Source organism: Hirundo rustica, chromosome 2, assembly GCF_015227805.2.
Source record: "Hirundo rustica isolate bHirRus1 chromosome 2, bHirRus1.pri.v3, whole genome shotgun sequence".
NCBI lineage: Eukaryota > Metazoa > Chordata > Aves > Passeriformes > Hirundinidae > Hirundo > Hirundo rustica.
Window position 1 is genome coordinate 1863589 of NC_053451.1, and position 144179 is coordinate 2007767.

At 41.9% G+C, this 144179-nt stretch overlaps 2 long non-coding RNA genes across 3 annotated transcripts; both read right to left on the reverse strand.

Moving 5' to 3' along the window:
• Positions 1-56050: 56050 nt before the first annotated feature.
• Positions 56051-67174, reverse strand: LOC120749115 (uncharacterized). The gene is made up of 3 exons (XR_005699536.2): positions 66980-67174; positions 58014-58207; positions 56051-56170 (listed from the first exon to the last, which is right to left on the reverse strand). It is a non-coding gene; the product is annotated as an uncharacterized LOC120749115 (long non-coding RNA).
• Positions 67175-72130: 4956 nt separating this feature from the next.
• LOC131378494 (uncharacterized) lies at positions 72131-105854 on the reverse strand. Of its 2 annotated transcripts, none has more exons than XR_009207572.1 (4): positions 105796-105854; positions 103619-103708; positions 77373-77440; positions 72131-72508 (listed from the first exon to the last, which is right to left on the reverse strand). It is a non-coding gene; the product is annotated as an uncharacterized LOC131378494 (long non-coding RNA). The 2 variants fall into 2 exon arrangements; XR_009207571.1 differs by lacking the exon at positions 72131-72508 and adding an exon at positions 76695-77212.
• Between the last annotated feature and the right edge of the window lie 38325 nt (positions 105855-144179).

The window sequence follows — 144179 nt, forward strand, 5'->3', positions numbered from 1 at the left end:
GGAGGGACTCCCTCGCTCATTTTGTGGCCTGGCTCTCTCCCTCGCGCACACGCACGCACACGCGCACACGCAGGGTAAAATTAGATCTGACAAGGCACGCGGATGAAAGCTGGGAAACGGTGCAATTATCGTTTCCCACGTAACCTGAATTCAGGCTTTTGTGCAGGGATTTTTTAGGGTACGGTTCCGAAAAGTGCTGTGTCATTTTGAACAAAGAACGGGCCCGCTCTGGGAAAGAATCCGAGTCGTGACGGGACAGCAGCGTTACCTACAGAGACAAAGAGGCACAGGAGGCAAAACCTCAGGAAAACTGGTTAGAAATGCCAAGATCAGTGAAGAAAAGCTCGATTCCCTTGAACTCTGATAGTCTTCTTGGTTTTCTGCGGTTCTGATTTGAAATAAATTCACAATATTCTTAATTCGACAAAAGACAATGACAACTTCTTTGCCCTTACCATTCAGGTAGGTATCATTCAAAGAGAACAGAAGCTACATTGGGAAGCCCTTAACTACAAAAATAATCAATTAAAAAATCCAAACGTTTAAATCCAAAGACATCAAACAGTACTTGTTGCTAAATGCTGAAACTTTATTCCCTTTTTACCCCACATTCTGAGCGCAGACCTCGGAGAAAATAAAGATAAAATCTTAAGAAGCCTTTTGATTTCAAAAGTTTCTCCAAGTTCTGGTCTCATGACTTGTGCAGCTGAATCCTGCCTTGGGGAAAGGGATGAGACAATAACATGCTCCAGACTGTCAGTGTGGTGCTGGACAACTCCCTGAAGCTGAACTTTTCCTAGGTCAGCTGCCGACGGGCTGTTCTGCATTTTTCTTTGTCTAGACCGGCGTTCCTGGATGTGACCCACAAAACAACTGCACTCTCATGGTGACAACTGAAGGTGGTAGGGATTTGACTGGGAATGTTACACATGTGTCAAAATATTTGAATTTAAAAAGGGGGGAAAAAAAATAAAATAAAAAAAATCCAGATCCTGCCTGTCTTAAATTTGGCACCAGAAATGAGTGGCTAGTCAATCCCCCTGTCTGTCCTGTGGTTTGCAATTTTCACTGTGGGAATGACTAAAACACAGCACTGTGAAAATGAAACGTTTGTGAAGTGGTTCTTCTTCACTGACATATCCCTCCATAAATCTCAGGAGAAAATGGATAGCATTGTTTTCAGATGTGGCTTCCACCAACACGCAGTAAAAGGGCCACACAATGAGCAGAAGGAAGAATTGTTGAACAGTTGCTAATGAAACCAAGTGGAGCCACCCCAATCTGTCTGGTCTGTGCACAGAACTGTGCAGACATCTTGTGAGGGGAAGAGAGGACTAGACTAGAGCAGGAGAGCTAGAAACTGCATTCACAGGGGAATTTTCAGCTTCTAGGTTTCCTGCTTCTCAGGTTTTGACTTTACATTTTGTCCTTGTCCTACTACTTGCCAACAGCATCACTGTAGGGGAGGAGGCTCCCAGCTGCTCATATTTGATACTGGAATTGCAGCACATCATCATCTATGGGCAGAGGCAACCACTTCAGCACATCAACTTTTCTCCTTTCAACAATGTTGTAGAAGATCTCTGGTCCCAATTACCTCAATTTTTGGCACCTGGCTGTAAGAATACACTATATGAGGGTCTTTGAAGCTTTTTTTTTTTTTTTTAATGTGGGCACCGTATTGATTTATGTGTCCTGCACTAGGAGCAGTGCCCATTGTGAAAGAAGGCCTTTGTAACTGGTTAAAAGAAAGAAAGAGAAGCAGCACTTACAACCCTTCCAGAAAGGATCAATATGAGCAAATAGTCTCCTAACACAACTGCTTCAAGGCCACCTCCATGGTTCAAGATACCTATTTCAACACAGCAACATTTTCTCCACAGTTCCTGCCTAATTTCAGCCAAAAACTTAAGAACTGTGTTAAACTACTTTCTCAGCCTTGCTTGACTCCACTTTCCTCCTTGACCATCTAAGAACAAACCAATGAACATGAAGAATTCTACCACATCTGTTTTCTGGAGAGAAGTATGTATTCCAAATCGATCAATCCATCAGTCGATTAATCATAATTTAATTTCTCTGCACAACAGAACTCCAGCTATCAGACAGCAGCACATTTTCCTCCTAGGCCTGGCAAAGCAGCAGCCCTGCAGATTTTCCCTGGCATTTGTCTGCAAGTTGGTATGAAGACAGAAACAACTTTCATTAGCTGCAGTGGCTATTGGAAACCTCATGTAATTCAAGGGCCAGACAAAAATGAACAATGCTCAGTGACCTAAATTCCTCACATATTAACACAAAGCATATTTTTGTTATAAGCCAATATTCTTCGAAGTTGTTGGAAAAGGCTGGAAATCCAAAGGATCGGGGAAGGGAACTAAAGCTGTGTTTTACATAAAGACACCTCCTCTCCTTTTCTTCCCTTCACCAACGCACCAGAATTCCTTCAGGACAATTTCAAGATACTCATTACCTCGGCTGCATTAAAAAACACATAGTGTCACTTACAAGCCTAAGTTCTCTTCACAAATATTATTTTCAAAGCTACTCAGTGTGTGGAGATACTGAAGCCCCAGGGATTTCCCAGTCTGTGTCCAAAAAACGTGCAGCAAAACAAGATGTTCCTTAAAAATGTGTTTAACAAATAGCCTGCAAGCAGTACTGTGAAGAGAAAGCCTGTTTAATGAAAACCTGGTTAAATAATGATGTTTCTAAACCGAGATTTACCAGACACTATGCATTTGCTCTTCTACACATTATTTGATAGAAATAAAAATTGCTGTTATGTAAGCACAAAGTATTTATTTTGTACTTCCACTCATTTCATTAAATTAACTGGCAAATCCAACTGATGTTGAAAGTGGCAGAGAAAATTTGGGTATATCCATGTAACTGGATTCAGGCTCTTTGGCATAAACTGAGGAGAGGGATATGGGAACTAGAAACAAGAAAGGAAACGAAAGTTTCAAAGCAATTTAGAAGAGAGTGGGTGAATTAGAAAAGGGCAACACTGACATTGTAAAATAAGGGAAGTTCAATAGTTTAAGGACAGTATTAAAGTGGCAACTTCAAAATATTTCATATGGCTGTACACAACTTCATTGTTTCAAACCTAGAATGGGAAGCCACTTCTCATTTAGAGGAAAAAAACTAGAACAATCACAGTTATGAAATAATTTTCTGAAGGTTTTTTTAATTGTGCAATAACACTAAGTTATCCTGATCTTACTAGATGGATCGTTAAGTTATGAGTACTCCAAATGGGACATTTAGAAGTTATGGAGTAGGATCACAGCTTTTAGGAAGATTTTCCCACTTAATTCATTTATATTGGCTTGAAAATATGACCCATGGAAAACAGACTTTGGTTTTGAGAAAATGGATTGTCTATTTTTTTCTGGTCTCAATCTGTTCATAATGCTTCTTTAAAAGAGGTCAGAGTAGACCAGGCAGAATCTCTTGGAAAAAATGCACAAAGATTGTGCCTTGTCTTGGGGAAAATAACCATGCTTTAAGAAAGGTGCCTTAGGGGTGGCAGGGGGAACTCAAAGGAATGTAAGGAAAAATCTCAGATTCTGTCAATTACTGAAAGGAGGAGGGAGCACCCACTGGGCTTTAGAGACTGGGAGGAAGATGGTGAAAAGAACTCCCCTGGGAAGCAGAAGAGAGCGTGAGGATCTCACAGCACGGTAAAAGACTTAAATGAAAATATCAATTAAACCTTGGAAGCAAAGAACGGTCTCCAAGGAAATTTGGCAGGAAAAGAGCCAAGTATAACCTCTTTGTTTTTATTTTTCCTTCCCAGCTGACCCAGGGTCGTCGGACCAGAGTTTAGTGGCATTTATTCGTCCCCAAAAGAAATAAAAGACAAGGCATAAGACACCTGCCAAAGGATCTGACAGGCTGTGAAGGGGAAAGAAAAGGTGCCCACTTGGATCTTAAAGGAAACCTGCAGCACTCAGGGTGTTCTTGCTGAGGTTCTACCATCCTCCAGGAATCCAGATACTGCTGCTGGCAGAAATCTCAGGAAGGGCTTGGTCAGGAAGGAGCTTTTGTTCAGTTGTTGCTTTCAACAACTTCAATAACCCAATAATTGTGTCCTCAATTCACTAAGAATGTGTTTTTAACACCAGGATCAGAGTCAGCTGTACCTAATGACAATCCCTATTTGTACTGTCTGTTGTAGAGACAATATCATGTCTAAATTTTCCAATTACACAGATTTCAGGCAGGAATTATTTATGCTTCTGATTCCATTCTCACTGAAGGCACTAGGGTTTTTCCATCTTTAGCATGGGGTAGATTCAGACATACATGCTGTGGTTGAGAAGATTAAGTCATATTTTTGCGTTGAATTTCTGCTGCAAATTAGCACTTAGATTTTGTTAACAATTGCTGCAGGTACTACATTTAATCGTCAGCAAATTAGCATCGTTTCAAATTTCCTAATTAAGCTGTTTTTTTTAAGAATGCTTGTAAAGCATATTACAATCAAGGGTTACTAACAGAGCTGAAGCAAAATTTAGTCCTAAAACCTGATTATATTCATCAGTTATTTGTTACAGCTACAGCAGAAAACATCTGAATTAGCAGGAATTTTAGGTCTTGTTTCAAAATAAATATTACAAGAAGTAATCTTTTTTTATTCCTCTGTAAATTTTGTCAATTCTGTAACATGTAGAAACAGAATATCTAATACAAGAGTAGCTTGCAATTCTGGAAAATGAATGACTCCTGCAGAGTCATGTTTTCATAGGAAGTATCAGTTTTTGCCAGAAGGAAAAGTATTTTTATAGGTGTTATTTTGGTAATTAGACAATGAACAAAAGCATATCAGAAACCTATATTGTTTATAAGACTTTGAGCCATTCATCTGCTCAATTTGACAAAACAAAACAAAGCAGACACTTCCATGGTTCTAAATTCAACTGAGTGGAGTCTCAATTGATTCCTGCAGAACAGTTTTGCCCATCCTATCTAACGGGAACAAAGATGGAAAGAGACAATTTTCAACAACAACCTGACAGGGCAGGAGGGAATGGCTTCAAACTAACAGAGAAGAGCTTTAGATTGGACTTTGGGAAGAGATTCTTCCCTCTGAGGTGGTGAGGCCCTGGCACAGGGTGCCCAGAGAAGCTGCCAGTGTTTCTGGAGGTGTCCAAGGCCAGGCTGGACGCTGGGGCATGGAGGAACCTGGAAGAGTGGGAGGTGTCCCTGTCCCTGTCCCGGTGGCACTGGGTGGGCTTTAGGGTCCCTTGCAGCCCAAGCCACGATGGGGTCAACCCTCAGTGACGCCATCCTGCCTGAGCTGTGAGAGCCTGCAGGGGTGGCTGCGTGGATGCCAGCCTGTGCAGCACAGACTCCACTGGGGGAATTTGAAGGGCAGGGCTGATTTGTGAGCACTGACGGAACAATGCTGGCTGGGGGACAGATTGGGCAGCTCCCCCTCGCCAGTGCCCCTGATCTAGTCAATATTTGCTCCCTCTCCCTCTGACACATTCATCTGCTGCTGCAGGAGCCAGACATTCCCTCTCCCCCCTCTTTGGCTGGTGTCTTCAGCTCTGTCAGCTAAATTATGAAATTATACAGAGCTGTCAGCTGGATTCATGGAATGAATGCACACCCTGCAAGTTATGGACATCCAGCATTGTTCCACGGAAATGTCCTTACCATCAACATGCTACGAATGCAGCCCTCTGATCAAACAAATGTTTCATGCAAGCCTGGAAAAAAGGTTGGGGTTTGGCCGTCACGTGCTGTGAATTGTTTCACCTTTCTGACATTGAGCATTTGGAAAAAATGACATTTTATACGTATTTTTAGAGTCCAGAAAAAAATAACAACGTTCCATCAGAGCATCCTTGTTATTACTGTATTCTGTAGTATAAAAAAACCCTCCTGCAGGGGCAGGAAAGGAGGTAGGACAAGCCATGCTCTGGCTAGAAAAGCATCCCAGATGAAATTCCTTTATGTCATAAGATGTCACTCATCAATTTTTAACAGAAGTACCATAAATTCAGGCCTTGTTTTTCTAAAGTGCTTTACAGAGAGGGGCAGAAGTCCACATCTGTACCTTAATAATTCACTTTTCTCACTGTAACACTGTTCGAATGCCAGAAGTCCACAGCAAAAAATGCTAGGAATACAATAAAAGAGTTGATCTCCTCCACTGAAACATATTAAACAGAAAAAAACCTGGAGTATCTCAATAAAAGTAATCCTATTTTCCAAATGTCTCAGGGGTAAAAATCGGACAGACTTGAAATTTCTTAATATCAAAGCTTGAACTTTAGCTATAATTATATTTATAGGCAGACATTTGTGTAGGAGGTGAAAGCAGTGTAGGACTTCTGTGTTGCCAATAGTCTTTGTAAAGAGACCTTATGTCAAAGCTCTATTTTATTGTAGAAACATCAATTTTACTCCAAGTGGCAAAACACTTCAGTAAGGACAGGAAAAACTAGATCAGAACACTCTGGGAAAACAACTTATCAGTTGGTTTATTCTTACTATTAACCCACCATGGAAGTTCTACCTGAAACAATTTCAAGGCCTGGACTTAGAGAACTTGTCACCTCGCATCTCTCTTTCCTATCTCGGCAGATGCCATGAGAACAGTTTGGATTTTTTTGCTGAGAGTGAAAATATCTCTGGGTTTTTTCCCCCCCTCCACATTCCCATTGTCACGAAAGGCACAGAGATGATTAGGAAAAAGAGTCTGTGAAAGTGGCCAACAGCTCATATTTACCAAACATTGGCCTAGGTTAAAGATAAGACCAAGATTAGAGGCTTAGCAGTCTGACAGGGAGCTCTGGACTTCACCATTTGCAGCGTTTTGGTCACATTGATGCATGATTAGAACTGTTCTACAATTCAGCAGTCTCTAGGACCATAAATCAGAAATCCCAGCGGTCGTGGTTGCTGGAAGGGCTCCCAGGGGAGGGCACAATTTGGCCTCTCAGCCTCTTGGCTGCTCTGGCTGCTTGCAGATAGAGAAAGCCAGACTCCACTTTGCTCTGCAGTCTAGACCAGCCCTTTGGAGGCACGTTCCTGAGGGGAAAAAAACTGCATTCTGTGGGAGACCCTGTGCAGTGAAAACATCCCTCTGTCTAAACCACCAGACTCCAGATAAACCAAACTCTCGCTGCGTGAACCACGGTTCGTGAACGCAACAACTCAACAGTCCAGGCAAATTTCCTCGGCTTCCAAGAGCTCTGGAGACGCTGTATTTTCATTTTTTTATGCACCTCTAGAACACATTTGGCTCATCACATCAAGAGATTGGTGCTAGGATCCTGCCAGAAGGTTTTTGGTTGCTGAAAGCCCTGAGCTGAGGATAAGGGCGAGCAGAACGAGGTTTGCTTGCAGGGGGTTGCATTTGTTTCGTGAAAAGACGCTGCACTGCAAGATAACTGGGGTAAATACAGCTAAACATGCAGAAATTCAAGGATGTTCTCTGTATCCCTGTGACATCAATTATCCTCACATCCAGCAGTTTTCTGTGTGCTTACGTAAACCTGGGGTACATCCAGATTAAACACATTCTTGCCTGTGTTGCCTTTTTTTTTTTTTCCTAGATTGTTCCACTGGAACTTGCCCAAACCAATTAATCCTGGCTGACTTTGTAGTTTCCCCTCACGGTATCTCTTCTACAAAGACAGACTTACAAAACAGATCAGGGTTTACCTATCATTTTTCTCCAGTAGTTGCTTCCCTCCCTTCATTTTCAATGGCAAATTAATAAATATATTTGCTGGGGAAAAAAAAAAAACAACAAACCAACCCTAGTTTTCCCTGACTGAAGCGAGGCATTACTGTAAAAATTTAAAAGAAAAAAAAATAAATCAAGAAGCAATATGAAAATGCACTTGAATGCAATTAAATTTACTTTGCTCCTCATATCTACCATGGAACCAGGGTGAAAGTAAGAACTGATATTTAGATTGCCAATTCAATCCACGATGCAGAGCCTTTATATCAAAGAAGATCTCCTGTATTTCCATTCTGAGAGTTTAACAGGGAGGTACATTTCTGCATATCCCCTTGGCAGAGCTGAATTGAGAGGATGAGCCTGACTGGCTATTCCAGACAGTAAATCCACTAGAAATGCATCGACTGTCGTGTTTAGAGACAGAAAACCTGGGCTTTGTATCTTTTTATTTAGCTTATCTATTTCTAAATATTATACAAAATATTCCATAGTTGTGAAGAGAAAATAGTGGGCAAGACTGTTTTACTGGGCCTTCCAGAATGAGACAAATAAATGGAAGCGTATCCCACTGATCTGACAAATATTAGTGGCAAAAGTGGAATATTCTGACTTACTAACTCTTCTAACTTCTGTTTTGATCAGAAACAGGCTGACAAGCTTGAAGCCATGGTTTTGTTAACAAAGCAATCACCAGTAAGCTTTATCTCCACGTATATTGGGAATTTTTTTGTCTCAATATTGTCTCTGCAGCTCAGAGAGAATACAGAGGAAGGAGGAACTAACGGAGTGAAGATTTTCTTGCATAATTAAGGGTAAGAAACCAAAGAAACAGAACTGTATCAGCAAATATTTCACAATATAAAACATTACTCTTATCTGCACCAAACCCTTAAGCTATTGGATCAAGTGAAGACTCTGACAATCGACTGGAAAGTGTCTTGGTGATAGTCAGATGTCTAGACCTGGATTAGTGGGAAAAAAAAAGGACATAACCTTGTCACCAGGACTAAGGTTTCACTATTATTACATTTATTATAATTATTATTTGTTGGGAGTTTCATGGTAACCAAGCTAATGCAAAAATGCAGAGTTCCCAATGCACAATGGAGCGTTCATTGCGTAAACGAGAGCAAACCACAACGCGGAGTGTTTTGTTTCGAACTGCAACCACAGGGTGATGTAATACAAGAGTTTGATATCATATCTGCCTATGGACCTGCAATCAGCAGCCGCTATCATATTTATTAGCTTTTGCTGGAGAGCTACACAACTGTTGACAGGCCTGAACTGCTGCTTTTTCTATGATTAAAAATTCCGTGGAACAGCAGCACAGCAGGTCTGAAGGTCCTCACTTAAAAAATACAGCACCTCCAGAAATAAACAACAAAAAATACACAGGAAGGGAGGAAAACTTACAAAGTACCTCATATAAAATATTTGTATTGCTGCTGCTGGTGTTAAATTAGGGTGAAAGCAGTGAAGCCTTTTTTTTTTTTTTTTCTTTTTAAAGACATAAAAGGTTTAAATACTGATTGTAACCAAATAATTAATTAATATTAACAGGATTCATTGATCCTGCTAGGCCTTTGATGCTGATCCCACCACTCCCGTCTTCAACTTTCCCTTTCCTTTTTTCCAAAGAAAGGGAAGCTCATTGGAAATGATCTAGATGAGACATTAAACAACAGGTTTGTAACAATATGGCTCACAGTCTGTTCTCATTTACTTTCTTCCCTGGCCTAAATCCCATTGAAATCCCAAGAATTGCTTTGAGTTACACCCTTAAAATTAAAACCGGAGTGAGACCTGTGCATTTTACAGACCAAACCACACTTGCATTTAGTCAGAATTTTCTGTGTCTGGGCACTGAAAGTCACACAAACCTCTTACAACAGCAAAGGACTTCCACCAGCTTTGATAATTTTTCAATACCAGATGTCCACACCACCTTCCACTATCCCAGGAATCTCAGAGCTCCATCCAACCTGGCCTTGGGCACTGCCAGGGATCCAGGGGCAGCCACAGCTGCTCTGGGCACCCTGTGCCAGGGCCTCACCACCCTCAATGGTGGGAATTAACAAAATTAGAGGCTAACACAAGTTAAGGAGCCTAAATACGTGGATTACTCTCCAGCTCACAAATAATCGTTACTGCTCTTAAGTGATAAAGCAGCACCAGGATGAAGCGCTGTGGGTGGGTTTGCTCTCCTGCAGCGTGAGGTTTTTAAACATTCCAGGAGATCATCTGGAACCACCCCAGAAGATGCCTCCTTGCTGGTAGGGTGGGGAGGCAAATGATGTGTAATTGAGGGTTTTACACTAAAGCTCTGACTCCAGAATGATCCAGCAGACGAGGTGCAAGATCCACACAACCCAGGTGATGTCACTGCCCCCCATGTGAAGCTCTGGAAGGAGACCTTGGCAACGCAGGTAATGATGTTACTGTACTCAAAGAAAGCCCAATACGGTTTAAGCAGTTGTACCACAGATTTCCCAACTGCAAGCCAAATGCATCTGCCAAAAAGTCCTCCTGAGACTTCATAAATAAGATGTGAACCGGGATATTTGTGTATAAAAGAGCTGAATCGGCCTCCATGGCTCTGGAGAGGATGCAGCAACACAAACAACGCTCAGGTGACTTCCACAGCAACGCTCCATAAATCAAGCTTTGTGCTGGCAGGACACAAGTAAAGGCTCCATCCAAAGGTGTTATTTTTATTGGTATGGCTATGTGTGGAATGTCTGAGAGGAGGAGCCTTCATCATCCCCAGATTTCACAAGGAGAAGTGCAGATGTGGATTAGGAGCAGCCAAGAGCAAACTCCACCAGCTCAGGGAGAAGAGACTTTCTGGTGAGGACTGCACTCCCAAGGCAGGGACTTGTATGGAGCTTGTCTTAAGTGCAGATATTTAATATTTGATTGGAAAGCTTCCTTGCTGAGTTCGAGTTTCCTACCCAGACAGCTGCTGGCTCCCTGCTTTCAAAAGCTCTGATAGAGGAGTGAGCACAACTGATGCTGTGCCAAGTGATAGGAGAGAATTATCCTGTGCTTTCACTACTTTCCCTTCTGATGGAGCAAGAAAATGCTGTGCCATAGATACCCAGAGCTGTATTGGAGAATATTCTTCTTTTACGAGTCAAGAACAAAATCTACAAACAGTTTTCTTACATCCTTCTTTTCCAAAGACCCAACCTAAATTAGAATTTGATTTTCAACAAATTCTCCTTTGTATTTTTTTATTTATTCCATGCAAACTAAAGTTATGGTAAGTCCTAAAATGCGACCAGTCCATACAGTTCTGTTTCATTTCTTACTTTTTGAATGTGTCTTAAATATGAAGTGAGTTTTAAAAAACTGAGGCCAACCATTCAAAACCAACTCCCTCTCTCAAAAGCAAGAGACAAGATATTTAATCCAGATCTTAGTCAAATCCATGCTTATCCACATAAGACCAGATGTTTTCTTCCTAATCACATCAGAAATTCTGCAGCAATTGAGAATGCGTTTATATCTCACTATTTTCAATCTCCAGCACAAACCAGAAAAAAAAAAACCCAACTGACCAAACATAAAATAGTTTGATAACTACTTATTTTCCAGGTGAACATAAAAAAAATAGGAAAGACAGAAATATTTTTTTATCAGAATACTTCAAATATGTTAATTTTCTTATTGAAGAAGCAACTTGTTCTTATCTTTGATCATATAAAACAAAACTCTGTGCCTGTCCCAAGGGTTAACAATTTGGGTGTTTGAAATACCCTTGATTTCTTTTTGTACACCATTCAATCTTTCAAATATCTATTTTGTTCCATCAGAAGACAGGAAGAAATTTCAAAGTATCAGCATGTCTTACAAGATGAAATGAAAACAGCTCTTGGTAGGTTTGCCAGAATTGGGCTTGTTTGCTTTTGAAAGCAAAATTCAATGAATCACATGCACCATGCTGCTAATGTTACAGCCTCTGCTTAAACAAACACATCCCTCATTGTTAAATTTGGGGTGATATATTTGACTTACTCCCTGTCAAGACAATTCCAGAGGTTTCAGCTGGGTAAGAACAGAGGGAAGAGATATTGCAGTCACAGCAAATGCAGGAGAAATGAGATTGTACTGCACAGCATAAAAGGTACCAATTCTCAGAATCACAAAGTTTTAGCCATTTCCAGCACAATTTCCTTAAGGTTGTCTTGGAAAGCAGCTTTTTGTCCCCTTCCACCTAATCTTGCCTCATGAATTTTTTGACAGTCTCTTGGATGAATTACAAAGTACCTTTGTACAATGATCAGTGTTTTTATTCCTTTTTTAATGACAAAGTAACACAAAGGCAGATGTTCCCAACACACAAACACTTAACCTGAGGAATATTTAATATCTGGGAAAAAAGCACCGTTGTACTTGTAAACTATCAAAAGCACAACAGACAGATGATGATGAAGAAAAAATGAGGTGTTATGACAGCTGTTCCTCACAGAACAAATATCTGCTCTTCTTTCCTTATACCCCCTACAGGAAAAATCAATTATATTTGCCCCTGTCTATGTTTCTAGGAATTGACAGCCTAAAAGTGCACTGTGTTACATTTCCATGCTATTTCTGCTCATGGAGAGCTCCTGAGCAGAGCAGCAGCCTGGAATTTGTATTTTTATAGCTTAGGCACGAAAGTGAGACAAACAGAACCCCAAATCTGCCTGTTCACAGGAATTCTGAGAGGATGCTTGCTCTTAGCTGTGCAATGTAACTGAACCCACCATCAGATCTGTGGTGGGTATTTCCTGTCAGGTATTTTCTGAAATACCTGAATGTCTGCTGCTATATCTGAATGTCTGCTGCTATATCCCCAGCCTGGCTAAGCTGACCCAAGGCTGGATAAATTTACAGATCCCAAATTTCCTTAATGTCATACAGACTTTCCATAATACAAGACACAAATCTGTTCCCTTGGATTCATTAACTCCTGCTGCCCAACAACAACAAAAAAATAAATCCCAGGTTGCCTTTTGTTGCCTGCCTAAAATCAGAGTTGTCTTTAGCCAAGTGTCATGTAGAGAGGAAGGAAAACTCTGCTTAATATTGTCTAAAGTAATAACTTTTATTCTTTTCTCACTTTGAAATTCAGTCAATACATGCTGCATTATAGGACTGTTTTCCACCCCTCACTTCCAAAAATGCCCATCTTTCTGAAATACAAATTTGTGGACGTAAAACCTCTTGCCAGAGGAAATTCTGTCCCACAGCTCCTGTGGAAGACGTTCAACCACAAAGGACTGACACCACAGGCTGTGACTTTCCCTGCCTAGACCAGCAAGTCAATCAGGTGCTCAGAAGTCAGTCTGACAATTCCAGAATTCTGCAAATTCTAGCCAAGTGTTTCTGTAGCTTCCTGCAAAGGAAAGGTGCTTTAAGGCAATGGGATGGGAAATGAAGTCCAATTTTCCCACAGGATTTTCCGTTCATTCTGCATTCTTGTCAGTTCAAGAATATATAAAGACACCAATTGAGTTTTTACAGGAACAAGCAGCTTGTAGGAAGTTGATTTTGTATTGTCAAAGCGACATTAACGTTTTAAGGAAATGCTTTCAAAGCTTAGTGGGTTGAAATAAATCCTAAATCAGACAAATGTCTGAGAAAGTAGTGCTTGATACTTTTTGTAGCCTAAACCCTGAGCAAAGATATTTTTTGGCTTGCACAGGATATGCAGTTTGAACACGGTATCACGCATTTCTTACTGCCTTCCCCCAGCCACTGTCATCAGCAAGCTGCTTAACTTTCCTGTCAGTAATTTTGATACTCGTGCTTGCTCGTACAGTTTCAAGTTTACTTTTGGAGCGTTCCCTGGAGGGTGTCTCAACTGAACCAAGATTTGAATTCTATGGAAAATAAGAAATCCAAACAGAAAGAACTATTGTTTTCTTATAACTGAGCTGAGATGCCTGCTCATGTCAACACAGATGTTGGTCAGCTTTCATTCATGTACATAGGTGTAACCCTGAAGCACTCCATTCAATCAAAACAACTCTTCACTTTCTTGTGTAATTTTGGGGGATTTTTTTGTTTGTTTGTTTGAAGGGGGACAGGAGACCAAGTTGTTTTGGGGGGCTTTTCATCTCTGTAACTCAGTTACCCTACTGAAAAGGCAAAAAGAATCTGCTTTAAGACATGATACAGCGTTCTAGAAAGGATTATGCCAGAATATCTCTATGCCAGCTGTGGCTGAGGCACAAGAGAGAGGGGAAGCCTAGAGTTCAAGTTTATATTTAACCTTTGGATTGCATCTGGCCACTGGAGCCAGACTGCAAACTCCAGAACTGCTGAGGCAGTGGCTGAGTATCAATGAGCCAGCGGTCTGGGCTGATGTTCAAAAGGAATATAATCTGAGTTAAGGATTAGAGAATCAGCAAATTCATATGGTTTATACCACAACAGCATATGTATTTATTCATATTAATCATGCTGCAACACCCCCCTGCTCCCCATGCAGATCCACACATTTTCCAGTTTAAGCACTTTATCCTGATGCTTGGGAAGAGTTTTGTCCCCTGAGGTTTCGCTGCAGTTTACCACCAAATACTTCACTGGAATGGCAATGTCAAAAATGACACAGAACTCAGGCAAAGACTCCTCTTGTTTCATTTCTCCCAAACAAATGGTCACAAAATCCACACAATCAGAGGATTGTTTCCAACCCAGAGCCTCATTTCACTATCGCTCTGTAAGATTATATATTTGTGTTTGTCACTAGTTACTGCTTCTGTCTCTCCAGAATTCCCTCTCCTGTCTCCCCTCAATCTGTGTTACCCACAGCCAGTGACTCCCTAACAGCATCAACAACTCTTCCAGCTTTTTCTCGAGTTAGTCTGACAGAATCCAAAGAGATTGATCATTTCATAACCCTTCAACAGAAACAATGCTGCTTTCTTTTGTTTGTAGCTTCCCACCTTGATGAAGAACCAGCCCTACTCACACAGTGCTTTTCTGAGCTGTAATCTGCTAGAAAGCATCACTCCATAAAACTGCCTGAAACAACAGGTCAGGAGTCCTTGAAAAGGTATTGATGGATTCAAGCAATATCAAAAATGGTATTTAATTTAATTACCGGTAACTGAGATTCTGACAGGAAAACAAATTACTGCCTTCGCAACAGAAACAGTGTAAGTTTTCATAGCTCCATGTATTCAATGTGGACGTGCAGCACTTCTGTACAACTCAAAACTTACTAAAATATTCACTTGTTAGTGTAAAGAACCGTCTGAGAGATCCCACACTTGCAATCTCATACCAATTTTTTTTTAAAGGGATGACTGGCACTTTTTGCCAGAATTTGATGAAATTCAGTCAGATCGTACTTCACACACATTCCTCAATAAACTCATTATCAAATCTAGGCACAGGATACCTGAAATGACAAATATCAAATCTAGGCACAGGATACCTGAAATGACAAATATCAAATCTAGGCACAGGACACCTGAAATGACAAATATCAAATCTAGACACAGGATACCTGAAATGACATCAAAACCAGCCACCGCCTTCCTGCACCTGGCCCGCCCAACTTTACTATGGTTTCAGGGAAGATCTCCTGATATTCAGGGGTACAAAGAGGGGTTTAATACAAGACCAAAAATCAATGAAACCCTGCCTTGTGCTCTCAGCCTAAACCGAGCATTTCCCTGCCTGGAAACCACGGAACAGAGTGACGTGGGCCTGACATGGGCAAAGCAAAAGTTTATATGAATAAATTTGATATGTTCTCAAACCCAGCAAGCTTTTGCCTTATCTGGCATGTGTCTGCAGCAAAAGAAACATTTATGTGTTTCACAGAACCCTGGGTGAAATGAATTATTTACTAGAATGCCAAATTATTTCAATATTTTGACCAAATATCCAAATTGCTGGATAGCGTGAATTTGTTTGTTTATTCAAATAACTGCACTTGAAAACCCAACAATATTTGTATACACAAACTTTTTTCTTTCACTGAGACTTCTAGAGAGATAACAAGAGAAAACAGAGAAATAAAAAAAAACGTTGCTACAGAATTAAAGATGTTGGATTGGCTGGATTTTATTACAACACTATAATCCAAACAATTTTGTTTGGAGCTGCAGAAAGAAATTAATGATGAAAAAAATCAGTATGAGAAAATGCTGAGGCTCTTGTGCATGGCAGAGGGAGGGGAAAAAAAATGTTTGGCTGTTTCATGATTCATTCTTAGTTTCTGTTTTCATTCTTTTTTACAGTTAAGCTAAAACCAAGATATTTTCATAGCATTCCAAAGATGTTTTAAATGGCAGGAATAAATACATATGGCAAGGGAAGCTGGAGACATCTTTGCTTGCCATGTACTCGGAATGTGTTTCACAATCAAGTGGCAATCAAGTGTCACTACATTGTTATGCATGATGTTATCTCAGATGGGAAAATGAAATCACACAAAATGTTCTTGATCTTGAAGAAAACCAGTAAGTGACCAAATTCAATGAACACCACTCAAAGGCACTGCAAAACATCTGCAGGGAATTTTCTCCTTTGGAGCTCTGCTTGCAAAAACGGATAAACAATCATACTGTCCAAGAACTTTAATATATTTTAAATTATTTGTCCATGTTTAAGGTTTTGAAATGGAGAGGAACCTTACAAAACTTTTGTGCTTTGTAGGTGTCACCCTTTTCTTTGAGCACAGGCTGTTTCAAAAGTCTATTTAATTTGATTTATGCCACTTTTTGGTCAGTACAGCAGGAAAAAGACAATTAAATATAAAATGCTCATTTCTAATCCATGACATGGCTGCAAAACTCTGAGTCAGTAGCTTCAACAGGAGCCACAGGAAAGAATAAATTAAAATAATTCCATCATCTCATGGAACTAAGAAAATATTTCTTGTAGTGATTTGACAATCCATGACAATTCCTTTATGAGCTGAAGAGTCCACTTATCTCTAGAAAAGCAGCTTAAAACCTATAAAGCAACTCAGTTTTGAAAACTGACTCTTGCCAAATGGAATCCAAGGTTCAATCATCCATCAATAAAAATGCCTTCTGTAACAGAAAACAAATGACATCTTTTCAATCAAACAAGGGTGTGGGCAGAATGTCCAGCTGGTGCTTTTTTGTGCTCCAGGATATTTTCTTGAAATGTGAAGCAAGAGCTGAGACTGCTGCAAACTTTCAGGATTCATTCAGCTGCCAGGAACAGTGGTAATCAAGAAAGACTGCTGGCTGCTTCCAGCACGTTTCAACAAACTCAAAAAAAACCCAAAAAACCAATCCAATTTAAAAATCATGCAACCTGATGATGGGCACGTATTTAATTTTTTTATTAATTTTGAAGTAAGAATAATAACAACTCCCAATTAATTTGCATCAGTTTGGCTCCAGTTTACCTGTCAAATGCATTGTCTGAGCTATGGGCCAGAAGCTTTTACTTCAGAAAACTGCCTTGGACAGCTGGAGTACCTCCTCTAAAGCCTGGATTACTGTTAATGCAGTCCAATTTTTTTTTTTTTCCTTGTTCTGGAAGTAGACAATGAATTTCACCAGCTGGCAGAGAGCTCTGAAATTATGTTACTTATGGCATTCACTGGTAAAGCTTCAAACTGGGCAGCTGCAGAAGCCAGGCTTGGTTAGGCTGACAACCCACTGTTTGATTCTGGTCGTATTTTTAAAAAAAAAACCCCAGATAACAGCTAAAAAACTCGAATAACACTGCTGCTCCTCATCCTTTACAGAAAAATCCTCTAACTGAGAAGTTAAGACAGAAATCAGCTTTGCAGAAGGGTTTTGGGGTGTCCTGAAAGTGAGAAAATTCAGGGATGGGCTTGTCTGCCAACAGCACACACTGGGCTGAATTAAAAGGCAGTAACTTCAAAGGAAGTTTTCCTCATTAAAACTTCTTTTGCATTTTCTTGAGGGGAAAGGAGGGGCAAAAAAGCTGCTTCATGAATATCTTAGTTGTGACGTGGCATTCTGTTTTTATAATTTTATGAGGCAAGTAATTGTTTATTTGTTTTTTCTTGGCTGCAAAATGGATATCAACTGTATAATCACCAAAAAAGAAAGTTTTCATAGGGATGAACTCAAATTCCTTAGAATGTCTGTATTTTTTTAACTTTTTTTTTTTACTCTATTTGCTGAAAACTTATTTTTAAATCACTGCTCCATTTCACGCCAAGTTGCATTTAACAAGGAAAAAAAAAATCCTCTGTGCAATCAAAGCTCCTATTCGTAAAAACCTTACTCAGTCTCCATTACAACTGCATTTCTGTTAATTAAAACAAAAACAAAAAACCCCAAACAAACAAACAATCAAAAAAACCCCCCACAACAACAACAAAAAAGAAAGCTGAGTTTGTGGTTTATTTGGGGGAAATGGAAGTGTTCTTTGTCTGTTTGTTTTGGGGTTGAGGCTGTTGTAGGTTTTATTTTAACCTGGTCACTTCAACATACAGGTGCTCAGAAGAAAAACTGTGTTTGAGTCAACTTTACCTTAAGATTTGCTGCTTTTATGTTGCTCAAAACTAGGTAATTTTTCAGGGGGAATATTCTCTGGATGATCAGCACTTGTAGGTATCTCTTCCCTTAAAATAATGCCATTGGAAGAGAGCTTTTAATACTGGATCTGAAAGGAATTTTGTACAACCTGGTCTCTAAAGCTCACCCTGGAAACCCTGTGAGGTGAATTACAGGTAAATAAACGGGATTACAGTTTGTGGAGCCCCGTGGCTTTTTTGGGAACCAAGAATGATTATTAGAGTAAGTGCCCCATGATTCTTTCCTGGTTTGTTTATTTTGATCCCACTTGGAATAAAACCTTTAAATGCTGATATTTGAAGTGCTTTATTTTGGCTTGTAAAAGAAGCACAGCTCAAACGTGGCATTTCTTTCAAATCACATTTCAGCCAGATTCATGTTTTTCACCCTTCTGAACCGATCCGTGACAACAGAAGGTTAAAAATGTTTTAAGTTTTCACTGTGCCAACCCAAACAACCCCAAAGGTGAGCCATTAGCAAGTTGTGTGAGACCATCCAGAGAGATCCCACCAGGCTCCTGTCCACGGGAAAGTGTTTTCGTCTCTCTCTGTTCCGTGTGTGATCACCAGGCAGTGGCAGATGTCCACAATTAACAATCCCACAACTCCTGGTTAGAGGCTCTTGCTGCACTTACACCAATGTGCAGTTATTGTTTTGGGAGTGAATTTTAGGTCAAATCCACCACTTTCTTGAAGAGTTGCTTGGGTAATCCTAGCTGGTATTCCTGGGGAAAACTATGCTTTTTCCAGAATATTTTCCTCATTAGCAGGTCTAAAAGCTTTCTTTTAGACTCTTTTCTACTGTATCGGATCCATATCTGACAGACAAAAACAGCCTGGCGTGTCTCATAGGCAGAGCTGGACTTCATCTGTCAAGATAATTTGGGCTTTGCAACCAGCCTGGCTTTGTTTTGCCTCCTCAGTGAAGGGAAACAATAAAACATTGGCAATGCGAAGAACTTGGAGTCAGTCAGGTGTTGTTTTTGTGCAGGGGATCTGAATCATCAGCCACTTGAAAAGCAACTGAGCTAATTAGTTCGAAATTAGTTTCAGCAGCTTGGGAACAAATACTCTCAGGGCTAAGCCACCAAAATACCACTGGTGTTGCTCAGATCATTGAAGAAAGAATTTGGTACCGTGGGTCTGGTGGCATCTCATGGCTGCAATTTCTGTTTGGGGGTTTTCCTGTTTTGGGGTTAGATGTGACACTAGAAACACCTCATACAACACAGAAATTATTGTAATTCGCACAAATACGCTCCTGCCGAGTTCCCCCCTCCCCTTTTATTTATCTGCTTCCTCATTTTCAGTCATTACATAAAAAAAATACATAAACCAGACACACTCTACTCAAGACTTATTAAGGGAAACCTAATTCTCAATTCCTGCTCACTTAACTCTGTGCCTTGACAAAGCATCACCAGCATCACACACTTACCAAGTTCCCAAGGATTTAGGAACACACCTTTAGGAACATTACTTCATGTGTTTTACCCCACTTTATCTTATCCCCACACTATCCTGGATTCAGTTTCCTCTGCCCTCTTTTGCTCCCCTGTGTGGTGAATGGTCTCTGGAAAATGCTGGGTGTGGAGAGACTTCCTTGCTCACTAGGGAAGAGAGGAGTTTTCCCATCCCAAGGAGTGCTGGTTGTTATTGTTCCTCACGCCCTTCTGAATCACAGAGAGCAACCCCCCGCTTCTCAATATCAGGCTTTTCAACATGGGACAAGTGGAAAAAAAAAAGGACTTAAAATCACGCCTTCTACCAAAAGCACCATTTTCCAGGCACATGGATAAACTCCACCCTGGATATCTGACCATAAATCTCTGATTTCTGTGGGAAATCGGCAGGCATGTTATGTACAGCAGATTAAAAAAGATTTAAAAAGCCTAACTTCTGCCCCTCAGTGAGGTCAGTTAATTGTGAAACCTTACAATTGCTTCTTGATGACTTCAATGAAACTTTGCACATTCATCCCCCTAATTTGGAGGGACTCAGCTCAGGCAGATAGCATGGAAACTGAATACAGAACTTATTCCATAAAAGAGCCACATGAGCCACCCACCATAAAAAAACCAGGAGGGTATACTGTACATTTTCGTGTGGACAAGGGGGACTCCACCTATTTCCACTTGGGATTTATAAGCAGCATCTCACACTCATTGTAAAGACGGAAAATAAATTAGGTCACATGAAGCTCCACAGGAGTTTCTGTTAAAATTGTTTGATGGTTTTGTCTACAGATCACAAACAAACTGGAGAGAACGCCAATGCAATATTCATCTGTGTAAAGCTAATATTTTTACAATATAATAAGCCTATTTTGAGAGTGAAAGTACTGGTGACTGGAGCAGTACAGGGCCCAAAATAAATACAAACCGAGTGTGATCTCATTCAAGCATAACAGTTCTGCTGTTGTTGTAAACCACAGCCCTTGTTTAGGAAAAACAGCTACTGACTTATGCTAGGCAAATTCTAATATTTGAAAATATGAGGTCTTTAGTTGTGTTACAGAAAGCTCTCCCACACGGGAGTTCACCATCCCCTCAATCCCCATTTAAAAATTACAAATCATCTGCCTCTTTCCACTCTGTTCACATTTTCCCCATTCCTCCAGCCTCAACATCCACGGAAGCAGTGAAGGATGGATGCTTTGAGCACTCACACAAGTGGTTTGATCAGCCAACAGCGTTTCGCAGAGCAAACACACAAACCTGAAGTGAAAGGCACCCTTTGACCTTTAGCACACGCTTCCGTTGCTCACTTGGATTTCCCCAGACTTCCGCAGCCCTTTCTGCAGTGACGAAAGCGGTGCTCGAGACCTGGAACTTCCACTTATTATTCCAGAGGATGTGCAGGACAAAGGTGGACATGGAAACTTCTGCTTTCACCAGGGGGAGAAGAGGGAAGGGGTGTTACCTTTTTCTAAGGTGAGAAGTGGGTCTCAAACAATAACCTTTACATAGGAAAAATTATTCATCCCTGATGCTATTCCAGGGAGAGGGAGCGCAGCTAAAACGGAGGCTCTGACAAACTGCCTGTCAAATGCTAATAAAAATATCAGTTTTCTACTTCTAAACCGAACAAGAGATGTGACAGCAGCCTTTAGACCGCATGATTAAGTTTAAGATCAAGGCAGCTAAGTCTGCCAGAAGAAAAAGGAGAATTGGTATCACAGTTGGGATTTTTAATTGCTGAAAGTTGCATTACTGTGACTGCTGTGACAATAAATTTTGACAGGTTATATTCTCTCTGCTGCAGATATTCTCACACCATTCAGCATCTAATATTCTGTCAGCAGCTGATGCACTGCCTTTGCTTATTTGCTTTGTGCAATATTTCACACCTGTAGAACGAGTGGATAAAAACTACCAGCAAAGCCCCAGTACCTCAGTGCAACGGGCAGGAATCGCCAGGAGATCGTTCATAGTTGAGTTTATCACCCAAATCCTGCCCCACAGTGTGGAGGAAGGAGTCTGAATGTTTCTGACCTGTCCCTGACAGCATCTCCCAGAAAAGGAGCAGCCAGCTGCAGGTAAGGAGTTGACACAGTTCTAAAAATGCCCCAATTTTTACCAACCCAGGCTAAAGCAGTGTGTGTGAGCATGTCAGGTATCCAGGGAATAATCTGCTGGATGGATCTGGCTTCCTGATACCACCCCAGAGATTTTCAAACAGGCAAGAACATGAAAAAAACTGGCCCACTCCACATGCACAGTTAAACAACAAAGGGTATAGAAACGTACTTAAGATTTTGTGCCAGCTACTAACTGACATATTATCCACAATATATATATCCACAATATATATGGTGTTTCCCTGAGGGCATTGCCACTTCATTTGTCAAAGGCAGCCCCATTTTATAACCAGGATTTTCAATGTCCACCCTTTCCCACGCACAAATCCCCGAAAAGAAGAGACTTCCTCTTTTTACTTCCCATGCAGGTAAGCACTCCCAAAGGAACAAACTGAAAGCTGAGATAATACACAAGACTTTGGACTCTTTATCATGTGTCAGACCGTATTAGATGTTAAAAGGTTTGGCAAAAGATGTATTTTGAGTTAGATGTGGTTCAAGAAACAGAAAAGAATATCTGGCCTCGAGAAATTCACTGTCATTACTCAGCACACAATAAGGAGAGGAGACAAACAGACCAGGAGAGGGTTTATGACAGTAAGGAAACATAAATGTGAAAGAGAAAAAGGCCACCACCTAATAAAAGAGTAGATCTGTATTGTTAAAAAGAAGCAATGGTAGTGGAGGATATTGCACAGCTTCTCCTCAAAGGCAAATTTAAAAAAGAGTAAAACGAACACTGAGGTACTCAGGAGAGTGACCAGAAAGCTGAGAGCCCCTTCAGGTAAAAAGGCTGAAGGAATATGACCAATGGCTAATGACAAAGTCCAGTTTAATTCCATGGAAAGGCTGGGACAGGGAAAGAAATCATATGATGAGGATTTAAAAACAGGAGCGTGATCACATCACGTGCTTAAGAATAAAAATAGGGAAAATGTTACAGCTATATAGGGGAGAAACAGCAATAGCCACTGTCCCAACATAAACGTGACAGTCCTCAGTACTCCTTTAAATCTGGTTATTCAGCTTTGGTTGTAAAGGTAAATATTGGGGTGGGATATTGGCATGGCAGCCCTGGATAAGACCTGCTGGAGAAGGTACTCAGAAAGTTCAGAAATCCTAATTTTCCAGCGCCAGGACGCCCCTGTTGTAACTCAGAAAAGGGAGGAGAGGGAAGCCTGGAAGCAACAGAACAAAGATTGGTGGATCACTCTCTAGTTACATGAATTTACATGGAAATGATTTGTGACAGCAGCAACTTAGAGCTTTACATGAGTCCACAGGATATGACAGATCATGTGTGGGGCACATTCACACGAGTTGGTGTGATGAAAAAAGGGCCATAAATTGTCCTTGTTTGCCTGCTCAACAACTCCCCACTGCTCCTGCACGAGTTTTGCCTTTCACCGACGATGCCGAGCACATCACAACCACGTGCAACACTCTGCTGCTCCTCAGGGCTGAAAATATCTAAGTTCAGACCCAGCTCTGCTTCCTCCCCAGCTGCAAGGATGATTTTTTCCATTTGCCTTCTGCCTCACAGGCGAAGGTTTGAATCTTCTCACCACTCTGTAAACAGCCGGCTTACAAAACAGGAGGATGACTAAAACGGTGACAGCAGCCCTCAGCAATGAGAAGCAAAGAGAAGCCTGCATCTGGAAGGACACGATGAAAACAGTCCTCATAAAGAGCTCTCACACAAAAGCAATAAAGTTTAGCTCAGCCAGGATGAGAGATTTTAGCTATCAACTCTGTCTTTTTCTATTTCGGTGCTTTAATTTCAAGAGGGGGTTGAAGTGATTTTGACTACACCTCTTAACACATTGACCGTGAGCTGAGTACCTGCTGTGTGTAGAAAAGACGCTTGAAATTCATTTTTTCATATTTTAATAAATCCAAACTTAAATGTTGCCTTGTTTCTTGAAAAACCTTCTAAGTCTCCGATTTTCAGAAACAATGGTCTTCACTAAAGAAATTTAAAAGCCGGCTGAAGGACTAACTTTTCTTTCGCAGCAGACAAATACTTGCACTTAAAAACAAAAACCAACCAAAAACCAAGAGGTTTATTAGGCAATAACTGCCTTCACACCTGTCTTACCACAAGGCAGAGCTTCTCCTCGCTGACACCTTTGAAACCATTCCACACCAGTGAGTTCAAGCTCATCTCAGACAAGGATCAGGACCTGCTGCTGCTGGCTTGTGGCTTTTGTAAAAGCACTGGGAACGTTCTGTACGTCCATAGCTCAGGTATGAGCCACGGCAGCTTTTTACCAAACCAGTCAGGGCACAAACTTGCTTTTCCGAGTGAAAACCTGACAGAGGCAACAACTGCTGCCTGCTGGGAAAACACTCCAGCACTTCTGAGGACAAGAACCCTCAAACGTTGTTTACAGCAAGTGATGCAATGTTTTTGCTCAGCTTTTCAAAATAACCTCGAGATGATGTTCCAGCAGCTCTCTGATCCCCCACTGCCGCAGCTGCCAAACAGTTTGTGCTCATCCCGTGGCTGGAATTCTGCTTTCAGCCAGGGGAACTGTGGGTGAGCTAGGCAAGTTTCCATGGAAACCTGCCTAGCTTCTGCCAGGAGGAGCTAAGAAAAAAACAACTTTTTCCCAGAGAGCATTTTGATGGCTTTGACTCAGCATTTCTCCACCAGTTCTATTAATAAATCCCAGTGTTTGTAGCTGGGGGCTTCTGACAGAACAACAGAGTGATCTCACAGTGAATGACTCTGCTCCTGACTTCCTTATCAGCAATTTATCTCAAAGACATCATTCTCTGCACCTGGGCAAATCCCTGACACTGCTCTACATCATGTCTGTCAAAGCGTGCGTGCACACACACAAAAGTCCCCAAAACCCCATCTTAGAGAATAAGCTTTCAGTTTCTTACCTCTAACACTCATTTGGTTCTTTTAGAGGATTGCAGAAATATTCTACTGACATCATCTCCCCCAGCTCTGCAATCCCTGGGATTTTTATCTTTCACTGGATTTTTTGCCACACTGCATCTTGAGGGTTTTTTTTCTCTTTGTGGCTGAGGTGATGGGAGGTAAAATTAGATTCTACCACCATGAAATTTACTCATTCTACACCTGAGAACCCCCAGGGCTTATCCTATAGCTTGCTGCTACCTTTAGTTCAGATGGAGAAGGAGGTGCCCGTAAGGCTGGTAGTTTTTGTGCATTATCAAAGAGCACCAGCTCGCTTTAATATTAGGAGTTATGTCTTTTAAGCTTCTCTGTAAGTAAAATTTTGTAGAGATTCCACTGACTCCTGAGGAAAGGCAAAGGATGTTGGCTTTGTCTGAATTGAGAAGCGTTTAAAGAAATAAACTGTGCCACTCTTTAGGAGCAAATTTTCTGGTAAGATGGCATCATGTAATTCCTTCAGGTACTGGAAGGCCTCAGTTAGGTCACCCTGGAGCTTCTCTTTTCAAGGCTGAACAATTTAATCGGCGTAAAAGTCCAATAAAGGCAGAAGAACAGCCACTGATCAGTGACATCCAATAAAGGCACATGTGAGAGAGCAAGATAATGTAAATAAACAGGGCTGGACACTTGCGCTGCCAATGAATCCCTGCATCATGGCAAAGCCTCACGCAAACGGCACCAGGAGATAAAATTTTGCCAGAGTGTGTGCTAAAGACTTGGCACCAGCCCAATTTCACCTCCTCTCTGCACTCAATCACACCCAAAGCATGCAGAGCAGCAGTTTATCATTTCTATCATATCTGACGTCAGCAGCTTCAGACAGATAAAGAGACATCTCTCGCTATCTCACCCCCTCGAGGTCTCTTCAGCTCAGAGCAAAGGATTCTTCGGAGTATCAAACCCAACAAACACTTAGTTAAGGTTTGGAGAGCTGCTGGAAATGAGGTTGTCAGATTTCAGCCAGGGAGTTGCAGTTTTTTCCTATATAAAAAGGAGGCTGGAAGTTCAAAGAGGAAGTAACAAGATTACTTTGGCACACGGGATTCCAAGCCTGTTTCTTCTCCTCCAGACTGAAGCGCTGCAGCTTTTATTTGGGAACGTGAGCTGCGGTAATCCCAAGTGACTTAAAACTGCACCACCCATGCTTGTCTTGCTGCCTGCCCTCTCTAGGTAAATACTCTGCATAGAGACAAAGCACTTAATGGCAATAAATTTAATTTTCAGCCTGATTCTAAGGCTTGTTCTACTGTATTCCATCACCCACCAAGGGAAAAGAAGCTTCCCCCCCCCTTGAAAACCTTCCCATCCAATTTTCTACTTGATATCTCTTAAATGAAGATTTTTCTTATAATTACTCCGCAAAGGTATTTCTATACGCAGGGTCTGGTCGGAGCATTAAGTTGTTTCAACGGCAACAAAATATTCACCCTCCATTTTTCAGCAGGTTACAAAATAGCTTCTTCTAAGGAAAAAAAAAAAAAAAAAAAAAAAAAAGACCAGGTGGTAGCAAGCAACAAGAGAGAAAGAAAAATACCCACCCCTTTAAAGCACTGTGAACATTAAATGAACCGGCTCGTGTTACCATACAAGTTTTCTCCCACTTGTCCTTCTGGCATCCCTTGTATTTGTTAACAGGTTCTACTATTCCCAAATGAATCAGTCAATAAGCACTTCGACATTTCTGCTGAACAGATGTTGTTGTGTTTGAGCAGAAGTGGGCTATGTTATGACCCCAGCATTACCCCCAGCATCACAAATTTCTGCTTCTTTTCAAAGCAGGCTCCCACACTGAATTTCTTATTTACCACTCTAAAAACTGGGTGATGATTAACCTTCCCTTTGGTAATGACTCACGGATTGCCAAGTATTTCAAGTTGATCTTCAATAAAATGCTTTGGCAACGTGGGATCCACAAGTTTTGCTTCCTGTTCACCTTCCAATGCCCACGAGAGCAGATTCCCTCTGCTGTGCATCACAGAGCCAGATTTTATCTCTCACCTACACAGAATTCTGTCACATCAAGTGTGTGGGATTATATTTTAATACCTCTCAGAGTCTTCTGGGCTTCTTGTCTCGCAGTCCTTTCCCCCCGCCCCCCATTCTCCCCCAAACCACTGGATTAATTCAGTACCTTAGAGTAGAAATCACACATGAATTGTCTGAAAAAAACACACCAATAATTCCTCCCACAACTTTGCAGAGCACAGATGATGCTGAGCTCTCCCTCCACTGGGCACGTCTGAACATTCAAGCAGTTGAGATTGGAAGGGTAAGGGGAAAATACATCTAATACTGCCATCTATAAGCTTAAAATAAGGCTAAACAAGCAAGCAAAAAAACCTCTCTTAGGAAAATCGTTTTCTAAATCAATTTGGCAAGATGCAAAAGCACCAGGAGAGGTTTGATGTTTTAGCTGGGTCTATTTCCACACTTTTCCGTGAGAAGCAGGACCACGGTGCTGTGGAAATGCCAGGAAATCTCTCTTGTTTAAAGAGGAAAGGTGCAAACATGTAAATATTAAATATTACCTGCTGTGCAAAATGAGAGATTTCCTTACTAAGCTGTAAGCTTTCCTCTTTAATATGCAGGTTTAGATGGGTATTTATGAAAATGAAGAGTAACAGAAGGCATTTTTTAATATTCAAAGACGTACTTCTGTTGTATATATTGTGGTGGGTTTTAAGCCCTGAAAAGGTTTTTCAAACTCAGAAATTACCTGGAATACTCAGGAGTCAAAGTAGGAAGCATTTTTCAGCTCAGAGCTGAAAATGTTTCTCTCAATTGCAAAATCCTGGCTCTACCCCGGGCAGAAAGCTATTAGAGAATACATTAAAAAAATTAAATTTCTAAACTCTAACTGAAAAATTCCTTTAGGTGTAGTGGTAATTGCTAGCACCTACAGCTCTTCTTCACTAATACAGAAAAGGTGCTTTTTACTACAGTTCAATCTACTCTCTGCAAAAAAATTAAGAGTTAATAGTTATTCCACAAGCAACAAAACTGAGGGAAGAATGCTTATTTCTTCGATAAGTAAAGGTCATGCAAATATGGCAGAACTTGTCTGTACCAGTTTACTTCTTGTCTCATCCATTAAATTATGCTTAAGCTGAAAAAGATATTACGTGATAAATATATATATTAATGTAAGAGTAGACTCATTTTTTTTACTGACACCTCTAAAGGATTGTAATATTAAAAAAACCCAACCAACCAACCAACACACAACCAGAAGAAGCCAGTATGCAGAACAGGAAGATGTTATTTTTTTAACTGGTAACGTATTTAACTCATCTGCAACTTCTGCAAAGATACCTCACTCAAGAATTTCCTTTATTTATTTTCAAGGATGGAAATTCTGACTCCCATCCCATTCCTTTCTCCTCATAACCCAAGGCCTTCTTTCAGCTTTTCCTCACTCTAGGAATGTTCTCATAAATTCACCAAAACCCCCAAAAAGCTGATTTAAAATCTGGAACTGTCTGAATTTACCTATCTGAGCACTTATTGATCTCAACAGCTCTCCAGGTACACTTAAATACTTTATTCCAAGTATTTTGTTCTGCTCTATTTGACACGGGGAAGAGAAAAACTATGCACACAGGATCTAAAGAGAATTAAAATTTCTGCACAGTGACTAATAGAAAAGAAAAACATTAAAAAACTGCCACACAAAACCTTGGCTTCAATCTCCTGCTTTCCAAGGTGAAAGTAACGTGGAAATAATTAGCCAGTGATAAGATTTCATCCGGGATGGGAAATTGGAAGTGAGATTATTGATTGACTTCTGAGATGCTGCAATATCAGTGCCTCTCTACTGGAACTGGAGAGCTGAGGGGAACAGTGAAGGAGATAAAGCTTCTTCCCCCAGCTGAGAGAGTTTGGGCTTTATGTTTAGTCAGAAACCCACGTGAGCTGAGCTTATTCAGGATGTTAATGTTGGCTGTGCTGATGTTTGCTTTAATTGCAGTGATTTCATTTCATGGAAATGCAATTAAGTACCAGTCACACTTTATCTCAGAGTTGCCCCCTGCCTTCACTTTTTCAGTATTTAATAGGTGCTTAAAGTAGCCAGCAAGAGCTCTAAAACACAGAGGGGAAATGAGAGGAAAAACTAAAATCCCTCACTAAAATTCTCTTTGTGGCCAGCCTTTCCTAGACTACCGCTTCTGGAAGCAAGGCAAATAGGAACTTCAAAAAACCCCAAACAAACAAAAAAACCCAACCAACCCCTCCAAAACCCCCAACCCAACCAAGGAAAAACAAAACAAACAAAAGAAAGAACCACCAAATGTTCTTTATTCCTCTTGGGAGTGGCTGTGTTTGCTCCCAGATTTCCAGATGAAAAACCACTCCCAGCACCTGTGCACTGTTTCCTCAGCCAGTGACAGCAACTGAGCTGCTCTGTCAGCTCCTCACAGGGCTGGGACTTCTTCTGCAAGGCCTTCAACTGAAACAAAGCCCATTACTGTTAAAAAAAAACCCCAAAACAAAACAAAACAAAACTCCACCAAAAAAACCACAACCCCAACAACCAAAAAATCCAACAAAAAAACAAACCGAAACAAAAGCAACAAAAAAGCTGTAAAAAAAAAAATAGCTTATTGCAGCTGGGAAACTGCAGAGTAAGTACAATAATTTTTTTCAGAGAGGACTTGATCCTCACTTTGGATGCCTGAGTTGTGCTAGGTGAGTCCTAGTCCAAGTGCCCCCAGTGACGTCTGACTGAACATTTATTTAAAGAGTTTTCCAAGTCCTGACTCGGTTTCCTCTTCTGGGTTTTGTCATTCTTCTAGGAAGAGATAGATTGGGTTTCTGATTCTAAATCAGGTTACTTGCTTAGAAGGAGTGAGTCACACCAACTTCACGGGAAAAGCTAAGAAAACAAAAACCCTCAAGCAAACCCCAGCTGCAGGTGGATTTCTCTCACAGCTGTTCTGAGGAGTTTGGAGTTGTACAGTCCAGTTACACATTCATCCCTCTCGAGCACTGCTTCCTTAGTGGCAGATTGCAATTAAATAACATATGAAATATCAGCTATAAAAACGTTTTGCAGGAATAAGTAGGATGAATGGCCATTTGTGTAACGATCAACCTTACAATTCCTTAGAAATTAGAGCCACGAAAGCAAGAGATTAATAATCGATGAGTGTTGAAATAAGAAGAGCTATCAGTTCTTATTATCACTGAAGGAGTATTAATGGCAACTAAAATCAATTACTGGGTAAAAAAAAAATAAGGATGTGCCAGTTATGGATGCAAGACAAGGTTTTTGGTAAATACCATCAAATATATAAAACCAGGGATACTCCACAGCCCCGAGAGCACCAGAGGGATGGCAAGGAGAGGAGAGAAGTCACTTTGGGACCTCCAGCTGCAGTGTCCAAGCGCAGACAAGGTCTCAGTACCCTGGAGCTCACGTGGCCACCAGTGAGAGGCCCAGGAAGCCCTGAGAATGCTGTACCCAGCCCTATGGCTTCTTAATCTGCTTTTCTTCTCTTAGAGCCGGGATCAAATGCTTGAGAGACGCAGCTCGTGTTCAGACTCAGATATTTAATAAATCTTATTTATAGCACAGTCTCACAAGCTGTGAGTCCTAACTAGCAAGGTAGAAAATGGCTCTGTCTCTAACTCTTTCCAAGGTCTGTTAAGCACAAATTGTCCAGTTATGAGATGACACTTATTCTTACTTTTAACCCAATAACCAACCACCCATGGCCCGCAATGCAGATTTTTCTACCCGATTACAAAAGACCATCCAAACCCACGAAGAAGAAGGTGAAAGAACTTAGCCTACACCCTAAATCCTCCATCTTGCTTTATATATATTACCATGTACTAAAACCTTAAACTCTAAGTTTTCCACCCTGTGACATCACACACTGCTGTCCGAACTCCACACACACAATCCCAGTGCCATCACTCAATTTTGGAAGCTGTTCCACGGCCTCTGGTCCAATGCGGTGTTTGCTTGGGGGTCAGCGCCTGTGAGCACAGAAATCTGAAACTCTCAGCGCCCAGGGTTCCACCACAGCCCCATCAATCTGCTGGTGCGGACAGCAGCGGGCTCTGCCTTGCTGTGAGCGCGCAGGTGCTAGAAGCCCCGGCAGATGTTGCAGGCAGTCGGGACGGCCTGCGAGCAGCAGCACCTTTCATTAACAACTCATCCGCGCCAGCCAAGCTCGCGGAACGACGGACGCTGCCGCAGCCCCCAGCCGCGGGAAGCAGCGCCCAGCTAGAACTGCGATCTGGATTCGGCACAGCCCCCAGACGGCAAGGAGGAGACGGAGCAGGGAAACATCTCCCAGTTGTCAAAAGCTCCTCTGCTTGTGCCGCACTGGCCTCTGCCCCCCAGACACTTCGCAGAGTTTCGGCCGCGCGCGGAGCCAGACGAGCGGTTGGAGAGGCCGCGAAACGCCGCGGAAGGTAAACGCGGGCTGCGGATTTATTAACTCGCTTTTCTTCCTGCCAACTGCTGGCCTGCCACGGTCGGCCAAAAGGCGAACCCGGAGAGCTCCGCTACGGGGAAACTTGGAGAGTGCCGGCATTTGTTCTACAGAGAGCAAGAGCGTACAGCATTCCACCCTCCTGAGTTTCTAGGGAGAAGGATACCGGTCAGGGCTTTCTCCTCTGTGTTCTGAATTCCTGCTGCCCATCAGATCACGCAGCGGCAGAACTGGGACCGAGGGCACAGAGGACACGGCTACCTTGAGCGCACAATGACAGAACTTTATCGCTTTTGCTCCCTCGCCTGCAGAAAGAAACTCTGCTTTGTGGAGTGTAACACGTGCCCCCCTGAGCCAAGCTTTCTTTATCACTTGTTTATCACATTGTTTATCACTTAGGCTCGATATCAGATTTAACTGAAGAACTCTGGAATCTCAAAGCGAAGGTGGGAGGTCTCAAATCTAATCGCCTCAGAAGCAAACCGAGGAGAATTTACAAACACACCTAAACCACACGTCTGAAAATTAATGACACCTATTACGAGATAATCAAACAGATGGAAAATGGGGAATTTTCTTAACTTTTCTGCTAAGAATGGAGACTGTATTTTAAACATAAAAATTCATCTGTGCGGAATTGGAGCTTGAAATGCAGAGCTGATTCGGAGGGGAGGTGAGGGAGAATGAGCAGTGGTGTGAACACGACAGCTTTTTTGACAGCAAATCATCCTTTTTCTTTATAATAAAGTGAAATGTATTTAAACACTGCAAATAAATTATCCTTCACAAATATATTCACCTAAGGAAACACTATAGAACACTTATTTTTTGAAATATTCTAACCAGTGTGATCCACTTCATCTACTGTACACCTTTATAGATTCATATATAATGCTGCATGGAAAAGAAAATCATTTATCTCTGAATGGGGTAGGAAAATAGTTTTTGAGAACTTTTCCATTTTAACTGTTGTTTTCCAGGTGAATATATCTGCATGCCATTGATCTTTGTTGAGGGGGGAGCACTGAAATGGCAATAATCAGCTTGCAGGCAGCTTTCGGCGACTTCCTGCATGACATCTCAAATCAACAAAGCAATCATCAGGCATCAAGTCCCCGTCTGTCCCCATGCAGGCTCTTGACCTTTAGATTGCCCATTAAAGAGAGGAAGATCAGTTCCTATCCATCTTTTGGCACCAGGAGACATTTTCCTGCTCTAAATACACATTTATTCTGCAGAAGTTGCAGCCCAAGTGACGTCCATCTGATTTGGACGCTTCCTTCCTCTTTACTGGCAAAGGAAGCACATATAATTATGGGCTAGCCCATTAATTGGCTTTGAGGGAGCAGGTTGGAAGGGAGGAAAACACTGTCTGCATAGATAGAAATGCTGGACTCGAGATAACCACAGAGAGGATAAAATGTTGTGTCGCACCTTCGTGGCTTTGGATTGGGCACATCAGAGGCCAAAATGAATCCAAATCTAACAGAAGGAAGAGACATATGACAGCTTTTGTGGCACTTTCCCCTTATCTAGTAAACAAAGTACATGCTGGGGAAAAAAAGAAAAGAAGAGCACACTTCACTTAACCTTCCATAAAGTAGCGAAGTCCGTCTAAGATTATAGAGCCCACGACTGCCAAGAAAATTCAATGGCAATTGTTTAACTGGAGTTTCCCAAGAGTAACTCATGTGAGAGGCTCCAGAAGTGGAGAACATTCGGCAGTCAGGCCCAAACCCTGCACGGCAGAGGGCTGCCAAAGGGAACTGTGTGGAGATTTCTGGAGAAACCAGTCCAGAGGGAAAGGAAATGAGCTCCAGAGACACCTTCCTATGACCACCGGGCCACAGATACCTGGTTGGTGGAAGCTCATCTGCAGTTTGGTTGTTGTGCAGAAGGCCCTGAAGTCAGGAAAACTCAGCATTAAAAGGACACAACGCAAACCTCTGGTGACACAGAGGATGCTTGTGCATAACCACAGCAGGATGGGTGCTAGGTAAATTCTTCATTTGTGCAAGTCTTGAGTAAAGTTCTAGAGGTGAGTAAGACATTACATCCCTCTCTTCCCTAGAACTGGCAGGTTTTTTAATAAGAAAAAGTCCTCACTGCAGGAAACAAGTGACAAAATCTGCATGGATGTTGTTGCAGTGAGTCAATAGAAACTAGAGCTCTCCCAGCTTCCTGCTTCCTCTGATTTCCTTTAAGTCAATCCCACTTCAGATGCAATCCATGCAATTCAGTGCCAGAAGTTCAATTCTGGGCGCCCTACATACATCTAGACACATCCTATAAACTATGTAGGTGGCCCTCTTGGGCTTGGTTACATTTTGGACTGATAGTAAAACAAGGCAAGTTCTTTTAAAGTACAATTAAGTAGAAAAGAAAACTACAGAGAAGGCAGGAAGGTGGTTGGGATTCTATTAAACACATGTGGAAGTGAAAGGACCAACCCAAGGCTAAACAAGTGCTGGAAAAACAAAAGTGGGAGAAACTGCGGCGGAGGCCAGGCCACATCAGGAGTGGTTTTGCCATAGGGAGGAAAAACGAGTAGGAGGAAAGACCTGTCTGTGTACACAGTGTTTTCACACAGCTTTGTTCCTGAATTTTAAGAGTTCTGGCTCTGGCTCTGGAAATGGGATGGATATTTAGGAACTCACACTTGGAAAGGAATGAGCACGCCGGAGCTGCTGTGAACGTTCCAGCACCCAACCCAGCCGTGGCCCTCCCTCTCCTGCCACTGGATCAGAGATGGAGCTCACCCAGTGCAACCCTCTCCCAGGGTTTTGCTTTGAAAATGGTGTGAACACCTTGTTCCTCATGTTCTAAAAGAGCAACTCTGCTAAACACACACTAACGATTAATTATCTGCAATTAAACCTGAAGAGAACAACCAGCCCAGAAAAGAGGTGAGCACTGGGAACACTGGTATTTTACTGCTTTCCTGGCTACCAAATATGCAAAAAAAAACCCACCATGCACAGAGTGGTCTGTAAAGAAGATCAAAAAAGAAATGGAATATAAATTCTGTTTCTCATCATTAGTGATGGAAAAGTCTGTGTATTTCTGTGCAAAGCCAAATACAGAATAAAAAATAAACTGGCATGAAAAAAGCAATAACTCATTTCTCACTTCCCTTGTGAGAAAAGACTACAGTGTTGAGGAGGGTTGTAACAACTGATTTTCAAATATGTAAAGTGACATTGCAAGGAGAAAGACAATAAGGTCTAAAAGAATTGGGATTTGGGGTGATAAACATAAACTGTAGCAGGAGATACTCAATATAGACCCAAGGGAAAGAAATGTAAATGCCACCCTTTCCACAGTGATTATTATGAAGGAATGGAACAGATTCCCTGGAGGGGTTTAAAGTTTGGGGGCTTTTTAAAGATGATCTTTAAATATAAACTAAATACATCTCAACCCCACCTGTACTAAAGGCAAGGTTCAGAAGACACCTTGATATCCCTTCTTGCGCTGCAGTTCAGTGAGTTTCAGAACACTTGCTGATACTGCCCATTTTAAAAATGAAAATGGGCATCTTCTTCACATAGCTTCGCATCCCACTTTAATTTTTCACTAATTAAACCTCTCCCAGTGGCTGCTGCCAATCAATTTCCCCTCAGACTGAACGATGACCCTAATCCTATACTCTGATGCACATGAACATGCATCTCCTTCACACAATTATTCTAAATTCCAAGTCAAATTTCTGTCACATATTATAAAAGTAAGCACAGGGTGGATCTATGGATATGCATAATGAAAAATGTAAAAAAAAAAAAACAATTAAAAATGTAACCACATAAGCAAATTGTTTTTATATGGGAGTACTTATTAATACTACTGTCCTTTAAACTTTTTGGGCACGTCACTGGATTAAGTTAAAACACTTTTCAATCACCATTCTGAAAACATATATTTACATATGAATAGAAACGAAAAAAGAAATGAAAGAAAGAATTCAAAGCCAAGTATTTTTAGGCAAGGTGTAGGTTTCAGGATCTAAGGCTAGTTGTAAATTTTGTAGCCAGCTCATGCACATTCACTGCTACAAGCAAAACCTCACACCAGGCCATACTGAAATATTTAACAGGTTGTCCTATTTCAAGATAAAGGCTTGGCAATGCCTAACAACCCCAAATCTTAGTAACTGAAGGTCATAAAAGAGTTGAAAGCCTATATTCCATTCTAAAAGGCTGTCATTTAAGGCTTCTATCAATGTTGGATACTTTTGGTGCCGTATCACCGTTTAAAATTTAAGTTAAAATGCGCAGCTCTTGCCCTTAGTAAATCCTTTCACTGGTTTTAAGCATTAGTACGTGAGCAGAAGTTGGTTTTAGGTCCCTGACCTCTGGAAAGCATTTCTGCAGTAAACCACTGCCAAACAGATGAAGCCACTCCCGTTCCCCCTCCTCCTCGCCCGACACAATTTCCTGAGGTTTAAAAGCGGCGCACTCACACGTCCCAGCGCAGAAACAGCACAGAATCTTTTCCCCCTGCTCTGTTCACATTGTTCTGATTTGTACTCTGATCCACTCCAGTAGAAGGAAATTGTGTCCCACATGTGACCTCCAAGTCCAGATAAATTATTTGCTTCCCTTGCTGTCAAAGGCAGAAACATCCATACAAATCCCAGCATCCCAAAGGCAGCTGAGATCTGTATTTATGTGCTTATGGGTTTGGGTTATCAGCTGTAACTGAGAGAATGTTTGCAATCTATTGGATTTTGGGTCAGAATCTCTTCTCTTTCCAGAATCAAGTTATGCTTGTAGAAGTGAAACCAGACTGGAGACTCCCATCATTTTATATAACATTAAAAGATACAATTATTTACCTTACAGAAACCACAGCAATGAGATGTGCTGTGCACTCTTGGCTTGTTCCTGAGTTCAAAAGCATCACCCTGAGGATATTCTGGACAAGATTTTTGAGGCCAGAGCTGTTACAGAGCTCACTACCCCAAGTGTGATCGCAGCACTGCTTCATCTCTCTTTGCCAAAACCAAATTCTTTGCTATTCTTCCTTCTGAGGTGGGAAAGGGGCTGTGGGATACTGCAAGGAGCCTGGTTTTATATTGGCTTTCTGATTTTATGCTGCACCTACAATGAACTACTGGAAAAGAAAAGGCTGTGTAGAATCCAAACAGAAATAATAATTTTCACACTGCAGAACAGTACTGCTTGTTCTTTCAAGTGCAGTTTGGGGACACTTGGGATGGTTTTTCCTTCCACATCTAGAAATGCAATATATAACCCTTAAGAGATCCAACTGCCCTGCTTCTGTTTAGGTTAAAAGAGATGCTACTTGGGATTTTAAAGGGGTGAAGCTCAAGAGATGAGTTTAAGAGAAAATGTGGTGAATGCACGAAGTAGCTTAGCCAAAAGCCCAAAGGAATTTGGGAGAAAGTTCATATGCAGCCTGAGCAGAGTTTATCTGCGCAGAAGCTGGACAATGGTGCACATGCCATTATTGTCAGCTGAGTAAACAATTTGAAAGCCCCATGAAATTTTGTCTGTGTTGTCAAATACTGATGAAAACATTATTTTAGGAGTACTCTTACTCATTTTCTACTAGAGCTGCCCTACATCAAAAAAAGAGTTAAATATTACATCTTTTAAGTATGTTTAATAAGCTTTGGATGCTCCCTAGTCCTAGGAAAATCAAAGAACTCTGAAGATAATAGAAAATAGAGTCTTGACAATTTATATCAAGTCAGGTTATCTCAAAATACCAGCTTTGACTACAATTACCACTATTATAGAATATGTCAGGAACAATGCCTAACTTTCCAAACATACAAAAGCTTAATTGCAAGGAAAAGTATTTTAATGTCAACAGATATTTCCTATTGTCAGAATAGTCACCAAATTTGATACAGTGTTTATTAATACTAAAAAAAACAACCCAAGAGATTTAAAAATCTTTTTTAAGATTTTTAAGATTTAAAAAAAATCTTCCCTTTCTTAGGTACAGTGACCCAAACTTGAATAAATAAACCTTACAAGTTTACTTTTGGTTCAAAAGAACACAAAAGTGTTAAATGATACTGTTATCACTGGAAGCCTCAGAAAGAAAAATCAAAAACTTAGTTTTCCAGTCCTGTACAAAACAGTTCATGACCTCAGCTGCCTTAGGAACAGCCTTTCTTTGATCCAGAATATAAAGATGAGATGTCCCCTGTACATCTTCAAATTATTTTTAATGTAATTTGCTTTGGGGAGTATTTTTTGTCTAAACCAAGCTCATAAAAAACAAATTCTGCTGAACACCAGTTCTTTTCAAGAGTGTGGTCCTAATTGCTCTCTCTGTGTTTATTTCATCATAGGCTTGTTCTTCTCTAAGGAAAACAAACCAAAAAAGGTGTTGTGCAATACCCAGCTCATCACCTGAGAGGGAGGAAGTGTCTGAACACACACTTTGGAGATTTCTAAACGCAACTTCTCCCATTACCTCTAAAATGCTCACAAATATGCAACACTAACAATCATCAGTCACTTGGAGGTATAATGTCTCTGAGATTAGTTGGATTTTATGGTTCAAATAACATTAGAAGCTTTTGTCAAGGCATTTACTTTATTTTTCAACTTTAGGTAAACCTTGAAACCACTTCTCTGAAAAATCAAAACGTTTCTCATTGCCTGCTTCTTAAAGAAAACTCCCAGAAGGTAAAAGAAACACATTTAGTGCAAAAAGAGTCGATAAACAGGCATCAAACCATTACTGTGTATCTCAAAATTTACCAGTCTTGGCACAGGCATTGCGGAGGAATAGAACCCTGTCATTAGAGCACCTACAGAGCAGACAAAAGCTGGTGTAAACATCTGGGTTTTAATCCTTCCGTCAGGGGAGGAAGGAAACTTTCCCCCTTGCTTTTAATTCACTCAGAATTAATTCTACCTGCAAAGTTTAATATATTTCTGGAGGTATGAAGTTCTCATTTTTGAGTTTAATATACATTTCAAAGTGTGAACAACTAATTTGTCAACTCTGCCACTTTTTACTCCAGCTGAAAGAGCTCCAATCCCCCTTTCTCTGTTTATTACCAGTGCAAGGTGAAACCTTCTTAATGGAATGGATCTGAACAACTTTTGAGTATTTTTGTTGCCAGTGAAATTAAGGGCTCAAAAATAATTTCAAGATCTCACAGAACTGTTGGGGAGCAATGACACTGATTGCTTAGAATAACCTGTGGCCCTATCCCCCAAAGCTCATTTCCACTCTGTTCAGAGACATGGAGTTTTTAGAGAGATTTTTCAAATCTCTCTAAGCATAGCAGGAATAACCCCCTGACTTTATGGGAATCATCACCGCCCTTTTTTTAAAACAAACAAACAAACAAACAAACAAACAAAACCCCCAAAATCATGTCTATATCTCTTCTTAGAAGGAAATAATGGAAGAAAACTGTGGCTTTAAAACAAACACCCAAGCACAAGCACTTTGAGGTTAAATGTTGTCCAATTCCAGCAGCATCCTGTTTGTTACCTGTGACTCACCAAGCCCTAATGAGTCACAACCTTAAAGGACACTTCTGGTGCAACTTCCAGCCTGCCCAGAAAGCTAAATTCTAGAAATAACAGAGTCACAAGCAGCCAGATGAAAGGGGAGTAAGGCACATTCGAGAACTTAGGTGAGGACAGTTTGTCTATTATTTATCAGCCTCCACAAAGACTTCAAGATTTTGCCAAGTCCAACTGTCCTCTTGTTTTCTGTCTTCAGTGGGATTTAAGATCTCTCCTTTTCCTCCACACAAGGCTCTTTATTGGAAGCTTTTTATTGAGACTCAGCAATTTCTTACTTCTAAAAATAGTAACAGGAATTTTAAACCTGAGGGAAGCTTAAGGATCAATGATATCATATGCTTTAGACAACACAAAAATGGCATTTCAAACTTAATGATCCTTCTGGGTCCCTTCCAGCTCAAGATACTCAATGATTTCAACTTCAAATTAGCCAATGGCTTTAGTAGATACTGAGACAATTTACAAACTTTAAAAGTATCCTGAGCACCATGAATGGTTCCATTTTAAAATGAATCACGTTTCTTTTTTATTTTTTTATGTTTCTCTGCTTTTGTGAAGTATGCCCATAATTCACATATTCATAACAGCAAATTACTAGAGCAACGCATTATAGCAAAATGAGACCCCTCAAAAATCACAGTTTTTATATTTTTAAAATATAACTCTTTGGAGCAGAAATAAAATTCTTTCCATATTTATATTACAAACTGTCACGCTTTTTGGCAAACAATTGGTTCTCACATGCAACAAATACAGAAAGAAATGGAAAAACAGGGTCCTAGCTAATATTAAGTCTACACGATTCAATCTGTGATAAAAGCTACAAAAGAATTTTAATATCAGCCCAGCAAAACAAAGAGAAATTAAACTATCAGCGAGTGATACTGTAAATGTTGTAAATAAAACTCTGAGACAAAAACTCAAGACAAAATATTGTATGTGTTAAAAATTTGAAATTTTTAGGCTAAGGGAAAAAAATAAAGATGCATTAAATTCTAATCATATACTGCAGTCTCCATCTTGCCCATTTTATTCACCTACATAAAAGGTGAATATTTGAGACTACTAAACTTCTGTTTTAATGAGGTTGAGTTAATTATCAGTACAGTCACTATACCTGGTGCACTGCTTTTCAAAAAACTCACAGCAAAATCTGAAAGAACTAAAGAAGCCAGGGAGAAAAGGTTTCAGTCTTGTTTTTTCGGATGCTAAATGAATGAATGATGTTATTTTTTTCTGCCCTAAACAGTAAGGAAGTGTTTAGTCTAGATTCCCCCAAAATACTCTGGATTCCCTTTAAAACACTTGATGGACTGATAATTGTAAATTCAAGAGAAAGGATTAAAAAAAAAAAGGGATGCAGATGCATTCACTGGTTAACCTAAGAAGAACATCAGAACAACGCCCCAAAGCACCTGTGAAGAGTGTAAATGTTTTTCATGCACCTTTAATGCTTTACTGGCCAAAGCACTGAATGATTTTGTATATTTTGATGCCTCTTTAAAAATCCAGGAGCTCTCTCTTTTAGTCAGTAAAAGGTTATTTTGTATTCTGCATTTCTCAGAAATATTTGTGGCGCTGAACCCAGCCCCAAGTTGTCTTCCAAATTCAGTGTTCGAGACTTTTTCTTTTGTTGGCTTTTCATTATTGTCACCCATTATAAGTAAGAAAGAAGTCTTATTTCAGTAAGAAATGAACTTTTTTACCCCGCTGAGGACAACACTCTCGCTTTTGTTTAAAGGAGCACAAGGATGAAAATTCTATTACACCAGTAACTGTTTTTTTTTTCCCTGTGCAATGTCACAGCTCACCAGAGCAGACTTTCACAAAATCTCTAGTGCTTCCTCTTAGCAACTGAATTTGGATGAATGATGCAGTTCTCAAAAAAGAAAGGGAGAAGAGGAGGAAAGAGAAAAGTTCAACTGAACTTCTAAGGTAGGCATCGCTTTCCTTGATGTGCTAACTGAATAATGAATTATTAAATATTTACAACGTGCCTTTGCTCTTCACTGGCAATTGTACCATGAGCATTTTTGTTCTATTTACAGGAGAAAGCCTTTAAAAGTTGTACGAAAAAAGGCTGCTTGAGGTAATAATCTGCAAGAGGCAATACAAAGAAAGATTTTGAGCTGCATTAAAAAATATTGCTTCTATTGTAATCATTCTAAGAAGTACCAAGAGGGAACCATCACCCAAAAAAGAACACAGAAGACTTTCTGTAACCAGTTTTCAGGCACTGTCCTGGGCTTAAAATATGTAATAAAGTTCGAAGGGCAATCCAGACACAGTAAACACCAGATTTTTTGCCTTCTCAGCGACTGGTCCAAGCCAAAACTCCGTATCCCTCCTCAAAACAAGACTCCAGTACCTGAATTGCAATCATGCACCCTGAAACATTGGATCCTCACGATCTAGCTGTCTCAAAGTAGAAAAAAATTCAAAAATATTTTTAAATCCAGAGGATGAGGATATCAGAACTGCCTTTTTTTAGCCTGTGGGAGATACTGGTGTTCAATCAGCTCTGCTTTGACCATTGCAGGATCATCAGGGGCCTTCGCCTGGGATTTTTGCTGGCTCTACCTCGGGATCGTTTCGGGTGGAGAAGACCTCCAAGAGCATGGAGCCCAAGCCCTGAGCAATCCCTCCCCAAGCCCCGAGCGCCACATCCAGTCATTCCTTGATCGGCTCCAGGAGTGGGGGCTCCACCACCTCCCTCAATAGTCCATTCCCGTGTTTAGCACCCCTCTCCAGGCAGAAACTCCTCCTGATGCCCAACCTGAACACGGAACCTTTTCTCCAGCCCAGCAAACACACTGGATAACCCTGACCTCCTTTTCCAAGCTGGAACAATTGGCAAGCGTGACCAGTAGGTTTGGTACCCGCGTGTGGAAAGCTGCCGGGGTTTTCTCTCTCAGCGCTCCTGGGACGCCCAGCCCTGCACCAATTCCCTGCGTTCTCCAAGGTCACATTGCTCCAGGGTGCCCATCCTGAGCCCCACAAAGCCCTGGCAGCACCAGCTGGCCCTGCCATGGAGCTCAGCACAGCTCCTGGAAAGGAGCCTGATGGTCCCAGCATTTCCAGACATTTGGGCAAGCGCAAGACACCACAGGCAGCCCTGTGGGATTTTCCTGGAGCACGTTCAGGCTGGAACCAAATTTTAAATGTTTCCAGTTAGGGAGTTTTGTTTTGTTTTTTTTCTCTTTAAACTCCTGGTTTCACTCACAGTTGTACTACTAAATTCAGTGGGGGAACATTTTAATCTAAATAATGATGAGAATTTTTTTATTATTATGGATCCTGCCCTGACAGGGAGGATGGATCAGATGACCTCCAGTGGCCCCTTCCAACCCCAACACCCCTGTGATTCTGTGGGATCAGTGGAGTTTGACTTGGTTTAAATGCAATCAGAACTGATAAATACTGACTAACTGGATGATACAGAGGCTCACATCAATCACTGAACTGAAACCACAAACGTTCTCCTACTTGCACCACCCACAGGGATCCCCAAACCCTGGAATTCTGAAGTGTATTACATGGGAAAGAGGACAGGCACAAGGATGTTACTGAAGCTAAAACAACAACCTCAAAATAATAAAGTTTAAATCCACATTAAACCTGTATGGTCAATAAATCATGATGCGAACTGTCCATCACTGAAAGCAAACTGACGCACAAATAATTCAAAATACACACCCTGATGGGGAACAATTCTGATTTCCTGGATGGAATAACAGTGTTTTGTTTGCTGCTATCTGAGTAAATCTGTTATATTTGGATCCCAAACTCAGCGTGACTTTCATCTTTTTAGAAGAGTAAGAAAAAAACCCAAAGCAAAATATTGCGTAATACTTCAATAAAGTACTGGGAAATTTCAAGGTTTCTAAAGTTTCCTTGCTCAAAGATACTGTCCAGTAATTGATGGTGGCAGTATTTCTCATAAATGCCAAAATATAATTATATAAAGAATTGAAAATGTTACCTCAGAGCTCAGCAAAGCTTGGAAACCTTTCCAAGTGAACTCCCCTCAGCTGCTGTAAAGGAAGTGTGTTTTTAATTCATGACCACCATCACTGGTACAAGAAAAGGAAGTGATTTGTTTCAGGGTTTTGTTGTTAACTTTTTTTTTTTTTTAAGTAAATGTGCGTATTTTAACAGAATGTTGGTGATTTTTTTTTTTTTTCCCCTGGGAAACAGAATCCTTTGGTAAACTTGAATTCAGCTATCTCCATATATATTTTAAAAAAGTAACAACACTGCATTGCTAGTATTTAAAGAAAACAGTTATTTTAAATTAAAAAGAAAAACATATATCCTTCAAGCATTCAAAACCAAAACAATGAGAGATTAAAAACTCAAATCTGAGGCAAGTCTTGAAGAAGAAATACAGTGATGAGATGTGTACAAAATGGGAACAGCGAATAATGCAAATAGCCTGGATTTTCACTGCTCCTCCATCACAGACTCAAACTGATAAACCTGTTCACAGGACAGGATTTTGGCACTCATTGCACTCCTTTCTCTAGGCTTCACCATATTGATGGCAGCGTGTATTTGGCTACAGAAAACTTTTAAAAGGATTCCATATTGCAAACACAGGATTATTATTATTTTTCTGGAATTGATTTTTTTCTGCCTACTGCAGTATCTGCTTCATTTAACTCCATTTCACAATTCTTCTGCTGCATTTAGGATCCAAAACTGACTGAGAAGGAACACAAGTGGATGTTTCACATGAAAATTTGCTGCAAATAGTGCACCCTGCCAGTTCACTTAGAGCTGCCAGCTGTGTCACAAAGCTTAGAAGCTGAGCTGGAAAAGACACTTTGCCTGCTTTCAAACTAGCTTTGGCTTATACCTGAACATTTAGATGGGCTCAAACTGCTTGATTTGTATGTGTTGGTTCAGTTTGTGAGTGCCAGACTCAACCACTGCATCCCAAACCTCTCCAAAGCAGCACCTGCCATCCCTGTTCTGAAGGATGTGCTACCTTTCGTCACACCCATCTTTTCATTAAAAAACAAAAAACACCTACAAGAACTTTTTGCTGCTTTGCTTTCCAGGGCAGAACATAGTAATGAAACCAGAATGGCCACAAAGTTGATTTCCCTACTGATGTCACCCTGAATTTGGCACGGCCCCGAGCGTTGCCGACCTGTGCTCCCGTGGCAGAGCTGGGTGTGACACCCTGAGCCACAGCAGGCAGAGAGGAACAGAATGTTTTGGGGTTGGCTCAAGGACCCAGATGTACTGGAAACAAACCCTCCTCCTCCTGACTGACAGCCACTCCAATGATATTTCAACACTTTTGCTTTCTCTCTGGATCCAAACCACGAGATGCAGATGTGAGCAGACAGGGTTTGGAATTTTTAGGGGTTTTGTTTTTCATTTTTTCTGGTAGCTAAGCTGAGGCAGTGATTTGTTGATTTTTCTATTTTTTTTGCTGTTGTGTTAGAACATTATGAACAGAGCCTTTGGCCAAGGTTTATGCCACGCCTTCTTTGCACCCACCTAAGATCCTAGGAAGCCTCTCCTGCAGATCATGGGTTGAGAACATCCTTTTAACTCTTTTTTTTTCTTTTTTTTTTTGTTGCAAAGGCACACTGCTGTCAGGATGAAGCCACTTTTTCCAAGTGAAGCCAAGCCCACTTTTTCCAACTGGAAGCAGAGGAATACACTACAAATGTGTCCTGTGCAGTTACTGAACCGAGAATACGGTGAAACTCATCACTGACAATTAGAGGAAAACTCGTTTAAAACCTTAGCCACAGCATCTAGAGTCACACATTTTGAATTTACTTTGGCTCTGACAGCAGCTTCAGCCACAGATGTTATGCTGTTAATGAATGCCTGAGAATGATGCTGTTTAACACGGTGGTGTTGGATACTCTCCTCAACGTGTAATGATACAGATGGAGTCAACTTTATTCCATCTCACAGCTCATTGCCATCACTTTAATGCTGGTTTTCCAAAGACATATCTTTCAGAGGAAATATTCCTCACGTGCAGCAATGAATCATCACTGAATGCTAACTTACATATATACACACACAGAGTTAATCTCACTAATTCAGGATTTGTTTGTTTGAATTAAAAAAAAAAAAAATCAACATAATCAGAGCTGCTAAACTAATTTCTTTCTTGCCCTTCTAGCTGGTTAATTAAAAATATATTTAACAACCAACTCTGATTTTTTATCTTCTCAGAGCTGCACATTCTCTTAGGTGCTTCCTCCATCAGTTTGATATGTCAGAAGGCTTCTGAAGCATCTTCTCAGAGATTTTTATACTTTACATCAATTATTCTGCCCTCAGGCATTTAAGGCAAATCAACCCATCCCTTCTCTTTCCACACTGGCAAACCCAGAGCAGTAGGGACCCTCTTCCTGAGCTGAGTGTTTATATTTTGTGCTCCCACTTCCAAACACAAGCTACTGCACAGGATATCAGTAGCCAAGGAATGTGGGGAAGGTGTTCAGGACAACAAGTGAGAGAATAAAACAGAATTGATACAACTTGTGCAGGAGACTTCTGCATACTTATTAGAAGCTATATTACACACTACAGAAATTACAGTGCTACCCATCAGTTTTAGGATGCCTTTCCACAAGGTCCCACGCTGTGATTCAGTCTGAATTTTACTGGATATTAGACATTGATTGCCAAAGCAATACCTCACACAGACTAAGGCACATGTCTAAAAAATCTGCTCCGTTAATTTTAGCCCTGCCATATTTTTCACAGCTGGTAACAGAACCAATTCCTTCCCATTCAGGCAGAATGAAGAGGGATTCACTATTGTCTAGCACAGCACATGTCATGGCTTGGACCAGATAAGGGCTGCAGCGCTGCTCCTGCCAGATCAGGGGAGGGGATGGAACATTCAGATCCTCACCAGTGCTGCCCTGGGACAGGCCTTGAGCATGAAATCATGGACAGTCCTGCAGGGAATTGCATTCAACCTGCCCTGGCTCCGGAGGGGACCCAGCCATGCTGCATCTGACCCAAAATGAAATATTAGATGATGTCACGGGTGTGTGCAGGATGTTTCACACCCGTGCCGTGTCCAAGCTAAATACAGAGGAAATGTGTACAAATGGATCAGGTCACAGGCCCCAGAATGAGTGCCTCCAAACTGTTCCAAACACTTTTATATACAAGAAAAACTCTCCTCACACACTAGCACACGTTGGACTTCTTTCTGTTTGAGCACAGACAGGAAAGTGAAGAATGAATAAATAAATGTCACCTTTGACACGGGAGCGTTGCTGCCGTACCTAAGAGCACACGTGAGCTTCTTGTCACCCACAGTTTGCAATATAAAAGTAGGAAAAATGGGAAAAAACCGAATTCCTGTGCTACCCATCAGTTCCAGGATGTCTGTCTGCATGGTCCCATGCTGTGACTCAGAGTCTAAATTTGACTGCACATTTCAGCCCCTTAACACGTTCACCACAAGGGCTGGAGGTGAAACAAAGCCTACAGGACCAGCTAAAGGAACAATTATCCTGCTCAGAATTATTTCCTATACTTTCCTTCAGGTCTGTTTAGGGAAAAGGAAGCCTACAACAACTTCACTCCTGAGGCTGGGTGAGAGCACAGGCACAGTATGCTCCTACTGCACTGGAGATGATGCTTGTCTCCTTGGGAAAAACAGAAAAATGGGTAATTGCTTTCAAATCTAGCCATTTGTGCCAACTCCTTCAACAACTGCTCGGAAAGGCTTGGATCACACTCCTGAGTACCAATATTACAGACTCATTTTGTTAATGACATTTTCACTGCACTAGTCAATGAATAAATAGAAAAAAAAAAATCCATATTTTGAAGTTCTCCTGTTAGCTTTACCCCAAAAACATTAACTCAAGGTAAGTTCTACTCCACCCTCCAACCATTCTGGATCCTCAGCTCTTCTCGAGATGCTCTCTTTAAAACATTGTAAGAATGGTACTGGAAGCATTGCTTTTCACAGAGCACCAGCAACTGGCCAAGGTGTGCTAAAAGTAATGATAGCATCAGCGTGAATTAGGGAATCTGCCACCAGCTGGTTCTCTTTCAGCATGTATTGCAATTCCTACAGCACAGTTCCAGCATGCTTGGAACACCTCACATTCTGTTCTTATTTTGCCACATGACAGAGAGAACGATGTCATTTTGAGATTTAGCATCAATTCATCTTGTTGTGGGCGAGACTTGAAAGTCTTTCAAGCTTTGGGCTGACATATTTACAATCCTGTTTCCTTTAGCTATTTCTTTCAGTGCTTTACTAAATATTATTTTAAAACTACGGGTTATATTTACCAGGTCATCTGATACCAACAGCAACCTCGTAAACATTTGAAAAGAAAATCTGTGCTAAGCCTGAAACAGAACACCAGATACAAGCTCTTAAATATTTCCCTGGATCCCATTCCAGTTCCTGCATGCTGTACTTATATTGTGCTGAAGCATACGTTCACCTCAGCAAAAAAAGGAGACAAAAGCAGCAGATGTTCCTGCAAGACTTTCCATATTTTGTTGCAGCTGCTGATAGAACAACTGATGCTACAGCCTCCACAGAAGAGGATCTGCAGTTGTACAGAAATAGCTTCTAGCAGGAGGATATATTAAAAAAAGCCCCTCTATATCCTACCAGGAGGACACCCAATCACACATTTATGAAGCTGTGTTTAGTTAAAGGTAGAGGCCAAGCTTTTTATAATTCCTTCCTTTTTACTCTGCCAGTGATCTCAGTTTAGCTACAAAATTCCTTGCCAGGGCTGCAGAAAACCGGTTCCTAAACAGAGGTTGGAAAACAGAACCGTTCACAATTTAGCTGAGGAGGTGATGAGAGACAAACACACACACGCCAGTAAAGGATGCTGAACATTTTTCTTCAGTGATTCTTAATTTTGGAGGAGCTGGCATGGTTCTCAACCAGCAGATTTATACACAAAATATTCTGCAGAGTTTTTAACAACATCCTAATCTACAAGCTGCCAAGGACTGGGTGAGAGACAAGCCTCCAGTGTTCCTTTGCATGATTTCTAAATCTGTCCTTGATTCGATTTCGTTTGCGAGATAACATTTTGAGAGGCTCTCGCTCTCTGCTGAAGGGGCTTCTGCACATCCAAGTGTGAAAATATGCTCTAATGACAGCTCCTTATGCTGTGTTAGAGCACTCCACACTAACAGGATGCTCACTTCAAAATGGGTGGGGGATGCTGCTGCACACGTGAGTTACATAAGGATGACATCAGCCTTACAGAGTGGTTCGCATGTCACTGACGGAACGAAAGGAGCATTGGGCCCCATCGACTTTGAGAGGTTTTGCTTGGGCTTAAGTTGAAGAAATGGGTCCAGAACAACAACTTTCTAGATGGAACAGCTCTAGTATTACCCACAGAATCAGTGCCCTGCATCCTCCTTCATCAACCACTTTACAATCTTCTGCTCCATCCAAAGTAAGGCAGGAGGGCCAAAGTTTCTTATTCTGTGCTTGCACTGCTCACACTGTGGCCCATTCCTAAGCCCACAGCAGAAAATATCAATTTCTGTGCAGTTCTTAAAACAATTCCTTTCAGGGACAGCTGGAAGAGAACCCAGAGGCTGGTGACATGCTCTGCCAAAACTCCAGGACTCTTACAGGGGGTATTTTCTGCTATTTCTAGGCTGACAGCGTTCAGTGGAACTGGAATTTCTACAGTGCTGTTTTTTAGCCTACAGCACATGTGGCACACAGTAACCATGTCATGTATGAACTTGGAATTTTATTTTTTGGAACTAGATTGATTTTGTGAGTTATTTCTGCAAATCAAAGTGATAGGAACTCTAAATACAATCAGTAGTTGGAAGGACAAGCAGCTGTAGATGGCTTCTCTGAAATGCTGCCCCCAGAGGAGCTTAAAGGATTTTTACCTTGATTTCCCTACTACTAATTTTTGCCTTTTCCGTGAAATACGAAGTTACTTCTACCCCAAGCTCTCTGAACAACCTAAACTTGAATTACAATGTTAAACATGACTGTATCAGTGAAAACTGGGCAGACTCAACTCAATCACCAAATACCAGAGTTTGCTAAAAAAATTAACCGGGGCATCTTTCCACTTCTGTATGCAGGGTTACTTCTCACATCAGAACTAGTGAAAACAACATCTGTGCAACGCTGCTCTTCTTCTCCTCTTAAATAGTACCAATTATTGCCAAAGGAAAATTTCTTCGATTGTTCTGGATTACAATACCCTCAGTCAGTAAATATGATTTTTTTAATGGATATACATGTGGTGGGACATTCTAACATTGCTCTACACAAGTAGCTTCTCACCTACATAGAGGGAGCCCTTAGAGCAGAATTTTGAACACCTCAGTACAATCTGTACCTTAAGAACACTGGATTGATTTAAAAAGAAAAAAAACCAAATTAAATCTATGGCTGAATGAAAATGATATCACTGCAAAGAGGGCTCTTGCTTGTTGCTATCAAAAGGAGGTCAAGTACAGTATCCATTAAGCACAGGAAATAAACACAAACTACTTTAAGAGTAAATAAAACACAGGCAGATTCCCGTGGCTGCCAGCCCAGTTCAAGCCAAATATTTTTACAAGTGACCTCACACTTCTTGGTCGTGTATGATTCAGGGACGCCACACTCAATATACAAATGCACAGAGTAGTGTAGTCTAACAAAACAATACAATTAAATAAAATAGGTATTATGTGAACAGGAAATGCAAGGAAGAGCTAAATATTTTCTGCTTCAGAAGGAAAAAGGTCAATAGGTCTTGCAGAGCCATGCCACATTAACTGATTGCAAGCACAAGGAAAGAGCTGGTCAGGATTTCACTGCAATTAAACCACACTTTTTTCTTGCTTTCCTTTTCCAGCCAAACTTCACATTGCTGTATTCTAATGCTATTGCTGAGATCTAGAAAATGTGGACTGTGTCAGAGGAGTAATAAAGAGACAGAGAGGAAAAATGAAGGATATGAAAATCTCTAGGCTTTTCCCTGTTTCAACAAGGAGAGGTAAATCACTTTGTTGGAAAACAATACACAGATTTGTTACCACACGGGGGGAAATTTAAATGCCAAAATGTTATTTTTACTTGAAACAATACTTTAAAAACATTGGGATTAAGTGGATAAACATTCCCTGTCTTTTCATGCACCATTCATGAAAAGTGTGATAAAAAACCCCGGTGATCCACACGACCAGAGACTCTGCACAACCTGAAGCCACAGTAACCAAATATTGAGGGCTGCCTGTCCCCAGGCCATGTAATCCCACAAAAAAGCCAAATATTAAACAATTATTCAGTATCAAGGTAAATCTTTAACCACCATCAACGCAGAAAAGAAGGATGACCCAATATTTTAAAGAATTTTATGCCTCTGAAGAGACACTCTTACCTGAGAGCAGAATCCTCCAGAAGACCAAAGCAAAGCCATGCCGTAATTACCCAGCCAAGCTTCAGGTGCATTTTGAAACCACAAATTGGCAGTGATGTGCCCCAGGTGCAGCCCATCTCCTCAGAGCTGTGCCAAACAGCCCCTGCTGTCCCTAGAACAAGGGGGAAAACATGAAAATAATCAATATCAAAATGGCTTTTTTTCCTTCTTCTTTTACCTACCACTATGTAAGCAAAGTGCCAGAGTACCAGAATAAAATGGTTTAAATCAGGACAAGAGAAAGAATAATGAGATCCTCAGTTCTGGTGCATATGATTTGCTCTCAAAAAAAAATTATATAGATAGATAGATAGATAGATAGATAGATATTTATTAGGCTCATGATGATAGGAAGATTGAGTTTTTAATTTCAAATCAGGCCCTGCTCTGAGGAGGGAGCCTGCTTGATGCCTTGAGCACGGATTTAAATTCCCCTTCACTTCTTTCAGAATTCATATTTCTGTTCTTAATTCATGCTTGAAGATTTGCCCTCTTAGGCAAAAGATCTGAGCTGGGAAAAGATTCTTGATAATAAAGACGACGTTAAAACCTACATTCCGCTGAACACTTAGCATTTCCCCCCACGTGGAATATCAGCTTTCATTCTATTTCCAGCCAGTGTGCATTTTTGCTTGAAACAAACGGTTTAGCCACACGCGCGTGCCAGTTTCAACAGCGCTGGTTGGAGAACGTTATTTTCACCTTTATCGGACAAAAAAGTATCGTAAGGAAGTTGCCTCCCTCTGGAAATTGAACCCAGTTGGAAATAAATGAACTGGGATACAGCCAGGCCTGGAAAACACAGAACAAAAATCTACTTAGCAGAGAGGTGCACGTCTTAAATGCTTCAATGGAGTTCTCTTCCAAGAAGATGGGATTCCTTCAGTGTCCACATCCCACGAAAATAGCTGGATTTTGCAGAATTCCTAACTCTGCATGCTCCCATAGATGCAGCAGGATCCTAAAAGCATCTGGTTTTAATGAGGTGAAATATTCCATACTACTGCATCTCCCGCAGTCCGCAGCCACACCCGGGGTCCCACTACAACACATTTTGTGTACTGAGAGCAGAAATGAGAATTCTGGCCTCATGCTTTGCAGGCTGCATACACAGACAGTGAGGGAAAGGTGCTCATCTTCATCCTTATTTTGTCTGTGAACTGACTTCAAAGGGTACTGGATAAAATTCAAGATTATTGTCTGAACAACACCCAGAACAACGTCAGTAATTCAGGATATGTCTCCTGACTTCTAGGAGTATCTACAGACTGCACATTCCAAAGAAATTTCCAAAGAGCAGAAGCCACAAAATCCCTGCACAGTCTTATGAACAGGTTGTAGAGAAAACACAGCCAACTTTAGAGGAATTTTACAAATTAAAAATAGCCCAGAGGACTATTCCTCTGAAAGCTTGGAGAAACATGTTTTTTCAGGAATGTGGGTTTTTTAGGAACGTGCTTCCTGAAAAAACCCCAAACATTTTCTTTAGGCATGATGGTGTGTACTTCACACCAAGCAACATTTTCTATTTTTCATCCTATTCAAGTTTGAAAATGTGATTCATCCCAACTGCTACGCTTTTAATACCAGTATTTATTTGATAATGCAACCTATGATGATATGCACAGTCTTGATACTTGGAAGAAAACGCTTTCTGTTCTCTTTTTAATTTGTATTTAAGTGTTTGACAAAAAGATTTTTTGGTTGTGCTGATTTAAAAAAAAAAAAAAAAGCAGAGGGTGCCATGAAATTGTTCATTTTCATTACTGTGGTTCAGTTGTTAGAAAACACTTTTGGTCCAGGTAGCCCTCTCATCCTAGATGCCACAATTTCCCTCAGACATCCTGTGGCTGAAAAATTCCTGGGACTACATCCCTTTTGGGGGATATAAGTTACACCCTTACACTAACAAAAATTGGGATATGTTCATCTCAGCTGAGTATTTCTTAGCTTAACTGGCTCAAAAGGTATTTCAGATTTTCACTGCTGCCATAATTTCTGTGTCCACATCTTGTAAAACAATTCAGACCGGTGGGCAGTCGTATCCCAGAGGAATCAGAGTGAATTAAATAAAGCTTGGCCCATTTCTCAGAATAAGTCAGTGAAGATTGCTTTGAAAACCCGGCAAGATATCACTGTTATTGATATTCTGGAGATCTTTACATCTCCTATCAATCACACAGGCCCGTCAGCAAATCATTAACAAGTGAAATGCCAGCTGTGAGTGAGTCATTTGTGAAGCTGTGGGATTTTTTTCTTTCTTTCCTTCCTTTATTTTTTTTATTTCCTGCCCAACGTTTTAGGGATTAAATTCTTGGGAGCTTAACCCTGGCAGCACAGCTACGTGACAGCTGAGATCTTCTGATATTCTCCTCAGTCAAGCAGTGTCTGGTGCCCACCAAAGCCACTCTAAAATTTCTCCTCAGCTGGACAGGGGAGAGGAAATATCATGAGAAGCTCGCGGACACAGATCAGGGCAGGGAGAGAGCACTCACCACTTACTGACTGGGCAAAACAGACTCAGAGCAGAGTAGAAATCAAATCAGAGTAGAATAATGAGAAATAAAGGAAAATCTTTAAAAACTCCCACTTTCCCTCCACCCCTCCCTACTTCCCAAGTTTTGCTTCAATTCCAAACTCTCTCCCTGGTGCCCTCAGCCAGCAGCACAGGGGGATGGGGAAGGGGGGTTGTGGTCAGTCCATCACAGGTTTTCTCCTCACACCCTTCCCCTGCTCCAGCCTGGGGTCCCTCCCACAGGAGGACGCAGGAACTCCTCCAGTGTGGCTCTTTCCCACAAATACAGAGAACCAAAGAACCTCTGGGGTTCTGAATGGAAACTGAAATTAGAAGCTGAAGTACTCCGGCAAAATGTTGTGACAAAGTTCCCACCATGAATTTACGTATCTGTAGCAGAATAAATTATCAATGCCCAAATTACTTTTAATCATACGATATTTTGAAGTGCTGTGGAAGAAACAACTATGATTTAAATGACTGGATTTTACTGTCTTGATTGCAAGTGATTTTCCCTCCGTTTCTCAATTTGTGCCCACTAAGAGCTAACTGAAGGTCTTGGCTTCACCCACCCCCAGTTTTTCTCTGTTACCACAGTAGAAACAATGAACAGATGACCAAAAAAAAAAAAAAAAAAAAAAAAATAGAATTCCTTTTCCCAACAGGTCACTCTCATATTGTACTCCAGAGGGCACCCATGAATGAATGGCAAATGGCCACTCGGAGAGTTGCCAAATGCCATTAATCAATGCACCAATGTGGCAACACTGAGCTTTGTGACAGGCATGATTTAATCTATTGTTTGGTAATCAACCTCATCTACGGACATTCTGTGGCTCTTATAAACCCGAGAGTTATTGTTGGTCCTTTGGAGCAGAGCACTTCCAGAACGTCTCACTTGATAATCACAAATCGCTCTTTTCTCCAGTCAAAGAGGTGAACGTTTCATGACTGCTGGAGGGAACAGACCATGTCAGCTGGACCCAACAGTGTGTGCTTTGTCTCACTGAACCCTGCTGCACCCCGAGCAGCCCTCCCAAACCTCCGTGCGGTCTCCACGTTGGAAGCTGCTCCCCGGGAGCGGCGGATAATAATGTCATTCATGCAGCGCCTGATTCAGATGTAAGCACTGCAATGACTTACCCCCCAATTAAAGGGCAACGTCGCTTCCGTTGCTTATTGTTCCTCTGATTTACAACCTAGCACCACAAAGTACCCCAAAGCCCTGAACCTATCTCATCAGTGTGCAATATTTAGAGGATTACTTCATCCCCGGCTTTATCTTCTGAGTTGAGACAAATTATGCATTTGATGAAGGAAGGGGTGAATCGTTCTGGCCGTTTCAGAACGTGCACGCTCAAAAGCTTTCAAATATCCCAAATGTGTACTGAGACAAGATCTGGGGACAAAGCTGTCGTCTCTAACATTTCAGATGGCAACGCCAAAACCTGTAAAATCGACGCTTTTAAAGACTGAAAAGATAACTCCCAAAGAAAATGGATCAACTTATGGAGTCTCCCTCACTGGAGATATTCCCGAACCTTTTGGACACAACCCTGTACCCTGTGCTCTGCCTGAAAAGGGTGGTTGGACCAGGTGAACCACAGTGGGACCCTCCCAACTGACCTATTTTAGGATCCTGGGATTCAGGGATTTTCTCTCTGCCTGAGATAAACTGGCTGCCACATCACAGATTCACAGACAGAACGGTTTAGGTTGGAAGGGACCTTAAAACCCTTTTTATTCTACCCCCTGCCACGGGCAGGGACACCTTCGACCGTCTCAGGTTGTTCCAAGCCCCAGTGTCCAACCTGGCCTTGGACACTGCCAGGGATCCAGGGGCAGCCACAGCTTCTCTGGGCACCCTGTGCCAGGGCCTCACCGCTCTCGGAGGGAAGAATTTTTTTCCTAATATAAAATCTAAACCCACTCTTGGTCAGTGGGAAGCCATTTCACTCCAGGCCTTTGCAAATTATCTCTTTCCATCTTTTCTCGTAGTTCCTTTCAGGCGCTGGAAGGCCACAATCGGGTCACTCTCAAGTCCCTCATCTCCAGGCTGAACAATCCCAATTCTCTCAGCTTTTCCTCACGGGAGATGTGCAGGACAAGCAGCAGATCCCTGCCCTATGAAGCACTCAAGAGGCAGAAGGGCACCAAGTGCCCACACCTGGGGAATGAAAAAAGCACACAGAGCTGGCAGAAACTTCATCAGTGTCTAACGCAGGCAGGATTAGAGCCAGGCTTTCTGAATCTGACTCCCGTGAATGAGACATCAGAGCTTGTATAGAAAACTCATAAATACCTCACCCTTATGAGTGACACAAATCGAGAACAGGGGCTGCTCTGTGCTTTGAACACAACGCTGCCTGCACGGAGGGCTTTAGAGACAGAACACGGCTCCTGAAACTGGACAGAAGAAGAGGCAGAGGGGTCGTGAACTTTTTGTATCCTATTATCCTGATCTGTTTTTCTTTATTAAACATACAATAAGTTGGTTTCAGTGAAACATCCCCAGTGATGAACAATTCAAATAATCAAATTACCTGTTTACATCAGTAGTACCAGAATAGCACAAAATCCAGTGGCAAAAACAAGGTCAGTACATGATGAAAGCAAACGACATAGAGGGGCAGGTCTTCTGCCAGACCGTGTTTCCTTTAGCAATATGGTTTATTGAACCAAAACTATCAAACTTCTGCACAGTTGCAGAATTGTGAGAAGGAAGCAGAAGCATGAGAAAGATTAAAAAATTCCTTGGTATTGTATTATAATTAAATGGTTGCAAATTCCTGTGGCAGGGGAATTAAGGATTACTCCAGCTGAATCTGCCAGATCGAAACCTGCATTTTGTCTGGTAAAATCAGGATGAGTCCTAACTCAGATAATTTAATTGCACTTATGGTGACTTAAAAGATCCATGGATTGTCCACAAGTACAGAATACATCTGGTCTGACATCCATGTACGTTCTTCTACTGATCTGAGTGCTTTTAGCAATAAAATATATATGTTTGAGAAAGAGGAGCACAGTACGCAATAGGATTAATAGTTACAAAGGGAGTTATTTGTAATCCCCTCAGTATTACAGCCTGAAGATAATTTAGTGATGAGTCAAACGGTCTCCAGTGTAAATCAGGAACCAAATGGCAGAAGAACTGGGTTTTAAGGGCTGGAAAAGATGACCTATCTGAGAAGTGCTTCAGGGCCCGCACGGTGTGAATAACATGGAGCTCGCAGCTGTTATGAAACCACTTGGGCTGGGGACACACCGAGGGCTGGAGTCACCACCCTCTTCCCTTCTGAGCTCAACCCTTTAACATCTGATGAATTTCATCCTGAGGAGCCCCTCAAGGCAGTGGTTTTGAATTAATCAAGCGAAAGCTGTGAGCTATTTCTCAGTGCAGCCCAGTTGTACATTACCAGCTATCTTGATGGGTTTGAGGAGTACTGGAGTTCAGAAATTCCCATCACATTTCCATCCCACACAGTTTGGGTCCAGACTTCTGCAAACTGTCAGAAGGAAAAGCTGTGCCTGTAAATCATATTTAAAGTGATCCAACGCCCTCCATGTCTAGTCTTTTCATCACAACAGGAAAAAGTGGGGCAGCAGTTCGGTTCTATTTGCTAAATAAACAAAAATCAAGCTGTCACACTGTGGAAACTGCAATACTTCAAATTCCCCCAAATATACAGAGAAATAAATGGATGTGGGCTTATGGTGGAATAGTGGGAAAGTCATATGCTGAATTAATAAGTTGTGGCTAATGAACCCCAATGAAACACCCAAGGTTTCAGCTAATTGGCCTTACTGCAAATATTTAAATACTCCTCATCCTCCTTCAGCTAAAACTGAGAAGATTTTTTTGACTCTAGTTTCAGGAAAAAAAGACCTCAATTGAATAGACATGGAAATTATTTATGTGATTTGTGTTTTACAGTCAATGGTGCTCCATGTCATACCACAACAGTCTTTTCACCACCACCAGTTTTGAAATTGTGCAAAAACTCCACTTGTTTCACTATTTAGAGGAAGCTCCTGGCACTGGTATGACACCTCCATGTCCTCTTTTGTTTTCGCGTGTCCCAGGTGTTAGGACACGTTAAATACTTCTTCTCAGGTAAAAAAAAAAACTAATTTTTTGTTTATTTTTTAATCTAAGTGTTCTTTTGCTGAATATCTTGGATTTTTTCCCCCAGCTCTGTGAGACACTGTGGTACCAGGTACAAACAAACTCAGGGCATAAACAGGAATGTCCTCTCTGCTCCAGGAGTTTTCTTGTTTCTTTGTAGTCAGCTTAGCAAAAAAGGAGGAGAAAGCAGAGGAGCCCAGGAGCCACCTGCATTTCTTTTGCTGCAAGGAGGGTTCTGAGAAAAGGGAAATGAGACTGGAAGTTCAAAAAGAAAAAGGAAGGAAGGAAATGTGAAACATGCTCAGGCAATTAATTGTGGTTTTAGTGATTAATGAATTCTGGGTCTTGGACTCGCAATCCTAATGTATGTGATCACATAATGGATGTTCAAAAATAACACAGGGAGAGGTCCTGTTTAGTTATGGCTTTTTTAAAAGAGTATAATATTAGATAAGCTAAACATAGGATACTGATCAGAATATAGGCCCGGATTAGTTTTACCGCTTTCAGATCTGTGAGATTTTTGGTGAAGGTCAGGGAAAAAAAGAAGTTTTAAAGTGTATGATGGTGGTTATACTGTGATGAGCTCATACGACATGTCATGGCAATGATTTTGTACATTTAAATAAAAGATACTTTCAGTATGAAGGGCAAATTTCACCTGAAAATATAAGTTCTCACTTATTAACTGTGTGAGATACCAGCACTGCTCTTCCTCCCCCTGTTCTGCTGAAACACATCAGCACTCAGAGGCACTCATCTTTTTTTAAATGGAGTTCCTTCAGTGAGACAACGGGATCCAACATCCACTTTCTTTCTTGTAATTCATCCTAAATTCAGGGTGAATATCTCAAAATACTCCCAATACTCCCCTTTTCTCCGAAACATCCTCTTTAATATTTTTAACTGTGACTCACAAGAGACACTGCAAGCTTGAGTAGGAAGTGCTGAATGAATCCCTCTTTCATTACAGGAACAAAGATAAGCACACAAGAGTACTTCCAAATATGTGAACATTAGGAAGGAAAGATTTCCCCTTTAGCAAGAAGATTTTGGGACATACACTGAGTAAGGCTGCTTCTAGATCAAGGCCTTTTCTTCAGAGGAGGAAACGATGCTTAAATTAACTCTGACTTAATGAACTTCCCCTCATAATGACAAAATACACTTTATCCAGCTCTTTGCCATGATTTTCATTGCTGTGTCAAGAAGAAAGTACTCACTTTTCAAGGCATCAAGGACAGTGAATTTTTCATAAGCTCCATGGATAAATTGTCCTCCTTCCTATAAAAAATTTTCCAATTCTGCTGGTTTTCCAAATAAATCATGCCGCTCTTCAAACAATTTTGCTATGGAGATCTTGTTGGTTTTAAAACATTTGTTTCCCAGATTCTTAGTGCTTCTATTATATCTTGTCCTAAAAGAAACAAAAATGTTTTATTTTTCATATTCTTTTATGGCACTCGCTCCTTGCTGCCATACCCAAGATAAAAGATTTCTTTCTGCTAAAGACATTCAGCATCAGTGAACTCAGTCTAAAGATCTTTAATATAGTTGTTGAAGAGTTCAAGGTCTAATGAGTGCCTTTTGGTAAGTCAAGAGTTTATAAATATATTGTTATATGTACTTAGAAATACTAATTCTACAGTGAAAAAGACTGAAATTCACCATCTTGGCCAAATCATCAGATAAAGGGTGAAAATTTCTGAATAAATCAGAAAAAAACTTGATCCTGTGGTCACTGTCAATGAAAGCTGAATTAAACCATTTTGATAGAGCTGTAAGAATACAACTGGAAATCTGTTTAGACTCAGAAAACCTGGCTGAGGTGCTGAAGAAAAAATACTGGACATTTCTACCAACAAAAACTAGACGTTACATGTTGACATCATCTTTCTTCTGGGAAACCAGACTAGACCATCCTACTCATAGGGCAGATCACATTCAGCACCAAAACTCTACAGAAAGAGAGTGATTTAGACAGAGAGCCTGAGAGATCACATTCAAAATCACAACAGTAAGATTTAGGAACAAGAGCCCCCTTATTTCAGAGGAAAAATACTGCCAGAAACTTCAGTGCTAAGCAATGCTTCAAAGTGAGGTATTTATGAGCTTTCTATACAAGTTCTGATGTTTCATTCAGCACAATCCCAAGACTTGCCATGTGGTTTTGAAAAAAAAATAAAAAATGGGATCATGGAAATTTCTGAGGATGGCTTCTGAGGTTTTGTAGAAATGCTGGTATCAGTCTGTGGTCCAAAAGGTTAAATCAGTGAAGTTGTGTCAAAGATGATTCACAACTTCAGAGAAAACACTCAATGGGCCAAAGTCATGCTTGGTGCAACTCCAGTGCATTTAATGGAGTTACATGAGGGATTGCTTTTTGTTAATCTTGGATCTAACTGTTCAGCTACATTAAATTTTAGCTTAAAAAATAATAAACTGAGAAGGATAACACGAGGGCTTGGAGCCTTGGGGCCCACGGGCCTCATTCCTCACGGACACCATGAGCTCATCTCCAAGGCCGGTTCACAGCTATTAAACAAATTGACTTCCACCTCCTCCCTTGGAAATGGTGCTGCAGTGGGACTCTCCTCTGTTTGCTCCTGTTTTCTCAGGGATGAAGGGCTGGAGGGGCTGGTCCCCACTGTGGGGAGGTGGTCCAAAATAAACCTGGTTCATTTGGGAAGGCAGCAGTTATTGCAGGAAGCGGTGGAATAGGACATGCAGATTTCTGAGTGCTCTGCGGTAGGCTGGGTGCCCATCAGCTGCTTGCACAGCCTTAAATGGGAACAAACCTTTGCCTCTGATGGCAGCAGATGAGAAACTCCAGCTTTTCACCACAGCAAACACTTTGAAAGTGGGCCATGAGAAATAATTCGCTTCTAGCCCTAAGGAAGCCACACTGCACTTTATGCAAAATTAAGCTTTTCCTCCTGCAGCCACACTCCCAGAAATCCACCCAGTGGGATCAATCAGTTCTCAGACGGTTCTCCCCAGCCTGGACGACAAAACAACACCAAGATGCTCTACAACCCTGATCAACACTGGCTACTTGAGGCCAAACACCCCACACCCAACGGGGGCTGGAACCTGCAGAAACCAGCCCAGGAAGTTCTTTTTAACTCTCACCAGGTGGAATTCCCCCCCTGCTCAGAAGTGGGAAGATTTGAAGCTGACATAATTTTTTGGTTCCCCTCTTCAGGCTCCACCTAAGGATAGCAGATGTTCAAATGACGTCCTTCAGTAATAAAAACTGGAACGTTGTACGCTTTTCCCTCTTTTCAATCTAGACACTGAGAGGAGAAGTTTAAACGATTGCTTTTATTTATTTGCTGTAAAAAAGGAGATAATGAGGGGGTTTTGGGCAGCAAACCACGCTGCAGCCCTCCTTGTACACTTCAATCAGCTCGTTGCAGGATAAACCCAAAACAATTGCAGCAGCCCTGGCATTTCAGGGTTTCTTTGGGTTGCTTCCCTCATTGAAGTGCAGCAGGGACTTTTTCATCTTCGGGGTTTCTTTTTCTCACCATTCAGAAGCCCACCCAGGCAGCATGTAATTCATCCACACAGGAAATATTCCATTGTGTGGGCCAGAGTACTTGGAAATGATTCACTTGTACCTGAGTTCAAAGCTTCTGGCATAGATCTATGGTACATTCTAGTCTGCAGTCATTCTTGCCTCAGACTTCTGTGTTCCATGCAAATCAGCTTATGAAAGTTCAGTGGCTTCAAACGATCCTGGATTTAAAAGTTCATCTGGGATTTATGAAAAGGGAACAGAGAATAAATCTTCTAGGGGTGAAACCCTGCAGGAAAGGGCTGCATTTCATGCAACTGCCAGCCCAGAAGAGAGGATTTACTTTCCCCCCAGGCTGTAAAGTGACCTGAAGTCCAGTATCTTAACTCACCCCATAATGATGGGTATGTAAAATTACACTTTCCCAGCAATCCTCTTCCCGGTTTGTTCAGTGCTACAGAGTGTGGCTGCTCAGCACAGGTGGAGGAAAGAAGATAAACACCACCTTCACTGCTGCTCTCCTCTCTTCCTCTCAGTGCATGCAATGATAATGAATGAAATCCACATTATGCTTGACTACAGATAGGAAATTATTTTCCCACTGCGTGGAAACATTGGAGATGACTCTCTGTCTCTCCTCTCACCTGATAGTAATTCTGCATCATGTTAAAAAAAAAAGATCCCTTGGAAGTGAAAGGTTAAAACAGAAAGGTAACAGAAAGGTTAAAAATGGCAAAGAGTAAAAATCTGCATCCCTCAGTGACCCAAAAGTTGAAGTATCACCGTTCTCCAAGAAGCAGCAAAGGCAAGACACTCAAGCCACAATTTCCCTCAGTTTTGGTGTTTTTCTGAATCACTAAACATATCATTAAGTGTTTGGACAGCACCCTCAGGCACAGGGTGGGATTGTTGCGATGTCCTGTGCAGGGCCAGGAGCTGGACGATCCTTGGGGGTCCCTTCCAGCTCAGGATACACTGCAATTCTGTGTACTCAGACGTAACATTTCCAATCCAATATATTAAGGAAAAGTCTACAGTCTTTGGCAAGCTCTGCACCAAAGCTGCTTAGCTCTTACCAATTTCCTGAGCTATCCAGTTTATAGATCAACTTCCAGCAGCCTGAGCTGATGTACCCCCCAGAAGCACTCTAAATACCTCCTTTTATCCATTCTAGGTAATTCTGAGCACTTCTTTAACAACTCCAAAAATGTCAGTAGAAAAGCACAGGCATAACAAGGTGCACACTTTGCAGGACTGAATCATTCCACGGCACGGACCAACCCTTCCCACTGGATCGCTGAAATTCCATGAGTTCACACCAGGTATCACCACCAAGCAGAAGATTAGAAGCAAATGGTGCAGAATTGCAGAGGACAAACATGGAGCATCCTTTATCCCTGTTAGCAGTTTCCAGCATTATTTTGCAAGGCGGTTTGAAAAGAGCTGAGGTCAAGCTGAAATTGGTTACCCAGAGAAGCTGCGGCTGCCCCTGGATCCCTGGAAGTGCCCAAGGCCAGGTTGGACAGGGCTTGGAGCACCCTGAGACAGTGGAAGGTGTCCCTATCTGTGGCAGAGGGTGGCACTGGATAGGGTTTAAGGTCCCTTCCAAGCCAAACCGTTCTGTGATAATTCTGTGATTCTCTGAATGACTCAGACGACTCGAATGCAAAAATCTGGATCAAAGAGCATCGAGAAACAGAGGGCCATGGGATCTGCCATTTCAAAATTACTCATTTTACTGTGGGAAAATAAAAAGCACAAACATCTCTTCCACTGTTTCTTGAAAAAAAACCCCTGTGTATGAGGATCAGTAACCCAGCTAACTCAAGTTTTCAAAACAGCTGACCAACGTTTTCTAGAAACACATTCAGAAACCAAAATTGCTCTGACTAACAAGAAATTCTTCATGGGAAAATACCCTCAATACAGTGAGAACTGTCTGTTACCAGCTGAGGCCATGTAGTTCTGCAAGGAAAACACAGTGGGAAAATCTCTCATATTGACAGCTCCAGGTGCACAAGATGTCAAACACCAGCAAACTTTTCAGTAGTCTGCTTCCTAAATCATTGCTTCTGCATCAGAGTTCTACATCCTGATTTTGGAAGGTAACCTTCTCTTTTGCTTCCCAAGCCTCTTTTATTTTCCCTCACTTGCTGTCACTGTGTAAAAAACGTGCAACTTTTTACCTACTCCTTTTGTGTGGTAGATTTGAACTCGTGCCTTATTTACTCACAGTGATTGTTCAGACACAACCAGGTAGAAAGGAGCAGCAGAAGTCAGAGGAGCGAAGATGAAGAGCTAAGAGACAAACCCCAGCAATATTTCTTTTTCAAAGATTTTTCGAAGAATGAGGCTGGGTCAGAGGGAACTTTAATAAGTCTCTGCCTCATCAAGCAACCTCTGGTATGCTTTTGATAAGTAAATAAAAACTCTGGGATTTTGCCAAACGATCTCTAAAAAGGGAATCCTAATATTGATGGCCACTATTTCCTGTTAAAACGTAAATAAATCAGCAGAAATCCAGACCTAGTATTTAGGTCATAAATCTCACACCGAAAGCTGAAAACACAACCACTCTATGAGGAAAAGGAAAGTCTGAGCAGAAGGGAAGCACTTTCTCAAGGTCACAAAGACAGGAACAGAGAGATGCAGGGTTTCAGCAGGGTCACCATTCCCCAGCCTGAGGATTTGGTGGGGCAGGAAGGAGGCTGCACATCTGCACGACACAGCTGGCAGAGGTAAAGGGGAAAAAAGAACTGGGGATTTCACCTCCAGGAGCTGGCATTGCAAAGTTTCCCCATGGTGGACTCCTTGAATGGTTTGAAGCCATAGAGAAAGGGTCTAAATTACCCAAATCTAAAGAAAGGGTCAGAAACTCTTACTCACAGATGTTGTCCAATACAAGTCTTCCATTGGCATCAGTGTTTGAAGCAAAGGAAAAAATCCATTTGGCTAACCTTGCTGAATGTTATCAGGGGATTATAAACATCCTTCTTTAGAATTTTATGCCCAGCAGCTAGTTGGTAATTACAAATCTAGGCTTTTGTGCTGGTTTTGAAAACTGTAACGTGGACAAATATGACCTCCCAAAATTTTGTGTGGGAAAGAAACATCAAGAGCCCATCACAAAAGCTTTTGCTGTCGGTTATCACACAGACTTAGAATTTTCCTTTGTTCCACAGTAGCTAGTAAAGTAAATATGGATCTCATGTATGCTAACATGAAAGTCTGATAGGAAAGTAAAGTTTTCCTTACGTTTGGAGAAGACCAGTGGACTTTAGTGGAAGGGAGGAAATTCACTGTGTACTAAAAACCAAAATGATGACCACCTTGTACGGACCTCATTTTCCATCCAAAATGTGAAAACTGGCAAGAGTAAACCAAAAAATCAGTTCATTTTGATGTGACCATTTTATTCCTCTAACAAGCTAAATTATTTCATCTATTACAGACTAAAGACATCTAAAATTCCTGTAAAAAATCCACCTCAATATTTCCTTTCTGCATTCAGCTCCTCCTTTGGTTTGTTTCTGATGACAAGCAGACTGATGGGAAGGAGAGAAACAAACACAAATGGTCTTTAAAACAGCCTGTTCTGATTATGGGTGTGCTTGTGACTAAGGCACTTGACTGAAACTCAATTTCTGGTTCAGTTCTTTGGCTCCTGCTTGGAACTGCACAGGTCACAGAATTTATCTCGGTTTCTTGAACTGAAAAACGGGGGCAGTTGTAATTTTATGGTGATTTTTTCAGGACAGCTTCACTTACAGCCGAAGGTATCACACACACACCTGGATGAAAAGCGGTATCCCTGGTCTCATCACCAGGAATGTGACTACGGACAGCAATGTTTATGTTCAGTTTTTAAGGAATTGTTCTCAAATTCCTGCAAGTCTCGTGCTGATTATGGCCATCCCATCTCTTAAGGAAACTGCAGCAAGCTGCTGGTTTTATGGCTTTTAATCAGACAGCAGGCAGCAACAACATATGGCAATAAGCTAAAGAATTGGAATTCTTCTGGCAAATATCTGAAATAACCCTGCACTGAGAAAAGAGACCCATTTGTAACCAGATGGCAAAGAAAAACAGGAGAAAGACATCCTGTAATGAGCATTACCTCAGCAAAACCATCCTTATCTTCAGCACAGAGCCAGCTGTGTTGCATATAACTGCAGGAGATGTCAGGGCTGAGCTCCAGCTCTGGGATTATTGATGTTGGCCTGGGATGGGAAATACACTCCTAGTAAGTGAAAGCTTCTGTGCTCTTCACAGATCTCTTCACTCTTTTGAAAGCTGATAGTTTGTAGTCATTGTCAGCCACTCAGGCCCACTTCATGTGCTGCACTAAACAGATTGAAGAGCTCTCACTGCGCTCTCAGAAACAAACGGAATTTCAGAGCAATTAAAATCCAGGGACAGCAAACAAACAGGCAGGAGACGAATCAAGTCTAAATTAATGCCCCACCAGTGGATGTTACGAATGGGTTGAGAAAACACCACGGTACTTTGCAGGAATTTTATGGGTAAAAGTTCCCATGAGTGTCAGATTCTGCCGCCAAAAGAGGTGTCCTGACACCCCATCATTTAAGCACCGCAGGTCTGAAACTGGCCCAAAATCTCATCATTTCTCTACTAATTCTATGTGTGCCCATACAAATAAATCTGCACAGCTATCTTTCTTTTCCCTCCTCGCGTTAAGCAGCGCTTCGGAGCTGCACGGGCATTTCCATCTGCGAAACCGCGCTGCACGGTTCAGTCCAGCACGCTGCAAGCTCACGGCTGTCCGGAGAGCCAGCGCTCGCAGTGACCGGAATTTCACTTAACACAACAATCCTGGGGTGCCCTGGCCCTCTCCTGCCTCGGAAACACGCGCGCTGAGCTTGGAAAAAACAGCCGTAAATGCGCTGAGAGGAAACCGTAGAGCGCTCTTTGCTCCGCGCCTCGCTCCATGGCAGGCTGGGAAATTCCTGGGAAAATGCTACCACGTGAGGCTCCCGTGAAACCCTGCACTGGGCAGTCCAAGGAAAGGCCACTGAGGACTGGGCTGGCGAGCGAAAATTGCCAGATTTATTGCAAGGACCACTGCAGCTCAGTCCTGAGATTTGACAGCATTAGAAACGCTTGGCGCATTTTAATTCTTGGCATCGAAGGACTTAGGAGTGGCAAGTGACACCTGATACCTGTCACAAAGTCTGTGGGATATCCAGGAATTTTCAATCACTTCACCTGGCCTACAATTTCCACAATTCTCTCAGCAAAATCGTGAGAGACAAGGAACTCTATTTCGAGCCTTCAGTGTAGGCAGGAAGTTCACTAAAATTCACCAACCTCAGCCAGGAATTCACTGTTCATTTCTGGTTTAAACTACCACTTACACAACACTATTTCCTCTTCCTTTTTAAGAAGCACTTCAATATTCTTATTAAGAAATTCAACGGTAGAAATGTTTCAATGCTGAAATCCAGACCTCCTTTCCTAAAGGTAAAAAACTCCTATAGAATAGTGCTGTATAGTGTGCAATCCTGCTTTTCTACACTGAACACCAGATTTAAATATCTGTACCAGCCCCTGAGCACTCCTGAATAATTTACCTTTCAAAAACATGAAATTAAGTAAAGCTTTCACCTTCAGTTCCTCATAATAGTGACAATAATTACTTCTATCGAAAAGAAAATCACAACTCTTTTGCCCATTTTTTCTCTCATTTTTAAGCATTCTACAGCAGTTAAGGGAAAAGACAGAACGTCCTTAAGACATTGAATTTATTCAGGATTTAATGCAAGTATTCAACAAAGCATCCCCTTTACTTTATGTTTTCTAGAAATCAGCTACTTTTGGAAGTTTACATTCGAGATAATTTTAAAATAGAGCTGAAGGGTGCAGCGATGCAAGGGAATACGTTTTCTGTATAAACAAATTTTATGGATTATTTGTCTTAGAGTGCTGCTCCGATAAAAATAACCAAACAGAACACTGGGGGTTTCCACCTTGCCATTGCTATGTATACATTGTCTCATATAAACTCTAAAGCAGAAATTGCAGAAGAAATTGAAATACGATCCATACAGACAGCAAAGTAAAAGGTTTTGTGGTAAATGAGGGGAGTGTGACATGTGTGGCAGAAAGAAAGATGCACAAGAGAAATATAATTTTTTTTCTCTCAAGTACTTTTTTCTTAATTAATATCACTTTTTGCTTCGAAAAGAAATTGTCTTCAAGGTTTATCTTACAGTATGTATAGAAAAGCATTTCATTTAGCATTTCAAAGCAGAATAGCCTCTAAACCTATTGCTGAGAAAATAAACAAATAAAAATAGATAACTAAATACTACTACTACAAAAGCTTTATAATGTTTTGGTTTGGGTTTTTTTTTTTCCCCCCAGGAAATATTTTATGCATATCAACCCCACAGACAAAACCAGAGGGAGAACAGAAACAGAGTGGAAAGTGCTCCTGGCAGCAGATGAGCACAGCAGAGACAACTCACTGTCACTGGAGGAACTTTTTGTTTTTACAACCGCTTTATTTATTGTTCCTCGATAGAAAACTAGCTCAGGACTTATTAGGGGCCCTCAGAACTTTATAGGAAATGATGATCACAGGTCTGTGTCACAAATGGGACCATCGGGGTTGTAGCTCACATCAATTTCATGAAGATGAGGACTGACCTGACACTGCAGAGGATGGCAGGGATTCTGGCGGGATAAAAACATGGCCTGGCATCTCCCATGATGTGTAAAATCCATAAATTGCCACCAAAATCTGCTTCAAAGGATGCAGAAACCGGCACTTCTATGAGGAGCAAGTCTTGGAGAAACCAGTTTTACTACAGCCAGTTCCAATGAATTTGTTTAGCACGTGACCTGTGCTTGGCCTCAGACCTGCGGCAAAGTTTGGAGTAAAACATTCAAACGTGAACCTATATTGACACAGAGCATTGCCCTTTCATTCCTGAGAAAGATGAAGGAAAATACATCCCATCACCTTTCCAATTAAAAAAAATAAAAAAAACTGATAGCAAATTTGAACTGAAATGTATTAAAACGTTTCACAAAAGAACACCAAAAAACCCGCCTGCCAAACAACATACTTGAACAGGAATGGGTATAAAAATCAGAAATGTAAAAGCTTGGGTTTTTTTTCCTTTTCCCAATTTTAAAAGGATTACAATGCTATTTCCTTAATCTAAAAAAAAAGATATTAAATATGACTATTAATGTCTAATTGTCTTAAATTCTGTCAGATGCTAGTGTTTGGATTTGCAACTTTCCAAAAAAAGTACAGAACGGGATTTTAAAGCTGGCCTGGAGCTAAAAGGAGACTTACATGGCACTGAACATCCACACATCTCCCTAATGAGACTTTTTTACTGCACAATAAATCTTAAAACAGTTTGTATACGCGCTGCAATTGCAGCATGACTCAAGCAGCATTAATCAAGTGTTATGGTAACCTCATTTTAAAGCACAGTCCAACATTTCTCTCGCTGTGCTTCATTTCTTACCCAGCTCCTTTTAACAGGAAGGGCTGTAGGATGTCCCATGCATCGGCTTTCCCTATAAAAACGTCAACCCTGTGAGCGTACCTACATACCCAGAATTCTTCACCGTGCTTTCTGCCGGGTGCCAGCACCTGACATCATTTCTGCTGTGTTTGAACAGCTGCTCCTGGCCCAGCACAGCAGTTCTGAGCTGCAACCTAGGCCAGGACCTCGCTCTTCATGAAGAGATGGGGCATGAGGAAAGAGCATGGATGCCCAAACATCCCTGTCCCTTCCCACCAGGGATAAACTTGTTCTGGTAAAAGCTGCCTGCTGCTTTGCCAGTGCAGATTTCACCCCACGCCTCAGAACTCCAGTGTGATACCACAGAGTTTGATTTTCAGCGCTCAAGGATGTGATTCTATGGTTTAACTCAGCACCTCAGTGGGAAGGGGGCAGAATTGGAAAAAAAATAGTAAAATTTCCTTTGAGCAGCACATCAGGTAGCGTTCACAGAGGGTTTCACCTGAGAAAGTCTTTGGTTGTTCTGTCCTTGGGGGTTTTCAGCCTTTCCAGCCCCAGCGCTGATTGATCGCATGTTTATTGTCATTAAAGTTTATAACAAGGTTATAAACCAAAAAGCAATCATCTTGTCCTCATCCCGATCCTAAAATCCACTTCTCAGTGAGGTGACAAAGATCAAGACTGAAATACCCATTAAGGAAAGGAAATGCTCCTTGGCTACCAGAGTCACATCTGTGAAGAGAAGAGTCCTGTGATCAGATTTTCACAGACCTGAACCCTAAATCTTCAAAAACCTTGGAGAACCAACATTTTCTGCTACATCAGGTTTGCTTTGAGATGCGCTGGTATCAGCTGCATTTTGTCAAATGTCACCCACATTTCCAAGGCTGAATTCTGCTCAGTTCAGAGTGGATCAGCAGAGCAGGGTCCTGAAGACAAACCACACAAACCTGCAGAGATGTGCCCTGTCGGGATGCTGGCTGTCTTGCACGCAATTGTATGCACCCCTTCATATTTTCAACTCTCCTCACCCAGTGAAATGAAATAGACACATGGAAACACAAACCACAGCTTCCTTCTACTCCTATTTGATGATAATGAATCTCAAGAAACCCAGATGAAGCAAAGGACGCTGCGATGGCGTTGCAGGGAATGAATTAAAATAAGAAAAGCATGGTGCAGATGAAGTATGCAATTCGTTTTCAGCTCATAAATCCTGATTTTAAAGTGAAAAGGATACACGGAGGATGTATAAAAATTTAGTGGCTACGGTGCTTCTAGTGTCAAAAACATGTGCTTCCATAAGAACGCACGCTTCTGGGGAAAAAAACGCGAAGCCATTAAATGGTAAGATGTCAGTAAATCAGCCTGGGCTCAGCTCAGCCCCACTGTGCACCTGCACTCGCAGTTCACTGAGCTCCAAGCCCTCTCTGCCACACCACTCACTAAATCAATCCAAGATTTACTGAACCAAGGAGAGGGAGCAAGCAGTGAGTCACAGTATTTATTTGAATTTCATTGACCCCTGGTGGGAATGAGGGAAGGGGTGGCACTGTCCAGTTCTGTGAGTGCACTGTTTTCTTGTCCCATGCCAAGAAACTTTATTTTTACTGGGACAACTTCTGAGTTGGAGACATAAATAGCAAAACCAGTATTCCTGCTGGCCACCTCCCCAAGTGAGGGCTGGAGGGGGAGGAAGGGGATTTAGCTCAGCCTTGGCTGTCGCCAGGCAACGAAAGAATAAACACAATGACACGGGGCCAATGTAGAATGAAATGATGTGTTTTGTGCCTTCAAATTCTCTATTGATTACTCTGCACACAAACATATGCAATAAATATATTTGTTTCTGCATACGAGTGCGTGTGCAAAATCTAGTAAAGGTTTACAGTTTTATACATATGATTTAACATCCTAGAAGATGATCAGATACAAGAGCAGAGCTGAAGACCAAACCTTAATTATGTCTTTCCTCTACTCCAAACATGATCAAGGTGGTGGAATTCCAACTCCAAGCTCCTCCTGCTCATGAAGATGGGCTCTTTACACTCACAGAATTGCTCCTCTGAGGTCTGCCAGCTCTGTAAACCCACTTGGGATGTCCCACCACAGCCTCCACAACTAGAGAGTGACTCCTGTTGCTAAGTTTATTCTATTTACGTTCCTCGCAGATGAGGAAAGCAAAATTAAGTGAGTTATAGTAGGAAATGGGATGTGTTTATTTTCCTTCAGGGCAATCAGCAAAACAAATGTGCTGTTAATTACCTCTAAATATTCCTGCATAGCAAAAATCCCCAAATAAAACAATATATCTGTTGATGGAGCTACAATGTCTCTTGGTACAATGTTGACTTTTCAATCAGCCCTTAAAAGAGGGAAGCAGTTATTTTTTTGGACACATGGCCCATAATATTACAGATCCTGTGCTGGCCTGGAAACCAAACATAAGGATCTGCTGAACTCTTGAAAATGCCTGACCTTAGAACATTGAAGCAAATAATCTGTCAGGATTTGCAGCATTGGAATTGCTGCTTGGGTGATTCCAGTTTTAGCACCTGTATCCATTTGAGCACACTGAGGTCTTCGGGTTGTGTCACGCTGCTGCAATGTTCTGCTAAGTGATGTTGAAAACTTATCGAGTTGAATTACTCTTCTTTGGACACACTGCCACCAAAATGCCCCAGCAGTACGAGCACGGCCACGTGCAGAACTCTGCTCCCTTGACAAATGGGCTTTAATAACCTCAGCAAGAACGTAGAACTCCTCCCAGCTGGTGCTGAGATGAGATCAGCAGCTATCGCCGCTCAGGTGACAACTGCTTCCCTGCACTAAACCCATCCAGGTTTCTAGGACCAGTGTGAACACAGAAACACAGGATATGCTGAATTGGGATGGACCCACAGGATCATTGAATCCAACTGCTGGCCCTGCACAGACACCACAACAATCCCACCCTGTGCCCATTCCCTGGGGAGCCTGGGCAGTGCCCAGCACCCTCTGGGGGAAGAACCTTTCCTAAATCCAACCTAAACCTGCCCTGACAGAACATCAGGCCATTCCCTGGGTCCTGTCCCTGTCCCAGAGAGCAGAGATCAGTGTCTCCTCTCCTCTTCCCCTGGATGATGTAGAGCAGCTGGGGCCGTTCCATGAGAACTGTCAGTCAGTGCTGTTCTCCTGTGCCTTGCAGGATCTACCAGCAAGACTATAAGGATCACGAAGAGGATTTCACTGAGCCTACTTCTTCAGGTTTTTTGAGGGTTTTGTTTCAGCTTCTCAAGCTCTTGAGAGGGTGTTACAAAACAATTCCTGTAGTGTTCCCCGGCGTGCTGCGGGTTTGACAATTTGGAGGTTGGCTCTGCCCACTCGTGCAGCTGGAATCACTGGCCCTAGTCCCCAGCCAGCGATGTTATCAGAGTTAATAAACACAGATTTTATTCCTCTCTTCCATCTAACCACAGTCAGATCGGCCAGTCTGCTCTCAAAGGTTCCTTTTCTAAACTCTTTCTGTGCAGTAATTTCTAGCAGAGGTTTGAAGTTTTAATTTTGCATTTTTTTTTAAGAGACACATACTTCTGACTGCTAAATAGAAGCGTGGTGATTGAAACTTTGTCTCATCCTTGCCTCATGTATTGATCTTATGAATCATGTCAGGGATGCCTGTCGCCATTAACTCATGGCTAAGCACGCTTCCCTTCAAAATTAAAAATAAAAACCTAATACGGACTCTTGCGACCTTCTTAATAAAAACTGGACTTAGGGAAACCACAGAAATAATTCAGTACCCTGAAACATACAAGCAAAGAATTAAAGGTCAGTAACGATTTCTTCATGACCATCTCTGTTCCAGAACAGCTCAACTGCTGTCAGGGAAGGGAATAATGTTGGGAAGCTTCCTGTTCTGAATCAGGTCACAGCAACTGCAAGCCAAGCTACACTTGCTGGGAACACCCTTCCAGACAGGAAGGATCTTGGCTAATGAATGCATCTGGGAGATATGGCTCTAATAAACTTGGCACATGTTTGCTCTCTCTTGAAAAAAAACAAAAACCAAAAAACAAAAAACCAGCAAGAGTAGGGATCTGGAAAAGTGTAGTTAGGAAAAGCCTGTCAGTGCTGTGCACTTAACAAGGTTTTATGACTGTTACCACATTTTCTCTACTCTATGGAACTGAATCATATGACAAATTCCTCAAATAACAGTGTTTTACTTGGGAAAGAAACGAAAATTCAGGATTTAGTCACCAAAACAGATCTAGACTTCGACATGTAGACTCAACTATCGACAAAACTTTGTTGCTATGAGCAGTGTTTGAGGGTGCAGCTTAGAAACCAACCTGTCAGAAATTATTATTATTATTAAACCACGGTATGTTTTACAGAGTGAGAATGATAGAAATATTTAGGGAACCAATCACACACAGGGCAGAAAATACAAATTGGACTCATAGATTTTCTTACCAGTGCATCCTGTACTAATCTACTTCACAGACCACTGAATATCACATCCTTGAATGAGGAAAAAAGAGTTGGGACACTAACAGTTCTCTGCCGGGCTTCAAAATCTCATTTTGCCCAGAGCTGTGGGCTTGTGTTGTACAGAATTGCAGTGCTGGAAACCAGTTCCCTTTCTTCCTCCCGCTGCTTTTCCATGGGTGCATTTATTTAGAGCCATGGATGTCTCCTAGGATGGATTCTACAGCAAGCAAAGAGAGGGAGAGGATTTGAGTTGAGGAAAGAGCATCAGCTCTTTCAGCATCATCCCGAAGAGCATCAGCTTCACAGTGACCTTCATGAAGGGAATTTAGGGAATGGACAGTCTCCCTCTCTTCTCCAGGGGCTTTCCCAGCCCAGGCCTGCTGTGAAAGTAGTGAAGCAATGAAAGCAGTAAAGAAATGGCTGCCCAGGTTCTTCCCTCCCAATTGCACCAATTCCACCTGGGCCTGTGCACACGGATCCCATCCAAGGCTCTGCAGGGAAATGTCTCACAGTTATCACACGTTTCCTCTCTGAGCCTGCATCTCCTACTTTCTCATTTTCCACACTTGATCACGCTTCCCAGGAGTTCATCCCCACACAAAACCAGAAGCCCTTGTCCCTCATGGTGTGCTTTTCTAAAATACCATAAATATTTTCTATCAAAGCAGCCCCAAATTCTCGGGTGCTCTAAGATAGCTTTGGTTTATACGGCAAGCATCACGTTACCCCACACTTTCACATCCATCACAAGCAGCTGTCACCACAGCCTGAGCCCTTCTCTTCATTCCCTGTTAGTGAGTTTTAACTGGAATGTGGGAAAAAATTGGGTTTTTAAAACATGAGGGTGAAAATGGTATGGCTGAGACTGCAATAAGGATGGCATTGTATCTCTAGGTGCTTTTCACTTTTTGGGGAAGAAAGAAACCTAAAGAAACCCCTCCTTAAATTCATGTTGATAAGATGAACTTTTCTAGATTAACACAAGTGAACAAAAGCAGGAAAAATAACGACAACAGAAAATTCTCACTTTTTTTTTTGGACATCTAGTTAGACCCAGTACGTCCAGACACAGTGGCAGCAGCACGGGGCTGATGAGACAGCAGAGGACCTCCCCTTGCTAAATAAACAAACTGTCCCTTTGTTAAATAAACAAAATGTCCCTTCAAATCCTTGTGTAAGCTGAAGGTTTCCAAATGATAACTGATAACTGCTATTGTCAGAATCTGAAAAATGTATTCTTGTTCAGACCAGGCCAATGGGCAGATTTCAGTTTGGCACTTGAGAACTTCTTTAGTTCAACTAAAACAGAAAACCTGTCAGTTATCTACTTCTTTCAAAAATGGAGAACATTTACATCTATATTTAAAATACTGATTTCTACTCAGGATAAGCTAGCTAAAATGTTGTCTCAGAAGTTGCTTTAGTGAAGAGTTTTATGACTTCATAAAACTATGAGAGCTCACTGTAAGACATGTAGAATCCTTAAACACTCCAATACAACTTCAGCTCTAATATTTATATGTATATTATGGATAAGTGTATATCCATATATATGCATGAAACATGAGAGATCTGATTACAACATATAATTTATAGTCTTCCTCTAAATGACAAGTCCATTTAAACATCTAAACCCAGGAACAATGCAGTTTTCAAACAAGTTTATATACACCTTACCACGAAACAGTTTCCAATCAAAGGCAAGAGCTCCCTCTAGACAAAATTTTGCACTCTGCATTTTAAGCCAACTTTGAAGAAAATAAAATAAAGATAATGGATGCAGGAAGCACACAAGAACAGTTGTCACTCTTCTGAGAAACACTGGACTCTACCCCAGGACTTACATTATAAAAGAATCAATGGTTTGAGGAAGAAAAAATAGAAATCAGAACTTTTAGCATTTTGAAGTGATTTTTATCGTATTACATGGAATTATAAAGGACTTCTTCCAAAACTGAGAGCTCCCTACTGCTTTTCACTCAGATTTCAGCTCAGGATCAGAACTGCTCAGGTCTGTTCCCAGGATTTCTCTCTGCTTAGCACTGAAGTGCTCAGGTTGGAAAGCAGAGATGGGTTTGGAGGTGGTGTGAGTGACAGAATCCGCCCTTCAAGAGGCAAGTGGTAGAAACTGGCCTATTTTTTCTAAAGAGGCAGAGACTGAGAAGAAACAAGGCACAGGATTTAAATTCCCTGGGGCAGCAGTTTTGGAGCAACCTTAATTTGTTTCATTTGAATTTAAAGACTTCCAATTATGCCAGGAATTGCCTGGATAAAGCTGCCTCAGTGCAAGGGAGTGGGTTTTGGTGTCCTGTCCCTTAGGACTCTCCCATATGGGATCCCACACAAACTTCTTAGTGCCCACATCTCTGTAACAACATCACATCCTTCTGGAGGATAACCAAAAGCTTTCCTACAGTTTCTAGGTTCTTTCTGAGGAAAAACTTGCTGATCATTCCTTTCTCTGCACAGAATGCGATGTTTAGTTCTAATTAATAATGGTTTTTTCTTCTCCAGAACATTGCCTGCATGTTTTAAGGTTCATTTTGAGCTCTTTATGTCACCCAGTGTGCTTGCACTTTTATTAGGAACATTGTCCATCAGCTGTTGGCCTCCTCTCTCTCTTTAAATACCTTCATTATTCTCCACAAAAATAGGCCTGGAGATGCGTCTGCAAATTCTTAAGAGGAAGATTACAAGGCTCAATCAAATTCAAATGAACAAATCTGTCTTCTCCCACCTGTTCCTTCCCTATTTGATAAGAAAACCTCGCTCTGTACCAGGGATACTAACTTTACAAACCTCCTCATTCCACTTTTGCTGAAGATATTGAATATGCCAATGTCTAGTACTTTCATTTGGACTGACTATCAAGCTACTCCTTCTGGGGAATGTGGAAAGTATTTCCTATAACTACTCCATGTCCAGAAATACAATTTTTTACATCTGATATTGCTTATTATTTGCATTTTGGTTTGCACAACCGGGCAAGTTCCAACCAACTCTTAAGTGCTGACATATTTTACCCGTAAACAGCAGTTTCCAGAAACCAGAGAAGAAATGCTAATATCAACTTACAAGCTGGTTTGAGGGAATTCCAGAATTAAAGCACCCATCAATGATATTTTCATATAGCGATTTACGTGTCTACAGCAAAGCTGAGGGAATCAGAGGGATTTGAAGAAAACATTCTCTCCAGCAAAATTAGTTTGTTTCTGATCACTGAAAAGATTCAGCTTTTTCCAGTTAGGCAGCCTCTAAGCCACATATTTATCTGGCTCAAAAAATGTGTAAAACACAAGCATTTCTCACCACCTGTACAGAGTATTTTTGCAGTTCCTTCTATCAAAAAGGAAACTCTAGGATAAGGATGAGATTTCTCTTCATGAGCACGAATAAATCTTCACTTTACCTGATTGCTTTCTAAATACTGGAATCAAAATGGTTTCATATTGCTGCCAACAAGTTTGACCACCAAAATTTAACCCAATTTGTGGTAATGACTGTCAACATTTTTCCACGCTTATGGCCTTTCTTTACAGCAAAATATTTCTCTACCACCACCACCACCCCTCCAGTTTTGCTACAGAGGAAGAGTTATGGCTGGAGAAGGTATTTTGGACCCTGTTTGTGACCCCCACAAGACCCTAACCTGCAGAACACTGCTCTGGGAATGTTCACTGCAAGCACTTAAATGAGGAAGGAAAAATAAAGCAGTCAAGGGAATGGTCACAGAACTTCAGGATATGATTTTCCAGAGGAAGCACAGGAGTTGGGCATCTCTGAATTGCACAAAAGCAAACTGCACACAGAAGTTAAACCCTTTTAACTGGTGAAAAAACCTTAATTTGCCAAGCCCAGAGAAAGGATTGGCAAAACACCCCAGAAGCACGAGGAGATGGTTCTGCCTAACAGACAGCAGGAGTGCACTGACATGCAAGCCAGCAATTCCAGCCCAAAATATCCACGTGCCTGCCAAAAAAATGATGTCAGGCTTTGGTGTTTGGTACATATCAAAACACCCCTGCTACCAGAAACAGAGGCACGTATGTGTGAGCTGTAGATGAATTTCCCAACTTTACAGGGCCACACACCTTGAAAATGGGTAAATTAATGGTCAGCATCACAGCATACATTTATGTGCGCTAAGATTCTGTTTAAAATGTTAAACATAGATTAGAGTTTGGCCTTTTTATTTGCTTTTACACACCTGGAAAAGATTAATAAGCATTTAGTTTCCATTTTGTGGAAAAAAGAATCCTCCTACTTCAAGTAAAGGGTTTATAACAGATTATGTAGAATAGGGAATACTTTTAACAATACAACTTTATTAATAAGACACATCTGTCTTGTTATGCACAGAGTTTAAGGGGCAGGGGAATTCCCTTAGTATAAATAATGTGAGGAGGCTAAAAAGATTTAAAAATATGAGGAACCATCAAGACATTGTTTCTGGAGGATCCCTGAGAAACTACACTAAATTCAAACTGGGGTTTTAAAAATCATGTGGGTAGTTCTCCTCCCAAGCAGGGTCTCAGCTCTCATTTGCTTTTTCCTAAAAGTTCTGAGAAAGGCTGGCTCTAAATATTCCTACCTTATGGCCCCTGAATGGATATCAGAGCTTAAAGCCCAGAAATTCCCCTAATATGGTTTAGATAGCATGGGCCCAAAACAAGGCACGCTTTAATCTTTGAAATCTTTCTGTACATGTAAAAGGAATTTTACCCAGGCCTGATAAGCAAACCCAAGCAGTCTCTTCACAGGCAATTTCAGCTGCCTGGATGGAGAGATAACAGAATGGGGAGGTAGGAATCAGCTCATTCAAGAGACAATGGGCTGCAGACATGCAGCAACGTAGTGGAAAGTCATAATAGATCCTGAATAACTTCCTTTTCCTCCCACACATCCAGGAGCTGAGAAAATACTGAGGGAAAGATGAGAAAATTCATAGTCATTTCTCTTGAGTGTGGAGCCAAGCCTGTCTGCCCCTCGTCTCCCTCCTCCCAGTGGAAAAAAGCTCTGTGACCATCTCCTGTGCAGAACTGGGGAGCATGAATCACCGTGCTGTTGGATAATTCCCTTACCCAGACGTTTCTAAACCCTTGCCAGCTTCGTGATTCTTTTACTGCCCTGCCTCCAGCGATTCCTGTACCTGTGAGAGAGAAGGAAACAACTGTGTTGCATCTGCAGGTGACTTATACAAGAGTCAGGGCTTTGCCGGGAAAACAAAGCAGCCCATTCCTGCATGGGTCATGCAGTAAGTCAGGATCCCAACCAGATTTCTCTGCTGCAAAGAGCAGCCTCCTGCAAGAAAAGGAAGCAGATTACCCCCCAGTCCGGCAGAGACTGGGTTTTATGGAGGGTAAACTCACAAACAAGGAAAGAAGAGGCTCTACCTTCCTTCACCACCTGTCCCTGTTGCGTTTGCACTCCTTGTTGAAACATCGCACCTCTCCGTGTACTCACCTCCTGGCTGTGTTGCAAGTCCCATAAAGTAATAAAACAAAGTGGTTTTCAGAAACAGGATAATGACTGTCAAACGCAGGACGGTGACACAAATTGCAAAAATAGGGCTCTCCCTTTTTCAAAGCCCTCAACTGAGCATCTTTTTCCAAAAAGGCTTTGTGGGCAGTGACGCCGTGGAGCTAAGAATGGAAACAGCCACAATAGCGGTTACAGCTGTGCAAGTCCTTCCCAATCCCGCTCACACGGAAATCTGCTGCCATTCTGGGGGATGAGCCTCATCACACTCCTCAAGGCAAAACTGAGTAAACCTGCTCTTGGTGAAGGGTCACCTCCGTGAGAACCGCCATCACATCCTCGATGCGCGGTTCCGCCAGAAAAAAAGAGGAGGATTGGGGTTCAAACAAACTAGGGAAGGGAAAATTGGGGAAAACACCAAAGATTTTTGGTCATCTCGGAAAATGCTCAAGCAGCCCTTGAACTGCGGGTTTGCATTTGGGATGTGCTCAAATTCAGCTCATAGGAACACGCTGAAGTCCACAACACATCCTTACGAAACCCGAGCTTCCCAAAGCTGGTGAAGGTCATGCAGATTTTCCCAGGGATCTTTTGTTCTGTCTCAGGAAAAGGGACATCCTTTCCACCCTCAATGTGCTGTACCTACATCCGACATCCTCTCCTCATAAAAAATCCCAGAGTGGGGAAAGGCTACACCTAGAGTAGGAAATTAAATCATGCCCAGGCATATTCCTGGGCACTGGTGATGTGCTCATGGAATTACAATGAGGGACCAGTCAGTGACTTTGTTGCCTTCGCTCTCCCAAATGACTCCTGGTTTAGGCAGGGACCATTCAAAGGCTTGAAGAAATCAGTTTTTTCCAAGTCAGAAAAGACCTGATGGAATAAACTGTGTGAAGCTGAGGTCTGAACAGCCAACCAAGGACTTTATTGCCCTGTGCAATTTCAGGTGTAGGTCAAATATCCCCACAGACGTAAATCCTGCATTATTATCTTTGCGTGACAGGAGAGAAATTGATAATCTAAAAGACAGATTATCAGGGAACATTTCACCCTGAAACAGCCTTGTAAATCTATCAGGCTGGCCAAGGCTGGCCAGGAAAGGAAGTGATGAAGCAGGTTATTGGACAAGGATGTCCTGAGTGCTTTATTGCCCCAGTGATCAGTGGATTGTCTTCCCTTCCCTTCAGTGCCACTGCCTTTGTGCTGGGCAAAAAGTTTAAATTATGCACAGATTTTGCAAGGAAATGAAAAGAGACCAATCTAGTCAGAACTGAAAACCAAGAAGTGTGCTTCTGAAAAATAAGTGGTTTTCTATTTGATGATGTTAATTATAATGGGAATCAGAATGTAGGTTATTTAAACCCTTCACAGGAGTGACAGCGTATTTGTTTTAGTGCAGCAAAGGCAAATAACAATAATCATCTAAGAGATACCTTGTGCACCTGCTGATCTCACATACCAGATGTCCTGCCTTTCATAAAATAAAAACCAAAAATGCAGGTTTACCGTAGTGTAATATTTCTCAGGCTATCTCCAATCTACAAAATACGAAGGCTAATGACGGGTAAAAACCTGCATCAGACTATTCTGCATTCCCAGAATTTCAGACAATGACAATTTATTGTGAGTTAGGAAGAAACTAGAGAGCACGAGAAGATTTTCCTTAACTAAACATTAATCTGCTGGCCTGGAGGATCTGGATATCTCTCCACAGGGAATACTAAGAGGCGTAACAGGGAAAACATGAATTTGTTATCAAGTGCACTTATGTAGGGAGCTGCACAAAATCCCATTCCCGTGCAGCACCTAGGAGGAGCGGACTTGCAGGACAGCAAATGAGACTCACTCAGCTCTGGAACCACACAAGATTTTAAGTTTGGCAGTTTCAATGGTGATTTAGGAATGCCAGGTAAAGACATCCTTCAAACAAGAACTTATAGAGCATGTACACGTCAGGATCCGGTGTTTGCAATCCTAATTTCACATGCATCAGGAAAAAAGTGCCTAGAAAATTTCCAGTATATACTAAAATTTCCTGGCAAATTGCTTTTGAAAGTGCTGAGGAGCAATGACAGGAGCATCCCAATGAAAAGCTTTAATCCTGTATTTGATCTGTATTTCCTATACCGTTACTTTTGAATTTTAATAATTTCAAATTAAAATTCAGTACAACAGAGGGGACAGAGTACACCTGTTGAAAACTGTGCTTAAGAACAGACACACAGCAGGCATTTTGGGCTTCAATAAACTAATAAAGAGAGCTGCCAAATTTACCAAGCACGTGGGATCGACTTCTGAACAGCAAAGACAACGTAAAGAATTTTGAAGCCTTTCCAAAGGGCTGAAAAATGCAGATTCATAGTGAAGAACCAACAAGGCCACTGAAAACTTTGTTTGATCAAAAGGAATTGGTGCCAGAAAGTTCAACAGTCACAGAAAACACGCGCCTCTTTCCCTTCGTAACAATGCAAAGTGGATTCCAGCAGGAGGGAGGCTGGAGAAGGGAGACACTTTGCTGAATTTCCCCACCCTGCTTTTACCAGTGCCACCCTTTCCATCTTGGCAGATATGTGCTCAGAGAGCCCTTCTGTGCCCCCTCCTCAAGGCAGAACTAAAACACGACTTTAAACTGAGAATGAAATGCCTCCAAAATCCAGAGGCTTGCCTCTGTTTAAGTAACAGCTGGTGAGTAGCAGCACGGCTATCACATCTTGGTCACGACAACTTATACTACGCGAGTCTCACAAATACAGTTAAATTTTATAGTTTATTCCTTGATTAATCCTCAAACATTCTCATAATTTATCTTCTTTTCTATCAGAGTACATCGTATTCCCGTGTCCAAGCCTTTCTTACCCATGTTTCTGCACTGCTCAAATTGAGCTCCTGTCGCTACAAGACGTTTATGAAATTTTACTCATTCAAAGCAGAATTCCCCTTACACTTCTGGTGCTCTGCTGCCTCATTTCACAATTCTCAACAGCCTGTGTGTCTCCTGGTGGATTACTGATTCTGCTATTTCTGAGGAAAGTGTTGTTGGGAAGAGAGATTCCTCTGACTTAATATTTAAAATAACATTGGCTGTTTTTATGATCCTCCAACCAATTCTGGAGACTTGAACCAGTTAATTTTAATGGCTCTTTCTTAATTGTATTTTTCATTATTCATGCTGTCTTTCTCATATAGTGTTATTTATGCTAAGCAATATTTACTTAAACTCCTGCCATTAGATACCTTGTAAACATGGACAGAACATTTGTTATTCGTCTCACGTGAATTTAAAAATAAGGATTTATTAAAATAGGCCATTTAAACAATATTAGATGATTCCAGGAACATCTTCCAAGAATTCTATGGACAAACAGATTTATAAGGTGAAAACTGGAGAGCACAATGCAGCTCTTACAGCCAAAAATTCTATCTCAAACCAGATGGATGCAGGAACCTCATTCATAAGCCAATAATCTTTTTATTGCCACAGTTAAGACTTGTGTCTCCTCAGTTTATAGTGGAGAGCTCCAGAGTTGCAATGCTCTGTCTTGGTCCTCTCCTACTTCTTTTTGCTTTTAGATGCCCTCATGGTTCCATCACTGCTGTTATATTCGATTCCACACACACCCCCCCCCCCACCATTATGTTGGTTTTTTGCTGTAGCTGTGACTTATTACTCCTGGCTGCAAGCTGTGAAGGGATGGAAAATGCAGAGGTGGCACTTTTTGATATTGCTGGTATGGCTGAACACACTTCCTGAGGGCCAGGCACAGACCTAGGAACTGACTGGGCTTTGAAAGAAAACCCCGTGCTAACACTGTTGTCTTAAACATTCTCTCTCTTATCATCCATACAATTTTTGACCTTTTAATACCTGTATGGATATAATACATTTGTCTCTTTGTACCTTTCATATGCAGAAATTCTACTACATCCTAACTCTACGTTATTCCCTATTCTTTCAAACTTCCACACAGGTTCAAAGTCACCCCTGTGGATACTCATTATTATTTCCAGTCTGTTATTTTGATGGATAAACTGATTCCCCCACTGATCTCCCTCACTGGACAAACCAAACAACCATAAACCCCAAAAGACCGGATTTGAAGGCTGAACAGCAACTGAATTGGACGTTTGGACACCGACAGAGTTTATGAAGTGATTCACAGAGTCTTCAAATGGGCAGATCATAAAATCAGAACCTTATGGTTTCACTCAGAGCTTTGGATTCACATTAAGAGGTATTCCTATTAACAGGTATTCACATTGTATGTACATAACTCTCACTGAAGTCCAAATGGCACAGCCTTTCTGAAACCTCAGAGCACTAACCCAGGAGCGTTATAAAAAACCTTGACCTGCATTTCCCTTGGAGAATTCAGCTTGGGTTTATGGCTCTGATTCTTTTCTTTTGAATGGCCATTAGTAAACATATCAGACTCTTTTGAAGGTTTTTCAGTTTTTCTTCCTTTCTTTCACAGCATCTCAGACTGGAGGAGGTTGAAAGGCACCTCTGGAGATCTTCTCCCACCAGAAAAAATTCTCCAGGCCTGTCCCCATTTGCCTTTTAATATCCCCACAAATGCAAACTCCAGCAGCCCTCTGGGGAATCTCTTTGAGAGTTTGTCCTCTCTTACAGTAAAGTGGCGCTTGGCTGTGTTCAGAGGGAATTTCTGCTTTAATTTGCATCCATTGCCTCGTTTATCCCTGTCTCTGGCAGGGCTGAGGTCTCACTCCCTGATGTTCATTCCCATGTTTATGCCCATGCAGAATGTAATTTTTGTGGCTCTTTTCTAGGCTCACTCCTCTAAACCCACGTGTTCTGGGAGGACCAGAACTGAACACTTCACTCCAGGTAACTCTTTTCACCACGGCAATAATTCTGCTGGCAGCAGCTCCAGTTCCTGATAAGGTGATTTTAATTCTCTGTATTCCAACGTTCCTGACTGGATCACTGCTGCTCAAAGGGAGAAACGGCCAAAGAATCCTAATTTAGTAGCTAGACATTCTTATTCCTCTCTACATCAAGATCCCAATGTTCAATTCCCAACTTGCAAGTGTAGGCAAAATATGCTTTTATCTATAGAAAACTAGGGTGTAGTCTGGAGAAGCTGAGTAATTCACTGATGATCAGTCTTGGCTACAGTGATGAATATTTATAGTTTTCTCTTAATAACTGGTTTTAAATAATCTCCTTCTGGCTTTTGATGATTTAGATCTAAAAAGAACTCAACTCCTTTCCCTTCACTTATTAATGATGGACAACAGTTGTTTCAGAAGTTATTCTACTGCTTTACTCAGTTCTGAGATTAAGGATGCCCTGTTCATACACCTCTCAAAAATTCCCCTTGTGTCAGTGGGAGTTTTCAAATTACTAAAATAAACACTGGTGAATCAGAGCTCTTCTTCTCAGTGTGCACACTTTTTGATACACTCAGCCCATACAGAAAGCATTTTAATTACAAAGTGTAAGTCCTGCCCTTACAGAAATCACTGCTACACTTAGGTCCTTGTGTTTCTCCATACAGAGTTGTTAAATTAACTTGTTTTCCACAGAAATAAAACAATTCCGTATTTCCATCATGTTTACATAATTGGAGTTTTCCACTAAGGATCTGTACATGAACTCTGCCGAATATTAGGGCCGGTTTTGACAGCCCTGTGCCCTTTTAAAATCCTTACCTAGACAAAGTTCCCTCACACAATCTGTATCCTAAAAGCAGAATCACAACTGCTGTTTCCTATCTCACCTAATATCTCAGCTTCTTTTCCCTCAGTAAAAAGTTCAGGTGAGATAAATATCTCTCAAAAACATTAATGCAGGAGCAAAACAAGAAAAATCTCTGGCCATCTGATACCTCCATAATTTTCTTCTTTTTATTTTCTGCCAAATAAAGGACATTATGTAAGGGTGTGTTTCAATAGCTCAGCCTCTCCAGGAGGAAAACTCTTCAAGACCTGTCAAAAAACTTTGGAAACTTTTTGAAAGGTTTCCAAAAGAAGAAAAAGAGTCAGAGCAACAGTAGCATTCAGGTAGGTCTTGCATGCTATCATTCCTACTGTAAACATGATTGCACAGATACCGGTTCAATATCTTTTTCTTTAATTAAATAGTTAGAAAGTTCAGAACAGCTCTTTGGCTGGAGAGCTTATTACCACTTAGTACTAATGAAGGTAGGGTTGCCTCAATTTTAATTAAGGTTTGGCTCTTTTTGTTGGGTTTTTTTGTTGTTGTTGCTGTTTTAGTTTTTTTTAACGCTAAGAAGAAGTACACCTCCTAATTTTAAACACTTATTCAACAAAGCCCTTAAATATCTGTTTTGTTCTAAGTGGGTACTTGGAGGCTTTCTCAAATAAGTCCAGTTCCAAAATGATTAAACACATGCCAAAATAAACTCAGAAATTTGTAAGCTGGGATCACATATTTAGTTTAGCTTTTCAGCAGAGTGCATGGAATGAAGAGAACACTTCTATTTTTTGGCTCCACTCAAGTTCCACTGCCCAGCATCTGAGGACAGAGGTGCTTTACTTTTCCCATGAGTTTTCCCAAAGGATTATTCTGGACTCTCCTCATCTCTTACTCTGTTACCCCAGCATAGCTGCAGCCACAATTGCTATGGAGAGATGGACTCCTCACCCCGAACACGGATTTTTTTTCCCTTCCACCGTGGATGAAAGGCCTTGTTAGGCCTGGCTTTAGCTGCAAACCCACCACTGCGGGTTTCAAGCGAGGAGAGGATGATGAAAGAGCCAGGTTTTGATAAAAGGGAATGATGATTGTTATTTTCAGCCTTCCTGGGCTGGTTTTTCCAGATTCCAGCAGGGAGCACGGAACGCCTGCCAGGGCTGATCAGATCCTATTAGGCTGACACTGGAGATTCTGCAATTCCTTGCTACCTACACCACTTGCTACTTAAAGCTCCTTAAAGATTTCAGAGCAGGAACGGAACAGGATGAAGGTTTCAATCTCCACATATCTCTTACCTCCTTCTTTGCAGTTATAGAAATTTCAGTTCAGTGGCTGCCATGAAGACAACATTTTATTTGGGATTTTTTAAAAACTATAAATCATGTCAGTAAAATGCCTTCAGATCTATTTTTCCTAGTCTTGACTCATTGCAGCCCAGCATTATTTTAATATCTATAAAGCATACCAACCTTAAAAGAAATAAAAATTGAAACCTGATGTAAAAATAAAAGGAAACAAAGTCATACCGATGAAATTAATTCCTCGCTAATTCTTTCATGAATATTAACCCCATAATTTCCCTTCAGACTGTCTTAAAGGTTATTTATTTTACCAATATTTTAATCATTTTTGTAAAAATTAAACCAATCATTTTTAAGAAGATGGAGCCCAGGTGTGCCTTAATTGCTGCTAATAAAGAAAAGCTTATAAAACCCCCAAAGATCATTTGTAACACCTTCTTTTAAAGTATTTTCTAGAACATAACTTCAACAGCTCAGAAAAATAGTAATCTAAGCTGAAATTATATTTTGCTTAAGTTTTCCATCGTCTTTCTCAGTCACCTTCTGCTAAGCTATGCCACCTTCTTGGTCTGAAATTTACATTCACTGCATCTTGCAAAGAAGACTTGACTGACTTAATTCAAGGCAGCAAAAAAAGCAGGTGCTGTCCAAATAGCTTTATTTGTTGGACATAAAGAGGTGGGAACTGCATTCATCACATAAAAATTAGATTTAAGTTCTCTCACAAGGCCATTACTGTTCATCAGTGATCTAAATTCTGTCCTGCTTCAGTAAAAATCTCCGTCTGTTCTACGCACAGAATGTCTACATGGAAAGTACATGTCTCCATCATTCGGATTCCCATGTGATCCACCCATAAACGTGGTTAAGAATCTTTATAAAAAGAAAACAAAACTGAGAAAAAGAAAAAAAGGTTGCATACTTTTATCCTGAAATGAAATCTGCATCCACAGTGGCTCCATCCAAGCTTGAACAAACAATTCAGAGACAGCCAGTCAGCCACATGCAAATACCCACAGCAAACCGCCCTCATTTTTCCTTGTTTGAGATCAGCTTTATTATTTCAGAACTCATGGAGGACTTGAAGCTCTTCCCTTCATTCTACAGATTCTAGTGGCTGAGGTGGAGAAGTGGCAGGCAAAAATACACACTAGCAAGTCCTTCTTACCAACGCTCAATAAAATCTTAATTATTATATATATAAAGCACCGTAAGCATGGGCGGAGAGGAGCAGAAAGGCGATTGTATGGCAGAAAGCATGGGCAGAGAGGAGCAGAAAGGCGATTGGATGGCAGAAAGCATGGGCAGAGAGGAGCAGAAAGGCGATTGGATGGCAGAAAGCATGGGCAGAGAGGAGCAGAAAGGTGATTGGATGGCAGAAAGCATGGGCAGAGAGGAGCAGAAAGGTGATTGGATGGTGGGATGCAGGGACAGCAGTGCTGCACCTGGGCCAGCCAATGGGTGCCCTCCTGTGGGGTTCTGTTCAGTCTTGGTTGGGTTTCAGTCATGTCGGGTAGAGATAAAAGGGATAAAAAGGGGGAGATTGCTACAATAAACCCATCTCCTTTGGATGCTTAAGGGGGTCCACGTCGCTTTGTTCCCCATTGCTACTAAGTACCAGCACTTCTAATTCCAATTTATTTCATTTTAGGGCTAGGGTAAGAGCCAGGTAGCAGAAACATTGGTGCTTTGCTTGGACTATCCCCAAGAGGACCAAAAAGACCTGAAAGAACGAGAGGAGGCAAGTTCTGAGGAAAGATGAACCCTGATTTAACTTCCAAAAGCTCCCTCTTTCAGAGTAAGAAAACTCTTCCTAACCCCTCTCTCTTTGTAGTGAACTGTTCAGGAAAATGACTACTTCCATTAGCAGTAGAGTTTTTATTGCAGCTAAACCAAAATAAACTAAACAGGAAAAAAATAAATTAACTAAATCAAAATATGCAAAACGCTTTAAAATATTTGTGATGGAAAATTTTTGTTTAGGACAATTTTTACGTAATTTCACTCATGCTTTGTGATACAAAAAGCACCTGCAGTCCCCAGACCTGATCATGAAGTACCGTGCGTGGTGCGGACAGAGGATAACGGAAAAAAGTTAAGAGAAGAAGTTATTCATACTGCCAGTAGTCAGCCACGGACTGGATCAAAACATAATAGAAAATACTGCGGTAAAAGAGAAATCAACAACTGTATTCTGGGAAAAGGCTAAGGAACACAAACGCCAGAAAAAGAGAGAGAAAAAAAAAAGAGAGAACTGGGAATTGTGTCAGCGTTATCTTGGAGGAAAGTGAAAATGTGGAAGTGGTCAAGACACCATGAGGTTACAACTCTCTGGAAACACGACGGTCTGCTTTGGCCTGGGTTTCCCTGTCAAGTGCCTTTTCTCCTGCCCAGTGAGGGGAACTCCTCCCTGCTCCCAGGCTGCTGCTTTGGAGCGGTCCCTTCCAAAGGGAACGCTCGGCCTGAGCTGCTGCTCTGAAAGCCTGCGGGGAGGAGAGGATCTGCGCCTCGGTTCTGCTCCGTTAGTGGGATGAAGCTTCTCAGGCAGCAGCCGCACTTGTGTCAAGTGCAAATTAAAGCAGTCTCAAAACAGAACTGGTTTATGCTGGTGCCCTGTTAAATGCTGCAGGAAACAGCTGGAAAACAACCCACTAAAGCTTTGTCTCGCTCCTGTTGCTGCCTGATTCTCCCTCCCTCATCTTTCTGCTGGGAGCCAGGAGTGCTTTTAGCCCCAGCTGCTCTCTGGAGTGCAGGGATGACATTTATTTCTTCCTGGAATTACGTAAAAACCGTAAATGCTCCCCCCCTTAGAGGAGATGAAGAACCTTCAGTGTTACAGAATGTCAGTTCTAAGGTTACTTGTAACCAGAAAAAAGTGTCATCTCCCAGCTACCAGGTATCTTCCTGGAAGTTTCCTAAAATTCCAGCCAGAAGGAGAGCAATGCACGGGTGTTTTATCAAAGTTCTACCTTGTGGTTGCCATCAGGAAAAAGAAATAGGTAGGAAAAATAAGTGAATATAAAGGAAAACATGGACTGCTTTTGTAAACAGATAATGTAAAGAAGCAAAGAGAATAATTCACAAAATTAATTCCACGTAAATAATTGTTCAGTAGCTCAGAGAGGCAAAACAGCACAGTTTCGGCTCTGTGCTCATGAACCCTGCTCACTGTTTCATTAAGGCAGAGACCACTATTTCTCAAGGACTTATTTAGTTTTTAAGCACTGCTAATGCTTATAGCGTGAAAGGTAAAACAGCTTCGCCCAGAACAAGGTGGAAAGGGATTTCGGCACACATGGAGGCTCAGAGCTTGTTTTTACATCTCAGCCACGGGGGGTAAAGAGGGGATTTCGGTGGCACTTGGGCTCCCTCTGTATAGATTCCCAAATGAACCACTTGTGTCACCCATTTTTCCAAAAATCTAAGTCCAAGGAATTAAAATCTGGGCACACTTTTGATTCAGACAAACATACTTCAATTCAGAACTGCCACAACTGTTTCCCACCGCTCACCCAAAGAGTGACTCTTTGTTGCCATCATTTCCAGATTTTCTTATTATTTCTTTTGTCATATAAAATTGTGGCAGACTGAACAGTTTCTTCTCCGGGAAGATTTTTACAACCCCAAGCAAGCAGATCTTGGTTGGTCTGAGTAGCTCACATGATCTAAATCATTAGAGGGTGGTTTCATCTGCCAGAGGTAAAGATTTCTCTCTGACAGCTTGCCTGGACATAGAAAGATAAGGAATAATACACATATCTAAGTGTAGCCAATGTCAGAGCCAATATTTCCACTGAAAAGGAATTGAGAAACTGGTAATAATGTAAAGGTTCATCAAGCGAGAGTTATGCTTCTACTACCACACAAAAGGTAATGTTCCTAAAGATTTCCCCCCCTCTTTATTTCCATGGTCCTAAATAAGCCAATGCATTCACATAAGAAATTAATTCAATTTTTTAAATAAATGGTGCACTCAAGTGTAATTAACCTGCACGTCTGTGGTGGCCAAATATACAACAGCAAAAAATGTGGCTTTGATTCTAGTTACAGACACAGGATATGGCCTGTCTAGACCATCAAATAATGCACCTCCAAAGTGAAAGTTTTACATGTGAGATTGCATCTCTGAAATGAGAACTGCTGCAGGAATACTGGCCAGAGAAGGGAAAAACTAGATCCCTTTACACTGTCCTATTTTTTTACCCACCTACTCTTCCAGCCAGACCATTGGAAACCTTGAAAGCAGGATATTTCCAGCCTATTGCATATGTCAGCTTTTCATAGAACATAAAAATCAGGTGCCACTCGCTTTCCTCTTACACCCTGGAAAAAACCGTATTTTTCATTTCATTTCATGAATAAATTCGAAGAAAGCAACACAGTCAACAAAAGGAAAAATTAATGATCCAATGCAAAGCATTACAACCCATTACAAAGTTATTAACTTGCAGACTTAAGTCCACATGACATTTCAAATGACAATTTTTTTCCGACTTTTCTGTTATCTCTGGATGATTTCAACAAGAAGCACGGATTCAGATTCACTGAGTCTTGGGCTGGGAGATGTCAGAAACGTGATTAAAATCTTAAATTTCAGGACTCATTTTGTTTTCTCCGTTTGTACTGCAGGGTCATGAGGAAAAGCTCTTGTCCCCAGCAGAGCAGCCAAAGCCTAAAGGAAGTGAAATGCACCCAGAGAATCAGAATTCAGGCAATAAAAAGCCAGGAATTCTCTTAAAACCCTGAATTCCCTTCAACATCCTTGTCTTGTATCATCTTCAGGGAAATAACAGAAGGCAGGTAGACTTGAGAAAGTGTTTATGCAAATGGTGCCCTCACTGATCCCGTGGGCAAGACATCAACCCATAGAGATATCTGCATGGCTACGAGAATTTTTAGCTGTAGAATGCATTAACTTGAGCCTCCAATAAACATGCTCTCAATGCAAATATCCCCTGGAGCCTGGCCTGCCCATGGCACGAAAATAAATCTGAAAATCTCTCAGAGGACGTTTGGTGCGGCAAAGAGAGGCGAGGAAGGGGCTCAGCAAGGACCTAAACCTCTTCTCAGGGACAGGGGTGAGCACCTGCCTGTCAAAGGCACATCTGGCCAGCAAAAAGGGAGAAAGAAGAGCAGGTTTGAGGCAGGAATGCTGAAGAGGGGCTGTTTGGGAGAAAGGGAGGCTGAGCAAGGAGCAGCCAGGCACAGAACACATGAGTTCCTGCGTGTGTCCTGGCAGCAGAGCGAGGAACAAAGCTCTGCACGCACCAAGCCAAGCCCAGGAGCTGCCAGAGATCCTGGGAGATGCGTCCAGCCGGCAGAGCTGCCTCTCAAAGCCTGCCCTGGATCTGACAAGGTGAGAAAAAAAGCTGCAACTTGCCACTTTCAGCCTTTTCACACCACATTCAGGCATTTTTTACGATTTAAACCATGTTGCTCTAACCCCAGCGACCTTCAACACCTTCAGAAGGGGGTTTTGGATACCCTCATGGAGTCAAAACACCTGATTTTCAGCAACCTCTCTAAATATAAGACAACATGCATCCAGCGAAGACAATACCTGCACTTGATGCAAGAAGCTCCAATTCAGATTTGGAGAGAAAAAGATAAACACATCTCTTGTCTCACACTGCCAAAAATAAGCTCTTTCAGAAATACACACCAGTTATGAAATAGCTGTAACAGAGCTGCCATTATTATTAAAAAATTAAAAATGGTAATTTTTATTTTCAATCCTCTTTCTACTTTATTTTTTCTCACTGCAAAAATTCAGTTCTTTCAGGACCATGTTTGGCTATGTTTTCTCATAAATCAAAGAAATGAGCAGAAATTGAAAGAAATGGAAAGTTATTAAATAAATACTGATATTTCATGAAGGGGAGAGGGAGAAATTTCCTTCACCTTTAAGTGATTTACAGAAACTATTTTCTGGCAAGCCATTTTGGCCCGATTCCCCCACTGGCTATCAGCACTGGTAACAGACTGGATGTCTACCACGGGTCTTCAGGAGCTCAGTGAATTCCTCTTGAAAATTTGGAGCAAAACCAAGAAAAGCATCCAAAGTAACAGCTCTTATTTTTCAGTTTTGATGCCTGGAAAAATTAGAGGCTCCTACTCAAGCAAACACTGGTTTGTGTTGCCTAAAAAAGTGAATTTTGCTGGGAGCACGCGCTTGGTTATAACCCTAATCACACGCTGGACCAATGGCCAAACTTTTACTCCTACCTAAGAGTCAAAATGTTTATTTTTCAGCAAATTCCAGCTGGTCACTGAGGATATTTCATGGATGAGGCCTTTGCCAGTTAATTGACAGAACATGGCTGGAAAAGCAGTTTACATTTTGGAAAATGAAGCGATGCTTCCCAACGTTTCCCAAGCATTTGCTGAGAAGCCTGTTAACAAAATTATTTTCAGTTTTCCCTTAGAGTGCAACTGGAAATGATTTGTGCTCTGATTTAGTGTTTATCTGCGGGGAGCTGAGGAGAACATACTGGGGTACCTGGGTAGAAAATCAGGTAGACAAGGCTGCACATGGCACCGAGCTCTAGAGCTGGGTAGAAAATAGGATTCCATCATTTCCTCAGGATCTAGAGAATTAAACAGTGGTGCATTAAAGCAAATGTTTCCTTGGCAGTGTGGTAATAATGCGTGGGAAACAAGAAGCAAAATTTGAGCCTAAGTTCAAACAAAGTGCAGTGAAACAGGCACTTAGAAGTACTGAAGGCTTAGGCCACCTGTGTAAATGACTGGAAATATCTCATTCCCCATTATATTTGCTTTCTCTTTCCACACCAACTCCCTCTACATCAAGTGGTGACTCATGGTGACAGTCATTAACAGGTTTCTCTGTGCAAATAAACTTAACTTTGTATTTCAGTTGTCCTACTTCCAAGTGAAGGAGAACACAGGATATGCGGTGGTGTTAAGTTATCCATTCTGGAAACATTCAGGAAAGCAAGCTCTTTGATATTTAGTATGTATTATTGATATAGAATCCTAAACTCTTTGATTTGTGCATAGGCTGTAAGGTTGGGGTTTTTTCCCCATCTTAATAGAGGGAAAACCACTCCCAAGGTACCAGACTGTGAGACAGATTTTCAGACGTCATCCAGAGAAATCATTAAGGTTTGGAGCATCTCTGTGGCAGCACTAAATTGAGGAGCACAATTCCCAAATCAAGGCAGCTGACCATGGAGCACTGAGAAAGAAGGGAGGTAGATTCAGAGAATAATAATGCTGGAGGAGATTTCAGCAGGAAAACTGAACCTGTCTGTGCTATGCTGGATGGAAATGGTTTTTAAAAAACCCCATAAAACTGCTCAGCTAATCAGAACTACAGCAAGAGCCAAAACATCCTTACTCATTTCACACTGATGACAGTTCAGGAGGACGCAGCAGAGCAATCACCACCCTGCCCAAGCCTGACATTTACAGTCTGGCACATCAGGGACAGTCTCTGAACCAAGCAAAGCCATTCCTGGAAAAGTCCTGTTACCTGGAATGTGGGACAATTAAAGGCGTCTGCTACTGATTTTCGATCATCCCAACAGAGAAAAGCTGCAATTTGTTTTTAAAATTTATGACTAAACCATGTGCAAAATGTGTCAAGCTCGAGACAGAGCTTCTCTCCCTTGCCCCTATTTCTGTTATCCTCACAGGTTTTTAAGACCACATTTACCACCAGCAAGGGGCAGACTTTAATGACATCTGCAAGCCAAAAATAAAACCTCCACATTCTGAATTTCATGCCTGAAAGACAAACACCTTGGAATACAGAAAAAGCTGGGAAAATCTGTCACCTCCGGGCAAGCCCTGAAGTACAAAATTACTCACATGCTGTTTGGGGGCCTGGTGTGAAGAAAGCTGAAATGGCTGTAAACTTTAATTAATCAGATAGGACACCCACAAGGACAGATGTTTGTGACTCATGTGGCCACACTGTGTGCCCATTTCCCCTCTCCTTCCATAAAAAAGGCAAGGCTAAGTCCACATAAACCATTTATAGAATCCAAGCAATCTGGTAGGACTTCAAATTTTCTACAAGAACAGCGCTGAAGTTGTGAAAGTAAGATAAATGAACTGCTATGGGCAGGTTTTCCATTTCCTAAAACTTCTTCTGTGCCTGCTAGAGGGGCACAATGGTATCCAATTAAAACATGGGCCAAAAACGTGACAGAAGAGTCAGTAATTAGAGATCCTTCTGCGGTCACTGTCTTTTTACTTAGGGATTATCACAGAATCACAGGATGGCTTGGGCTGGAAGGGGTCTTAAAGATCATCCAATTCTATCCCATGCCATGGGCAGGCACACCTTCCACTATCCCAGCTTGCTCCAAGCCCTGTCCAGCCTGGCCTTGGACACTTCCAGGGATCCAGGAGCAGCCACAGCTTCTCTGAGTAACTTCTTCCAGTGTCTCACCAAGCTCACGAAGATTTTCTTCCTGCTATCTAATCTAAACCCTTTTTTTTTTCCAGTTTGAAGCCATTTTCCCTCGTCCAGTGACTCTGGGAAGCCTGTGACTGACACTGCTACTGTCCTGAGTGTTCTAAGATGCCTTGGTCCCCTCCGTCACGTGAAAGCTGCTGTCCATCCACGCTCCAACAGCAGGACAAGGAGAGGCAGACACCAAGCACAGGAGCTGGGTGAACACCTGCACGGGTGCAGCTGTCCTCACTTTCCTAAATACACCTCGTATCAGCGTCTGCATCTGCCATTGCTTCGGGCCAATTGATAAGCTGGGTCTGTACCCATCCTGCTCCTTTCTAGGAACACAACTCCACAGGCAGCCCCATCAGTGCCCATCTTTTATCCAGCGATTGCTCAGGAGGGAGAGAGGAACGTCACACCTCCCCGTGCCCCGGCAGATTACCTCACCAGATCACTGCCAGTCTGACTCACACCAAAACAAACCAGAAGCACATGAAAATACACTTGGTTTACAGCAAACTGCTCCCATGCATCTCCTCCTGCTGCCACGCATTCCAGCACGATTAATCCTCATCAGGTGAAAGATCCTCTGCTAATACGCGCGTTTGGGAGCCGGCCAAGTCCAACAAGGTTCGTGCCATCAACAATCTCCCTGACTTCACCTCGCTGCTGGTGAGGACAAACTCCTCCGTGTTTGTCTTGCAACTGCGGGTGCTACGAGACAATGGATCTATTTATACTGTTTAGAATTAAAGCGTTTATTAAAAAAATAAATAAAAGGAGGGAGACGGCGAGTTGCTAAGGCAGACACTGGGAATTTCTCCACCCAGTAATCCCCTGGACCATTTTAACTTGCTTTTATGAACAATTCTCAACTACCAGCTCCCAAGAATGTGGGGAAATATTGGGTGACTTCTCCTTATCTGGAGAAAACAAATTGATAGCAACATAAGCGATCCTCCTTTTCCTATCTGGGCACTGAGTGTGCCAGAAATGGGCAGAAGTCACTGAGATCTGCTCCAGATCTGTCCCTGTAAAACACACAGCAGCATTTAATAGAAACTGAGATAATTTTGAAAAACTCTATGAAAAAGACAGCACCTATGAATTTTCCCTGACTCCCAGCTGAGTAGCTACTCCCCTCACGTAAAATCAAGCTCCGTGTTGTACAGGTGACATTCTATTAACCAAGGCTTAAACATCCATATTCCCATGAATTTGCTGTTTTCTACAGGACTAGGCGAGAAGTAGCACTTGTCATCTATTCACCTGCCATTTGGGGGTCTAATTCTGCCTTTATTCCCCTTTGGACAATTTTCTGAGCCTGCTCTAAAAGATCTTTGAATAATGGATGCAGGGCTTCTGCTTCCACTGTTTCACTTAAACACGGACTTCATGTATTCCTCCTAAACTGAATTCCATGTGTTTGAAATTAATATTTACGTAAAGGAAAGGGCAAAAAGAGGAGTGTGCCAAAGCCAAAATTCACGCATCCACACTTTAATTTTTTTCACTTTCAGATGAAGACAACGGTTCTGCTCAAGAATGCGGAGCAGCGTGGGAGACGGGCTGCAGAACAATTGCAGCTCGCCAAAGAAGCTGGATTCCCAGTCTGTGGGAAAATAAGCGTTCTTGGAATTGGTGTCAGCCCAAATAGGACAAAAAAAAACACAAAGAAAAAATAAACACAGCAAACCCCCAAACCCTCAAGAGCTGGAAGCTCGTTGGATCTTTTATCAATCCAGTAAAAGCTCCCAAAAGGTAACTTTCACTCAGCCACGGAGGTCACCCAGCGATGCTGGTCCCACATGTCACCGGGCCACCCATGACCAACAGCTCCCTAATTTCAGGGAGGACCTGCCAAACCCAGCCGTGAGGCAACACTTCCTCTCTTCCTCAGAAAATTTCCAGTGAGCAGCAACAACTGTGCTTGCGAAAGCACGCCCGGCTCTCGGAGAGCAGGGATCATCCGAAAACGAGGAGCAGAGCTTGTTGTCGCCACCAGGACTACCCAGGGCAGGGACTCTGTGCTGCACTAACATCCTCATTAATTAATCAACATTCAAATTTGATATCACCGTATGGAAATGAAAATTTTACTTTTTTCCTCGGCACTTTAAGCCTTTAAAAATGTGATCTGCCGATCCCTTTAACTGGAGCAGATTTTTTGTGTTGGCTTTGGTGATTCAGACAAAATCCCGTTATTTTACACGGTAAAATCCCATTGAATCTCCATTAGGAAGTCTAGTGGAAAACCCCGCCGGATTATCATTTGACATCAAATCTGGCACAACACAACCTGGAGACATCTGACTCATGGTGTTAGGAGAGACTTGGAAAGGCCCAAGGAGTCTTTCCAGTATTTAAACCCATTTAATTCCCTGGGAAAGAACAAATCTGAAAACAAATTTGCCTTGAGAAATTTTCAAGTGATCCCATTCGGGAAGGGATTGGCTTTCTCATAAGGCACTGGTTGGGAATTCCCATTTAGGTGTTATGGAGGGTAAAAATGGACATTTTGGGGGTTTTGGTAGCTCTAGTTGGTAATTTCCCATAAATGGGGATTAATAATTTGTACTACGAACTCTGGTTATTAACTGGATAGTTTTCTGGGGTTTTTGTTTGTTTTTTTTCCAAATAGAGAAAGTAAAAAAACTCACAGGATTCATTAATTTCCTGATATTTTCATTCACTATCATTAATATCCTGATATAGGGCACCAATTAGTGGATCTAATTTATAATTATACACACAAACACAAATTGTATCTAGGTTTAGTCTACAGATTCCCCCCCCCAAAAAACCTGTTTTTGCCAAAAGTACAAGTTTCTGCATCCCAATTCACAGCCTGGTTCACTGTAAGAAAATTTTGGCAGCAGGGAAGGAAATTATGGTCCTCCATTGTTAAAATAATACAAAGTTGCTTTGGGAAAAAAAAAAAAAAACAACCCAAACTGATTTAGATTTTTCACATAAAGTGCAATATTCCTTGTCTATCAGTGCATGAGTGGGAAATTAAAAATGTGAGCAACACCAGCTCCTTATCATTATCAGATTGGGCAATTTATATATCTGCAGAAATAACTACTTCAGGTTTAAATAGTTATAGAAGGAATGTGAATTTCAGAGTTGAGTTTCTTGCTTTGGCATAACAAAAAGCTGCTGCCAAAATGGTATTTCAAGCTCACATGTTTGGGGCTTTTTTCGCTAAATCTGTTCCAGACAATAAATAAATAAATAAGATTAATTGGAACCTGAACTTTTAATTGATGTATTTCACCGGTTTTAATCCATCAAATCCTCAAGCTTAAATCCTGTGATATCACTTGACAAAGCTGCTCACTGGGATTCCTTACCCAAATATAGGTTGAACACCCAGGAATGAGGACAAGGGTTTGGCAATATGGAAGAGATGATCCTGCAGCCTTCAAGAACAAACACCTCAGCTTCTCCAAAAGGACTTTTCCCTCTTCTTCCAGGTAAAGCTTTTGCAGGGGCCGTGTCAGAGACTTGTTTTAAATCAGAGTTTTCATTGGCTTCATGAATCAACTCTTTATGCTCATGCAACAACTTTATCACCAACTAGATTTTTGTCAGTCTGAAGGGACAGAGAAACCTGCCTGACTTCAAAGAGCAAATGACTGCCTGTGACCAGTGCCAAGTCATACCAGGCTGTCATCAGTTTGCCATGTAAAATCTTTTGCTTCCTTATTTTAAACATGGCTGTAGGAACATTCCACCTGAAAGAGGAAATTTTCAAAGCCCTAAAATGTTGCCTTATCTCATAGTACTTTCATTTTTGTGTGGTTTTTTTTTTTTTTTTTTAACACATTGACCATGGCTCAGTTATATTCTACAGCAAACTTTTCATTCTAATCAGCACCAAAAAGTTCAGTAGAAAGGATAAATTCTAAATATATGTTGATTCCTTGATGATTATAGTGATCATAACGACATTGGTTTGTGCACCTCTGAGTAAAGGCACAACATTTTTATTACACATCTGTATTGCCTTAAATAGTTCTGAGATTCAGCCTGAAACTACAATAAAAGTCTTTACGCTTAGATACAGCTACAGTTTTTTTTTCAGAAAGGTGAATCCTCCAGTGAGTCATTAAAAAAATACGCATATCTCACCGTGGAAAAATATAGTTACGGACTGATTGAAGGGAGAAGGTGGAACTGAATAAATCTTGTCTGACTTATTCCTTACATCAGGTAAGGGATGCACACTTCTGTTCATACATTCCACACTCAAGGCACAACTGGCTAGCCAAAATTTGCCTAAATAAGGTGCTGTGCACAGTTCAAGGAATCCTAGTAAGCCCTTTTTTGTTCCTGCACCTCGGTAACACTCCTGGAAACGGCTGAGTGTTTCCACAAACAACATTCCTGTTTGTCATCTTTGCAGAAGGAAAGCATCTAGAACCATTTCAGAGGCAAACAGCATTTCCTCCAGCTTTATTTACAAAAGATTATTGGACTTCCCTAAAGCCCATTGTAATTGAAGTCCCATATGTTAGGCCTCTTTTGTTAAAAAAAACCCTAAATGATCCTCTCTGTAGAGTTATATCTCAATGTAAGGAAAAAGAAAACCAGCTTTCTTTCCTGGCACCCCAAAAATGTGCCAAGGCACGTGTCTTAATCTTTGGCCCTGTTACATTGGGCAGCCTCATGGTCTCCCCTTGTTTTATACTAATATCTAAATGAAAATTAATTACCTGGCATCTTGATTCAACTTTTTATCCCTGGCACTGGCACAGATAATTAGCTTCAAGCAAGTACTTTGCTGAGCAGAATTAATGAATCGAAGAATCATAGAATATCCCGAGTTGTGTTCTCCTGGAACAATTCCAGGGATCCAGGGGCCTCCCCACTCTCACATTTCCTTCCTGCTCCATGCTTTTGGTTAATACTTATTTTGCATAGATTTCCATAATCAATAGAAACCATCAATCCAGAGCTGGGTGAACAAAATAGAAAGGCACACTCAAGAGAGAGGAAATCCACAATCTCTCAGAAAGCCTTTAATGCAAGCAAGGTATGGCAAGAGGAAAGCAGGAACAAAAGCAAGGAGCACTGGAACTGGAGCACTGGAATGAAGCAAGAGTAATAAAAAACACAAGAGAAGAAATCATGAATAAGTCAGAACGATGGTGGCTCAGTTAGAACAAGCTATTCAGAGGAATGATTAACGAACGGGGCGAGGTGATGATGAACCAAAGAGAGGAAAAAAAGGCACACAGAAATGGAGTTAGGGTTAGTTTGATATGTTGAGTGGAGAAATTTACTCAGGCACAAATCAACATCTGAAGGCCAATGTTCACAGGCTGGAATTTTCAAGTGAACAGGATTTTTTTTCCCCAGTTTTTCATTAGTAATTTTCAAGCTTTCTAACCAACAGTAGGAAACCAGTTCCTCCGAATGTCTGCTCCTGGGTGGCATGATATCCAACCCATGATGTCAGATGTTGCCCCGAAAGATCTGCCCCTCCAGGGGCACCTCCAGCCCACACAAAGGAAAATGTGTGGATGCTGCCAAGTGTTTTCAGCCTGAGCTGTACCAGCACCCACTGGAGGGAAGCAGAGTGAGCCTTCTACTCCAGCAGTGTTTCTACAAGCCTGGGGAAGCCTCGCAGTCGCCCATGCTGAACTTTTTGCCATCCTAAGTTGAACTGTGGTAAAGACATTAACAGAGCACAGCCTGGGGTTTTTGGTACATCACTCATGATGCTCTCTGTGTTTCACAAACCATGTCTTGATTCAGAAGGTATTCTGCTGGGAAAGCCTTAGGGTTATACAAGCAGAAAATCCTTTTCCCATTTTTCTTGAAAAGGAAATCCCATTCTTCCTCAGAATTACTCAGAGCAAGCCACATCCTCTCACCACCGTGTGAGGATGTAATGCCACAAGATGTTCTACTCCTAAACACATGATGAAACTGCTTAGGGTGTTTCAATCCCCGGTCCAAATTTAAGCTTGACATCCTCAAATGCATTCAGAGATTATAACAATTCGACCATGAAACCAGACAGATCTCTGTATCCTGCCTGCCAGTAAATTAGGTGTTTGCCAGCAACAAATGGCTTCGCCAGACACACAAATGTTTAATTACCATTGCTTCATGTAAACTCGACAAAGCACAATGAATGTTTGAAAACAAAAAATCCTAACAGATAATCCAGCCTTGAAGACCAGAAGCAAGCAGTACCCATATTAATCCCAACAGCTGTCAGACTTACATTAGCAGCCTGGGGATCTAATGCCATTATGAAAAAATGTCATTCCCTATGCAAATCGTGCTGTGAAATATCCAGGAATAAAACCTCTTCCTTCTACTGACTATTGAAACAATACCAAGAAATCACTGCATGTAACAGTTTCCATGGATCAGGACGAATAAATAATAAAGAATATCTGCAGTTGACACCACGCCTGTTGAATGAGATCTTTATGACTGTTCAGGTTTGACAGCAGGAGCGAGGGCCAAGAATGCAAATATGTTGTGAGAAAGGATTCAGGAATGAAGATGAAGACCCAAGTCATGTTTTCATGTCACCCTCTCAAAATCTTTAAGAAAGAAGGTAAAATGAGGAGAAAGGGGGGAAAGAAGAAGAAGCTGTGGCTGCCCCAACTCTGGGAGTGCTAAAGGCCGGGCTGGTGGAGCAGCTTGGTCTGGTGAAAGGTGCATGGAAGGAGGTTGGAACCAGATATTCTTTAGGGTTCTTTCCAACCCAAACAATTCCATGATTTAAGTTATGAATTTGTATCAAGAATGGCCCCCTTGCAGTGAAACAACCTGGAAAGATCAATTACTGCAAACCAGTCACTGAGCATCTTTGTACACATCACTGATAGACACTTTTACACGTTTAAAAGTACACACTACTGCACATGAATTCCACAAATCAAAATCTACCTTTTTTTTTCCCCCCCACAAAGATGTGGGTTTTTAGGCTACCAACACACTGTGAGAAAACTCAGAAAACCCTAAAAATACCAGAATGTACATTGGGGTCTAATCTCCTTTTAAAATCTTTACTAACATCATCAAAACAGAACATAAAAATATCTGTGTGCGAAAAAGAAGTAATTTCCACTGCAGGAAAATAACCAAACCCGCAACCAAACAACACAAACAAAATACAAACAAGGTGAGGAGGTGATTAAGAAAGACTGTGAACAATAAAGGATTTTGCGGCAATTGGGGAAAAAAGCTGTCCCCCTTAACTCCTCATTTCCAGAAAGCATTTATGTGTTTCTTAAAACCAGCCAGAGGTGTGCATCCCTCCCCAGCTCGGGAGGTTGGGGTAAGGTTTTTTTCAAGGATAAGGGGCAGATGGGAAGGGCAAGCTGGAGACCTCTGAAACACACTTCCACTCTAATTGCGTTTCCACTCCATTGTTTGACTTGTTAATCTGTGCACCATACCTACGAATAAAGTGTTTAACACAGATATTAAGGCAGCGGACAAGTTTTGTGGGCGTATTTTATACTGCAAACGCTGCTAGAGAGGATAAATCCCGGTTGTTTTGTTTCAAACACCAAAAGTGTAACTCAAAGGTAAATGTGTGTTAAGCTGGGTCCCAGCAGGTTTTATAAGCCATTCTCACCTGCCTGGATGCAGCAAGGCAGGAATTTCCACGGTCTGTGGGTGCCACCTGCTGCCCATCTCCAGAGCTGGAGCCCTTCATTCCAGCGCCCTCCCTGAGCGCTTGTCAGAACTGGAATTTGTTTCGAATAAATGCAACCAACACGGAATAGTCACTGGAAACTTCTCTGCTAACCAGTGCCTGGGTATAGAATTTGTCCAGCATTCCCATCTCTTAAGGAAAATGATCAATATCCTTTCCACTTAAGGAATCCTTAGCCCCACTGCTGTCACAGAAACATAAGCCTGACCTGCAGCTTTCACAGCACAGCCATCCAACAGCTCCTCATGCAAGGAGAGGCTCAGCATGAAATGACAAAAATGCTCTCAGCATAAGACAATAAAACTCCAAAGAGCCTGACAGAATTGCAGGGCTCCTCACCCCTGAGATCCAAACCACATTATCTATAAGTTTTCCTGGAAAAATCCCCGCCATCTGTGCCAGTATTATTTTTCACGGGCAGAAAAAGAACCATGATTCCTGCTGCTACTTCTGTTTACTGTCTGGGTTAGATTATTATCAGATTTACATCCAAGTTTGACTGATGGATTTAACACAGGGTTACGCTTTTGGCCACTGGCACAGTCTCTGCCCACCCTCTGAGGGCACTGTCTCTCTGGGATGCTCATCCCAGGCAGGACGAGTGCGACATGAGGACTCTGGGAACACACAAGAAATAATAAAATCCATATTCTGCTTCCAGGAAACACGAAGGACAGGGAATACGGAGACAATCCCTGGTGCTCAACCTTGCAGAAATTCAAATTCATATTCTGTTCAAGCACCTGCTCAGATCCTGGTGTTTGAGGAAGGTCAAATGAGGCTGGGATTTATCAGCTATGGAAATCTTTAATCGAGCAAGGTTGTTTATCTTTAGCAGGTGTGGCTCAAATAGTAAAATGCAAATTAAGCCAGTGCTGGGAGATTAACAGGATGATAATTAGCAACAAGCAGTATCATATTACAGCAGGCCCAAGAGTTAGCTTTAAACAGGCATTTTCAATGTCAGATTTCTAGGAATATTCAGTGCTGTTTTCTGTTTACCATTCCTTTGTTAATAGCACTCTCTGATCTCAGCCCACTAATGTTGACAAATTACATTCATAAATGGACAAAGAAGCCAAAAGAAATGGAAAAAAAAAAGAAAATACTTTTCATCTGTCTGCACTGAAATTAGATTTATTTGAGAGTCTATCACACATCTATCTAGAGACTGGTTTCAAGAAGTAAATAGTAGCATTCAATTCCATCTTCCAGCTCCCTTTCCTGACCATTTCTCTAAGGACAAACACTATTCCCTCTCTCCTTCCAGTCATTCATCCTGAACTCTGCCACCTTTCCCAGGACTCATCCTGTAAAAGATGTTATTGCACCAAGTCCATCAGGAAATGGTTTTGCCATTTATTAGACATTCAGCAAAGAAATTGAAACTAATATTTTTGGAGGGTACCTTGCATGATGTCAGAACTCTGAGCTCGAGAGCAGATCCATAAACAACTTATGAAAAATAAATAAAATAAAATAAAGCTGCCTTCCTCTTTCTCCAGGAGCAGCTGAAACAGGAATGCTACTCTGGAGTTTTATTTCAGAATGCTATAGCATAAGGCTTTCCTTTCTTTGCTGTGAGAGAGAAGGTGAGAAGTACTGAAATGATACAAAGAGGAGAATAAAATTCCCACAAAATGGAAAGAGGCAAAAAAAAAAAAAAAAAAAAAAAAAAAGGCAGGAAGTGAAGGGAGATCCCATTAAGGCAGCAAAAGGAGAGGATACAAAGAGGCAATGACTCAAGTTTCCTTTAAAAAAAAAAAAAAAGAAACAGAACAGCTGAGAGCAGATGGAGTGAGAAAGTTGTTAGGAAAACTGTCACAGCAAGGCAGGGACACTGCTCAGACCCTAGAGAGCCTCCCTGCACATCCCAGATGCTCATCAGCAAACGGAGTTTTAGAACTCTCTGTCATCCTGCAGCTCACAGAGGAGCGGGATACATTTTCATCCAGCATGATTTAATGTTATTTGCGTTGACCTATTTCCTTCAGTTTCCCTTTTAAGGGAAGTTTGGATTCTGCAGAAGGCAAGAGGGCTCAGTTCCATATTCTGCCAGGAACCTGCTTCGTGTCTCTGATCATATATCTATTTTTCTTTGCCTCTGTTTACCTTCTCATTCATTTTCTTGGCTTTATTCCAGGCCTCAAAGGGCTGGAAGAGAAATCAGTGTCTTCAGTACCAAGCTGAGGACCACAGGGAGGAGGGGAAAGGGGAAACTACTCTGGATTACGTGCAGATTTCTCGCATTATTTATTTTTTTTCCCTAACCAGTAGAAAAAGCCTGGAGAAAAATCTCGGACAACGAAAAATCTGACTCAGCACAAGAGACTTTGTTGGAGCATTGTCAGGAAAATATGGGAAGTGAGCATCAAGCCCTGCAGCTGATGTTCCCCCCACACCCACTGAGCAGGGCTCTCCCACAGGAGCACCAGGAGAGCAGAGTTACAGCTGGAATGTCCCACCTCAAAGTTGAGAATTTTGCCCCATTAACACAGCCTGGAGAAGGGTTTGATAACCATAAAAAGGAACTGATGCTTCATTTAGGAACGATCATTAAAATCCAAATTCAGCACACAACCTCCACTTACATCACAAAGCCAACCGACCAAACCGAACCGAAAATTCCCCTCCCAAAAATCCAAATACCAACACAACGCCGAGTGAAAGGGGACAATCAACACAAATATGGGCAAAACCACCCCACAACCGCTTCCTGCCCCGTTGTTTGTTTGGGAACAAACCTGTATCCATAACCAAGAGCTCGCTCCTTTCCGCCTCTGTCCTTCCTTTCTGCTGTGTTACGGAGGAGCTGCTAATCCACAGTAAAATATCTGCAAAAGATAGGGAGGAAATAACTACAAGTGAACAGGTAACAAGTGCAACGGTGTCTTTACAGAGGGATATTCCTAACTTACTAACCCAGCTCAGAATTAGCTTCCAAGCCTGGCACAGCATCACTCAAAATGTGAGACAAAACAAACGAAATTTAAGTCTTTTTGTGTGAGTAGCCTTCAGCAAAATATGTGTTTGAGAAACTGAATTAGAAAAAAAAGAATAAATAAGCAAAAGGCCAGTCAACCTGCAGTGATTTTCAGGCATGCATGATGTGCAGAACAAAACTCTGTTTTATTCACACATCAATTAATGCAAAGCTCTTCTTTATATTCTTTCTTTACATGCTCACTGCCAGAGCAAAGGATGTTGGTGACAATGCATTTATCTAAGGAAATATTTAATACCTGGTGAGCTTAATTTCCTCAGTCTCCAATTATAAATGACTTGTGTGATCATCCTCTCCTGCAGCATGGCAGGAGCCAAAGGGAGAGGCCAAGCTTTTTTATGGTGGGTCATTTTTTTCCTCTCCCAACAATATCGCTGCTCTAATACAGAAATCTCAGAAAAGCAAAGTCTGCACTCTATTCTTTGAGACTCAGCAGATGTCTTTAAAACACTTAGTCTATTAAAGCTTATAAAGCATGATTAATGACCTGAGAGCTGCTGATCTGAGGTGAAAGACTCAGCAGAATTTGCCCAATGGCTTTTGCAGATTTCTGTGCTCTACATTAGAAACCAGAACCATCAGCGTAATTATTTCACAGAAGCTCAGATGCAACACCCAAAAAACCTCTCCAAAATACTAAAAAGCAACTCGAAGAGCAAAGGTGACGAGCTCCGCAGCTCCAAAGTCCCAGCTTCCGTTCGCTCCTTCTCCTTTTTTTTTCCATAGCAGTACAGCCAGAAATGTCTTTGTTTATTTTCGTAAGACCCCATTACAGTTTTACCCAATTTAAACAACTTTTCGTCCAGATCAAAAAGAAATTAATGTTCTACAGACCTTTTCTGTCCAGCCAAGGGCATGGGTTTAGTGGCTTTCATGATAGACATTCCCCATTTAAAAACCAGTGTGCCGCAGTGCTAATTTGTGTGGTGAAAGTATTACTTAGTTCAGCTTACAAATAAAGTTTTGGGAAAAAAAAAAAAAAAATCCATTTTGTATTCCTTTCTGGACCTGTAAATAAAGGGTACTAATTCTGAGAGAAACAAAGGCTTCTCAGCTAAACATCAAGCTCAAAATAGTGTATATATAAATGGAAATATGCAATGTGTTTTGTTCATCTAAATGTTTTTCTCATCATTCTATTTTTGAAAAAGTTGCTGCTTTTTTATCATTTATCTTTGCTTATCTGGTGAATGATGAAAGTACTTAGAACATCTAAGTACTTAGAGCATCTAAGAGCAACTAGAGCATAACTTTTTGTTCTCAGGTTTCCACAAGAAGCAGATGTGCAGTAAGAGCTAACTCAGGAATTGTTTCTGAATCTCAAGTAGCCTTACTATTAAAAAAACAAAAATTAAGCCTGCCCTTAAAAAAAAAAAAGTCTTGTTCAGTCACTCCAGGCTTTAGTAAAAAATAGCGCCCTTTCTGTATATAAAAAAAATTAGTGGTGGTGGAGTTAGTAAGTAATGCTGCTCCCAGTATGGGCCCTTGGGGGACACAACTTGTTACTGGTTTCCGTTCCCATAATGGTTTGGACATTGAGCCGCTGAGTGCTGAAATCAGCCATCCAGCCAATTCCTCACCCACGTCACACGCCAGCCATCAAATCCATCTCTCCAATGCAGCAGCAAGGGACGCTGGGGGTGACCTCGCACAAATCCAGGCAGGTGAAAAAACGGGCATTAATTAGACTATAATGCCAATGCTTTCCAAACTGAACTGGGGAGCTCCCACCAACTTATTTACACTGCAGCCTTCCCGGGCACGGGTTAATCAATACCACTGGAGGTAAGACACCGGGAAAGATGGAAACTTCTTCTTTCGCGGCAAGTCCTCCCCGGGGCCATCCGAGCGTCCTCGCTACTCTCGCACCACGGGGGCTCTCGCCGGAGCCTCACCCATCCGTGCGCTCGCCCTTACCTCGAGTCACTGCTCTGCGGCGTTCCCAGGGACGCGGCCGGGCAGAGCTCCCGGTGTTCGGCCGCAGAGGGGTCACCAAGATGGCTCCCGTAAGAAGCTGCTGGAAGCTTCCCGCCCCGTCCTGCGGGGCCAACCCGCGCTGTCCCTGGGCATGGCCGGGCCAATGGCACCGCCGGGCACCGCCTCCGGGATGCCGCTGCTGCGGGCGGGCCGCGAGCACCTGCTCCAGGTGCCGGCCTGATTGCCTCTGCCGGCTGTGATGAGGACCGTGGTGAAGAACCTTTTTTTTTTTTTTTTTTTTTTTTTCTTTTTTTTTCTTTTTTTTTCTTTTTTTTTTTTCCCTCTCCTCTGCTCAGCTGTGGCAGGAGAGGGTGAGCAAGCGGTTCTGGTGGGTGCCAGGCATGGGGCCAGTGTCAAAGCACAACAGTTCCCAATCAGAGAACCGGGGAAATAAGCGAAATGGTGTAGGAGACGACCACGGGGTTTAGCTCAGGATGAGAGGAAAAGGGAGAAAGATGAAGGATTGTGAAACTTCTTTCAGATTACCTAAACTTGTCCTAGGCATTATTTAAGCTGTCTCCATTACACCTGGTACCAGGCTGGCACCACACGTTTGGATATGCAACAGAGACTAAAGTTGCTTTTGTAAAAAAAAGTCACTTTGCATTCAATCTCCAAGGTTCAGGTTCACGCATATTCTTTGGCAAACACAACCAGCCACGTGAACTCCATTCAGCTGTCAAAACCACCAGTATTTATGGACAAATCTTGTCAGCTCTATCCCTCGAGCCCTTTCCTTTGAACAGGGTTTGGGACTGAGCACAGCTCCGGGTTAGAAGTGGAGGGGCGACGTTGTCCGTGCACGGCGGCTCGAAAGGAATTGGGAAACAGAGAGTACTCGGCGCCCTTGAATAGCTCTCAAAGCCTTTTGTACGGAGGCAATTAAGCACCCGTGTAATGATCGCCCAGCCGCAGGCAGGGGCACGGAGCTCGTCCTGCTGCACAATGCCCTCCTTTGAGCGGTGGCAGCGCCTTTCCTGACAAACCGCACCAGGTGGGGTTGGTTTCTGGCACCGCCGAGTTCCAGAGGCGCTCACTGCCAGATGCTGGAGGAAAAAGAGATTCCAAGGTTTGGGAGCTAATGGTCATCACCAGTCATGGTTGTCTTCTCCCTCCTGAACAAGGCACCCTCTGTTAGCAGACGCTTGAGAGAAATCGTGGAAAAGCTGTCACATGAGAGTCACTCTCATGACAAAAGCAGTTTGTGATGTTTCCATCCCCTCCCCTCCAGCATCTGCTCGCTCCTGCCCTCCTGAACTTTACCAGCCCCTCCTAACATCTGAGCTCACCCTGTCACCCAGATCGCTGAAATACTCCCGTTTTGAGGGGAAGGAAAAAACCCACACGTGCAAACACACCTAGTCCAGAATAAAAAAAATAATTGGGAAACAGGGAGTGGGCGCTTTCTTTTTTCCAGCGCTGTTGTTCCGCTGAATTTGTTTGCGCTGCACCCCCACAAACAAATGTGTGGGTGGCAAACTGTGCTGCAGGATGTGCCACAAGCAAGCAGGTCCCTGCAATCACATTCCATGTTTTTTTCAGGCAGTAGGAACATTTCTAGGAGCGCCACACATCTGACTGCGGGCCCAGGGATTTGGGGATCTTTGGGATTACCTCCAGTAAGGCTCTCAGGAAGGCACAGGAAGCGGTTACAGAAATATTTTGGACACTTAGGATGACTGCAGCAGAATCTATCTGGCTTTTCAAATTAGCAATGTCAAAATCACGACCAGGAATTATGATGACAGCCTTGGATGTGGAAGTCGTGATGTACTGAGATATAAACCGTTCAAAAATGTTACACAGGCAAAACATCCCTCGGAGTTCTGAGCAGCAACAAAGCTACAATGTTTTGTCAGAAATGCCAAAGTTTTCAAGCTTCTAAGTGCATGAAACTCCTTGTTAACTTTTTGCACCAGAGCCTTTCATGTCTGATTTTAACTCCTTGACTTTTATTTCTGCATTAAGTCTGACCATAACACCTCAATCGGATCCAAACTCTCACATATGTGCCAGGATAAAAACAGCCAGGCCACGTTGCTTCCATGGCCAGGATAACAGCATGGTGAGCTGTGAGGCCTCAGGTTTAGATCATACCACGGTGGGGCTGTGACCTCTTAAAACCTCTATTGCAAAACTGTCTATGCTTTGATCCCTGAGGCACAGAGTCTTGAGGGCATTTGTCAGGAAACAGATCGCTCTGGGCAGTGAAACCCTGCTCAGCCACCCGAGGAGACTGCCTCTTTTTGCCAAATCCCAGCTTTGGGGACACTCCTCAGCAGCCCAGGATGTGCAAAAGCACATATGGTGAGTGTTACAGGAGGTTTTCTTAACCCAGGCACTCTTGGAGCTGAACAGAGCTGGTGAAGGAGCTGCAGGCAAAACGTGATGGATCACCTGCACGCTTCCCTTGCCATGCTTCTCTCGTCACTGCAGGATGTGCTCGAGATCAGCTGCCCTCACTGTGCCTTTGGCTGAGAGCCTCTCCCCTGCTGTTGTTTTCTTCCTCTCAGCCTAACAGGACTCCCTCAGCGAGGAAACCACGTCCCTGTGATTCTCTGTTGGGAGAGTTCCCGTGCTCTGCTCTCTCCTCCTGTGCAGAGGAGCCTGCTGAAACTGCTTTTCTCTCCCACTGTCAGCCATCCTGCAAGGAACTGAGCAGAGCCGAGGTGAAGTTTAGTCTCCAGGAAATATGAGGGTAATTTATCCTGATGGCTGTAAAAAGGTAGTATTACAGAGTAGAAGCTATGGGTAGGAAATTACAGCACAGTATTGATGTTTTGCATTAAATACCATTAGGATGACTCAGATTTGGGTACCTGTGCTCTCTGGAAGAGCTCAGAGGGGGAGGCAGAAAGAGACACTGACTTCACAGCTCTCAGAGGGGGAAGGACTGATCTCAACCCTTTGCCATCCTCGATACCTACCTGGACTGACAAACAGACCTACAGCTGGGCCTTTCCAATCCTTACCCTCTTTACCCCACAAAAACATTCACAGATGCAAATTTGTTTCTACCAGTGCTCTATCCAGCTCTTATACAGAGTTTGGTGTGATCAAAGGCTGCACGGTTCATACTCTACAATTATTGGAAAGTTTATGAAATTCGATTTTGTTTCATTATCTCCCAGGTTATTCCTTCAATACTCCTTCAGTTTCCTCATGAAAAGAGGTTGTAGTGAGGTGGGGGGGGGGTGTTCCCAAGTGACAAGGGACAGGATGAGAGGGAATGGCCTCAGGCTGGGCCAGGGGAGGCTCAGGCTGGACATCAGGAGGATTCTCCTCATGGAAGGGGTGCTCAGGCCTCGGCAGGGGCTGCCCAGGGAGGTTTGGAGCGCTCATCCCTGGACGTGTTCAAGGAAGGGCTGGATGTGGCACTCGGCGCTCTGGGCTTGTGACAAGGAGGGGATCAGACACAGATTGGATTCAGTGACCTCAAAGTCCTTTTCCAGCCTCACCAATTCAATAACCCTGCCTGCCCACGCTGTCTCCACTGGTGTCACTCCCATGAGATCCATCTGTCCCAGGCAATTATGGCCGGGGTATGCCCAGCGTGAACCCGCAAATCCTGGAGCACCGTTCCCGGTCATTCCTGCGCACCTGAGGAGCTCCTGCCTGCTCCAGAGCACACTAAATCCATCTGCTGGCCTGGCTGCAGCAGGGAAAGAAGACAAGGGAGCTGTTTAGTGGCTCGTGGATCCCTCTGGGCTGACGGGATCGTCGCTTGGCCGCTCAGGGTGCTGTCAGGGCAGCTCTGTGGCACAGGAAGGATAAAAAATGTTCTAACGATGCTCCTGATGGCCTGGCTCGAGGCGTGGACCAGAAAAGTAGGTCAGAAAGGAAATCTCGCTGCTCCAAACAGGACAGTGGCAGCAGTCCATTGCACAGGCACAGGGTTTATGTAAGGCAGTGGCTGGGGCCGCTGCGCGTTGAGTTTCACAACCAACACAAAGCCCGGTGCTGAAAATGCCTTGCTGCTCCACAAAAAGGCAGGGTCCAGCTGGTGCATGAATGGAGAAGGGCAAACATATCCCCAGCAGAGTTTTGTACTCATCTAAGCACTCAAATACAGGTAAAGAACATTTCTGTCCCTCAGTCACAAAGGATACCCTAAAACAATATCTTTGAAGGCACAACCGAAAGTTCAGTCAGTAGTTATTCCTGTGGCATCCCTTCCCAGCTCTTCCAGGGTTTCTACGTGCCATCCCACGAGAGTCAAGAGACCTTAAAAGGATGTGATCAGCTCCCGGGCCTCTCTGGAAGAGATATAACTCATGGAAAGGGATGTCTCAGCAGCGTTCCCCAGCTCTCACAGGAACCACTATCAGCTCTGCAACCAGGGAAAGTTGTGCTGTTCCCACATTTTCAGCCAGCAAAGGCCAGTGAGAATGGGGGGCAGAGAGATACAGACAGCACTGGTTATGTCACAGGAGGTCCCACTCTGGTGACATGCCGGGAGTTGCTTGAGACTGAGCCAGATCCCACGACAAAGTAGGGAAAAGTGGCTTAAAGCAACCTGAATTTACCTCCATTATTTTCATCTTGACATCAGGGTGCTGGGAAAGGGGAGCTGGGGGTCTTCTTCAAGCTGCTCCTGGACTTTCACTGTTCAAATAAACAGATTGGGTTTAGACACACAGTCTTATTCAGGGAACCAAAAAGTAAAATGGACACTTCTGTGCATGCAAGTATTTGCTCATCAGTGATTCTGCTACTGCCCCTGCTGACTGTGCTCTTTCTGCATCCTTGTTTTTGATATGCTCCAGTTTCCAGAGGCAGCACCTGAGCTGATCCCCAGGGGCAGCAGCACATGCTTGGCAGTGGCAGGACCCAGAGGCTAAAATGCATTTTAGGGTAACAGGAGCTTCAGCACATTGGGGAGTAACAGGTTTGGAAATTGCCCTCTCACATTCAACAGCCTGCCTGGCAAGGGCTGATCGAACAAAACTAGTCCCTTTCTCTAGTAAACATACCAGGTAACTGTGTTCAACTAAAGAAACCCTCTAGTGGATCATGTGCACATTTATTTTGACGTGAAGAAAGGGAAATATTTCATCCCGAATGCTTTGGGCTGTGCAGAAACTTACCCCGGGCCAGGAACAACAACAACAGCAGAAAAACCAGCCGTGGCCTGCAGTCCCTGGAGCAGCCCACTCCCTGCTCCAGAGTTTGCTTAGCAGATTTTCCAGCTCTTCTAGGCCTGACCTTTCACTTGTAGCCCTCTGCTGACTGTAAATGACCGGGCAGTGACTGTAGGATTTTAATATCTCTCATCTATCACAAGGGGCCATTAAAGCTGATGCCTATAAACACACAGAGCAGGGGGTTACTGGGTCTGCTGCGCAGCCTGGAGTTAACACATTCCCTGCTACGCCACTGAAAGATGACTGCATTGCTTTAAATCTTATTTTGGAGCATTTTCATGGCTTGAAAAGTCAGGGTGATGGCCCTGCAGAGCATTGAAGGAGCTGCATAAATAGCTTTTAGAAATGTGGTGTCCTGTAAGGGATTAAAAGAAACAGTTCAGACACCGGAGTATAAAGTAATGTGGAAAAAAAGTTTAGAGAAAACAGCAAATCAAAGAACTCTGTAGCTGCAATTTAATTGAGATGGTGTCACATTGGTGTCTGGCAAATGCTGACATCTCTTCAGACGACCAACTTCTGTAATTTCTTTTTAATTTAATTTCTAGGAGCTAAACCTAACCAAGGACTACATCAGCTCCCTTGTTAGGTCCTCTCTAAAGTGAAAAGGGGCTTTCATGGGTGCTTTCATTGGTACAGATCCTTTGAGTGACTCTTACCCTTTAACTGAGATTCTTAATTATTTTATACATGATCTACAGCTGTTACAAAGTACTTAACAGTTGGCATTGTGATGGAACTCTGCTGAATATTTATATCTTTGTTTACACATTTAAAGATGTTGTTTAATAGCATTATATTCAGTGTGCAGAAGCTCCAACATCAGTTAGGGCAGCATTTTACACCTCTGATACAAGTCCAGTCATTATTTATTAAAATAATTTTACACCCTTGAATCTAAGGAAAAAAAATGTTCATAGCCAAGTCTTTTCATGCATCAAAAATCAAGGAATGAACAGCAAAATTACTGTGAATCCTGCCATAATATCTGGATTTTAGGAGCTTGCTAATGCTCGTGTTGTTCACCAAAGAGCACCGTAAATATATTCACAGAAAATGCCTGAAATATCTGTTTTGGGCGAAATAAAGTCTCAATAAGGTAAAAGCAGAAGGTTTTGTGCTGGCAGCAACGACGACAGGTGAGAGAAATGAGCAGCAAGGGTCAGGCAACAACTGAACTCTCTTTGGACATGGACTGAGATCTCCGCCAAAATGTAAAGTCTCAGGAAAGAAGCCATCTAATCAATCAAGTAGTCTTGGTATACTTTCACATAATTTCATCAGAGTATTAAAAAAATCAGTCATCCCTTTTCAATGGAAAATTTCAGCAGTTTTTGAGTCAGCAAAATCAGTGTAGAGGCAGGGGAGCATGAAATAGCCCTGGCACAGAGACTTCTGCTCTCTGAGCTCCAAAATTCCTCTCACACTGATCGGCAAAGTGTCATTTTCTGTCTTCAAGTAACTTCTCCTGTGACAATGGGCAGTGTGGTCACTTCCTGACACCCCAAATGTGGCCGCGGCGACAGCTCCCTCCTCACTGCTCCCCTTCCTGCCAGGGATCCAGGAAAGGACAGGAAAACGGGGTGTCACCCCTGTGAAGGGACAGTTCCTCAGCTGGGTACAGCGCAGGGGATGGGTGCTGGCTTTGCACTCACTAAAGACATCTTACTAACCAAAGTCAGCGGACAAACATCCCTGCTAACGCACAACCAGACTTTTTATAAAGAATGAGGGAGCCTACAAAGATGGAGAGAGACAATTCACAGGACAAGGGGAAAGGGCTTCCAACTGACAGAGGGGAGGTTTGGATACTGGGAAGGAATTGTTCCCTGGGAGGGTGGGGAGGCCTGGCACAAGCTCCCGGAGAAGCTGTGGCTGCCCCTGGATCCCTGGCAGTGTCCAAGGCCAAGTTGGACAGGGCTTGGAGCAACCTGGGATAGTGGAAATTGTCCTGCACATGGCAGGGGGTTGGAACCACCTGATTTCAATGTCCCTTCCAAGCCAAACCATTCTGTGATAAGTCTGTGGTGATCATGATATGAATTCAGTTAAGAGCCCTCAAAGGGCTCCTTCCATATATCTCAGAAGAAATCCCAGAGATCAGTAATTACAGGCTCAATTTCTGCTCCCCTCTCCCTCCACAACACTTCACTTGTGGCACACCACAAAACACATTTCTGCCTCCCATTCTGTTCAGAATAAACCATAAAAGGCTTCAGATTTCACAAGACTGCAACACAGCTTGAGTGATGTGAAGGTCACGGGGTCCTTGATTTAGCAAGCCCTTCTTGCAAAATGCAGGCCACAGAAGCTCAGCAGTTTTTAATGCTGAGAGCATTGAACTGTGTCTCCTTTAAGAGGTATTTAGGTAAGTCAAGATGATCAACAACAACAACAAAATGTATTTCTTTTCTTCTCAGCTAAAAAAGTTGCTTAAAAGAAATTCTATTATCATCTTCAAGCAGCATAGCCAAAAATCCCCTTGGAACCTGCTCTTTTTAGAACAGGTCTGGGTTTAAATCAAGATTTTCTTCAATTTTCTTCAAATTTCTTCATTGAAAACACCTCCATGCTTTTATTTTTCTACTCAAAGGCTGTATTACAGACAAGGAGCCACACAAATGCCTCGCATAAGAATGTCTTGCTTTTGTAAATACGGTTGAAGTAAGGATGCACTTCTTTTGTGTTTGAGGAAAAGCTGCCAGTGAAAAATTGAGGTGACATTATGAGATTCCTTTTCCATGCTGTGAGCTGGAGCTTGCACAGGGACACAGCCAGGTAAAAACAAACACAGAACAAACAGATGGAACACAGGCACAGTTTTATGGAACATTTTCGTTTTCTACAGCATCTAAGAGTCTCTGCCATTAGGACTTCCAGGAACAGGTCATCCTTCTAGGTCACTAAAATCTACTAATATCTCCAATGGAAAAGGCTATATAAATCAATTTTTTGTTGTTGTTTTTTTGGCTGTGCTTTGGGTGGCAACCCTACAGATGGCAAGGGCAGGACAAAGGAGGGGATACTAAATTTTTACTTTATGTCAGCATAAATAGCATAAATAAGTTTTTAATTTATGTCAGCATACTCCTGGTCTGGTTTTCCCCCTGAAAACTGTAGTTGGTAGCAGAGAGTGACCCTTCCATTATAGCATCTGAGGGCACCACAATGATTAATTTTATCCTCCTCTATTGCCTTTGAAGTCAAGATAAACGAGTGGTCCAAGGTCACATAAAAGGCTGTGGTTGATCTGGGAACAAAAGTCAGATTTTGGTGTCTGGACTTCTGCTTTATCTCTGTAATAAACCTTGGTAGTAAGAGCAGACAAGGAAAAAGCTGTTTACAGGGCAGTTGGTGACATTCAAAGAGAGAAAGCCAAGAGAACAGAGAAAGTAATTCCTCCATGTGAGATGTTTTTAAGGCCAGTTAGCATGTGTTTTATTGAGTTCCAACTGTTCTCTGCTCTGGAAAGCAAATAAACAAGATTATAAGCGGCCTTACATTTTAATGTTAATTTTTAAAAATATGGTCAGCCAATTCTGTACATTGATGAGGAGATTTTCCTCACGGTTGTTTGGGGTTTTTTTCTGCAGTGAAATTATCAAAGTGAGTGGGGAAGGGAACACTCCGGAGGGAAGAACCAACCTGCAGGGAACCTGGAGAGGTTGGAAGAGCCTTTTCCCCACAATCCAGTATTTAAAGGGTGGCTGCAAGGAAGGTGGAGCTTCCCTTTTTAAAAGGAATCACTTGGAAAAGATGAGGGGTAATGTGCACGAGTTACTCCTGGGGAGGCTCCAGTTGGTCACCAGGGGATCATTTTGCACAACAACAATCAGCCCCTGGAATAATCTCCCCAGGGAAGTGCAGGATTCTCCAGCACTGGGCAAAATTAAAATTCAGCAGGACAGGGTGCTGGGCTGTCTTGTCCGGACTGTGCTGTTGCCAGGAAAGGTTGGACCAGGTGATCCTGGAGATCCCTTCCAACCTGGTATTCTACAATTCTGTGATTTATTTGAATGCTTTGTTTTCTTCCCCAGTTACTGAGATTTCAATCCAAAAGCTAATCAGGTGTTAATCAGAAAGAGTTGCTTGGTTTAGTGCATTTTATATCAGACATCAAATCTTTGATTCCCAGGTATTTCTAGATATTAGAAAATAAAATTTCTATGCAAGTGGTTCTACACAATTTACTTAATTATGATGCCTACATATATGTAGGCATCAATATTAAGTAAATATTAAATATTTTTACTTAAATATTAAGTATTTACTTAATATTAAGTATTTACTTAAATATTAAGTAAAAATTATAATCGTAACAACAACTGTAGTTTGGATGTAATAAATAAACTCCATTAAAACCTGAAACTTTATCGAGATTATTACTAATGTCATAATTTCAAACGTAATCTATTAATTCTAAATCATTAGTAAAATCTGAGACAAGTGGTTGTGAATTTGGAATTATAATTCTCAATTCTGATTTGCATGTCTGTATAATTACCATTTGCTCTGAGTTGTACAAGTGTATTATGAAGTGAACTGGCTTCTATTTCAAAACCTTTCAGGTTTGAAAATAAATTATTTATTGTATTGTCTTTTTTTTTTTTTTTTTTTTTTTTTTTTTTTTTTTTTTTTTTTAACTTCTGAAAAAGCTGTGAAATAATATTATAAGAAAACTCCCTGTCCTAATCCAGGAATTTGCTTTTTCTCCAATCTCCAGCCAGAAGAATACAAATCAAACAGAAGGGACGAGCACAGTTTGGTTTGTTAACAACATTGAGTAATTGATCTACTTCTTCATTGCTTTAAACAAATATTGTCACTTAGATTGTCCTCTCTCTTCATCCATCTTTTCATTACCAAAAAAAAAAAAAAAAAAAATTTAAATAATTATTGAGCCAGATTGTAATTCATTTATTATGAACATTTCATTGACATCTATTCTTTAAGATCCTCTCAGTATACACTCTTTTATTTTTCACTTTTTGATATCTCTATGTCCTTTCAGGAAATTTAATCTCTGTTTTATCAGTTGAGCCTTATTTCTTTAGCTTTACAAAATGAAAATATTAATCATATTAAGAGTGGAAGCAAAGACTTATGAGTCAATATGTTGGCCTTCAAAACTTTTTTTTTATTTTTTAATCCAGATGTCAGCTATGTACACCAGTGTTTCTGCAGATGGAAAGAAAATAAGAAATAAAACCCCTCCATGGAATAAAATATAAATAACAGCCTGAAATCTAGTTGAGGCAGGCACAGATTATGCAGTTCATTTGTCATAAAGAGATTGCTTTTTTTGTCATCCCTGATTAAAAAAACAAAATAATTTAGCTCTTCAGTGCTCAAAACATCATCAAACACCATGCATTACTACTTCAAGGAAATGGATTTATGAATGCAAACATAAATAGCAATTTCAGTAGAACTTTCAAAAACAAATCAGACCTTTGTCTAAGACAACTACAGTAAAAGCCCTCAAGTGTAATAAAGTGGAGAAATGTCTCGGGGTAGTAGGTTATTGTCTTTTTTAGCTTTACTTCAAGATTTTTAATGGTTCCATTTTCCAACATTTTAACAACCTACACCTGTGGAACAGTGCTATAAAATCTCCCTTCCAACTCAAAGCATTTATTATTCCATGATAGTGCCCAATGCAAAGCAGAATGAATTCTAATTCATTCTAATTCTAATTCTAGTTCTAAGCTTGCAAATATCCCAAATGTATCCTAATAGAAATCAACTGCCCACAGCAGAGCAGCTGCTTCACAGAGAACAGACTTCAGCTGGCACTGGATTTATTTTACTGCAAGTTCCTTGTGTGTTTTAGATGATGTCATCAGCTGAAACTAGGACTCAGGATCTGAGAAGGCACTGCAGTAATTAATGCCATCTTTTTAACATGGAAACTTTAAATGTATCTAAATACATTAGAAAAGATATCGCGCAAGATTTTGTATTTTGGAGAAGAAGATTGTTACCCTTGCTCTCTTTAGGATACTGATGTGGAGGCAGCAAATCTGTCAGATGTCAAAAGTAAACATGAGGCTTGAGAAATCCATTCTGAAGAGAGTAGAATAAGTGATTCTTTTTAATTTATTTTTCCCCAGTATTGGAAATATTTTTTCCCCTCCAAGCCCCCGTACTCCCCATGCAGCCACCAATCCCTTGCTGAAACAGTGATTCCTGGTGTTTGTGCCTCAGTCTGGAATAGGACAGGTAACAGGACATCAGCAGCTGGGAAATGATGATATTTCCCTGTAGCCCCTCCAAGGAGAGCAGCTTTAACTTGTCAGAAGGCTGCTGAGCCGCTGCAGTGTGGCTGTGAGGAGAGGAGCGAGGCCACGCCAGGACATCTCCAGCTTCTGCCCACTCACCTGCAAAACAAAAGGAGCCCAGTAAATTTTGGTTCTGACTGTTCCACACGAGGCATTCACAGTAGGTGAGCTTGAGCTGCATAGCAGGGGCTGCAAGAGCACAAAATACTCTTTACTCAGAAAAAAAACAGGCTTAAAGCAGGGCCAGTGCCTCAGGAAGTGCCCTCCTGACTGCAGCTGCTGTAACTCACTTATGTTCCCTAATCTGCACGGGGGCAGAGCACCGTGGGGGCAAACAGCAGAGCAGCTTCCCCACGAGTGGCCAGGGGAAGAAGGGAAGGCAGGGGAAATGCTGAGGGGTCACTTGGTTCCATGGAAAGCTGGTGCCAAAGCCATTGCACTTCTGATTTGGAGCTTTGCACCAACTGTGCGCATCGAGCCTATTTTAAATCCATGACATATTTACTGTTGCCCTCAGCCTCTTTCCTATTGTTTTACACTTAGTTCTTCTTTTCCTGGCTTTAATTAAACTGTGAGTTGCTCAGGGCACCACCATGACTACTCCTATTTATACAATGCTTGGCACATGGATTTTGAGGCACGGCCAAATGTGGGGAGAGAAAAAAAAAAGAAAAAAGAAACCCAAGACAGCAAACTATTAGGCAGGAAGGTCTGAGTTAGAAATCTATTTTTCTAGACTGTGTAAACTTTGGTGATTCAGCTCTGGAAAAACAAAAGCAGAGAAATTAGTGGGAAAAAAAATCAATAGGGAGGAAGATATAACAACATAGACACATGCCCAGGGAACTGGAAACATAAGCAGGCAGGAACAGCCTCTTTAGAGCACAGCCTTGAATCAGCAGGGCAGCACAATGCATGCAGGTGTCTTGCAACAGAAGGCCAAACAATTACCATGCCTTAGAATAACACAAAAATAAACAGTCCCAATGACTGTTGCCCTGGATTCTGCCAGGGAGCAGGTTTTTGTAGAGTTTGAGGAGCATTCACTGGCCTGCGGAGCATTTAAAATCTTCAGGAAGAGTAGGGGACCAAGATCATATGCATATGCAACCTTCCCTTCTCAGAGGGGACTCACATCTGAAATCAGGATACAATTACACAGAGGAGATCAGGATCAACCCCTGTGATTTTCTATGTTTGTTCTAGACTTTCTCAATAGTATCATTCAGTAGTGTCACCTATCCTCAAGTGCATCTTGTCGCACAAAACCAAGCTTCCACAGAAATTTTCCATGACAGATTTTACTGAACTGTTTCATTTTCATTGAGCTGAATCGATTTATACAATGGTGAAATGGATGAAAAAACCCCAGCAAACAAACTCACCTTTTATCCAGCTGAGCCTTCCTTGCAGACAAGGCTCTAATTGCAAACTTCTCTTAAATACTTTGTTTAACCAAATGCCTTCGTTTCTACTCCAGCCACATCCTTATTGTGCTGTGTAGGTCTGATGCAGTCTGTCATAAGACTGCACTGTGAGTAATTTTATCTTTTTGCTGGTCTTGCAAGTACATGAGGGTGCCTGAAAAACCCTGGTTAGGTCAGTAACTCCACATGGAAGGCCGAAAGATTAAAAGGCACCTCTTGCTGGGGGAGGGAAAAACAAACAAACAGAGAATGGGGCTCAAGTAGGCCATTGAGAGCAAAGGATGAAGATATTCTGCAATATTCCTTCTCCTAACATCCAGACCATTCAGCTCTAGAACACCTTAAAAAAAACCCAACAAAACAAAAAGAACTAAAAGAGCGCCTCAAAGCTCCCCATCCACGAGCCCCAGCACAGGCAGCTGCACGTGAACGTTCTGCGCGTCGCCGGTGCCGCGCATCGCTTCGGAGCCGTTCCTCCCCTTCCCGCGGCCCTGAGCTCATCGCCGACCCTCAACTGCTGCTGCCGGCCCAGGAACGGCTCGGGGCCAGCCAAGCGCTCGGCTGGGAGAGTGCAGCGGGACGACACGCTCCAGAAAAAGCTTTTTCCTGGAGCAGAAGGGGATAGTTATGGCAACCAGATGGAGGGAACGGAATCCAAAACACACTGTGCGACCCATCTCCGATAGAGTCGCCTTGCGTTTCGTTCTGGCAGCGCCGGAGCGTCCCCGGTGCCAACAGAATGTTCCTGAGATGAGGATCTTGTCAGCAGGCTCCAGCCCTCCCCCCGCCAGGATTTAATGGACAACAAAGCCCGGCAGTAAATATCGACTGGAGAGAAACTTACACAAAAAACAACATTACAGGAAGGCAAAACAGGAGTTATTTTTTTTCGAAGTCGAGGGAGCACATCTTTGCCTTCCAGCTTGGTTTCATACTGCCCAGACCAAGGCTCTTAAAATCCACGGACAGGAAAGAAAATGAACTCTGAATAGAGCTGTGCCCCATTGTTAGTATCCCTAAATCAAACTGGGGACACAGGGTTTTCTTTCTCTGTTTGACAGCAGCATGACAGCATTCTAAGTGTGAAATGGAAAGTCCTGGAGCCCCACAGAGGTTTGCTAACAGAAGCACGGGTCAGGAAAAGCAGGGACCAAGACTACCAGCGCAGCAGCAGTCTTCTGAAGGACCTGGTCCTGCACTTAGGAAGCCTTTGGTTATTTGATACCTGTTCTCTAGAAAAAAAAAGATCATCACCCCTTCATGGCCTGCTAAAGCCAATGATAAAAACTGGGAGAGAAAACAGAAGGAAGGGAAAGAAAGCTACAGAACAGCCAAATCCCCAACTGAAGCCGTCCTGTGTGGCCTGTCTTCTTCTGTGTGAGTCAGGAAGAGAAACCGTCACACAGAAAAATGTCATTGATATTAATAGTGGAGAGCAGAGTAACACAAAACATTCCCAGCGCAGACATTTGAAATTTACGGTCCCTGCGTGTGCCAGGAGCTGCTGCCCTTCTTGAGCTGCCATCTCTGCTTCTTTTGGGGGCTTCCCCCGACCTGTCCCAGCAAAATTAACCCTACCTCTCCTCTCGTCCCCCTGGACTAGTCTGGCTTTCTCCTCCTTGTTCATTCAGGGTATTTCTGGGTCTGTGGAGGAGCGCGGGGTTCAGCACAGGGTGCTTTCTGTTTATTCTGGATAACCCTTTGTGACCTCTGCCCGGTGCCTGTCCGTTTTCAGGATGGCGTTGGTGTTTCAAAACTGAAAGGTCTTAGACATTCTCAGAGACTTGGATGCTGAGGTCCTCCTAAATCTTCCTTTAGTCCTAAATCCTCCTTTAGTCCCAGTAAAATGCTCAAAGTTTTTCTGTGCTGGGGACTGTTTCTGCCTCTGCTTTTACACCGCCAGAACAATGGGATTCAGATGTGGAGCAAGGCCTGTGGGGACTCCTGTAATACAAATAACACATTAGTAGGACATGCTGCTGGACGTGTGAAAACCGGGGCATAAAATCCCAGCAGCTGCATTCCTCTGTTGTTCTGGCAAACTGAACTCGATGGCAAACGCAGCAAATGAAAGTAGGAGCACCTGAAGCAAAGCTGTCTCAGCCCAAGGGACGTGTAGTGGAAACTGCTGGGCAGCGCGTGCCAAGTCCCTGTCCCCGGTGAGGGCTGAGCTGCCTTTCCCACATTCCTCCCTCGGGCGACAAAGGAGCCGGGTGCCAGGATTTCTGCTGCCTTGGCATTGCACAAAAGGCCTGTGGGGTGGGTACAATGGAATTTAGGCTGGGCACGGAGGCAGCGTGGGTCTCCAACAAACAATAGCAACAGCGGGATCAAAACAGCAGGCAGAGAGTGCATGCACAATTACCAGAGCAAAGCAGCTGAGGCTGCAAGGACACTACAGCCCTGTCTCCAGGCAGGATCCCTAAACGAAGCACCAAGGGATCAGGCATGTGTGCCACATGATGCAATGTCATCCAGAAAGAAAGGTGAAAAGCAGAGGGACTGACCCACGGCCAGGAATTCCAGTCGGTTCCTCCGGGTTGACATGGTGTTAAACAAGCCAGTGTCCAGACTTCACCACATAACAAGGCACAGGCATGAATGTACAGGGGTATCAGGACAGAAACTCGGGACAGGTGACAGAATCTGGCACAGAAGAAAGCAGGGAAATAAACACAATCATATCTGAATTATATCTGCCCAAATGAGAAACACTGGAGAAGAAAAGTACTCTCATCTGTAAAGAAACCTGACAGCTTAGTCCTCCCTTTCAGAGGGGAAGAGAAGATAAAAATTATTTCTGCTCTCTGTCTTTATTGAATAGACCATAAACATAATAGATAGTTGAAAATCAGCTAATTTGTCTTAGGACATTTTCAGAAAGGAAAAAAATGTATTGAAAAAAGTTCAGTTCAAAATATGAACACTTTCACTTCTTAATATTCATAAGAAAAGCATCTCCAGGTTTCGAACTTGTGAAAGGCACCTGCTCTGTATGAGGTCTGATGTTTGCCCCACCTTTTTCATATTGGCACTGAGGAGAGAGGGAGAAATGAGGATAATAATGATAATATGGCAAGTAAAAATGGGAGATTTCATTTTTGATCACAGCTCTATCGGTGACTCAGTGACATCTTTGTAGGGCCATCACAATTTAGTACACCCAGGTAGTAACTTGCAGAACTGACTCTGTCCTTGGGCATTTAGGCTGTGCTGGTGTTCCACATCACCACAAGAAGACAAGAAAAGGATGGAGAAGATTTATCACATTTTATAACTAGCCAAAATATTGTGCTGAAATCCTTTCTCCAGTGTGATTCTTTGGGTCAGAGTTTTGTGCTACAGACAGAAAGAATAGGCTTGATGTTGTTGATACCTTTCCATATTTGTTGTGTCATTTAGAGTTACACCTCTTGTTGTTGCTTCCTCAGGATGCTTTCTTGCATATGAGACATGTGCTCCTGAAGTTAGAAAAAAGCTAAAAACCCAATCTGAATGAATGGAGCCTGCTCAATAATTAGTCTTCAAGTACTACATGGAGGCTTGAATAGGGAATTGAATGGGATTTAATTCTGGGGAGGCCTGGAAAGTGAAAAGGCCTTCAGTGTATACAAAAAATAACACATGCAGCTACTGAAAAACCTTTCTCACTGCTCACAGTGGAGCAGTTCAGGTCTGCCAGCATGGCACTTCCACCTCAACAAGTGACAGACACAGAACAGCTCCCAGTCCACTCACAGAAGAAAACTGTCAAGACAGAATGTTCTATACATTTCAGAAACAGCTGCCTGGTTGATTTTTGGGCTTAGGGAGCTAGAGGAGAGTTCTAAATCTGTTCATGTCACTATTAAGCAGGAATTTTTAAAATGCCACCTTTATAATTATTACATATTAGTATCTCACCATGACTGTTACTATCTCATTCCAAATGCAGAGGCCACGATCCTTAAATACAACAGCCAGCACTTCCCACAGTTTTACCTGGCTTGCAAAGAGGTAAAAAATGAAAATCTAAAACAGCGTGCAAACTCCTGATAAGAGGTGAGTATGAGCTGCTGATCAGAGGGGAGCAAACCAGAGTCAGGTATCAGTGTTCACCCCTTGTGTTTGAACACTTGGCCCTGCCATGGAACCACCTTCCAGAAGGATCTGGCAGAAAAGTGAACGTGACAGAATCAGCAGCAGCTTGGTGCAAAGAGAGGTGGCCAAGTCATGAGTAACAGTTGCTGATAAAAGCTAATCAGCAATTCCTGAAATGGCCCACAAGTCTCATCTTGTCAAATATTTTTTCAAGTGCATTAGTGCCTGATTGCACAAAAAAAGGTTAAAAAAATTAAACCAAGAAGTGAAATTGCCAAGAATCCCAGTCTTTCTTGTGCAAGATTTAATTTGGTTTGTTTGGTGTTGATATAGAAAAAAAATTTTAAGAAGAGGTTTTACTAACAGTTTCCCTGATATTCTGTGATGATAATTTTTATGTCAGCAACTGCTGACAATGCTCCAAAATCTGCGGAAATATTGAAACCCCTTTTTGATTATGCACTGGGGTCAGCACTCAACTTTTTGGTACACCAAGTGAAAAGAGCTCTTACTCAGATCTCATCTGCCATGTGACTCATCCACCCCTGACGTTTTCCCAGCAGCTGAGGGGGAGAGCGAAGCAAAGGCTCGTTCTTCAAGGCAGAAGCTGAGCGCGGGCAGGTGGCTCTTTGCAGAGATTCTCCTGCTGGTGCTGTGCTCAGGTTAGCGAGGAGAGGGGAGAGGAGCTGCAGAGTGAAGCACAGGGGAAGCAGGGCAGTGCCTCTCCCTGGAGCCAGGCTGATTGCTGAAAGCTCTGGAGGAGCAGCCCTGGCAGCAGGCGGCTCTGCAGCCTCCAGGCCACCATAAAACAGGAGCTCCTTTTTTCCACGAGAAGAAAAAGGCAGTGTCTGTGCACAAGCTCTTTACCACATGGTGCTTTCCGTGGGGAGAGAAAGCCTGATGCTGCAGCTCAGCAAGCAGGGGGAGGAGAAGGGAGACCTGCTCATTTCCAGCGCTCCTCTACAGCCTTGGCTTTTGTAGGGAAGAAAACACAGGCAGTGCAAGCACATCCGATCCTTGGAGCTGCTATTTGGCCGCTTTTCTAAATTCTTTGCCACCGCTTCTCTGGCACCAAACCCGTGAAAGGATCCCACAGCATTACAATCCTACATTTTCCATCTCCAGGCTTTCAGGTATTTACTACAGACACCCCCAAGGGTGGGTGGGCTCTGGTGTCCACCTGTAACACCCTGTAACCCCCTCCTCCAGCATGGCCTCCACACCATCCTTCATTAACAATCTGCTAATGACAAGCACTAACTGGGCTTTGCCTACAGGAGAGGGAGCAGGAAAAGCTGGGATGGTCAATCCAAAGAGACGTGCAGATACAGCAAGATGTCTAAACAGACTGACCTGTTATTAGGTACTGCCATCATAGAAAAATCACAACCTTTGTTTACACAAGTTGGATTTTTGTGACGACAGCGCTCACAGCTGGGGTCACAAGTAATGTAGCAGCTCAATTTTTTTATATCTAAAATTCTAGCGTGACTGGTAGATTTTTAACTGAAAAAATGACACAAAAATTATCTGTCTTTATCAAGAGCTAGGAATTTCAGTATTCTTTTCTTCTATTTTCAAACAGGTTCTGATTCGAGCAAAAGTCTTGCAGTGATTCTCCATCACAATTTGCTGACATAACTGGAAATAGTGATATTGTAGCTGCAAACCACCTGAGCGTTAAGTGTCTGCCAATGATTTCTGCCTCCTCACACACCAGTCTTGCAAACTCTGCATGTGAAATCGTTAAAATTTTTTCACTGACTTCATAAAACTACTTTTTTTTCTTTTTTTTAATCTACGTGCTCACAAGCTGACTTCATCGGCTTTAAACATGCTGTCTGGGAGCTGAGCTGCTGGAAGGAAAGGCTTAGCTCAATACCTTACTGAGAAGATTTGTACCTCAATAAATGATCACACCTCAAGAAGCAAAGTGACCATAAAAGACCAGTTTGAGAAGTGCTCCCACATGTTGTGTTTCCCCTTCTCTGATGTCAGAGAAGTCAGCTATGATCACCATTTTTAGGGCCTTTACATCAGGAGCTGCTGAGATTTGTCTGGCCCTGGCTGCCCTCAGAGTTTTGAAACAAAGTCTTATCTGGAAGAAATATTTTGAAATTCAAATTTTCCTTCATACTCTTCAGAGAACCATGTTCAGTAATTTTACAGTGGAGCCAGTTTCAAGTTGGAGCAGCCAGAGCAGAGACATGTGGAGAATGTTTTCATCAGCGTTTTGTACAGGTTTTCTTAGATATTATCTCCCTCATGCTGGTTGATTACTTGCTCTAACCCCTCCCACACATCCCTCAATTTATTCATTCCCCCTCACCCCAGGAAAGACCAAAATAAAATTACTGTTGTTGTGCCCACATGTAATATTTCTTCTTGCTTTTTGTCCCATCTATTTAAAATCATAATCTGTTCAAGACAGAGGCTGTCTGGTTTTCTGTGTTTGTAAATTATGTGACAGATGATACCCAAACTGAAGACAGGCCCTGAGGCATGAGCAAATGAACTTTGGCACTTCTTGATGAAGTGATTAATGCATCTCTCTCACATTTCTGCCAGAGGTCACTGTCATCCTGGAGCAAAGGGAGATATAAACTTGCTCTTCATCCATCTCTCACTACACAGCTCAGGGTAATAACAGGAACAGCTTCCAACTGTCTGTACAAGCTCCTGTGCCAGGCTGAGCATTGCAACAACCCAGGAAAAACAATCAAAATCTTCATATCTTCCAAAGTAATTTCCTCACCTGCAGACCTCCATTCTTTAGAATGAAAATGTCATTTCTGTGCTGGCATATTTGACACTTTAGAAGGATTCGCACAGAATGGATTGTACAGCTCCTTAGTAAACATTTTCCATCCTTCTCCATCAGTTTGAAGGGAGGTGCTGTAGAAACCATAGAAATTTCTCTACAGCAACAAGAGAGCTTTTGTTGTGTCTCTGCTTCTACTGTCTCAAAGAGCAGAACAATTCAGTAATTAACAAATATTCAGAGGGATTTGTTCAGTGGCCTGAAGCACAATTAGGCAAACTCAACTCCTGTTGATGTGGAGAGCTGGATTTCTAATTGCCCCTATGATACAGACACCTCTCACTCCACAAAACAACAAACACAACTTGTGCTGGACAAATGGGTAATAACACAGTTATTTAGGGTTTAACAGTTAGCTATTTCACAGCAGATCATAAATAGGACTTAGGAGACTTTGTGAAGTTTCTCGGATTCCACTCTCTGGCTGGCACAGCCCCCATGCCCAGGGGAGAGGAGCTTGGGCCACCAAGGGCTCCTGCTTTTTACTCACAAAGCCCACTGGGAAAAAAAGGAAGCGGGAACAGAAGAAGACATCTTCTGCGATCCCACTAGCTCAAAAAGATAACATCATAATTTCTAGTCTCCTTCTCTCCCAAAGATGTGTTGGCTAGACAGAGCTGCACTGCCCACAGATGTGGTAAAAGGAAATTAGCAGGGAAGTCCTGTGGCAGTAATTAGCAAGAAAATGAGTTAGGGGCAAAACCCACCTATCTTCAAACCCTCTCCTTTCTACAGCACCGTTTTAATCCTTCCTCCCAGGTTTACCAAGAGTTATCCTCCCTTCCTGACCTTACAACTCCGAGGAAGAGTCAAACCCCAAGCACACACGTGTGTCCTGCCGGGACACAATCCTTTTTGTGTCCAGCTTTGACCCAGCAGCAGTGTTTGTTGTGGACACTGCCCAATTCACTTCCCAGTTTGGCTCCAGGGCTGCATCTTCCCCACTCCTGATGACAGAGGGGTTTGTGGTTCCCTGGGTACCAGTGGTTAGGTCCATCCTGTGGACTACAAGCCCTGGATTTTACTATCAAAAGGGACAAATTCACTCTTAAACACTTCACTCCTCTTTTTTTCATGGTTCAGGATCATGTTCCCAGGTTGTTCCCTCTGTAAATGTGTAAGGGCACGGAGCAGTGCACGTGGTTCCAAGGTTATGTAAGAACACGTCTGTTATCACTGAAAATATGGAAAGGGAGACTTATCTATTCCATATTCTTAATTTGTTCTGGGAAAGAGGATTCATTTAATCAACCCAGAACTTTCTGCTTGACTAATCTTCCTCTCTCTCAGCGTTTCCCAATCCACATTCTTCTGAAAGGAGAAAGGGCCCTAAGCAATGACACGTTTGAAGTTTACCTGGCAAGGAAGGAGCTCTTGGACCGAAATGTGTGTCCACAGATAAGGTGGGAAATGAACACTTTCATGTCTTACGAAACCTGCAATTTTTACTACAGGACAGCCAGACTGTGTTATTTCAAATATTGGCTGAACACTATTTACTGATTACTCTGAGATACAGCAAAAAAATGATGTCATGGTTTGGAGTTGCTTCTTGTTTGCTTTACAGCCGTGAAACCTTCTTCAACAAAAGAGTGTAGAATAGTTTCCTTTTTCTGCTGCAAAATAGAAAGGCTTGAAAAACAGGTTATGAATTGCTCTAAAAACAAAGGCAGACTTAAAAAAAAAAAAAAAATTCTGTTGACTTTGTGTAAAACAAACTAGTTTTGGTTACTTCACCCAACCCTTAAATCATGTATGAAGTACTCATTATATATAAGTGAAATAATGGATTTACATCTCCCAGGAGAAACTCACAGCTGAATTTCAACTGTAGCAGATATATTTCGGTCTGATGCACATTTCAGTAAAAGAAATACGGCACCAGTTATCATTTACAACTAGAATAAAGTACATCAAACATTTTAAGAGAGAAGGTTTATATCAAAGTCGGTTGTGAAGTTTACTAAAATCTTTACATTTCTTTGTAAAAGCGTACATCATAATACCCCCTCTTCTTTCAAGGTCTAGGTTATCTTCCATTTATGGTTCCATCCTATCTCAGCAGACCCTTCCTGTCTCACTTTTTTGGCTCAGGATGCTCCACTCCCTTTTGTTTGAGCAGTAGGAAGTTCACTGCTCCAGCAGGAAGGCCACACCTTCCCAAGACAAATCAGATGTTATTCTATGACTCACTTTTCAGGGATAACCTTGATAATATGACATACAATTAATTTAAAAAAAAAAAAAAAAAAAAAACTATATAAATTTAAAAAAATCCAAACCAAGAAAAAAGCCCCACAGGAGTTTAATCTGAGTTTTGGCTATTTCTTTTCCCTTGCCTAAAATTTTACGTACATGTGCCACATTTTCTCCTTCCTTTAATGCATGGGAAGCTTCCATTTCTCACTGTTTACTAAAGAATGAAAAATTTGACCTGTTTTCTCAGTCTTTGCATGCAACAAGTAATTGAAGGAGATTTTTTTTTTTTTTTTTTTTTTTTTTTTTTTTTGGTGCACTTAATGGTCTGTACAGCTTGATACCTGCTGGTTTAAATTAATACACAAATAATGTGAACTATTAGCCTGTTCAGGTTTGGAAAGTCCTGCATTCAAATCTCGTGCCATTTCCATGAGCAGAGACTAGAAACATTTATCCTGTTGAAGAATTCTGTTCAAGAATTCACTTAGCAAAACAAATTAGCATGATGCAAGTATTAGAAATAAAATGGAAACTCCATCTCATGTAATTTGGGAGCCTAAGTCCTGCTATGATTGCAGGTTTCTAGACATTCAATTTCTAAACATTCTAGAAAATTATGTAGGGTTTGAGTCCAAATTATTGCAGCAAAAGCAAGAAACCTTTGACAGCTCTTTGTAACTATCACTGTGACACCTGAGATGAGCAAAGATCCTCAGGGATCAAATCCTGAGCAGAATTATGCGTGCGAGGAAAATAACCACTAACAAGTATTGAAAAGTGTAGACGCCTCACAATAATTTTAGATTTCTAATGGAAGAAGTGGATTTTGGCTAAGATCAACTCATGCCTGCTGCAGCATAAATTCTGTTGTGTTAAAAATATGATTTGAGATTAGGCTCAGGTACATCAAGGAAACATTTACTTGGAAGAGTAGTCCAAGAGGGCCACTGGTTACCTCAAGGATCCTTCCCTGGCATGAGTGAGGTTCATCCCAATCCCTCATGCCAGCTTTTTGGATGGCTCAGCCGTGCTTCCACTTGCCTTGGCTCATGCTCTCAGTGTCCTGCCAGGGATTTTTGGCACTTCTGTTTCTTTTGCCAGGGAAATTCCAGCCTCAGCTGTTAAAGTAGGTGGCTGTGTCCCAAAAAGACACGAAGCTCAGGATTATTGGTCTCACTTGAAATAGGGGTGAGCTGTCCCAGGTGATGCAGATGTCTGGCAATGCAGAGGGGCTCTTTTCCATATTTTCCATGATGGTGCGGAGGGTATTTGCTGTGGTAAAGTGGGGTTGCAGCTCAGGGAAGGGCATGGCCTACTGCCCTGGGCCACTGATAAAAAACCACTTTTCCTCTTCTAGCGCCAGACCTGGAGATTAGTTTGGCATTTCCTGTTTCAGCAGCCAGCACAGTGGCAAGGGAGAGATGTAGGGAGTTTTTGGCAGGACTCACCTGCCTCTTTCCCTTTCCAGTACCCACTGAGGCAGCAGGGAAGGGGCAGGACAGAGGTTCAGGAGAAGAAGGCAAGTTCCCCTCCAGCCCCCAAAAATTTTTTGAACCTAGTCACAAATCTGCCACTTTTCATTACTCAACACCACATCTTCCCTCTGAATCCTTTCCAGGGATGAGTGCAAGGAGAAAGACACCTTTCCTTCCCATGTTTACCCCAGACAGGAGAGGAACACGGGAAAATGTGGAAAGAGGCACGAAGTGGCCTGGCCATGGGGTGCTCAGAGATAGGGATTTTCATCAGAGGGCAAAGAGAATGTCTTTTTGATGCTGTCCTGTGCAGAGCCAGGAACGTGACTCCTTGCGGATTCCTTTCACTTCAGGATATTCTGATTCTAAAACTGAGTAGCTTGGTGTTCTCTGTGGTGCCTCACGGGGAGTAGGTGCTACTTGCTACATTTGATCTCAAAAAGCTGTTCTGATTACATCGTGATGTGTGTGACACATCTGACATTTATATCTTACACTGTCTCTCAAAACGTTTTCATGGAACCCTAAATACGAGATTTCATCAGTTTAACCTCTCCTGGACCACTACTTGACCTTTGCCCTTAAATGATGAGGTGAACTCTGTTCTCAGGGTGTGCAAGGACACAAATTTGTGACATTTAATTTACTTTTCAGTTGTCCATTCCCGTTTGCTCATGGGTCTGTCTCGTGCACACACAGCCACTCCATGTAACCTCAGTGAGCATCCTGTTACCCTATACAGATCACACTGGGGCTGGAAGGAGGAATTCTCCATGTGGAAAACTAATCCTGTGACATTTTCAGTGTGACAAGAACCAGGACAGCCTGTAATTCTAACCAGACACTCTGTTATTGAAAGATACATGGTCCAATTTCTTGTCTAAAATGCAGATTTTAATAGGGACCAGAGCTTTGGGGTGCTAATCCAAGCCAAATTAAACTTTGTGTACTTCGAGGCTTAACTATCATTACCATATTGTGTAACTCTTTCATTACCTCTTGTTTGTCTCCTTTGTGTCTTTCTTATGAAAACCAATGCAAAATGTTAGAAAAAAGAAGCATCTCTGTATGTTGGATATAACTAACACTGTAACACACTTAAATGAAATAGTTTCTTATTCTTACAGGATTCATTCAGGAAAAAGGAATCTTCTGTCTGAAATCTATGGAAGGAGAGGAAAGCTTTAGATGGGGAGTTCAAGGGGGCCAGAGAAGAAAGAGCATGGTGGTAGTGTCTGAAGATAAGGTCAGCTGGCTTTTAGCCCTAATTTGCAGTGGTCTTTAGCAAACTTGGAGACACTTCTGTTAAAAGAAAAAAATATCCATTTTGAAGTTAGAAGTCATGGTCAAAAGAAAACCAAAAATTTTGTTGAGGCATGATTTACCAATCTGTGTCCTCTGTGTTGGGTCAGAGACCCTTAAATTACAGGGGAAAAAAAAAAAAAAAAAAAAAGAGGAAATCTATGCCAGTCTGCCTGAAAAGTTCCATTGAGCTGCATATATTATTCAGACCAAACTCTCAGTAGTGTTGTTTCCTAACTATCTCCATCTGGATCACTGAGTTCTGAACTACATAACACAGCTCTTCCCATTTGGATCCTGATTTTGACCAGAGCATTATATATCCCAGAACCTCTGGGCCAAGGCAATTTGCGTCATTAAAATGTCCCAAGAATTGTGTTACTGAAGGTGTAAATCATAGGTTGCTGCTTAGCACTCAATGCTGCGGGTTATGCCGGCCAGGACCAAACCAAAATGAGGACTCACAACTGCTTTTGTACATTCTGCATGCTGATCTGACATGTATAGCAGCTCTGTCTGTGGAGCAGAGGTCCCTTCTGGGAACAGCTGAAAAAGTTAAAGTCCTTTTAAGATGATCTCACTGCCTGTAACAATTTTTGCCTCCACGAAACACAAAAGGCCAGAAGAAAACTCGTTTGAGTTCTCCAAGTTGTTTGTTTCACTAAGAGTCCCACAGCTCTGACAGGCCCCTGGCTGCCTCCAGGTTTGGTTTCCTGAGCTCAGGGTCAACTTGGAAGCAGCCTTTCCCTGTGAGTCTGGGTGGTGCTGCTGTAGGAATGAGACCCAAAGCCATGAGATGCAAGGTGGGATGTGGGGAAGGTATTCCTGCGGGATGTGCCATGGCACGCGTGGGCAGGGTGACACGCCGAGGGGTGAGAGGTCAGCAAGGGCAGGCTGGATCACTCTTAGTGCTGCCTCAGCCAGGCAGAGCGGAGGAGAAGTTACAGCCTCGTGTTCGTGTTACATCCCTGCGCAAGTCCCACATCCTCTGTAATCTCTCCCTCTGTAACTCAGACATCCCTCACTACATATGAAATGGCTGCCCCACCACCACACCAGTATCAGAGTATTTGACTCACTTCCACTTCCCAAGTACAAGCTGGCATTTGAAACCCTCAGTGTTAGAAGATGATAATGTTATCAACTTGCAGACAACTTGACAGGCTTGGCCCTCTCTCCCTCACAAACCAGGAGCACCTCTTTGGCACTATTCATGCCTCCAGCCCTGTTGGAGTACCCAGGAACACTTGTACCCAGTGCTACACATGGATTTTGTAGAGCTAGTCCAGTTAGCTGTGGCAATCAAACAGAATCTAAACCCAGTTGCTTCAATAAATGCAAAATAAATCTAAATAAATCTAAACCTGTTGAATCTGCTGGTAAAAGTTACTGAATTCAACCAGACACATGGGCTTGGGTTGCTAAAACACAGTGTTGGCGACACTGTGATCAGAGATGAGATCTAAATTAGGGCATAACCCACACCGCTGGTGCGTCTGGAACCATATTGCATCCATAACCAAGTTGGTTCTTATCAGAAATGCAGCCCATTTAATTTCTGGGGTAGAAACAGGGATTTTTTTTCTCCCAAATTTCTGTACTCCTAATGCAGCGATGTCTCTGCACCAGTCCCTGTCCCTGTCCTTGCTCCAGGGCCTTCCTGGCCAGGCCTGGGGGCTGGGACCAGCTCTTGTCACGGTCCTGGGCCCGTTTCAGCCTGGCCTCTCTCCAGCCCTCAGCCCACGAGAACCCCCCTCCTCCTGGGCATTTAGCAGATCGATTAAAAGACACTGAATAAATGAGTGTTGATTTAATCCCTCCCCTGAACAGTGCCACCTCATCCCGAGCAGCCCCAGCTCCGGGAAACGGATTGCAAAGCTGTGCTCAGATGAGAACCCCTGTCAGCCATGGTGGAGGGATAACTCACATTTTCCAGCAGAATCCGAGCACGGTGGTGGAATGTGAGAGGGTTTAGGAGGAGTACCAGGCTGGCGCTGCTGGAAGCTCCACTCTTCAGTTTTTCCACAGCCTCGGCGCAGCGCGGCCGGCGGCAATAAAGCCGCGCTCTCACTGAAAAGCGCGTTTTAAGCCACCGCTGCACAGGGTGGAAAGTTTAGCTCTGTCTCAGCGCCCGTTCTATGTTTGGCCTTGGGGCTGACAGTGCCAGGAGCGGGTTGTGTGAGGTTACTTTACATGAAGTGTGGTTTGGTGTTCGCATCCCCCTGCCTGGGCCTGTCACAAAGGCCTGTGCGCCCCGCAGCCACCACTGCCCTGCAATCGCCACCAGGTTGGGCCAGACTTGGATAAACGGCTTGAACTCCATCCACTACAAATTCCTGAGTCACCCTGTTCTGCAATTAAAAAAAAAAATAATTTCCAAGCCAGAGGTCCAGTACTTGTTTGCCTGTGGATTTTAGACTTGGCCTATAGATGAAAAATTAAACAAATAGAATGTTTTACGCGTCACAATGTTCTTTTAAGCCATGCACACTTGTGCTGGTTTCAGCTGGGGTAGACTTATTTTTCTTCCCAGTGGCTGGTGTGGGGCTGTGTTTTGGGTCTGATAATTCAGAGATGGTTTTGTTGTTGCTGAGCAGGGCTCACACAGAGCCACGGCCTTTGCTGCTTTTCATCCTCTCAGGCTGGGGAGGAGACACAGCCAGGACAGGTGACCCCAGGGACCAAAGGGACACCCCAGTGACATCCTGCTCAGGATACAAAGTGTGGAGAAGGAAGAGGGGACGTTTGGAGTGACGGGGTTTGTGTTCTCAGAGCACTGTTAGGTGTGATGGGGATCCCTGCTCTCCTGGGGATGCTGAGCACCTGCCCATGGGAGAAAGTGAATTCATTCCTTGTCTTGCTTTTGCTTGTGTGCAGCTTTTGCTTTCCCCACTGAACTGTCTTTATCTCAACCCATGAGTTTTCCAGCTTTGACCCTTCCAGTTCTCTCCCTGATCCCACTGATGGGGGAGTGAGTGAGGGGCTGGGCTGCTGGCAAGGATTAAACCATGACAACACTTAATAATGAATTTCATTTCGGCTCCTACAGGGATCTCAGACTGAATTTATCTGCTCATCTAAATACATCTAAACTCACATTTAGAGCTCAATTTATCTTTTCATGAACCTAAAAAAAAACTTCCTAATTTTAAAAACTGAATTAATTTTCCTATTTTGATGACATAGAACCCTATGTACAATAATTTTCCAAGAAACACAATAGGTTTGTTATTGTCAAGCAAGAGACCATCAGACAGATATAGCACTACCAGAAACAAGAAAACTTCCTGTTTAAACAAGCTATTATACAGGCATAAATAATCCCAAAGTAAGATTTTATATTTACATCATACGGTGGGATTTCTTATAATATTTTAAACAGGCCACAACCCTATTTTTATCTATTCATTTTCTGTTTGGCACCCAAGTAAAAAAATCCACAGATGACACACAAAGTGACCTCTCTTCTCACTGGCTTCTGACAAAGACTTTAGGACAGTGATACCTGCTGTATATTTAATTTTTTCAAAACCATCCCTCGTAATTTTCTTGCTGTTTGAGAATCTAAGACATGTGTGTGCTTGGAACACTGACATTAATAAAAAGGTCAAATAAAAGTGCTTATAATGAGCCAACAAAGTTGGGATCTGAGCCAGACATTTATGGAGTAGCTTTGGCATAAAAGGACACTTTCCACTCTTCTGAAAGCCAGATGGACTTGGTTGCTCTCCTCACCACTGCAGTCAGAATTCTTTGATGATTCTGAAGCGAGCAAATTACTTTTTAACCAATTATTCAGCTCCTCCCTTACATCTCTACCAGGAACTGGAGCACTGTGCTCTTCTGTCGCAGGCTTTATCTCAGATTTGCACAAGAGACAAAGCAAATCTCCTGGCTACCTCTGGAAGAAGAATAAAGGATGGGATAATTCCATAGAAAGGCCTCCAACAGGAGCAGGAGCAGATGAGAAAATTACCAGCAACCCTCCTTGGTTTGGCACTCTAGAAGAGTTTGCTGGGGCAAGTAAAGTCTAGGAGAGAATGAGACCAAATGCTGAGTAGACGGTGGAATTGGCACATTGACCTCAATATTAATGGAAATGCTGCTGCATTAATTCTTCCTCTGTGGTTGAGACATTTTCTTGGACAAACCCTGGCATTAATCTCCCTACGTATTTTTTCCCCTCCCTAGCTGGTGTATTTTAGTGGGATACTACTACGGAGTAAGGTATTACTCACACTAAGGCACTGCTTTAGGAGGAGCTAAACCTGAACTGAGCAGTGACAGAGGAGGGGAGACACATCAGAAACGTGGCATCCAAAGGAGGATAAAGAATGGAACTTCCCAGCCCCGTGCCAAGATTCAGGAGCGCTCTGATGAGGTGGTTCCCTCCCCAAGGACACCTCTGACAATAAAACCTAAACGAATCCTTCTCAGTCCTCTTATCCCCCACATAAATTCACACTCGCGTTGCTGTTGGAACGCTTTCCCTTTCCCTGAGAGATTTTCCAGGAGAAAGAACTGCAGTCCATAACTCAGGTTTTTAAAGGAGTGAACTACTGTGTGCAGAAAATAGCTGGGCCTCTCTCAATGCCATCTTCCCTGGCTCTCCTGGCCCCTCCTGGCAACCGGACTGGAAGGAGGCGTCACAGGTGTTCGCTGCCTTTGGGACAGAGACTGTGATTCTAAGACTGTGGGATTTTTCTGGGCTTCCTGTCTTCCTGACAGACAAGGAAACAGTATTATTTTTCACATTTGAGGTCTGCTGGCCTTAAAAATTTACACACTCGAGATAAAGGTAATATCTAAATATAATGTGGAAAAAAGTGCCTGTTTTACTTGCGTAAGGTACCAAAAGTATAGTGGCAAAAATGCCCAGTCCTTGTGCTTTTTTTTTTCTCTAATGCTGTGGATTAGAGACTTTTTCAATAATAATAATACAGATTTAAGTTTACATGAGTGCAAAACTGAAGACAGTGTGTCACTGTCAGATGATGTGGGATATATATAAAGTGACCAATCTGCTTTTGAGATTATTTTAAATGAACTTTCATTATCTTAGGATATTAAACCAAGCTGAAAGTGGAAAAACTGTTCAACATAAGTATTTCTTTAAAAATTACCTTTGTCCAAAAAGTGAAATATTGCCACTATCCTAATAATACTGCTCAGACTTACTCAAATTCCTAGCACAGATATTTCCATCAGCTGCGATCCCATTTCTCGCAGCCTTACCCAGTAGTACTGAATATAGGTAAGCTTCCTTTTATTTCATAGAAATTAGTCTTTGGGAACTTTTAGGATAAAGAAGAACACACATTTTCTAGAGTTTGGATTTGAGTTACCCAAGCGAGGAGGATGAGAATTTCCTTGTGAGCTCAGAAGGCTTAGGAACCTACTCAGGGGTTGGTATTTTTCCAACATTCCCAAATTTGCAGTTGATAGATCTCCTGGTCTGGAGCTCCAAAGCTCATGCCTCAACTGGAATTTTGCAATTTCTAGGTTCTTGTGTCTGTGTCACACAGACTGATGAAGAGCCAGAAGCCGCCAAGTTCAAACTTCTGGGTTTGTGTTATAGCCAGAAAAAAAAAAAAAAAAAAAAAAAAAGTTTCCATTCCTGGAAGCTTTGAATTCTCCAGATTTACCTGTTTGGCAAATTATATTCAACAAATGCTCTGAGAGACAGCAAAATCCCTTCTGGCAGCATGCCAGATTTTCTAAAGAGCAGAAATGCTCACAAGTCCAACAAAAGAAGACTCATCTCTGTCAATCCCTTAACTGCCAGTAATCAGCTGGAATGCTGACCAAGGGAAAACCCCTCAGAATCTCCATCACAGAATTAATTCCAAGGGAAGACGCAGATCCAAAACTCAATCTTTCTAATGCTTTTGAGAAGCCCATCAATTAAACTTTTCAGTCCTGGATATATTTAGGTCCACACTGACAGTTTAAGAGATTAAATCCCTATAAAAATAATAATAATAATAATAATAAAATAAACTCTCTTTTTGCAAATCCAAAGAACAAATTTCCCTTGAGATTAATTTTGAACTTGAAGTGATATTTAGGGTAGGATGCCTTAAAACTGTCTGAACCAAAGACAATTCCTTTTCATTACATGTGCTAAAGAGCCTAAACTCAGTTTAGTGGTGAGTGAGCCTTCAAATATGACCTACAAAACCCAGAAAAGCAAAATGGAAATGCTGACATAACAGGATTTGAGTGGAGCTACTTCTTTTTTTTGACAATTTGGCATCCCTATAAAAATCAGTTTTGTTTTTTTCTTTTTTTAATGAACTCGCACAAATACTTTAAATGTCAGCCTGCAATTTTCTTCTTGCCAGTTATTTTCCTGGTATACATGAACACAGTCCTTTTTATGTTAACTTTTTCCTAGAAATATTTTCTTTTACTGAATAAAATAACACAATTTAAACAATAACACCATGCATGTGTTTTATGCTCATGGACATGGATTTGAAGCTTAGATAACCTGGATACAAACCGATGGAAGCATATTTACTGATGTGAATTCTATTCTGCAAAACAAACAAAGAAACAAAAAACCACAACAACAAAACATCAAATTGAAAATAAAATAAAATAAGTTTCAAATTCTCTACATAATGTGAGACTCCAAAGAGGAGAGAGGTGAAGTTGTGAGAGACTGAAATATTGAGAGATATATAAATATATATATATTTATAAACCAACCATTCAGGGTTATTTCACTCTAATCTGCCCCAAGGGATCTACATTAACTGGATCACCCTTGCCTTCCTCCTAAAAATCCATGGTTTTCTCTTCAGTTCTGAAATGGGAATACACTGGAGGGACATTCCCTTCGAGCTGTGACCGCCAGCACACGAAAGTGCTGAAGGTGAAGCTGTCATTTGAAAATAAACTAGAAGGAAAGTGGGAAAAGATGTTTTCTGTTACAAAATTTCCAGTGGTTTGTTTGTTGTTTGCCTGTTGGTGGTTTGTTTGGGGTTTTTTTTTCCCCTTAAAATAGAAAGTATTTTTGGTATGTTTTGATCCTTATTTAGCAAACATTTTTGATTGAAGCAATGCTGTGTTTTGACCTTGTTCTTCTGGGTCATTCATTGCCTGTGTGGGAGATTTGCATACATAATGCAGTCCCTGGTTCAAGAGCTGGGAAATACAAAACGTGCCCTCTCTTATTCCAAAAAACTGGTGTTCTGAGCAACACGTTGTCCAGGGGTTTTCTCTTTCAATACTTGAATTTAAAAATCGGCCTCCAAACCAAGAGAAATTAGTGATCAAGGAGAAGCAAGCCAAGCGAGCTCACTGCACTAACAAAATCATTTTGTGGGGCTTCATTGTTTTCTGTAAAAGACACCAGGATATAACAGCTTGTAATAGATAATGATAAAATCGATGAGGACCAAACAGATCAACTCAGAGTCTGGATAAATCCTCCACATGCCAAAACAGCTCAGTGAAGAGCCACAGAATTATCACAGGCATAAAATGAAAGTAAAAATAAATCTTTGCAAAGTTTGCTTTTGCCAAATAAAATGTAATTGTCTTTCATTTTGACATCAAAGGCATAAATCATAATTTAAAATAATCACATTCCCTTTTGAAGTCCTTATTAATATCAGGCATTGTCCCAATGTGCATATCCTACTTCCGTAAGGAAATATTTTATTTTTGCTCGTAGCCATAAAAAGAATTCTTTCTGCTTTTTAGATAGAATTCCTCTTCTTAAATTTGACAGGTTAAAGGAGCTGGACTTCAAAGGAAAATAGAAATGTTTTATTTCTGACATATTTCAGTCAGTTTCCTTATTTGAAGCTTTCCTAGACTTTGAATATGTCACTGGGCTGAGAGAGGTCAACCAGAAATAATAATAATAAAAAAAGTTAAATTTAAAATCTATATTAAAGACATAAAGATATACATAAATACAAAAATATACAATAAGTAGCAACAAAAATGGAGCTCATAAAAAGAAGGTCTATAAATGAGAAGTCCGAGAATCAAAAGGGAAAAAGAGGAGGGATTAGTGAAGAGGAAACATGCAAAATATCTTCCCAAAACCTTTTACATAAACTGCCTCGACAACTCCCCTAAAAAGCTGCTTTTGTGGCAGGTAGTTCCCCGCTTTCCCTGGCTCCCAGAAATCTGGGAAGAGGCAGAGCACCTCGTGCCTCGACAGGCAGCGCGTGCCAGAGCTCAGCCAGGCGAGCGGGAGCTTGCGGTGGGAGGCAGCGGCTCCTCAAGGATCCCTGCTCCCACAGACCCCAAACAAGCCATTGCCAAAAGGGCTGCAATGCGAACAAGAGATTGTGAAGGCAGGTATTTCATCTAGAAAACGTGGAGCAAAGAGATCTCTCTTGCTGGGCAGGGGGAGAACTCCGAGTGCTCCACATCCACGTGGGATTTTCTGTGGAATGGGTCACGCAGAACCCAGCACTCCTGGCAGAGCTGGTAAGGGACATCTGATATGACAACTGAAAGCTGCATCTGGGGATGCTCCTCCCAGCAGGCAGGCCAAAACCAGAGGTATATTAACTCTGCTGATGTCAATGGGAGTCCTGCCACTGGCTGAGGCCAGGGCCAGGGGTTCACTCCATGACTTTTTTATATTTTTCTTTTCCTCAGGTGATTTATCGTAATTGCTTTTATCTGGCAGCTTCATAGCGAAGAACCCACTCTGTCCTTTTTCTGTATGGCCTTAGAGTGTGTTCTTGTTGTTTGGAAACTGGAACATATGTCACAACATGACATTAAACACAGAGATGGGTGATGAAATCACACCACTGTGCACCCTCTAATGTGTTATTTACCCTTCTAATTGTGGCTGCTGCTGTTTGCATGAGAGGGTGTCCCGCGGATTTGCTGGAGATTTGGCTCTTCCTTTTGTGGTTCCTGCTCATCACCAACACTGGAGTAAGAAATGCTCCCATTCACAGGGAGGTAACTTTTAGAGCTGAGGATAAGGATATTTTTATTGTGTCCTAAAGGTAGAGTTGAATTGCTGTTTCAGAGAACAAAGACTCTGCTTGCCCTAGTAAAGTGCAAACAGTAACAAGGTTAAAATGAATTTCTAGATGTCCTCTCTAAGTGTCATAAAACACAAATACCCTCTCTACTAATTAAGCAAATAACTCATATAAATACCCTGCAGAAAAGAACCAAATTACAAATGAAATGGTTTGTGAGTTCTTCATTTGAAATTTTTTTCTTTTCCTTCAAAATTTGCTCTCAACTGAAAAAGAAAAATTGTGCAAACCAATTTAAGATGAAGGGAGCTGAACTGAAAATACCCTTAGAATATTTTTACTGTTTTTCATCTGAATATATAAGAAAAAATGCACCATTCCCTATGACCCAATATGTACCATGTACATAATAGGAAAATCCAACTAAAACTAAGGTTATTTTAGAACATATTGATTTGGATAGTAAAAAGTAATATTCCAACCTCATTGGGCACAAAAGGAAATAAAGCAGACTGAGCATGACCTACTGTATTAACTTTCTTTCCAGCCAGAGAGGGGAGGGAAAGGAAATGCAAACAGAGGAGGAAAACCACGACTTGTTCTGCTGGGTTAACACTGGCTTCACACCAGTGGTGTTCCTCCTACCACGAGGTTTTCAACCAGCCTTCAGGGCAGATGTCAGGAAACCTCGCTGAGGGACATAACGTTACTGAAATAGTCACAAACTTCCTGAGAGAAATTAAACAGACAATGAAAAAGAGAGTAGGGTTCAGCATGAGGTGGCATTACTTTCATTCCACCAACAGATTTTTGAAATATGTGTGGTGTTTATCTCAAAGACAGCCGGGAAATATTTGGGGATTTTGTAATGGATGCTTTCCCTCCTTCAGGGTCACTCCTACACGGCGAGTGGATGCACTTCCAAGTGCACCTGACTAACAGGAACACAAAATCTACTGGAACACTTGCGGAAAAGTCCAGGTTGGGAGATTACAAGATTCCAACACAGGAATGCAAACACACAACATTCCCCCACACAAAACCCCAGGAGGCAGGAAAGGAGCCCTGGGAATAACATGTAATGTATGTACGGTTTATTCTTGCAGATAAAAATACTTGCATGGTTCACCGTGTTAGGACTGTACTGACCTATATTTCTACAAAAAAAAAAAAAGCCAGATGAGTGAGTCAGGATCAGATTTCCAGATCTGAATTATTGTCAGCTACAAATAAGGAAGTTTAGCAAATAAATTCAATCCAGAAATCCTTTTTGTTACTCCTGCCTTGGATTAGGCACACCAAACCCAAGGCTCTTTGACTCCCAAGGAGATACGCAGACAGATTTTCATCCCATTTCATGATACACTGCTCAAAATTTACCCTAAATTGAAACTCACACTAACACAGAAAACATAGCACCGCAGAGAAGCAATTATTGAAATCTTTTTACTTATCACAAAGAGACTCACCTAATACTGAGATTTGCCTGCCAGCTCTTTTCTTATTACATATATTTGGTTTCCCTATTTAAAAAAAACAAAACTATATATATATATACACACACACAAAAACTATATATATATATACACACAAAACCTAAACAAGTCCATTTCTATTCTGAATACATCATTCCAAGAAAAAAATAAAAAATAAAGAAAACCTACAGGAAAGTTGTTTTACAGTGTGATGTATCATTACCAGCAGAGTCAGCAAAGAGAACCTTTACTTCTTTTTTTGGTGAAATTTGGCATTTTTTTTGGATTCAAACACATTTGGAAAATGAGAGCAGAATTACAATAAAAAGGGCAAAAGCTGGTAACTGGCATCACAAATACATTTTTTTCTTTCAGGAATTGAATTTAAGGTCAGTTGCAAAATTTCCAATGCTTGCCTCTGTCTCCTGTTGGGGTAATTTTAACATGAAATTGAGGTCTAATACATTGACAAGGTGTATGCGCCGAATAATTATTAAATGAATTCAACTGTTAAGTTTCCATCTTTCACAAAATATTGTGCACTGCCATCTCCATACAGACTTGGATCTAGGCCTCAAAATGTCCTTGGCTCCAGAATGGCTCCCAATAAAGCCTGGAGCCAAAGAAGGCATTTTCTTGGCATTAGGTGGGACTGTCCCTGCCCATCCCAGAGAACGGGACCACAAACAGCACTCAGTTTACAATTTTACACCAAAAATGAATTAACTATTGACTCAATCCTTTGCAGGAGGAAAAGGGGTCAGATAGAAGAGGTAGAGAAGCCAGGTGCTCTTAGAGAAGGGGTCACATGGACGAACACAGGTAGCGAATCTAATTTCTCCTTAAAATCCTGAGAGAATTCTATTTTGTTGATTATATAGAGCTGATAACTGCTGCCCTTTAGTCAGAGTCCAACATAAAGTGAACCAGAATGGGTAGAAAGAAAGATGTGTTCTTCCTCCAGCTTCGTATGTCCACACAGTCCTGCACTAAGCATCACCACAAGTGTTTTCCTGCCACCTTGCAAATAAAGAGAATGCCTTGAGCCTCCTCAGTGGATTCTTTTTTTGATCAGGAAGATATCAGTGCACTGGCTTTTGTCTTATACGGGAGTTTCAAACAATTAGCTTTTATCTAGGCCTTCACTTAAAATGAAGACCGGAAAAAAATATCTCAGTCGAACAGGCTGATTATATTAAAAATCTGCAGGGTGATTCTGCACCCAGTGAGGAAAGCACTGGATCAATGGCACAGTCAGTGCTGTTTATAAACAGCAAAGCTCCGTATACATTTCCTGTTATAAAAACTTTAAACAGTCTGGAACCATTCTCTGCAGAAGTAAAAAAAGAAAAAGAGCAAGAAACAAAGGCAAAAATGTAACACTTCAAAGTATACCCAGCTTGGACTATTTCTGTAGTATTACCTCACTGCTGGGAAACCTCTGCACCCTGTCCATTTACTGGAAAACTAAATGCATAGAATATGGGACACATAAAAATTTAATAAACTCGAGGTAAAAGCAGGGAGCTATGCTAAAATCAAGTTCTGAAGGATTTCAATTAAAGCCAACTAATTCATACGCAGAAACAAAAAATGGTCTTGAGAATTTTCACTTTCTTGTCATGGTTACAGGCAGGTGAAAGGCTTCCAAGAGCTATCACTTACATTTATTTGACTTGCTCAATCTTTCATTTAATGTCATTAACAGATGGTTAACCTCAAATGTATTTAACGCCAGTTTTACGGCCTAAAGTCAATCCAGTGCCCCAACTGCGTTTATTTGTTTCGAAGCCCAAACTGTGGGAGAAGGAACAGTTCCAGTGAATATGAAAATCAGACATTCTTCTGCTGACTGAAGACAAGGTTGATCCAAGCCACCCAATCTCAGGTGGTGCAATTTAACTCCTGTGCTTTGGAGAACCAGTAACTGGGATGCCTGGTAGGTGTTCAGTTCCCTTCCCTAAAGAACAGGGCAATTCCAGAATGGACTTTAGCAGGAAGGCTGCATGGACACAAAGAGCTAACTATTGAAATTACAAATGACAGCTGGGTCATGAAATGCAGCACAGCACAAGGAGGCCTCTTCCAACATCAACCACCAATCCCAAAAGTCAGATTTCTTCAGCTTCTTCAGAAAGAAGCTTCAAATCTCTCTGCTCCTCACCCCAAACTTCATCTGATCTTGTGTGTTCCAGCACTACAGTAAATAAATTAAAAAATGTCTTCATGGAAATGTATGTCCTGGAGGAGGAGATTCTATAATTTCTCTCTGGAGCCTGATATTTCTCATACAACTGCAGCCCTGTCATTCTGCTCAGGAGGTGGGAGAGTGCTTAATGCCATGGCTTCTGTCAGGTTATTGCTGTCAGCTCCCATTTAATTAACGAGTAAAGAAGAGATGCGAGCACCAGCCTGAATCTGTGTTAGCCGCAAGAGCTTCCTGAGCAAAGATTTCAGCAGAGTGGTGACAGGGAACCAGCAGTGCCATTTCAGAGGGGTGAGAAGAGGGTGACAGAGCAGCTCTGAGGAGCCTAAGCTGAGGCTGCTATTGGGAGATGCTCCTGGAGACACAAATGACCATGTCCCGTTTGCTACCAGTGTGTTTGGAAACTGAATACTTCACATAAAGGATGACTAAAAACCGAAAATCTAGGAATAAACAGGTGATGAATGCAACTTTATGAACCCAAAATATTTCTGAAAGTTAAATGGGTGTTCTTCTGTATTAGGGCTGAACAGGCTCATCCCTCTCAGATGATCTGCTTTATTACACGTCATACTCTTTTTGGTCTGTAAAAGCTGACATTGCTGGTGGATGTACCCATTATGTGGCAACTCAAATCTCTGTTCAGTATTAACTTTTATTTTGTTTTCTTTAGGAGGTTTGTAGCCAGCTAAGAGTTCACAAACAGAAGGGAACTCCTCTAAATCCACATCCTCAGCCACCTGAACGGCTTCTTTCAATTCCTTCAGTCCCAAGAGAGTATTCCAAGTACTTTTTTTTTATTTTTTAGCTTTCATTTCCTCCCACTTGTCCTCCACTTACACAAAAGACTGTTTTTTCCCCACTGAAAATGTGAACATTTATTGCTTTGTTGGACCAGCCCTGAAGAAACTAAAATTGACCCGAGGTGTCAAGTCTGCTCTCTTC